This window comes from Hippoglossus hippoglossus, chromosome 10 (genome assembly GCF_009819705.1).
Source record: "Hippoglossus hippoglossus isolate fHipHip1 chromosome 10, fHipHip1.pri, whole genome shotgun sequence".
NCBI lineage: Eukaryota > Metazoa > Chordata > Actinopteri > Pleuronectiformes > Pleuronectidae > Hippoglossus > Hippoglossus hippoglossus.
In genome coordinates, this window is record NC_047160.1 from 25,418,373 (window position 1) to 25,562,551 (window position 144,179).

Genomic DNA, 144,179 nt, shown 5'->3' on the forward strand with positions numbered 1-144,179 from the left:
TCGTCTGATGCGATTCATTAAATTCATCAGTTAAAAAATTGATGATGAGCTAATTTAGTTTGCTTTGACATTTTGAATTGACAGAAGTGTGGCAAATGTTAAGATATTTAAATGACAATAAAATACATGGGATTTACTGATAATAGTGAAATAATGGGATTTAAAGTTTGCAGTATTATTTCTTGTAGTTCAATAGAGAATGAGCTTTTGTCATCTTGTAGATATTTGGGTCATTTAGTCGACTCTCAAACCTGCAAACTCTGCACGTCTGTAAAATAATAATAAGTCGGTTACAGCTGCGTCTGCACTGATACCAAACACTTAGAAGTAAATACTGTAAAAGTTGGAATTCACAAGTCCAGAGGGAGTTTGAGACTTTAAATCTTTCACACCGGTCAGCACGTCTCTGGGACACTTTGTAGAAAGTGCTGCTCGGGATGAGGACGGTTTCTCTGAGGGACGTTTATCCTCCAGATATCGATGCGCTGCAGAAACGAAGGTCTGTGCAGGCGAACGGAGTCTGAATCCAGAACCGGCTGCCAGAGCAAGTTCAGTCTGAAAACTGAAGCTGAAAGTCCGTTTGTACAAATAGGAGAAAAAAGCTGAATTACTGCCTGTCAAATGCTGAGTCCTCATAATTTATTAATATTATTTTATGGTGCTGTATTATGAATGAGAGTCTGTGGGTGTGTGCATGTGTTTGCGTGGATATTTCTCAGTTTATCTGTCCAAATAAATGTGTTTATAAATGAATTACAGTGTAAATCCGTGTGTTTATTGTATGAACGTGTGCATGTTTTCTCTTATGAGTCTGTTAAAACAAAATCACTTGTCATTATTCAGTTTTGCTCGGCTGCAGCATCCGTCCCTGTCGGCCTCTGGTCTGCAGCCGTTCGTCGACTTGTCAGTAACGACAGGAAATCGGGAAGAAGTCCAACAGAATGAATCTCCCCGAGCTGCTGGCTGGTGCGTGTTCGCACAGTTGTCGTCTAAGACTTCACACGTGTGTCCAAAATGCAAAGAACAGCAGCGGAAATAAATTATGTTAGTTTTGCTTTTGTCTAATTTTTTCCTCCAGCACATAAGCTCTTTGTCCGAGAATTAAATGAACACTTGTTTCTCTAAAACTCTGCAGTCCCAGTTATTTGTTTAAGTGTTTTAGTGAGACTTGAAAAACAGAGTAAACATAACACTGAATTTAATTTAATTAACTCACGAGCATAGAAATCAGGGCACGAAATGTTAATTGAACATAAAGCGTTTACAAATATTCTCAATAAAGCTGATTAATAATTTAATGAGGAGTTTAAACAGGTTATCAGAGCTGACTGTTTGTGGAGGAATGTTTTAATTACACTAATGAAATCTCACGTTTAAAACCGTCTCGAGCTGAGATGGGGATTTGGTGAAAATTCGACGTGTCACAATCTGGTTTCGTCAAAAAAATTGCAAATCTCATCAATGTCCTGCTGCAGATTAACGGAAGAACGCTGAGGGAAATAAAAAGATTTGTGTCGTCGTGATGAATTTGCAGGCTGTGTTGTTTTATTAGATTTATTCATTTATTATATTCCGAGCGACACACTGTCGGGGACGTTTGGAGGAAAGTTCATCAGTGAGGGACAAACACAACTATTGTGTTTATTGGGTCAAATATCTGAAGTGAGACTTTAACTCTGGAGTCCGATCTGATGTTTCTCACATGAAGAAGAAGAACTTGCTCCTCTGGTTCGGACGACGTCTACATCGTCACACCAGGTTCAGACACGTATGAATGCAAATGTGTTTAAATCTAATTTACATTCCATAAAAAGAAGCTCTGATTAATTTTCCTTCTTTAAAGCTGTAAACTCGATGAAGAACTGGGACAGGGAGCATTTGCATATTTGAAGACTCAGGAGATTTGCTTTTTTTATTGCTGCCAGAATCAGCGTTAAAACAAGTTTAAAGATTTATAGTTATTCTTTAATTATCAAGTGTTTTGGCCTCAGGTTTTTTTTTCTTTATAACCACACATTAAACCCTCTGTACAGAAGAAGAGTGAGGATATATTAATCCCCTGAACATGACTGACGTGTTTCTTCAAGATCCATGAATTATTCCCTGGGACACTGATGAAAATGTTAAAGAAAGATAAAATAAACTTGACAAATACCAGTAAAATCATAATGTCCCTGGCCGAGGTGATGACATTAGAATATTTAATATACTTAAAGGCAAACAACTGTGATATTTAAATCAGAAAAACAAAATTCAATTAACTTTAAAGCCTCCTCGACCTTTTCAAAAAGCTCTAATTTCATCGGGTTTATCTTCGTCCTGCGAGACATCGGCTCGTTTCATTTTTATTTCAGACGACCATCTTTATTGACGGCTGTGGGGACATGAGGGATTTCAACGAATAAAATAAAAGATGTTTCAAAAACAAATGACCAACTCGACCTTTAAGCTCCTTCATGTAGCATTAGAGCTACAACTCTAATAACCAACTGGAATCTGCACTACACGCAGACACATGAAGATCCACATTTGCAGCTTCCATCTTCACCGAAGCAGCTCACGATCCTCGGATGTGATTTATGAACCATTCAATTTTTGACACATGTGCTGAATCTATTTTATTTCCACTTACCAATGTAAACGTTATATGTTTAAAAACTGCAGCAGGAGAACTGTCACTCTTTTATAAAACCACATCATACGCTTGAGCTCTTTTGTCCCAGAATCAGCCGATAGCCTGTGTCTGCAAACTGCACGTTGCCCAATCTGGTTCCATCAGATCCACTCGCCAAAGCTCAGTGATCACAGAGAATTAGAGGTGATAAAAAACAGGCAGTTTGAGCAGATTAAAGTCGATTTGGTCACACGACTCTCTCCCCTGGCAGATTTCTGAATCGGTCCAGATTTCTGCCCGACCGGCTGTTTGATGCCGTTTAACGCCTGAACTCTCTCAGATGAATTCTGGCAGCGCTGAGTTTAGTTTGGCTGCGAGCGGCCCGGGTCTGACTGGTTTCCCTCATGGCTGCTGTCTGGTCTCCCACTGATATAAAACATAAGCAGAACACATTGTCTGTGACGCTCAAACTTCTGCGGCGTCTTATTTTACTTTTAACCATCGTGTCTTCGAGTTGTACGTCCATCCGTCCCATTCCCGTGGATGTGATATCATCACATTTAGACTTTTATACACAACCCTTTTTCTTTTGATCACATTTCATTCACACCGATAATTAGCAGAGTCTGAGTGGAACCTGACTGGCATTTTGTTTTTTCGTTCAAACCAGATGTTTTCCAAGATTACAGACACGTGACCGGACCAGATCCAAACCTGAATATTATTCAAAATACCCGACTCATCCGGTCTCTAATTCACACACTGACTGAACAGTAGTCAGGGGTCTTTGGACTGTGTGCCTTGCCCAAGGACACTTCAGCATGCAGACCCGAGGAGCCAGGGATCAAGTCACCAACCATCGAATTAGTTGACGACCCGCTCTACCTTCTGATCCACAGTCGCAATTTATTAATCAAGAATATCAATACATTGAAAGTTGTGAGAAAACATTTTGGTTGAGCTGAGCACGATTCTTTTCATCGGCTGCACGGAGCAGAGTCATAATTCATTTCTCCTGTAAGTGATTAACTCAGAATGAGACTTTTCACCCTGACGAGGCTCAGACGCACAATCCCCTCGTCGCTCATCGCCCTCGGGTGTCTGCGCCGGGAGGAAGCTCTTTGTGTGCTTTATCTTTACGGGGGTTTTTCTTTCTGCTGACTTAATCTTCCCGAGTGCCTCCGACTCGTCAACGCTTCATTCACAGAGGAGTGAACACCGGGGGGGGGGGGGATGAGCTCAGCCAGGAAACAGGAGTCAGCGCTTCAACGAGGCTTCGGGCTGACGAGCTATCGATGACACAAAGGGAGTCGACGCCGGGATTATCAACATCTCTTTAATCTTTAATTAGCCTTCATCAGAACTGTCACATAGCAACAGGAACAAGTCCAACACACGTCAGCTCCCGGAGAGAGGAGCTGCTGAAGTTCCTTTGAAACATGAAAATACCCATTTTGTTCTGTCAAAATAAATACTGAAGAGTTTTATAAAAGTTTCTTTTGTTGTCGTCGTCACCTTTAGACATTTGGTGGGATTTGTATTTATTTATATACACATTCAGGCCGAAAGCTGCAAATGCAAATTAAATAATCATAAAGTGTTGCGATGGACACAGACGTGGAATAAAAGTCAGGAAGTCGCACCGGTAGCAGCAAGTGTCCAAAGTCTGTTCAAACTTAAACTATTATCATCATTTTCTTTAACGGAAACACATTCTGCTCATCAGCAGGTTGGTAATAATAATTAGTGTTATTACTTGAAAAGGTTTTCATGCTGTAATGTTCAGAGAATAAGGCTCGTTGCTGCAGCTCCTCTTCTCAGCCTCTGTCTGACACACCTGCTTTTAGCTCCTGTGCATCTTTCTGCACCGATGTTCACGTGTGAAGACTCAGACGAGAGAATCCTGCCCCTGACACCTCAGAGGAATCCGTCCCGATGACACCTTCACTTTGCAAAAACAGGAAAAAGGCAAAGAGGCCGAGCTGAGAAGGTCACGAGCAGATTTCACCTGCGAGGTCACGAGAACGATCCAAAACCAGAAACTTTGTGATTGTGACGGAAAAACAATTTAAAAAACAAAACATCGCCGACAGGAATAATTTATTTTCAAAGGAAATCATGAATAAATAAAAGTAGAAATAATGTGATAACATAGTGCATCATGGGATATTTCAGAGGCAAACGGCTTTTAAAGGCTACAGATTCTGCAAAGGGAAAAATAACCATAGAGCTTTATTCTGATTATCCTATTGAAATGACTTTCAACGACCCCAGACGTGTGTTCAGTTTGACTTTTGATTTACTTCATTCAATTGCAACGCTGTCGTCTGCTCTCCTGCCGCCTGCTGCAATGCATTCTGGTCCTTTTGAAGCTCTGCTAAGTGTGGGAATTGGCCCGTGTTCCTGTTTCCTCAAAGCTGAACCACGAACATCACAATGAGATTCTCTCTGTAACAGCATCTAAGAGCAGAAGCGAATAAAAAGCTTCTCCTCTGGAAGGTGAGTGTGAAAAGCCAGAGAGACGTTGAATGAGAGCGGTTCTTTTTTATCTCTGGCAGAGAATTCAGCAAACTTCAGTTCAGACCTCAGCTCGCAAACATCCGGCTCAAACGCCTCTGAAGAGTTCAACCACTGGAATTAGATTTTACAAAACCGCGTGAAAATTCCCTCCACAGGTGAACGGACGCTCTGAATGTTTCTCTTTTAGGTTTGGAGGTTTTCTTTTGTTCTGCTCCTCCGTCTCTTTCTGCCTGAATCGGCTGCACGACCCCTCAGATGGTTTCCAACACGCACCAGAGCTCAGACAGATTTTATTTTCTTTATCTCGTGATACATGTTTGGTTCGTGTCCAAAAGTGGTCGCCTCTTGCTTTTTCTTGGCTCATTAGATTTCATGAAACTAAGCGAGCTCGACTTTTCTGAATTCAGAGAGTTGGGGAGCTTCCCACGCAACACACACACACACACACACACACAGACACACACACACACACACACAAACAGATGTCATAGAAACTGCAGCTGTGAAAGTGGGCGGCTATTGAGCAGCAATGGGCAGGATATAGAAAAACAAATGCATACACCGAGTCCGTCTCCATCTTTGGAAAAACAACAACAAACCAAAAAGAAGATTGTGTATTTAAAGAGGCTGAACACACGAGCCCTCCGGAGTCGGAGTGTCTCAGTGGAACTTTGTTGACGCCGCAGAACGCGATATTAAAAAAGAGAAGTCGACAATCTCTCGTTTTCTTAATTGGAAAAGTTAAATAATCTAAATTGAAAAGTGGCTGTTTTGAGTTTTAAAACATTTATTGACGAGGCAAATTATCAAACGTAAGTAAACCTGCAACCCTGTGTTTGCAGACGGGATAATTAATGATTCTACTTTTCATTAATTTTAAGCTAAATTCAAACACCTACTGAAAAATATAATTAAAGTTGGAAAAAGAAAATTTGAGATTAAGACTAATTCACTTTGAGGGAAATTTACTTTGAGTGAAGCGAATTGAAAAGACTTTCAATACTTTCTTCTTGTTCGTCTCTATTTTCCATCAACATCATCTAAACACTTCACAGTCGTCTTATAAAAAATAATCATCAATTCATCAATTTTGCATCCAAAACAAATTATTTTAATTTTCTAAATAAATACCATGACAACATTTTTCTTTTACGACTTTCTCTCCGTAACTGGAAAACTTAAACGATGAACATTCACACATCTGGAGTCACGAGAGGGAAACAACTCAATTGGCAAAGACACTGAAATGTAATGTTTTTAAAGGAAATCTGTAATTTACATCTTAATAATCTGAAGAGCACTGAGCTGATCTGAGTCCGAACACCTTCACTGAATACTGCGAATCAGATTGACTCTGCTGAATTGATCCTTAAATCACAAAGTGCATGTGCTTCAATTAGAGAAGAGGACACAGTTTGACAGGAACAAGCAAAGAAATGGAGACTTGAGAAAACTAGAGAAGATTTGAAGCGATTCCAAAAACATCAGAGAACACGTCCTTCAACTTGCACTTGAGTTGGTGGATTTAGAAGAAGAACTGAATATTTTCTAATTAATGAACTCAAAGACAGATTCTTCAATAATGTTTAAGTGGCTTTTTAATGAAAAACCAAACTTTATTTATCTCTCGTTGGGCATTAAGGTGAAGATCGTCTGAACCAACAAATAAATCTATTCAGAATGAAAAGGATCAGAAGGAGAAAGATGTTGACGTCTTATAGTCTAATAGTTCTTCAGTCCTATTCTTCCCTGTATGGACTCTAACCCGTCAGGATGTTGGAATAAATCTCTGTCCTCTCTGTCCTCCACCAAACGACTGAATCTCCATCAGCGTCAAAGTGAGACTCCGTCACTCAATCTGTCTTCAGAGCCTCAGGACACTTAGAGGCCGGAGAAGTGGCTGGAAAATCGGACAAATCCTCCAAACATTCATGAAACACTGAAGATGAGAAACTAAAGAAACTTCTCTCAGCAGGTGAGTGATATTCAAAAGAGAAACTTTGGTTTGTAGCGTCACTTAAATAACAACGGACATATTTAACTTATGTTTCTGACAGTGGAGAATTAAAGTGCACTGATGTGAACTGAGCTTTGATGACGTCTGAACGTCGTCTCCCGTCGGAGCCGCGACATGCGAGGCTCATATTTATGGATCTGGAGTAACATGAGAGCCGCTGTCGTGTTTCCTGAAGTTTCATCGGAGGATTGGATGTTTTTTGTTTGAACTTTCCCAAACTGGGTCAATGGGCTCGTCTCTGCAAAGAACTTGTAATTACATCGTCCTCCCAGTGTTTCCAGTCAAGAGCTTTTTGACTCCGCAGCGAATCAGCTCAGCAGTGTTTCTGTCCAATTAACTTTTTCAGAGTGGGCTGCGTTTCCCTCCCGTGTGAAACCACTTCACTTCGGGGTCTGACACCATGTTCACTGTCGGACGACTTCTCACAGCTGCATCCAAAATGTCCACGAAAAAAGTATTGTTTAAAGATCATTAATAAATTAATAAACGTTGAGATGATCTAACTGGTTTATTAATCGTTTTAACACCGTGAGAGGAGAAGGAGAAGTTTGTCCAATCTAACAGACGAGGAGCAACATCTGGTCACGTTTTCATCCACTTTAAGTCCAATATCCACTCTTTTGTGCTCTAATACTGAAACATACTCGTTGATGATAATCCATAGTTCATATAAAAATACTGATTAAAGATGCAGCATTCAGGGTTTGTCAGCTTCCTTCCTCTGGTTCTGTGAGTCTAGTGTTAAACACGGTTTATCTATTTTACTTGCTGCATTTAAAACGTAAACACAGCAGGGCATGATGGGACAATGGTTCATACACGTCAACACACGCACACACACACACACACACACACACACACACACACACACACACACACACACACACACACACACACACACACACACACACACACACACACACACACACACACACACACACACACACACACACACTCACAGCGCCTGTAGAATGGTTCATGAGCCACGTCTCTGCTTCGCGGTCGTCTGACTTCTCACTGTGTGGAACGTAAAGAGGAAGCGATGATTGGGACGGAGCCGTGATGAACCAGCAGCCTCTGTAATAAAGCACTTGGACAGTTTCACTCGGGGATTTAACGCGGCCTCACAACCACACATTCCTCTCAGCTTAGCGAGGATTTAGCAGAAGCTCTGACCTGGGAGACAAAAAGGTTCTTCGGCTTCGAACAGGGGCTAAGACACGCAATGTTGAACATGTGATGTTTAGCAAAAAGAAATATTGTTCTGCGCTCGTGGAGGACACTTGTTTCAAACGCTCATTTACCAAATCGTTTCGCTCGTTTAACAAAGAACAAGCTTCTGAAGTCTATTGTTCGTCGTTCGGATTTTGAAAACAGAAAACCACAAAGAAGGGAACTTGTCAGAAATAGGTCCACTGTGTGATATCAGATAGCTTTGGCAACATGTTTCACTTCCCAGACTCCCCAACAAAGTCATTAAACACGTCTCGTGCTGTGAAATTCTCCTACACGAGCCACAGAAGCCGCCGGTTCTCCACAGGACGCGCTGGACTTTACAGGGAGCGAGCGGCGGGCCGGCTGATCCACGCACAGTCGTGTCCTGGCAGTCGCTGCAGTTTGACTGGGCCACCTACGTCTCTGAGGAACCAGCAACAAAGAGAGAACTGGTTCTGTTCCAGTTCCTGCCCCACTTTTCAAGACGAGTTTCAGCTGAGCTTCAAAACCACATGCTCCCCTGGCAAAGTCCCATTCCTCTCCTGGATCCCTGAAATCCCCTGGAGGCTCAGGTCGGGAGCTCGGCCGGGGTTTAGTCTGTGTTGCGTCTCAGCTCTGGATGCGTGAAGGCCGGGGTGTGTCTCCGTCAGAGCCGAGGTCGAGAGAGGAGATGTGACTGAGGAGGAGTCGTCGTTGGTCACACGCAGGACTCGCTTTGCAGACACTTCTTCTTCTGCGCCATGTGGTTCCCGTTGTGAAGCACAGAATACCTGACGGGGGCAGAAAGAGGAAGAGTTGAGAATTTAAAACGTGACACGTACGTTTTAACCTTTACTGACTGACAAGCAAACGAATAAAACCAAAGACAGAAGCACCACGAGTGATACACGGTGGAAAGAAAACATTTAAAGCCTCTAAAAATGGTGACATACAGTTGAAAAGTGAGATTTCAAGACCAAAAATCCTCAACCTGTGATATATTTATGTCGACTTGATTCACCAAACTATCCCAGAAGTAGATTTACTCCCCTGTCGTTGTATGTGTCAGCCGAGCAGAGCAGTTTCAGTCCACTGGATTAACCTGAAGTACTAAAAGCAACTGTTCAAAACAATCACATAAATAATGATGCTAATAATCACTCATGACATAAGACAAACAGAGAACTTCACTCATGTTATTTGTGTGTTTGGGCCTTAAACATTTAGAAATCATGCCTTTACTTTGAAATCATTAGACAGAAACAGTTTGAAAACAGTGATTTCTTTGGAACATCGTGTCTTTTGAATCCAGGAGATGAAAAGCGCAGCATCTGTATTGGACGCTGATCTTAGGAGGCAGCTGGATTTCTACACAAGCGAGAATCCATCTTGATGTTTGCTTGAGAACGAACCACAGAGGTTCAGTTTCCTGTGAGGATGGAACTACGAGCAGCTGTGTGACATTTACAGAAATGTAGCATCACGTTCATCAGAACTGGAAACTCTTAATTCAAAGAAGATCCAAGAATCAGTGAAGTCTTAACTCAATGGAAAAGATGTTTTGCACTAAAGATGGTGACAGACAGACAGTTCATCCAATCACCTGCCAAGTATTGTTTGGAAATGCCCGCCCCTTCTCCAAACAGTTTCCCAGATGGTTTTGTGCAACATCTGGAGCGTCACGTCACATCTGTCCTGGTCTCAGCAGAAACACACGGTGACAAGTGGTCAAACTGCCGCGGCAGAAGAATGTGAAGATCTGAGCTTCACGCAAACAGTCAAAGACAAACCACCTGAGCTGAATCAGGCTTCCACCACTTAAAGAACCAATGGAAAACTGCATCAGGCTGTTCTCTGCCAAACACTTTAGACTTTACAGGCTTTTGTAAAAGGGATAAAGAATGAATTAAAGCCCCCTGATGGAAAATGAGTCATTTCTCAACATATCCCGATCCCCTGCTTGTACTGGAAACACAGTCACAAGGTCTGAGGTGCAGGAGGGCGATCGAGAGAAGTCGTCAAAGCCGTCGACTCCCTGAAGAGACGTGAGTGGATGGAGTGATGGTAAAAACTCCAGGGAGGACGACGAGATGGTTTAAAACGCTCAGCTCACACCACGTTCACGTAAAGTGTTCAGAACCAAAAACAGAACCACAACAAACCCCGTCGTGACTTCTCATCTAGTCATTTGTCTTTTCGCTCTCTGTCTCTGAGACTCACTTTAACTGGGTTCATGCACTCTCGCCGTCTCCAAAGCTTTTTTATCAGGTCGGCTTCCCCTCAGTGCTCGAAGTTCGCTGGTCAACATCGAGATCTGAAGGTTTTCTACATTACGGGAACATGAACAGCTGCTAGAAAGTAAAAATAAATAAAATAGATGCTGAACTGTTTCTTTTCCTCCCGAATTGTATGGGAACTGTACCAGGAGCAAAAGTAACGAAAAAAACTATCGGTTGGCAAAATCCAGGAGCAGATGTTTGACGAATGCACAGAAGCAGCGTGAGAAGAGCTGAAGCTGGAGCGCAGGAAATCTGTGCGAGTGCAAGTGCAGGGTTTTGAGTGTCTGAACATGACATCGGTAAATCCTGCTGTCCTCAAACTGAAAGAACTCTTGAATAAATTCTCTCAAAGTCCCAGATTGATAATAGGATCAGTTCACAGCATTTCTTATCCGGCAAAAGAAGCATGAAAACATGAACACGACACAGAAATTAACGTGAAATGAGCAGAAACTGGAAGTGTCTCACAAAACAATAGCACAAGCATGAACAAATCTAAATATATGAGATGTAACTGCACAGCAGCAGCAGCAGCAAAGCTCCATCATGAAGCACTTTGCCTAAAGTGTAAAAGAAACTCATTGGTTCTCACTTGTGTCGTCTATGAGCTTCAGTGCATTTCAATGAGGACAGTTATTGCCTCTGGTGCACATGCAAGTGCTGTATACGCGGCTGCACGTGTGCACGGGGACATGCACAGTGAACGATGGGGACACATTCCGTCTGTGTATACACGTGTTCGCGCCGCGGGCTAAAACCATTACGAGCCGTTCACACAAACACCCTGACCGAAGACACTTCCTGCCGCCAAACTGGCCGTGAAATTCAGCGTCCAGATCGCCCCGAACGTTTAGAGCCGTTCAAAAGGAAACCGGCTGCAGCTTCTCGCCGGAGCGGAGCCCGGAATCGCTGCCACATTGCGGCGTTTACAGCCTCAGCCCGGCCTCTCTGTTGTGCCGCCAGTGGGACGGTTCAGCTGCTGTGGTGGAAACAAAGATGTCGGAGGGTCAGGTTTGTTTTCGGCCTGTCGGAGGTTGATGTGTCGTGTTTTCACTCGCGTACGTCTCAGTCAGATACAAGTTAATGAAACACTCGTCCACTGAGATGAACGGTTTCATGTGAGCAGCTCACTTATTGGTTTCTATCTTTATTCATGCTTGAGAGATTTATGCTTCACAACATGGAAATCTGTCCAAATGATGTTATAAATTATTCAGTGATGTGACAGCGCTCGAACGGTGTTTCAAAGGTAAGAGGATCTGGCAGGTATATGAGGAAACATACCTGTAACTAGCATCAGCAACTGTAATCAGGTTTTATAATAAACTGGAGGAATTAATGCTCGTTTGTCGCTTCACACAGTTTCTGAAGGTGAACGCAGCTCTAAAGGCTCCGTCATATATTAAAACAAGGCTCCATGTCGACTGTCCTTCACAAGCTCTCATTCCCATCCATCATGTATGAGAGAGGAAAGGATGAACATGTATCATGTTACAGAAAAACGTATAAAAAGCCCAAATCCACGATATCACCAGCACGTCAAATCTGCATGTTTTTCTAATAACGTGCCGCGTGTTCATTTTGAGCCTCTCTAATATTTGGAGTGAAGTGCGAATGTGGGACATGTGTCTGGAAGCATCCTGTGTTTATTTGTGGGTTTGTTTGTACACAGCCGAGCCAACGGGACGACTGGCAGAGCAGGAGACAGGATGGGGATTTGTTTAATGAGGCCGGGGCAGAGAGACACACAGAAGGCCCGGATTACAAGCAGACTAAACAATCCACATATTTCTGGGCTTCGATGTGGCGAACACACATCTCCATGATGTTCCCCCGCAGCACCAGGTCTGAGCAGAAGACTCCGACCTCTGATGATCCCGTGAGGAAACTTCACAGTGACGATCAAAATGGTGTTCGTCAAAAATAACGTTTGCAAAGCTGAGGAATGTTTTCTCCTGAAACTGCAGGATTACTTGTAATCGATCTTATAAAACAAGTCTCATTTCAAACTTCAACTACGTACGATGGCGGAAAAGGGGATAAAGCGAAATTCAATATAACGTCGTCTGACATTTTGGTTTAAATATGATTCAAGCTACTTTCAGACCTGCACCGAAGTCCGGACATTTTCCTTTAGCTTTTCCTCTGAAATATCTGGAGAATATCTGAGCGAGTCCATGTGAGAATAATTTCCAGAGAATTCACAGCGAGCGAGTTGATGAGGTTTCTAACACGTGACGGACGTGAAACTGGAACAATACCAATATCTCAGGATGAAGAAGAGGAGCCGTACACGTAGAAGACCTGAATGTTACCGTCACTTTCCTGTTGTCATAAACGCCCTAAATCACAATGTTCCTGGAAATTGTCCAAACCAAACTTTTAGGATTTCTCTCTTTTGGACTTTGTCCCGTCCTTCCACCAAGTTTCATGTGAATGTGTGCAGTAGTGTTTTGTGTAATCCTGTAAGAGGACCAGGGTGAATTGATTAAAGGTATTTTTTGAGGAGAAGTAATGTTCTGCATCCTCTTCAGTTTTAACGTGTATTAAAGTGGAAACGAGATGAAACCGTCTCGTGTTTTAAACTGTATCATCACAGGCTCTCACTCAGCTGCATTAACCTGAGGATTAACCTCCTGTAAACGAGCGCTGTTCGGATGCAGTGCAGCGTTTGGCTTTGTTTGCCGACAGTAGAAAGAGGATTTTAATAGAGTGTAAGCTCCGCGCCGACAAAGGATTTACAAAGGTCAGTTTGCAGGTTAATACAGTGGAGGCAGAATAATTCTAAATATAATTTCACCGGGCAAAGATATGCACCAAATGTCCTCCAGTGAAAATTCAACTGCGTCTTCTCTCCCTCCCGAAGCTTCGTCCTGATGACCACTTCAGGTCTGTAATCACACTCTCTCCTCGTCTTCTGATGATCCCACTCTCACCCTCTCCCCGTCTGAAGTGCACGAATTGATCATCACAATCAGGAAGCTGCTTTCGTTCTGTGTTCATGAGTCGGTGTCTGTCCCGGTCACCACCTGCTAAGACAACAAGTGGCCGGATTGATCCTCACACCACTCGAGGTAAAAGGCTGAGAAGTGACATGACCCACTGTGATGCCGATGAACGGAGGAGGAGGAGGTCGAGGAAGAGGAGGAGGGTGAGGAGGAGGAGGGTGAGGTCAGGACAGGAGCGATGAGGAGAGGAAGACGCGTGATAAATATGGCATGAACACAGCAGCCTGATATTTGAATACAAAAGAGATTACACAGCGTTGAGCCAACTAGAGAGAAAGCGAGAAGAACAATTTATGCAAAAATTATTCAAAGTTTACACCCACAGGGAAAGTTTACTTGTAGCTCAGCAACAAAAAGAAAAACATGCAGTTTGGTTCCAGCAGGATGACTTTCCAGAAAAAGAAGCAAATACATCCTCGGTGTTTTCACTTCTTTAACCTTGACAGATGCTTCGTGTGCAACCTGAAGCTCCACGAATGTGCACAGGTAAGCACGAGTCTCCACTGTAAAACGAATTACAGCAGGTAAGTGTCATCACCTCAATTACAGAAGCATCCAGGAATATTTCCTGTTCAGCAGAGGTTGGAAAGACGAAATGGAAAAAGGGCAAAGGAGGCGAAAAAAAGGACACAGGAAATAATTTATCATTACGGAATCCATCTGCAGCGAGGAGACGCCAAGGAGAAGATGCAAGAACAACTAACTCAAAGTTTACTGTGCTGAGGCGACTGATACCAGGTCAGAACCCTGCCGGTTAGTTTCCCTCCTCTCCGGCTTCACGAGGCCGTTGTGACGACACGTCAGAACGAATTAGAGGAGAAAAGGAAACCCAATCTGCAGCAGCAGGCAAACAGGAGGCGAGAGGAGTGAAACGCTGGAGGAGGAATGCAGCCGCACGGATCTGTGTTGTGTCCACAGCCAACTTTTCATCAGAGAGCATCTGAGACGGGAGGTTAATGAGAATCTGGGGTGAAGTTCACAGCCATGAGTTTGGCAACTTTCTCTCAAAACTGCACAAAAGCGAAGTCTGGCAGCGACACATTCAGAGAACAGAGGGTGAACAGGCCGGATTTAAAAACCTTTTGCACAACGTTTAAAGCTGCACAAATAAATGTTTCTTATCCTGGACGATACTTTAACGAACGACTCCGTTAGATCGTAACGATGAAAAGAGCAGAGATGAAAAATACGTAAGGGTTTAGTCGACTTCTCCCTGGACAGATATTTAAAAAGCACCTCAGCAACAGGCTGAATATGACGTGTTTCCTGCAGGGTACTAAACATGGTTTAAGAAAAACTAAAAAGGCGAGTGGGAATTTACAATCTCACTTCAGAGAGGACGACTCCTCTGAGCCTGACTTGAATACCTCAGCTCCGGCTGCTCAGCGTATGAAACAGTCGTCCCTATCAGCTTCCCTCGTTAGGATCTAATGACAGCTCGCTCACCCGCCAAGACGCCGTCCGATTAGATGGCTCAGCTCGCTTTGCAAAGCTTCCATCACTGCAAACAAAAACTTCCTTCCCTTTTCTGTCACTGAGATACCATCTGCAATTTCCAGCTTAGTTTCAGACACGGGGGAGGGAGGGGGAGAGGGAGGGTGTCCATCATAACGCTGGTGAGGGCTCAATCCACTGAGATGCATCGGGACGCAGAGGAATCAGGATGGACTCTTTGTTTCAGCTTGTTACTTCATGTCAGATTCCTCTTCTTCCCTCTCGATAAGCGGTTTAGAGCCGCGGGGCTCGATCCGACTCGAGGCCTCGACCGAGCAGACGGAGCCGGAAAAACTGTTTAATTCGGAAATGGAGCCTTTTGCTGATAACAGATAAACCACAGAGCCAACATGATTGACACAGAGGGAACAGATGAAGACTGGGGGGGGGGGGGGGGGGGGCGCTTGTCCACATAAACCCTCCTCTTCTTCAGCTCTACACTGTCGATACAATACTGCCGCCCTCCATGTTGGATCTATACAGTATCTCTGAGCACCGAGATGTTTGTAACACAACATTAAAACACGCTATAGCCGGGATACAACCACCGAGGCATGAGGGTGAAGTACGCAGGCAGCCCTGTGTGTGTGTGCGTGTGTGTGTGTGTGTGTGTGTGTGTGTGTGTGTGTGTGTGTGTGTGTGTGTGTGTGTGTGCGTGTGTGTACTGCAGTGTGTGGGCACTCGAGCCAACTCAAGAACAGAAGCTGGATCTTGAAACAAACAAGAAGATGTTGCACTAACAATGTGTGTTTGTGTGTTTGTATCTTTGTGAGGAGCATTTTGAGAATAGAACCTGGAACGTGTGTGTGTGTGTGTGTGTGTGTGTGTGTGTGTGTGTGTGTGTGTGTGTGTGTGTGTGTGTGTGTGTGTGTGTGTGATGAACACTTATTTAAATACACCAAATGGTTAAGGTCTGCTGGTGTTTTGGATCTTTTTCAGAAATCTGTTTTAAAAAGAAAAACACAAATTCCATAAAACAACCAAACAAAACTAACTTATTGTTTTCAGTATCTGTTGCATTAGAACTCGAGCCGGACGTGCAGGAGGAAATGTGCTGCAGGGGCTTTGCGAGGGTTGTTATTATTGTGCTTGTTTATGGGATGGTTCACGACAAAATACACAAAGAAACTTAAATTATTTAAACCTACAATCCCAGAATAACAAGTGAGTAACACAAGGAGAGCTGCAACTAAATAAATTAATCCTAAACGTCGACCAGAACCCACACTGGAAACAAACTGAACCGAAGTTTACTGGGAGCAGAAACATCATTAAAACCCACAACTATAATTCTTTTGACTCTTGTGTTTGCGCGACATAATGAAGCTGCTGTATGAGGTCGTATGAAATATAAAAGGTCAAAGCCAATGACTGTAAATGTTATTAGAAAAATACCAAAAGTTATGATTTCAAGGATCCTTGTGTCCCAAAGCATCACCACAGCTCGGTAACGTCTTTCCAAACACAAATCATATTTTCCCCCAAAAAACAGAGATGGAATGAAAGCGTCTTATTCTCACATGGTTGCGTTCGAGGCTCATTATCTTTCTTGTTGGACAAACACTGTTTGGTTGTCTGAGCGAATGAGATTCTCCCCCGCCAACAAACGAGTCTTTATCTGGTGGAGAACATTCCCACCGACGCTCTGTTACCAGAAGATTGCACAGAGGATTTCACCGCAGGTCGGCGAGCGGCAGGCCGGCGGCCGCAGCACGACTCGGGCACGAAGAGCAAACGAGGTCAGAGATCACGCCGGGCCACGAGCTGCTCGGTGCACAAACATCATCTCCACTGCTCACTGGGTCGTTAATGAGCAGGAGGACGTAAACAGAAATATCACTTTGTGCAAACTTACTTACACGACTTATAAATACATATCTCAGAGGTTTGTATCGTACCTTTTACTTCCCTGTGTGAAAAAGGGATTAATGCAAAAAACTGACGTGATATATATTTTGAAATGTGCCTTTAACGGCCCCGAGATTTTAAAACCAATGTTGGTTGGGAAAAAAATCAGCTTCTTCTGGTGTCAGAACAGACGCATGAAGTGACAGTTTAAATAGACAAATGCTGGTTGGACGTGATGTCCTCTGATGACATGAGAGCATCACTAATGAGAGACAGACACACACACACACACACACACACACTCAGAGGCAGCTGGTGTTTTCATGTCACCAGCCGGCGGCAGACTTTCTGGACATTTATGCCTCGACAGAGTTGCCGGAGCTGTCGCCCTCGACCAGCTCGCACCGAGTGAGACCTCTCGCTCATCAACTCTCCACTCAGGCTTCTGACACCGTTTTTCATTAACTTTAATCAAAGCAGTATAATAATTTGTTTTTATGGCAACTTAAGGGCATTGGACGAATGAAGCACAGAAAACTGACATATCGTCTTTTTCTGGGGAAGATGTCAAATCTGTTCAAACATCACTTCTCCTTCAGAAGGTCGAGCTGGAGCCAATCCCAGTTGACAAGGGGCTGGAGGCCGGGGACAGACTGGTCAGCCCGGTCGTGTTTAGACGTCATGTGATGTCTAACATTGTCTTTTCTCTTAGGGCTGCGTTCCTGAGGGGAAATATCTAACTCTGTCCACTCGCTAGTGGCTAATTTAGTGCCTCCACAAACCATCACAGTTTCAATCTATACAGATATTTACCTTTGACCACTGAAATCAAATCAGCTCATCTTTGAGTCCTAATGACAACTGGTCATAATTTAAAGAAGTTCCCTAAAGGCAGACTTGAGAAATCATGTCCACAACATGACCTTGACCTTTGACCTCTGACCCTCTCAAGGTGTTCTTCCGGTAATGCATTCACAAGGGTACAAGTGGTTTTCTGAGGTCGCAATGTCCTTGACCTTTCACCACCAACTTCTTCAAGTTCATCTTTGAGTCCACTTCAAGTGATTCTGGAGATATCGTGTTCAGAAGTGGACAGATGGACAATCTGAAAACATTCAGCCTCCACAGCTTCAACCCTGTAACAAACATCAGGTCAAGTGCAGAATCTGCCGTAAGGACTCAGGAATCTGATGGACTGTGGTTTTATTATCAGAGCAGAGGAGTGTGATCATGATCTCTGTGGAGAGACGAGACCTGAGTGAAGGAAACTGCAGCAGCTGTTTGTTTGTGATAAACAAGCTGTTGGACCTTCAGGGACATGTGCTGTGACTCTGTGACTCTGAGCTCCTGCTGTGTGACCTACAGGGACATGTGCTGTGACTCTGTGACTCTGAGCTCCTGCTGTGTGACCTTCAGGGACATGTGCTGTGACTCTGTGACTCTGTGACTCTGAGCTCCTGCTGTGTGACCTTCAGGGACATGTGCTGTGACTCTGTGACTCTGAGCTCCTGCTGTGTGACCTTCAGGGACATGTGCTGTGACTCTGTGACTCTGTGACTCTGAGCTCCTGCTGTGTGACCTTCAGGGACATGTGCTGTGACTCTGTGACTCTGTGACTCTGAGCTCCTGCTGTGCGCCTGGATCCTGCTGCAGCTCTCTGGGGACGTCCGGAGATGTTGAGGTGCTGAAGCCTGAGGCCGGTGATGTCGGTCAGTCTCTCCATCTGTTCAGAGACTCAGACTGCTGATTCTACATCGGCCTATCGGAGGATTAATCATCACTCAGAAATATTATCTATGAGATCACATGAAAAATAGATTAGTGAGGTTTAATTATGTCTTTTCCTTGAGGGTTTATCATGTGTCTTTCTAGTATTAGTTTGACTAAATAAGCTCAACTGGAAAATTCCCTGCCAAGCAGTTTTCTACCTTGAGGGAGGAAATGTTACACGTGTGCAGAGTTTAGTCCCGAGAGACGACGGAGAATTATCTCCATATTTATACGATGCTCAAAAAGGAATAAAACAAACAGCAGATCATGAAGTTAACCTCAACATGTCTGTGCGCTGGAGTTTTGTTCTAGAGAATAAAAGAGGGAATCCAACCGATTCTCTTCCTGTCACATTGTAATACACAGCAGCTTCCATTAAGAAAACATTACGGAGCCTATACGCTTCACCGGAGGAGAAGCTGCTTCCCCCTCCGGTCAAGCGAAACTGCGTCAGCAACCTTGGATGCAGCGTTACCCGTGGCAACACGCGGCGCTCAACCCTGCCACCGAGACGCCTCGATGAAAAGTTTGAATCGTTTCTTAACGTTGCTGTTGACCTTTCGTAGCCGCTGCCTGCTGCTAACTGGCAGGTCGGTGTTGTCGGGAGAAACTCTTGTTTGCGTTGCCGAGTCCTAAAAATAATCCCTGGACAATGTGAGAAGAAAGTGCTGCAGAGCTTCGCCCACGTCACGTAAACATGCCACAGGTATTACAACATGAGCTGTGTCTCTAATCAGCGGACCTGACGTGCACTGCATCCTCCAGCGGCCGCGTCGACGCATCGGCTGAACGGAAATGAGCCGAGAAAACGAGATGTAAACATTAAGCGCTGCTCAACTTCTTCTGTCACCAGTATTAGGAAGAGATTGACAGCTCACATCGCTGTCAGTCGCTCATCTGAGTCCATTTGATTGACCACAGGAGTTGACTGACTTTGCTCTACGTGTGGCGTGAGGACCGTCTTCGATGGCGGTTCTAAAGACTTTGACGTCAGAGACACACATGTTGTCGGGTTGAGGAACCAAAGGTTATTTGTGTCCGGATGCATGTCGGCTGCACAGAACGGGGTAAATAACAATAAACTGTTTTCTGTGATCTTGTTTGTAAAAACATTTGCACGTCTGGACCAAAGTGATGCTGCTAACTTGAGTTATTAATAAACTGACTGATTTACAGACAGATGTAGCAGCTGGAGCAGGATCGTATCGTGTGTGTGTCTGTGTGTGTGTGTGCAGATGTGAGCCAGATGAACTACTGTGTATTGTTTATGGGTGTTGCCGTCTTTCATCTGCACAGAGCCGAGTTGTGTGAGACGGAGAGAGGAACAAACAGAACAGAGTTAGCGAGGCGGCCGCCCCCACACATCCAGTCTATTCAATTAGGAAGTGAAAATCCTTCCTGGCCAGTTTAATGTGGTTCCTGACGGAGGACGACTCTATCTGCCCACCGCACCTTTGTTCTGTGTTCACTCCCGTCACCAGTTCTCCTGCAGCTCGAGCTGAGGGCACATCTGAGCTGCAGAACCCGAGGAAGTGATGGAGGCCAAAGCTCCACTGGAACTTTACTGTAACAGGGATTAATGTGGACTGATGTGGAGACTGTCCCATTAAACAACTTGCACAGTGTCACAGTGTCACAGCCAGTTAATGAGGGTCAGCAGCAGCTCCTCCATCTTACATATATACAATATAATTATTCTAATATCTTAAGTTGTGCACAGTTTTGCAACCTGAAGTAAATCTGATTATCACTTAAGTTTATTTATGATCCTATTTCATGAGGGAAGATTCTTGGCCAATTAGCCAATCACAGCCTGCTATCATCTACTATATTATATTAAATAGGTGCTTATTTAATTAAGTGCTCTTAAATACAACTTATTGTTATTTGTATTTCCTTCATCCCAGCTTCTGATACGTCCTATTTCTACATAAAAGTAAAAATATGCCCGGTGTTCGACGACAGTTTTATGATTCCAGAGCCACATCACCCCCCCACACTGGCCATTCCAACTAAATACAACCAATCATCAAGTATAGAAGTCTGAATATGTGTGATCTCTCTCCTTCAAGCTCCTTAATGACAAGTTATTGATCCACGACGATAGAGACCAGGAGTTCAGATGAAGTAATGATGCTGGTTGATGCCTCCGTCCACCTTTGGATCCAAAGAGACGACAGACGAGCAGAATCCTCTTCCTCCCCAGTGGGGGTGTCGCTGGACGTCAGGCGGCTGCTCAGTTGACTGCAGACAGCAGTACCATTTAAAGAGCTATGACACCTTTCACACTTATAGCTCTGAAAATGGCGCTGAGATCTGCGCCAGGCTGACGAGTCCGAATCTCACGTCACCGGCGTTTGTCAAGATGTTCGTCATATCCACGTGGCGTCAGGGGCTCACGTCCACAGATTGATTATCGTGATTTTCTCTGACACACTGTCTGTTGGAGAATTGAAAGTGACTGTGCTGTGTGCAGAGGTCTGGAGTGGATGAGGATGAGACCAAATGAAAATCACAACGGAAAAAAACAGCAGCAGCGGAGCAGCGGAGGAAAGTATCAGGTTTGCAAACATTAGGAAACATTGAGTTCTGCATGTCAGCTGAAAATCGGTGGAAAACAAAAGCTGCGTTTGTGCAAACATGGTAAATACTTTGTTTCTACCACACACACACACACACACACACACACACACACACACACACACACACACACACACACACACACACACACACACACACACACACACACACACACACACACTAGTACATACTTGTCATACCACTATGCTATGGCCTATATATCCAGCATTCTTTCTGAATCGTGTTTATGCTTTTTAATGTGCCCATTTAAACCGTGTCGACAAAATATACAAAATGTGTGTGTCCACGCACGCACGTGTGTGTGTGTGTACCCAGGGATCTGGAGGATTTAAAATGCCTGTGGGAGACAAACAGTGTGGAGGAGCGATGTAATTAGACCTGAGCAGCAGAAACAAGTGGACGAGGGAGGAGCGGAGAGACTCAAGTGAACGACAAATACCCCCATCAGTCTCTTTCACATCCTTCCTATCCTCCCTGCATCCTTCCTTCCTTCCCTTCCCCGTCCTCCTAACCCTCTTTCTACACAAAACAAGAAATTGTTGTTGCCTTTGCAGAATGACCCCTGCAATCCGAAGCGTCCATCAGCAGGACGTCTTTCTTCCAGTGGTTTAAGCTCCTCAGAGGTTATGGTCATAAATAAAAACACATCTGTCAGTTTGAAAAAGCTGTTTCTGTCCTGCACCGGCACTGGGAGGAGCTCGTTCCTCCACCAAGGCACAAAAGTCCCCTCATGTTCAATCAAGCTGCACCGAATGTCACACACACATCATAGATATTAATCACCTAATTTATTTTCATCAAGATTTATGAATTACTGCAGGGAAAAGTGTGAAACTGTTGAAAAACACAATGTTAAATAAAATCTGCCTCCAAGCTCCTACAACATCCTTCGACCAAGCTCATGGAAAATCAATTAATCAATTAACTATTGGCTTTATTGATATGTCCATTTGACTAAAACCTTCAAAGCTGCATGTTGCTAATGTCTTCACTTATTGACTGACCAAGTCACGCATCTTTTGGTTGACGCATTCAAAGCTGTCATTAACACAGGAAACAGCATGTGACGGAGGTTTCCCTTGTTGATGGAATTCTCAAAATCGAACGAACAAAATCAATTCTCTAACTTGAAGAGCTTTGCCATCGTTCCCTTGCGTCTGCGAGGAAGCACTTAACTTTTAACCTTGTGCCTCCTTGGACAGGAGCTGCATCAATAACATTACACAGTCAGAGGATCAATCCATGTTTCCACGTGGTCAGTCCATCTTGAAAAGACAAAACGCTTTCTCTGTGTCTGAGTTCACCACAAGAACTGAAGACACAGAGTCAGATAACACACCAGTTAAATGTGAGAGAACCCTCACGAAACATTTTGTGTGCACGTGAAAACACAAACACACACTTCAGTCAATGTTTTTCCTCTGCAGACAGAAACTGTCAGAGCCGTCTTGTCTCTGTCATCATCTTCACATCACTGACCCCCCACCGTTCTCTCTTTCCTTCTCACTGTGTAAACTGAGGTATTCACAAGCTTCTCATGAGAAGAGACGCTGACGTTTCAAAGACTCGGAAAGTCAGACTGAAAGTTGGTAGTTGAAGACAGATGTAAAAGAACATGTTTGATCTGTGTTTTTTTTATATTCATGCAGATGCATCGAGCAAACATCTGGATGGACGCCTCTGCTAACAGCTGTAACATCCAGACCCCAGTGTGTGTGTGTGTGTGTGTGTGTGTCTTCCTGTGTGTGCACACGTGTGAATGTGAGTGTGTGTGAATGGCAGCAGACTCACTTGATAGAGCCTTGAGACGCCCTAGACATACAGCAGCTAGACAGGCACTGGCCTGGTGTTGCAGAACCAGAGCAGGAGCTTGGAGGCAGAGGAGCAGCCACTGGAGAGACAGGAGGAGGAAGAGGAGGGAGGAAGAGGAGGGAGGAAGAGGAGGAAATCAGTGAGAGGAGAAAAGAACAGACGAGTGGTGGCAGGTGTCAGTGAAAGAGACGTAAGAAACGACAGAAGGACGGTGAAGGTAAAGAGAAGGAAATGGGGAGAGAGGAAGGAAATGAAAGAATAAACGATAGAAGACAAGAGAAGAGGAATAACGTAAAGACAAAGTGAAAAAGGAGAAACAAGGCACGAGGCAAAAACAAATTAGGCCAATAAAATGCACATTAAGAGAAAGAGAGGGAAGAAGAGGAAGCACAGAACGGATGAACGAGAGAAAGAAGATCAAACAGCGGAAATAAAGACGATGGAACAATACAAATAAAGAGCAATTGAGCAAATGAAAGGTGAGAGAAAGGAAAGAGGAAAATACAAGGAAGAAAGGAAGCGATCAAAGTGGAGAACAGGAAGGAAGGATAGAATTCACAGTGATAAATAAGAGGAAGAGGAACGGACCAAGAAAAAGGGAGGAAGAAGAGGAGGGATAGAAAGGAATGAAGGAAAGGGAGAGGGAGAGCAGGAGGGACGGAGGGAGAGAAAAAGGGAAAAACAAGGTTAGTTTACACCCAGTTTGCGTGTGTGTGTGTGTGTGTGTGTGTGTGTGTGTGTGTGTGTGTGTGTGTGTGTGTCCTGTGAATTATAATTAGGGAACAAACGTGGAGCATCACCACTAATGAAAATTTGATTAAACTTCTATCATCATCATGAGCTGATCAAACAATGTGGGGCGCGCACACGCACGCACACACGCACACGCACACACACACACACACACACACACACACACACACACACACACACACACACACACACACACACGGGCCTGCAGCTGGAGGACGTGCTGAGCATTTCCACTCCTCTGGTGTAAAGTGATCGTTCATCTCGAGATGTGGTTCCAGGGCTTGGTTCTTTTGGAATAAACGTCCACGTCCACAGTTTCTGCTTCGGTACGTGAGAACGGGATTTGAACCTTCGTCACAAAGGTCAAATCAGATCCATTTGTGTAGCTGATTAAATGATTAAATATTAATGTGTAATGTGTTTATAGTGGAAATGGTTAAATGCTCTTGATCCCTGTTGGTCGTTGTCTTTCTTGTTCAGTCTCACACACGAGCTTCATGTCCACTTCAAAATATTCGGCTAGTGGCCATGAAATTTTGGACAAATCTGACATTTAGGCTAATGAGCTCGACCCAAATCTGTCGGCTGCTGACGGGGACGAGGAGCAGCCATGTGGACATAATGAGCAGCGAGACTCTCAAGACCCCCACCCCCCCGTCCCAGCTCACTTTATCAGGAACCAAGGAACTGAGTAAAACTGCTGGTGGACAGACAGGCGGACAAATTACAGACGGAGAGAAGAGGAGCATAGAAGAGCTGCTGCTGCGGAGGAGGAGGAAACTAAAAACAACAACTACAAGGAAGTCCACAAATTTTACAGAACAAAGTTAAACACATTTTCTCAAAGACATATCGGGAAAAAGTATCTGCACGATGTTTTTAGCCTCATGCAGACTAACACATATTTCTGACTTGCTCATATTGGAACGAAATTTGTCCGAGACCCTAAATTCATCCACACAGGAAAAGTAACGACGGCTCTTTCCAACCGGTTTTGGGTCTAACTTTACTTTTTCAGACCCATGATTGATAGAAATCTAAGAACAATGATACAAACTCTAAACTGCTGGAAGGACTGTAGACGGATCTTTGTTTGTTATGACTTTAAAATGTCATAAATTTGTCACATTCGTTCAAACATTTGTTCAAATGGGATAAAAAAGGTAAATATATGAACTGTAATCTGTTCAAATATAAAAATGTTCAGCTCCAGAAGAGAAAGCTCCATGTTGCATTATTATTATTATCAATAAACTCTGCTAGTAAATACAAATTGAGGACACAAACGAGGAAGTTCCTGCTGATCAGATAATTATCAAAGTGTCTGTAGTTGACACAACTGACAAGAAAAGACGAAGCTGTTTGACAAAGAAGTGAAGACGAGCAGTTTGTGGAGAAACAACAGGAACAAGATGTAGGAGTTGATTCAGGAGAGTTCAAATCCCCCTGATCTTCCATAAGTGAGAAATACACACATCCTTTTTTGGGTCAAGTAAAATATTTGTCTTAAGATTCTTTAGTCTATTTCAGTAAGAGGATGCAGTCCACACACACACACACACACACACACACACACACACACACAAGCGCACACTTTTGAGCACTTGTGTGTGTTGGCTGTATATGGTTATCCAGCTGGCCTGTATGATTACATTGGAAGTGATGCATGAAGGTGTGTGTGTGTGTGTGTGTGTGTGTGTGTGTGTGTGTGTGTGTGTGTGTGTGTGCGTGTACTGGACGTATGCATCCTGGTATGTCTGTGTGTTGTAATGTGTGAGTCCCTTCCAGTCTCTCCACTCAGCAGCAGGGGTCTGAGCAGCAGCTGTACACTTTCAGCCTAAGTTAATCTTCCCAGCTGGAGAGAGCTCGGTGAAAACCAAAGAGACGATCACTTCTGCCACAACGAGGACGTGTTGCTCCGACTCGGAGCTCAGGGTTTCGTGGCCTCGCGGCGTTCGGGTCCTTTTTCTGTGAGTCAAGGCTTTTTGAGTTTGAGGAGCTGATTCCAAAACCATACAGGGAAATTAAGTTTAAAAATTATAGACTTACGTTTAACTAACTAGTATTTCAAGATCAAGATCCGAACATTCAAATTAAATACAAATAAACACTTTAAAATCAATCACTCGACATTTTTGAATCTGAAAGTAGAAAGTATGTATATATTTTTTACCTCTGTGCTTTCAATATTATTATTATTATTAGTAGTAGTAGTACTAGTAGTAGTAGTAGTAGTAGTATTATCTGAATGAGTTTTTCCTTCGATTCAACTTCATCTTGAATCAGATTTAAAAGTAAAGATAAATCTAAAGATACAGAACAGAGCTGAGTTTTCATCAGGCTGTCATGTTATAATAATAATAATAATCATAATAACAAATAGATCTAAGCAAACTTAAAGTCATTAGGTTTTGTCAGTCAATAGAAATTGTTTACTTCATCATACTTATATGGATCTCTGAGCCTTGTCAATCTAAATAACGACCAGAGGGGAGAGGAGACTAATTAGCTCCACTTTTCATTCACAGGGTCAAAGAGGAATAAACTGAATTATTGTAATTGGCACAAAACTATGTTGTTTGTTATTTTCACACTCAATGAATAAAAAATCCATCGGACTGGGAAATAAACAGAAAACTGTGAGAGTTGATAAAGTTTGAACAACGACACAGGAGGTTTATGTTCACGGGTGAAAACCTGCAGAGAGAGAACAGGAAACTTTTCTGTGTTTCACTGCAGAACGTTGAAATGGTTCATTCCTTCATATTAATATCTTGTCGCTCTTCTCTGCGTCTCTCTCTCTGACTCTCGCTTCGAGCTCCACATGTCTTCGCTGCGACAGTTACTCAGTTTCCTGTCGGCGAGGACACATCAGGACACGTGTTCCATAGAAGAAGCTCCGATAAGGAAGTGAAACACCCTCCGCTGCACCAATCAGATCCGTTCGTCACATGGAAATAATCTTCTTCTTAACGAGATGCAGAGATATAATTAAACCGACTAATGTTCTATGTCAGAAGTTAGAATCGCTGAACTGATTCCATCGGAAAGAACAATTATCTTTTAATTGAAGTGCAGAGTGTTTCAGTGTTTCACTGTTTGTGTGTGTCTGTCACAGAGGTTCTGTTTGTGTGTCTGTGTTTGTGTGTCTAACCCTGTGTTTGTGTGTTGTTCATGAACATAAACAGTTATTTACAGTATCTAAAAAGGAGCAGGAGCAATAAAGTGATATAATGATGCATGATCATTGTGCATCAGTTGAAAATATGGCACATGACATCACATTAATTTATTATCATGTTCAATATTTACCCGATCGCAGCAGCACAGACTCTGATTGACGTCCTTGCAGCTCAAGATGTCAGCGTTCGTATCTGGGATATTTTAGCTTGATTTCTGGATAGTGGGAGGAAGTGGAGACACGTCGTCCATCTTTATTTAAAGTCTATATAATCTTCAGCTAATATAATAAAAAATTTCCATCATTTCTCATTTGGTTTTGCATTCACCAGGACAAGTGACAGGCAGCTTAACTTAGTTTCCAGGCTTTAAAGTGCACGAGACCCTTTTCCTAATTAAGTCGTCCACCACATGAGTTAACGTGTTTCCAGGCAACGCCGGCCCTCAGGTGTCACTCAACGGTTGCCATGGGAAACACCCACTAAGACGGCGTTTCCATAGAAATCTCCAAAAGCTGTTTCATCACTTAGTAAAACTATGATTCATGGTATAGTTCAGTACATCTTTGAAGTGATGTTTTAAAGTGAGTGTTTGTTCATCTCTCTGCCGTCTGCGTGATGTCACACAAGTCGTTTCAAAGACGTCGACGTGAATCCTGCTGAGTGTCATTCAAAAGAGAAACATGCACCTCAAACACTAAGTTACGAGAAGATACGATTTCATCACAGCTTCTGCTTCCTTTCATTTCCTTTCTCCTCTTTCCTGCTTCTTCTCTCTTCCTTTGTCTTCCCCTCGTCATCCTTCTTCTCTCCATCTCTTTACCTGCTTCCCTCTCACCTTCCTACCTTTATTCTCTCCTGTTTTGTCCCTCATGTCTTTCTTCTTCTCTTTATCAGCTCAAATTTCATTTCCTGTGTTTCCAGGCCAGTAACTTTTTTCTTCTTCTTGTTCATCTTCCGTACACATTCCTTTCCTCGCCTTATTTCCTTATTCATTCCCTCTGGTCTCTTCTTTCCTTCTCTATTTCCTCCTGGCATTATTTATTCTTATTACTTCTCCCCTTCTGACTTTTCTTTCCTCAGCATCACCTCTCCAGCCCTGTGTCTCCTATTCCCATTTCCTCTCCTCTTCTTCCTCCCCTCTCCTTCTTCCTTTACCCTCCTCTCCTCTCATCCCCTTCTTCCTCTAATCCCCTTCTTCCTCTCCTCACTCTTTTCACCTCTCTTCATTCTTACTGTCTTCTTCTTGTTCCTATCATTTCCTCTCCTCTCCTTCTTCCTCTCATTCATCTCCTCTCCTCTTCTTCTTACTCTCTACTCCTCCTTCCTTCTCCCATCACTCCACTCATCTCCTTCTTCCTCCTCTCCTCCTTCTTCTTCCTTTACCCTCCTCTCCTATAATCTCCTTCTTACTCTCTTCACCTCTTCTCCTTCTCACCTCTCCTCTCCTCTTCTTCTTACTCTCTACTCCTTCATCACTCCACTCATCTCCTTCTTCCTCCTCTCCTCTCCTTCTTTCTTTCCTCTCTTGAATACAGTCTGTTCTCTCAGCAGCGACAGGCCTCGGATATACGACTGTGATGAGACTAAACACAATCAGCAGAGTGTGTGTGTGTTTGTGTTACTGTAATAGTCTCTGGAGGATTGAAGTATTGTGTGTGTTATTGTAATAGTCTCTGGAGGATATTGTGTGTCATGCTTTGCTCGGCCTGATGCATCATATTCAAACTGTGTATGAACCAAACATCTGCTCTTCACACTCTCCTCTGATTTACAGCTGTTTTCCTGCTTCTCACTTCAGCCAAGATGAACATCAAATACCCATATTCCGTTGTCACTGTCTCCATCTTTGTTTCACTAATGTTGTTGCACTGTTCTTTGCAAAACACATCCCAGAATCACCTTTGTTTCTATTATAATATACTGCTTTTATTTTGAAAATCCCACAATTCTTCGTATTTAAGTTATTTGTGTGCAGATCTTCTTTGTGTGGGTCCATGAATGTTCATGTGTGTCCTTGGGTATGAATCCAATTTGTGGTTTCTATGCTTGTATTTTTGTTTGTTTGCATCAGTGTACATTATGTACACACTCATTATAAAGGTCAGCTATTTCTATTGAGATTCAAACCTTTTGACGTGTAGGTCAAGGTATGTAGAGGCGTGTTGAATATGCAGTGACGGCGTGGCTGTGTTTTTATTGTGGATCCATCCTTGACCTTCTCTTACATAAAGCACTTGAGAGGTCAATGACAACAAAAGGTCGGAAGAATAAAACACAAAGTGGCAGCTAATGCTGTGCCGCTGAGAACGTAGGAGTCAAACCCGACAACAAGGTTTTGTGACGTCTAACTGAAAAGATGTGTTGTTTTCCTCACTCGACGATGAATCAGAACACAGAGAAGTGTATTGCAGCTTATTTTTCAAAACCCTTACTTGTGGTTTGTTCCAAAGTGGAGTGGACGGTCACTGCCTGAGCAAAGCAAGATGCTTAATCCTTCAAAAGTCAAAAAATTACCTCATTTCAGGTGCAAATGTAGATGCAGTGATGTCCACATGTGCACTTTGTGTTATTAAGTAATTAATTACACACACACACACGCAATATATTACTTGTTATTGTATTAATAACAGTATCTATGTATCTGAAACTCAGTTAAACCACATATAACTAAATTGCTTTTCACGCTGCGTTTGAAATTCAAAAGTCATGGATGGAAAACCACAGCAGTTTTTTTTTTATAAATGAGTTTATCTGTTATCCGAGCTCAGATTCAATCAGATTCATTCCCTCGTCTGACACTTTTAAAATCTCGTTCTCTGATGCGATGATCGTATCTGCCAGTTTAACTGCGGCTCCGGTATGAAACAGGAAGCTGAGGCTCCTCTGTGGTAACTGCTGATGCTCAGTGATAACTGACTCTGAACATGATGCTGTTTGACAGTGTTGTTTATTCAGGGCTCTGTTATTGGTTCATTTCCTATTTATTGCCAACGTTTTATGAACTCAGCGATCTACTCACCAGCGACAGATAAGATGTAAATTTGATTCACAGCACGTTGTAGATTATAAATCTGTTATTTTATCTTCCTGTGACATGAAGGGTGGCTCATCTTGATTCTTGATTATTTTGTTGCTGCACGTTAAACGTCACCACATCATCTTTTAGACTAATGTGCTTCCATCTGAACGGCTTCATATTTAATTTTATCTTTTTGTTTTTCCAGATAGCAGGCGTCTCATGTTGCCTCCAGCCACACACTGTTAGACACAGTCACAGCTGAACAACAACAATAGGCCTCATCAGCATCTGTGTGTGAACGCGCGACCGAGTCATGACCTTTTCCCCAGAGGACGGACAAACCAACGTGTCCTCAGCCGATGGTGGTCCTCTGCAACCGAGGACAGCACAGGTCAAACTGGAGCGTGGATGTTCTATAACGGGACCGTGAACCTTGGTTCTGCGTTTTCCTGCACAGCCATTGTGTTCGTTAAATTAAGAGACGTACGTGTATTTATGAGCCTGTATTCTTGTCATGTTCACGAGGACCCTGGAGGAACGAGCTCGTACCTGCGAGAGTTTCTTCTGTTGATGACAGAGCACAGCGAGAAGCTGGATTCAACACGTGTGTGAGTGTGTCAGGCTTGAATTAGTCCCACTTCAAATCTCAGTCCTGAGCGTCTCCTGCACGAAGCAGCCTCGTGACAAGCTGACATTTTAAAAGCCTTTACAGGAGCTGTGTGTTTTCCACCAGGGCTGAAAGCTTCCACTCTCTCTGTCAGAGCGTTGTAATGGAGGGTAACTCTCTCCGAGGAAGTGGGTGGAACAGAAACAGCCCCCGACCGAGGAAGCTCCAGCTCTTACAGCCTGGACGTCTTTTAGGTCGTTTTCAGACAAAGCTGGAGGAAACTCACACATGTGCTCATCCGGACATTCTCCTGAGTTCTTACCAGGGGGTTGGTCAGAGAAAGAGGAGATACAGCCCCCTCCGGAGAAGGTCAGCAGATTATCCAGAGTGCATGTCTGAAAGCGAGGGATCAATCTTCTGTGTAAAGGGTAAAAGGGTCAACGCACTGTTTCATTACCCTTGTGAGCTGCCGTTTTGATATCATCGTCATCCTGGTTTTTCAAAAGTAGAAGTATCCATATTTGTAGGAGTTGGGGGTGGAGCCTGAGTGAGAGCTGGAGGATACTACACCTACACCCGTTGGACGGTTCTAGCTGTCAATCACACGGTATCCACGCCCCCAATACATACGGTGCTTTAGGGTCTGTTTGACTCTAAATTATCATAATTTACATCAGCTGTATTGAAAAAGACTTGAAACTAAAGATTGAGACATATAGTCGAGTCATTTCCTCATAGACTTCTATAGAAGCAACCAGTGGAGTCGCCCCCTGCTGGTCATCACACAGAAAACAGGTTTCAGGCATTTTTGCATTCTTATACAGATTAGACACGAGATGTCTTTGGTTGGATTTTCTTTAGGGAACAAACAACACACCTTCTGTGCTTATAACTGCAGCACACACACACCAGATGTGGCACATAAACATAAGTGTCGGTCACATCACAGTAGACAGGATGTGCCGATCTGTGGAGCAAATATAATAAAGCTATGGAAGGTCAACACCTGCAGATGCTACTGCGTTGGCTCATCTTGACAAAGGTGTTGATCACCCTGCTGTGCTTTTGACTTTCATACCACGACGTTGCCAATAAAGATGAACTGTTTAAGACAGTTTAAGATCCCGTTCTATTGATTCTTCCCCAGGAGAAGAACAGGTGGGTTCGCTGAAAGCTCTGCACAGTGTGACGTCCTGACTTACACTACACAAACAGATATATATATATATATATACAGTTCAAAGTAAAACAGTGAGTGAAGAAAGTTGTTTGTGCAGCCGGCCTTTCCCCTGACGCACACTGACATATGCTGCAGTGAATCTCAGAAATACAAATAAATGGTGATAATGCAGACGATAGGTGGAGGCATCTTTCTGTAGACATGTTTTTTGTCCGTGTGTGAATGCAGAGAACAAATACACATACAGGCTGAGCTGCACAATATTTCAAAGGAGCTGCACCACAGTGTCTAAGAGTTGTTGTGGTCATGTGAGAATGACTTTTGTCCAAATAGAGACAGATTCAAGTAAAATGGATTTATAGCTACAAGAAATGATGATGGCAACACAGTTACAACAGCGACACAATAACTATGATGGAAAAAAGTGTTTCTTAGTGTGTTATATGAGTTTTGAAGTTAAAATCCTGAACTCTGCTCCTGAAACACCTCGTCAGGTCGATACTTCTGCTTTATCGTGATGTCACTTGCAGAATGCATCTCTAGCGCCCCCTAACAAAGCCGAGTGAAGTGAGGGAAGAGTTGAACCAATCCCAACAGAAGGATGGCCTTAAAGAGATGGTAGGTAAAACGTGAAGTGTTTGAGACAGAGGCTGAAAAGAGGAGCTGCTTGAGGAAAGTGATAAAAAACCTTTTCACTAATTAAAATGATCAACCGGAGTCTGAGCAGAATATTTATTTGACCATCATTTAGCTGTAATACAAGGAAATATGAGAATAACCAACTGAACCAAGTGAATCTAACGTAAACCGCCTCCAGTGAGTCCAGTGATATCAACAAACCACCAAGACCACATCCAAAAACTAAAATTAAATTATTAAATATAATCATTTGTACACTCTTCAACAGCTGTTAACAATTTTTCATTATCTACCACTCCGGACACCAGAGAATCACAAGGCCGACACACAGAGATAAACAACCATTCAATCTAACTTTCACCAGTCTCCAGTCGACCTAACCCCAGTCTGCATGTCTTTGGACTGTGGGAGGAAGCTGACACTGGGAGGGACCCAGGAACCATCTCGCTTCGAGCAAACCCAACTGTCGACCAATCAAAAAGAAAGCAGCGACTGGGGTTGTGTCCTGGAATGACTCTCGCTGGACAAACACGAGTCAGACGGGTTGGAGACTGATTACGACCTCGGGGGAACGCCGGGGGCTTTGTACTTGACGAGGATCCATTCAGTCATCATCAGTGTCAGGATCAATGAATCCATCTGACACGTTCATCCAGCTGCTCCGTGTCGGCATCGACCGCCTCACTGTCTTAGTGTTAATCCCAGATCACAGACGTCTGTCTCATCTTAATTTGTGTCTGTCGAGTTCAGTCCAGAATCCAGAATCATGGTTCATTTGTGCCACTCTTTAGTTGTTATTTCTGGCATTGTAACAAAAAATATAATATTTTCTCTACAATCTCTGGACAAAATCTTTAATATTCTCATATCCAACAGGCCCATAACTCACTAACTGACTCAGCTCCTTCTCTTTCCATCTGCTCCAAGTCCAGCAATGAAAAATCATTCCTGGCTTTGTTCCTCTGACTTCTTGTTTTAACACTGGAAACCAGTGGAACCCAACATGGCAATAATGACTTTTTAATTCTGATGTACTAAATCTACATCTTTCAAAATCTATTTTGTACCCACATCTACTCATGTTATCGTTTATCAATCTGTAACCAACGGCAACAACGACAACATAACTCATCTCCTGCCACGTGAGATCCGTTCGTCTTCACACACCAACAAGCGGAGATTCGCCCGAGTCCAGGCCGGAGATGGATAACCTGTCCAGGTGATCATTAGACCAACTGGTATCGATTAAAAAATCCCATCAGCCTCCCAGTGATGATAATTTCGTTCAGTGAGAAGCTTTTACTTTGAAACAGAAGAATGTTTTATGGTCACAGAGACACGAGGGGGGTGGGGGGGGGGGGCGAAGGGAAACAGAAGAAGAATCATAAATCACACGTGGAAACAGTAATACATCAACTTCAGTGTTGGAGTATCAGTGCGGCTGCTGTCACGTCCATGAAATATATCTAAATATTCCTTGTAGTTGCATGTGGATATTTTTTTAACTGAGCCCTGAACCTCTAACCTCCGTGAAGTCAAACACTGTCCCTGTGTGATTGTGAGTCCGCGGCTCGACTCTAACTATCCACGAGCTGATGGATGTGATGAGGTGAAAAGCTGCTGGTGCTTCAGCCCACGTGGTTCCAGCTTCTCAGAGGAATGGGTGAGTTCCTGTAGAACCTGTGAAGTCCAGAGGTGTCAGCGCTCTGTGACGCTTCTATCAATGAAACCACCAGGAGGTATAATGAGAGGAGAAATATGTGGGTGCGTGGTAGTCGAATGTTCCAACTACGTATTTCACAAACATTAATAAAAGCCAACACGTTAAAATAAACTCTTAACGGCTTCCATTATGCAAAGGATGGATTAGTGTTGTTGGAAATGCACAATATGCACTGAGGCTGATGTTAAATCTGTCAACGGGGATATTGATCGTCGTTAGTGCCAGATATTTTCCTTCATTGACTCTGCAGCTCCTCAGGCTGAATTCTGATTCGCTCATTTTCATTTTATATTTAGCTCAAAACCTTCTACCCCACAAGTAATTTGATCAATAAAAGCTCAACTCTTGCTTCACACTGATAAAAGAGAGTAAATAATAACTCTGATACGAATATGACTATGAAGCTGCCACATCTGTTCCTGTGCTCATCTTGTTTTCAACAGTTATGATTTTATAAATATAGAAATGTGTCACGTATACTGAATATAATCTGTACATTTTTACACAACTTAAAATGTTCTTTACCAACTGCTACCATGATTCTGTTCATTCTATCACTAAACTTTGTATTAATATACCTAACATCTGCACCGACCATCTCTGATAAAACTGGTTTCACCTTTCTTCTGCAAATAACTATAATTTAAATAATGAGAGTATTTGACTTCCATATGTGTCGGATGACATTAACAGCTCAGGTTCGATCCTCAGTAACAACTCTCCGCAGGTGGTCCAGCAATTTCAGACAGGGAATGAAAATGTTGAGGAAAAACTGACTTTAATTGATCGTTTTCACAATCAGCTTCATAATGTGTCCGGACGAGTGAAAATGGAACATGACATAACGACAGAAATCGTCCCGTATGGTTTTTCTGCACCGAGTCAAATCACTCAATAGTTTCTGGAGCTCTGAGTGCAGGAGGATAGTGTTTCATGAAGTGCACACTAATGTAAGTTAAACTGGGCACACTGACAAAGTCCCATTTCAAGAATTTCATACATGTCTGTTTTCTAGTCTGAAACAGAAATATAAATATGTGTTTCAAGTTCCTGCTGAACCCAAATAATCCTGCGTGTTGTTGAGGAGTGGACATGTACGACTGGATTAGCCAACGCCCGGTGCAGACACGCTTTTCAACTCTTAACCAATATTAAAAACGTGAGACACCACAGATATGCTGACAGATTTAACCGATTTGTAATATAATCGTCAGACCACACACTTGTCATTTGTAGGAAACGATTTGACAGCGGCGATTCCAGAGACTTTCACAGAAACTCGCTCGATCAAACGTGACTTCAGGAGGAAAACAAACATGGAGGAGGATCTATGTCACCAGCGTGAAGGCGGAATAAGCTTCTGCAGTGAATAAAGAGATATCAGGGAAATCAGAGGCATTAAGATTATTTTGTAAACCCCTCACACTTCACACTTTGCCCCTGAGATAGTTGGAAGGGGAGCATGCGGAGAAATATGCAGATTAAATATGCAACAGGCCCCTGAGGAGAACATGTTAAACGTCACGCTCTTATCGCTGTGAAACATGTGCTCTATGTTTAGAAATGCTAATAGGTCGAGAGAGTAATGAGTCAAGTCCATGCACTGGTAAGAGCGACGCCACTGGGAGGAGATAAAGTCGTCTCTGACGCGCCTGGAAACAAATCATGTTTTTATCATAATGGACTGCTGCCACTTGCCATCTGACCCTGAAGAACATTATTCAGGAAACGCTGGCGTTAATACTGCTGCAGAGATGATAACAAAGTGAGGACGAAAACACAGAGGTGACTGCAAAGAGGCTGAAACGGGTTATTTACTCACAGTCTTGTGTTCTTCATCATATGATCTCTTCTGTGTTTTGTGTGTGTTTCATGATGAGCGACTTCCCGTCAGACTCGGGGAACCTACTTGAGTACGTGTGTGGATCCGTTGATCTGCGTCGCTGTGCAGGGGGCGGCGGAGCCCAGGATGGACGGCCGGCGGTACCTCTTCCTGCCGCAGCACAGGATGATGAGGAAGGCACGGCGGAAGGACCTGTTGAGGAAGGCGTAGAGGATGGGGTTCAGCATGGAGTTGATGTAGCCCAGCCAGAGGCAGGCGGCCCACAGCTTGTCCGGCACGGTGTAGTCTATAAAGGGGTCCACCACGTTGGTGATAAAGAACGGCGCCCAGCAGAGGCAGAAACAGCCCATGATGATGCACAGGGTCTTTGCCGCCTTCGTTTCTGTTCGCATGCGGTGGTTCCGCTGATGGTCGGCAGAGTCAGAAGCACCCGCTCCCCCCGCCCGCTGCAGCATGCTGATCTGCAGGGCGTGTGCACGGGCCGTGATGTAGATCCTCTGGTAGGCCAGCACCATGAGGACCAGGGGGATGTAGAAGGCCACCACCGAGCAGGTGAGGGCGTACGGCTTGTTGACCATGAAGACGCAGGACGTGGAGTTGCTGGCATCGCTGTGGCGCCGCTCCTCAATCTGGCAACACACAGAGAATAGTGAGGTGGTTTAATACACACATTTCAATAGAAGTGAAGGATTTTGAGGATTCTTAGACAGTAAAGCGTCCTCGTGTTGAACCGCTGAACACTCGGCTCCGCTCCGCCTTTAAAACGCCTCCAGACTCCACAACAACCCACTTAAAATCCCACACTCTCCTTATCTGGGTGTGTGTAGTAGAAGGGGAGCTCATCTCCTGAGGGAGAGGGAGGCGCCGCACGTCACCATTAATCACAGTCGAGTCCCATCCCCGACTTTGCTCCGCTACCATCTCATCTCTGTGGGAAACTACAGCTCAGGGCTGCAGCATGAATAACACAGAGATCCACTCAGATCTGTGCGAGGAGGCCGCGCTGCCTTTTGTGAAAAGACCGAGTTGTTTTTCGTGAATGGGCCGACATAGCTTGAGAGTAAAATGTTCAGTATTTACATTTTCCATCTTCCACGCTGCACACGATGATAAGAGCCCAGAGTGAAAATACAAGAGAGACGCATATTTACCACAAAACTTATATAAACACAAAAAAAGATCTGCACAGAAGGGACAGTGTCACCACCTTCAAATAGAATATATATATTATGATGACTTTGATATGAGCCAAGGACGAACCCATTGAATTTTGAAGCGGATTCAAACAGGGGGCAGATCCAGGAATAATTTTTCACCTTATGAGACATGTTTTTCGTGAATTATAGATGTCTGTAAATTTCAGTTTGTAAGTCTTGCATAATGATTCACAAGGAATAAAAAGAAAATCCGGCATATTGGGGGAACTGGGACCTGAACTGACCTGATCCCATATTCTAAGTCTTTACTGGGGACTATGGACACATTGCATCACCGGTCCTGGGTTAAACGTCCACACTCTTAAGTCCGAACTCTAGAAAGTAAAGTTACGCTGAACACAAACACACTTCTACACTTTGACTGACATGATTCGGTGTAAGGCTCCAGACTGCGCTGCCTGACGGAGCAGAGCTGTGGTCGGGAACCTGTACAAATACAGATCCGTGCGCGTGTCTCCTGAATTCCTGTTGCTTCAGTTTTGGATCCTCAGTTTCGTGCCAGAGTCGAGTTGCTACTCAGAATATTCAACAGCTCTAATGAGACCCACAGAGAGACGCCAGCGCTAACTTTAGACTGCTGGTCTGCTGTGTGTGTGTGTGTGTGTGTGTGTGTGTGTGTGTGTGTGTGTGTGTGTGTGTGTGTTAGACAGAGAGGAATGATGATGATGATGATGATGATGATGATGATTTGCGTGTTTCTGCCAAAAATGAGCCGGCCTGTCGTCCCGTTGACAGTCGCCCCAAAATAAACTCTTTCTCTGGCCTTCAGATAAATGCAGACGGGGGCGAGCGAGGTCAGTATTGGCAGGGGAATCTCTCTCTCTCTCTCCTCACACAGTCCTGCAGTCATCCATCTTTGTCTGATCACCTGTTTCTCTCTCTCTTACTGACTTATCTGTAACTCTTGTTTATGGCATGCACCGCCAGTGAAGAAGAAAGTCCTCTTGATTGAAATAAACTAGACGAGTATTGCAGCAGTCTCTCTCCTCTCTCTCTCCTCTCCTCTCCTCCTCCTCCTCCTCCTCCTCTTTCTACTTGTTCGTCTCATTCAGGGAACATCGTCTTTCTTTAGCGAATGATGTCCACAAACTTATCACACTCTGTATTTACGAGTTCACACCATTATTTATATATTCGTGATCATTTGCTCCGTCTTTAAAAAGGTAAGAAAATAAGTAATGGTTTGTTTATCGAGCACTTTTCAAACAAAAGTTACAAATTCCTTCAAAATAAAATAATTTAGGAGTTTAGCAGAAGTTATAAGTTACAAAAAGAAAAGGAAATCAACAAAAGATCAAAAACCGCCAGGTTAGAAAAGTGGAAATATTCGATTTCTGCAGGATCTTTAATCTCATGTTCAATAATAAGAGAAACCTCTGATAATCTGATATAAACTCAATGTGCCCAACATGATCCGTTGTGTTTGATTTCAAATTCAATGATTTCCCGACTTTGACAGTAAATCGATATTTCTCGCGACCCCTCGTTCTGAGTTCTGTCCTCACTGTGGATACGAGCTCTCCACTGAAGAGTCACTGCTCCTCAGTGGATTGTCTCAGAAGTGAAAAACTGACTCAGCTGACTCGACCTCAGACGACGACAGGAGGAGAAAACAGTTTTTCATGTTGGATCCGTTTGTATTCTATGTCTCTGAGGCCTTTTCTGTTTTCTCTCTGACATTAAACACAACTTGTTGCACGACAAAGCCTCTGACTCACCTACTTTACATTTTTAGAGTGAAGTGCAGAGACAGCTTGACCCCACGTCTGTCTGACATGTTGATATCGTTTCCACAGAAACCCCACGAAGCAGTTCTTCCGTCTTGTAAACGATGCTCGTCGGGACCACGGCTTGTTTGTCAGTCATGTGGAGACTAATTGTTGAAGATGTTTATACACAACTTGTTCTGTTCGACTTTTGTGATCTGTCTTTTTTCTTCCCTGCAGGAAACTCTATTTTTGGGCTCGTCTCCATTTAAAAACCATCGCAGACTTTTCCCCCCGACTCACCAGGTGGTCGATGCCGATGCTGTTCCAGCCCTGCATGATGGGCAGGAAAGAGATGACGGTCGGAATCACCCAGCAGCCGCCGATCATCAGAGCCACTCGCATCGGGGTCATCTTGTTCCTGTAGACCAGCGGCTGGCAGCAGATAGCGTAGTACCTGAGGAAGGGCGGAGGACAGAGGATGAATACGAGCAAAGGGAATCCAGACGTGAATCGGTTCATCTGCTGAGTCAAGAGTCAGATGTGTGGATGAAAGCAAAGTTAAACATGAAGAAAAAGTTTGAGTTAAGGTCAGTTTTTTACACTAAAGCAGTAGTTTTTGCTCAGCAGCAAAATTATTTTGGATAATGTAGGTACACAAGTCAACAAAATGCAAAAAAATAGGGTTAAACAGTTTTTAGATGTGTTGCAAATCTTCCCAAACATTGTGTATTCTTATGTTTTCTCCTTCCCTATAATCCTGTGTTGTTTTAAAACATTACTTCCATTCATGCGATGACTAAATCATTTACTTAAACACTTAAACCCCGATAAAAGCAGCGAGTGAAGAGTGACAGCCTGTTTGTTTGTGGTCTCTTCTTCTGTCACTCTTCCCTCTTCCCTCTGCTCCGGCTTCTCATTTCCATTTTTAATCAGCTCAACAGGCAGTTTCCTGCAGGAGCATCAGCACAAATATGCAAACCACCAATAATTAAGCACAGGAATGTTTTCAGGAATCCGATGTCTTCACCTCTGCTTTCTTCTCTCTCATCGTTATTTTCATTCCTCCATCTCTCCGTCCTGTCAGCTCTCTCTCTCCATCCATCTCCCACAGTTTCTCATTTGACCTCAACCTTTCAAAACCCACATCTTCTTGAAATTGACAGTTCCACATCTTTTCCTCCCAAAACCTCCTCTGAAGTCAAAGTGGAGGATCAGTATCATCGAGACTAGACCCAGAACTGTGTCTGCATTATATCTGCTATGAAAACATATATATTGTAGAATAAACAATGCTGCATTAACATTGTTTAAATTGTTGTTTTCTTCATTAAAATTCTAAATATTTGGTTATGTTTGTGTTTTATTGGTTAAACTGTCAAATATCAAACTTATATCTTTATGTCTGTTAAAAAGAACAGATATATGTTTGTCATGTGGACTGTTCATGTTCGGTCTGATTGCTGTTTCCCTCCTTTAAACAGTTTTATAAAGACCCTTCAGTGTTTGGACAAACATTGTCCCTGCACCCGACTGGTCTGCACAGAGCGCCGACCTCATCCAACACCTTTGGCATTAACTGAAATGTCAGATCCTGTCACCTGACTCAGTGTCGACCTCATCGATGCTCGTGTGGTTGAATGGGAACAAATCTCTGCAGCCAGGGATCAGAATCTGGGGGAGATGATGAGATCTGAATAATGGAGGCTGGTGCTCGTGTGTTTTTGGAATAGAACCAAGTGTGTGAGCGTCCACATACTTGTGGCCATGAGTCTTCCTCTGGCTTGGACCCAAGTCTGTCAACCTCATCCTCTCTTCCCTTCACTTTACACTCCTCCTTTACAGATTCCTCCCTTTTATACAGAAACAGGGTTTGTCTGCCTTTTGAAACAAGTGAGTTAAACTAATGTTTGCTTATGATCCTGAGCCAGAGAATTATCTGACAAGCTTCATCTCTGTCTGTGAATCTCTGTTTCATTTTATCTGCAGCTCCTTCACTGTCTAACACACACACAGGTGGCAGAGTCAGAGTGTGTGTGTGTGTGTGTGTGTGTGTGTGTGTGTGTGTGTGTGTGTGTGTGTGTGTGTGTGTGTGTGCGTCCATGCTATCAGCCACTACAGCAGGAATCCCCAGCATGCTGTCACACAGTGATATCGCTAAGACGACGCTGGCGCTAAACTGCATGAATGGAATCGCACGGATGACAGAGAAAAACTGTGAATGAGCAGGGAGAGAGGGAAGGGGTGAAAGAGGAGATAGAGGAAGAGAGAGTGAGAGAGAGAGAGAGAGAGAGAGAGAGAGAGAGAGAGAGAGAGAGAGAGAGAGAGAGAGAGAAGGAACAGATGGAGTGAATGGACTATTAAAAGGAAGCAAGGGAAATAGAGGAAGGAGAAAATGAGGAAACGCAGGAGGAAGCAATAGAGAAGGAGGGGGGAGAGAGAGAGAGACAGAGAGAGAGAGAGACAGAGAGAGAGAGACAGAGACAGAGAGAGAGAGAGAGAGAGAGAGACAGAGACAGAGAGAGAGAGAGAGAGAGAGAGAGAGAGAGAGAGACAGAGAGAGAGAGACAGAGACAGAGAGAGAGAGAGAGAGAGAGAGAGAGAGAGAGAAACTAATCCCTTTATGGAAAAATTCAAATGACAGATGCTGCATCAAATCACTTACTGCAGCAAATACTCTGCATGTGCAGTTTGCGTGGCCTGGTCACTGACTCTGTGTGTGTGTGTACTTGTACTTATTATATACTGGTGAGGACCATGTTGAGCATAGACCTGGTTTGAGGGTTGGAAATAGGTTTAGGTAAGAGTGAGGCATTTAGTTGTGCTGGTTGAGGTTAGTTTAAGGGGTTAGGGAATGCTTTATGTGAGTGTCCTCACTATAGCTTCTGTCAGACGTACTGAACTCTGCAGTTCCACCGTATTTTCTCCGGAGAAGTCGATGTGAGAACACAGCAGGGGATCGTCCACCGGATTCACCACGACCAATAAGAGCTGATGACGGTGTCGTGTTGATGTCGACATGATCACATGATCTCTGCAGCAGAGTTAACATGTCACTTCCTGTCTCTGTCTGCTGCCGTCATCGCCGCGAGATGGCAGCGTTCGTATTCTGGAATATTTTGGTTTAATTTCTGGCAAGTCCATCTTTATCTACAGTCTATGTTTGGCTTGTGAAAGCCCTGAGCTGTGTTTAGAGTCTCGAGCTGCAGATGATGACTGATTGGTGTCGTTACGATGATGGGACTTTTCTCCTCCCGTCTCCTACTCGATGCGTCCAGCTCCCAAACTCATCCTCTCCCCAGCGGCTGCATTTACACATTCCTCTCAGAGTCGACTGAACACTGCGCTCTGCCCCAGCAGCTCTAAACCTAATCCAGCTAAGCCACTGTGGGTACTTTGCTGCCTCCTCTGCTATGATCCCACCTCATTACCTACATGTGCTGCGTGGCATTTCATCGCCATCAGTAATTTGGAGGAGGTGTGTGTACCGTGTGTGTGTGTACTGTGTGTGTACGTGTGTGCACTGTGTGTATGTGTGTGTGGCCTGCATGTGCTGTGGCATTAAAAAAAAAGGTCAAGAGATTCTTTCTCTATTTGAATTCCCAAAATAGTCGTGTTGAAAGGTTGCAGATGGATTCTTTAAGTGTGAATGTGCCCCCCCCCCCCAACCCCCCACGGAGTCTGCAACATAAATATGGATTCTTGCACCGCGTGAATAGCGACGGCCACACACACACACACACACAAAGACACATGCGATACATGAAAGAACCAGCAGTGTACACAAACACACACACACACACACACACAACGACACACACACACACACTTGCACACATGTTAACCTGGGGCAGATTAGAAGCAGACGTGGCACGCTCGCATGGCAGCGGGTCCTGGCTCTGAGCACTTTAAATGGTCCCTGCTTCCTTTAGATCTACAAAAACCTCTCTCTCTGTTTATCTCTGACGGTTTCATTCAGACAGTATTTATACGGGAGCTGGTTTCTGAGAACAGACGGAACCCAAAACATGCTGTCGCGTTCCTGAGGACTGAGATTCTGACGTCAAACCTGAGAGAGGGTTTTTCCTGAGTGAGCTTCCACTCGGCCGATCAATGGTCAAACCAAAAGGTTTCTGAAGATACACAGAACCACCGACTGGATTTAAAGATGGACGACATGACAGGAAACCAAAGCGTCATGACAGACACGATTAATGGTTCTCAGAGTCGTTCTTCTTATCTCACTAATGCTCGTTTAAGTGTTCATTTCTCCGTCAAGTTTGGGTTCAATTAGCTTTTGTATGATGATGTAAACGTCAGGATTGACTTGTGATTGGTTAAATGCCACAGCTTCATCTCTCAATCGCTGCTGCACAGACTCAGGATTCAAACAAGTTGGCAGCGTTTATGTCCTGGATACTTTGTCTTTATTAGTGGACAGGAGGAGGAAGTGGGGAATGTGTCGTGCACATCTGGAGATAATAATATTTTGGTCCAAACTTAAAATGGAAATTCAAACGTACACAATTTCACAACAGGGAACGAATGGGTGGGATCGTCTCATTTTGACACACGACAGGGAAACAAGATTATAACACAACACTTCCACATTAACTGACGTTGTTCTTCATCGGTGCAAATCCCTGAACTAATTTCTAATTATAATGAAATTTCCAAAAACGATTGTTATGTAATGAACACGAGAGCTTTGAAGCCTTGAGGCAGCTCATCACTTTTTAAATTTAACTTCTGAAAATGATTTAGTTCATGAGCAGAGCAGAAGATTTGTATTAACTGCTCTTGATCATTTAATAAGTTTAGACAAGTGTTTCTAAATCTAATATCTACGTTTAGAAAAGTGTTTTGATACTTTAATAAGTTCTATGAATCTAAAAAAGTATCTGGTCTGAAACACGCAGTCACATTTCGGCGATTTACACCAACAGCTGTAATTATGTGGAATGAAAACAAGACGATGCAATTATGAAGTCAGTCCGTCCATATCCTCTTTATCTATTCAAGCTCATTTACATATGTTTCTGTTACTTCTGTTGTCACGTCTCTGTGCACGTCTCTGTGCACGTTCGCCTCTTTGTGTCGGAGCATCCTCCTTGTGGCAGTTCTGTTATTTTTAGTTTTAATTCATTTCCATTCAGCTCTTTTCAGCGTCTTTCAGCTCGGGCTGGATGAATGAGAAGCTGCATCCCGCAGCTGTACACTCACTTTCTATACGCTCTCTTTTTCTCACTGTCTTCTTCCCCGTTTCCTCTTCTTTTCTCCCAGCATCCCTCGCTTTTATTCCTCTTCCTCTGTCACACACACAAGCTTTTCTTGTCTGTCAGCCAAGCTCTTAAAGCAGGAAAACACCACAGGCAACAGATGTTTCTTTTTTCTGTTTTTGTCCCTGAACACAACACACAACAAGCATCTTGTACTTTCAGCTTTTATATTTTTTTGAATTCGTTTTTTTCTCCAGTGTTTCAGGTTTGGTTTGTGACCTCTGACCTGCATCGAGCTGGAGAAGCAGGATTTAATCAGAAAGCTGCGAGGAGCACAAGGTGACGGGTCTTTCTCACAGAAGTGGTTTTGTCACCGTAGGAAAAGAACGGTTGTAAATAATCAGATAAAAAACTGAATTCCATTTTAGCGGTGGTGCTTTCAGGGACCTGGTGTTGTGCATCGACACAGATGAATAGAACAGAAGCATTATTTATTAAATGAATGTCTGCATTCAGATCAACTATAGACACAACCTGAAGCTTCTATAGATCAGAATATTAATTATAATATAGGAAAATTACATTAATAATTACAGTATAAAAACGTTAGCCTAGCCTGATAGTAATCGACATGTTCCTATTGATGAATATAATATTGCAAAGAATCTTTATTACCTGCAGGTCTAAACCCCTCTTTGCTTTTAAAGACCATAACGTGTAAAACCCTGTAGATTCTGTTTGGTTTTACTTTTTCATTTCTTCATCTAATCCTTCATCTCTCTCTTTGTCCTCGTGTTGGTTTCTCTCTTCCTTCTTAGTCACACTTTCCTGATCCCTTCCCTCTTTTCGGTTTCCTCCTCTCCCCCCTGTTGTTGTGATGCGTCTGTTCCCTGCTGAGGAATTTTGTGACTTATCTGTAACTCGTGTTTATGGCATGCACCGCCAGTGAAGAAGAAAGTCCTCTTGATTGAAATAAACTGGACGAGTATTGCAGCAGCCTCTCTCTCTCTCTCTCTCTCTCTCTCTCTCTCTCTCTCTCTCTCTCTCTCTCTCTCTCTCTCTCTCTCTCTCTCTCTCTCTCTCTCTCTCTCTCTCTCTCTCTCTCTCTCTCTCTCTCTCTCTCCCTCCCCCCCCCCCCCCCCCCCCCCCCTCTTGTTTAAAGAGCACCTTCAGATGGAAGCTGCTGGCCTCTGTTTGCAAACTGGCCTGTTTCCCTCGATGCTGCAGAGGCACCTTCACTTAACCTGAGGTGTTGTAGTGGAGCTGCTCACTGACCCTCATCAGTGGGTTGTGGGCAGAGCAGCCTCTCTTACTGGAATCAGCACAACTGAGGCCAAACTGTGGCACTAACACACAAACTGAACAGTGGGAGGTTCTGCCTTCACATGCATATAACACATAAAACCAACGTTATATATAAATGGATCCTTTTCCATAGAATATAGCTGTAAGAGTGAGCAACGAGCAGTTAAAAGATACTGAAATCAACAACGGACAAAACACCTGAAGAATCAGGGAGGACGATGCCATCAGAGGAAGATATGGGAGTATCCTGATTCACAGAGGCAGCAGGGGCTTGTGGGTAATAAAGGGTGATTGTCTGAGTCTGAACTGGTAATGGAAGTTGTGTAGTTGCATTCAAACCCATTTCAAACTGTCAGGATGACGATTAATCCAGTCGTCCGCATGATACGATGTCTAATGTCTGGTGTGATAAATTCACATCCCCCTCAACACACAGCAGATAATAACAGAGAGGAACAGAAATATGATCATAGAAGTGTCAGAGTGTTTGTTCACAGACCCTGTTAACAAACATCTTCACAACCACATCATCTCTGAGCTTCGAGCTTCAAACTCTGACACCCGACTCCGACATCTGATCCCGGCTGAAAACGAGCTCCCTTGAAACGTTCGGATGCTTTTGATCATTTCACGTCCTGGAACACCGAGCATCACAGATCCACAGGAAACAGGATCTCCTTCTCAAGCTCTCGACTTTCCACCGTGATGTAAGATGAAAACCTGAGTGTGACGACCTCCAGGTTCTTTTCCTCTGTGTCAATCACTGAACCTACAACTCTCTGACATCGTCTGACATGAAGCCACTGAACATAAACACGAGCACAGAGCGCTGCTGCATCACTAACATGTTATAAATATATTCATATATATGGTTATGATCTGTACTCCTGAGATACTTCCTCATTCTCTTCCTACACCTCATCTCTTTTATTTTGTATTACCATTTTTAATGCATTTCAATTAATAAATGTTTTACTGTTTTTATAAATCCAAATACTACTTGTTTTAATATCATTTCTGTATTTATGAGCTTTTATATATGAACTTTTATATAAAGTATAGAAAATATATAGTTTTTATTCACCTACGAGAATATCTTTTATAATTGCATTACAAACTATCATAAGACACTGATTATCCAATCAGAAAATGTCATGAAAAACATATAATGTATAAGTTCTGCTTTGTAATCTTTCTCTCTGAATCGTCTGATACGTTAATGCCGTCGGGCTGAAACTTCTCAGGTTCTGTAAACGTCTTTTTTCTTTTCCTGCTGTTTCAGAGGCAATAAGACGAGTTTATCCCGTCTATATCCTCACTCAATCCGTGCTTTCAGTCCGGAGATCCTCTCACGGGAGTTAATATCGAAGCTGTCGAGATGAAGACATATTAAATTCTCTCCACTCACCCACCTCACAATAGACTCAGACTAATGTCTCTGCCCTCGACCAACTTTCTGTGATGAGGGAAAGTTGAGGGAACTAATTCTGTCTTTTACAGGAGTGTGATAATAAAATATTAAAAGTAAAAAATGTAGTTTTAACATAATAATACAACTAAATACAAGATTTGAAAGTGGCAAAATAGACCCATGGTATGTTTGTATTTGCTTTCTTGTGAAATGGGTGAACTGACACTGTGATCCTTGATCTTCTTTATGTTCTGACCTTAAACCTGAAATTACTCATCAACCAAACTGCCCAGTAATTCTCATTTAATCCCCATTTCACATCCTCAGCCCATTAGAGGACTGACGTCACTGTGTCACAGTCTGAGCCTTGTCTCTGTGTCAACTCATATATTTAGATCAACTACATCAGCAGCAGAGACAAACACGACACATCTGGAACACCACATCCAAACCTCGGACCTGCTCAGTGAGAAACACCTGCAATATTTCATACCGGGTGTGAGTTCTCACCAAAGAGGTGATTTCACACAATATCAGTCATTTTACAGTCGAGACAAAATGTCACACTCACACAAACCAGCGCATGAAAGCTGACAGACGACAAAAAACATCTCCTCAGGAAAATAGACTGAGGGATGAACGTATAAAACAACAGGGATAAGGACTCTACCTGTCCAGGGCGATGCAGCACAGGTGCAGGATGGACGCCGTGGTCAGCAGGACGTCCAGCGACGTCCGGACCAGACAGAAAGTCTCGCCGTAGATCCAGTGTTGGTGGACGAGCTCGATGGCGCCGAACGGCATCACCAGCACCGACACGAGCAAGTCAGCAAACGCCAGAGACACGATGAAGTAATTGGTCTTGATTTTCCTGGAGAGGAAAAGATAAGAAACATTTAAAGTGTAAAGATTATTTAAAGTGCTTTTATATGCAGCGTTTTTCTATCGCAAACCATTTATTCAATTGATAATTGAAAGGGCGAATTCTAAAGCAATTTAATTCCTTCATTATGGCCTCAAGGTTTGAGGATTTGTATCCAGTTTGGTGAAGAAGAACTTGAACATCCTGCACCTCTGGTACTAACAGGAAAGGCAACTGCACCTCAGACCCGATCGCCCAACATCTGTTGTACCTCACTGTTCTGACTGAATGAGAGTAAATCCTTGAAGTCGGGTTTATAAATCTTGTGAAAAGCTTTTCCAGCTCCCGTACTAAAGCCCACACTTCTGGAGGCATCTCTGCCAAACTCGCTGGAACTTAAAAACCAACCTAAAGGGGAAAGTCAGAGCAGTGAAGTTCAAACATCCAAGACAAACAGAGGCAGAGGGGAAAGAAAGTTCAAGATGGAAAATCCATTTGAAATCAAATAATGGTTCCATAATGCAGAGAACAATATATTTCACGGGAAGAGCAAAACAGGGATTGAAGTGGAAAATGGAATAAGAAAGGAAAACATCCATCTTCCACTGGAGGTAAAAGACAGGGAGAGATGTTTGAGAAGTGAAATAAAAGTCATCAAACACTCGACTCCTCACGAACCTGAGCACAGGTGAAAGCACAGAGAGAAAGAGATCAAGGTTTTCATTCTGCAAACAGGTAAAACATCGGTGTGTGAAAGAGACTCGGGGATTGAATCCAGAGTCTCTGTGACAGAAGGTGATCGTCTTTATCTCGACCAAACAGACGAGGGTCACGCTGCTCCTGCTGCAGGATTGTTAAAGACAAACTTTACAATACGTTCATTTTGCTCTTTCATCTCCTGCAGAGTTTTTTTTTGCAGCAGGGAAGTTGGTCGGTGCATATACATCAAATAAGAAACCTGTAGTTATTACATTTCCTTTGTATTCTTTGTGTTGCAGACTGTCTGAGGCTAATTGCGTCACATTATTTATTTTATTTCACTGCGTCTCATCATTTTTCACTCCACAGAGGAGGTTATGTTTTCACCCCCGTCGCTCTGTTCGTTTGTTCGTTGGCTGAATTGATTTTAAGAAAGTTTACGCAAAAAACTACTGGACGGATTTCACAGATTTGCCAGGGAATATTTCATGGATTTAGATGTTTTTCTTTTAATCAGGTACATTTAGGGAACTGACATTTATGAGTGTGTGTTATTTAAAAAGGTCCAGTGTGTAACATTTAGTTGAAAGGGAGAGATTGTGTAGTGGCGCCGTGGTATCGACGTCCTGCCGATACACAAGTTTAACCAATTACATGTAAGTCAACTTATTTGATGTCTACTTTTACCTTTACACATTTTGTATTTTGTCCCATCTGCTAACATGGAGAGGGCAGAGTTTATGAGCTACTCTGCCGCCAGCCACAAGGGGGCGATCCAGATGTTTGGGCTTCACTCTTTGGAGTCTGTCAGGTCATCCAACATGAACATTAATATAAAATTAAATAAAGCTGTTGTCACTATAATTCCATACATTTCATAGGGAGATCAGATATTTTGAAGGAATTTTCTGTGAAAATCTTTACTGATAAGTTCACTAACAACAAATGTGCATCTTGATAAATATATAACTAATAATCCTCATCAAGATAATAGCGCTATTTATTATTAAAGATAATAATCCAGTTCTCGATTACATTTCTAACAGAATAAATCCGTTGTGTATGTGAATGTGATTTCTGGGAGGTGGTGTTATGCAGTGAGTCAGCTGAGCAGTGAATTCATCAGTCAGGACGTCAAATTAAAGACGAAGCACCGACAGGTCAGTGCTGCATCAGGGAGAGATGTGGTTTCACTCATTTGCATTGACAGACGAAGAAAAACAAACCACACACACACACACACACACACACACACACACACACACACACACACACACACACACACACACACACACACACACACACACACACACACACACACACACACACACACACACACACACACACACACACACACACACCGGCCGACCTGCTCGCCGGTGAGAGAGTCGGTCGGTCAGCCGGACTGTTCTCCACGCTCGCCGCTATAAATAGCCTCAGAGAGAGAGGGGACGGCTGAGAGCGTTTTCCATCTGCCTGTCACTAACCCAAACAGCCCCTCAAGACCGGGCTGGAAACCACAGCTGTCATGCGGGGCACACGTGAATCACACTGAACACACACACACACACACACACACACACACACAGGTATGTTCTCAACAAAACACACACATGTAAGACAAATGCTGTTTGCACACACAATCTGCAGATAGTTTACACATTATTCCACACACACAGACACACACACACACACACACACACACACACACACACACACACACACACACACACACACACACACACACACACACACACACACACACACACACACACACACACACACACACACACACACACACACACACACAGAGAGAGAGAGAGAGAGAGAGAGAAAGTTGCGTTGCCTGTGACTCACACCAGTTTAGAAACCATTAACGTGCCCAGAAGCAACGGTGTCGTGTTTAGTTAGGATGACATATTGTGTTTGGCTTCAAGTGCTGAGAATAAATTCACTTTATTAAAAAGGATTTTGTTGCTGTGTGAGGTCGGTGAACACACACACACGCACGCACACGCACACGCACACACACACACACACACACACACACACACACTTCTATCAAATGAACGAAAGCGAGTCAGTAACTTCACCAGTTGCTGCCGTGGCACCATCAATTTATATCAGTGGTTCTGCTTATAGAGCTGCAGCGTCCAGTATAAACAGCCTGTGTGGCAGCGTGTGTGTGTGTGTGTGTGTCGGTGTCGGTGTGTGTGTGTGTGTGTGTGTCGGTGTTTCATGTTCACACAGCACGTCACATTGAGGGAAGCAAGGTTGGTATCAGTGGTGATGTTTGTGTGGTGGTAGTTGATGAGTGGTTTAGCACCTTCTGAATCACCTTCTGCTGGTGTCAACTCCCCACGGACAACTGTGTGTGTGTGTGTGTGTGTGTGTGTGTGTGTGTGTGTGTGTGTGTGTGTGTGTGTGTGTGTGTGTGTGTTACGGAACACAGCAAATCTTAACAGGGTATTAATAACATTAGCAGGTACGCAGCTGCAGTTAACGAGCAACACACACACTGATCCAACTCAATGTGTGTTTGAGTCTTTTCTGCTCAACGTGCTCATACTCTTTCGTTTTGTGCACATCTTCAGAAGTATTACTCTCCTTACTTATCGTTTAGCTTTAGGATAAAGTTTTTACTCCAGACGAAGCATTTACAGCTCGTGCAGCTTCCCTTTTGCCTGATGACACCCGACACTCCACGGCTCCGTGAGGTTCCCCAGATCCTTTATGACCCACCAGCTACTTCACCAACCTTCACAGAATTTGTAACCCAATGAAAACGTCCTTCTCCACAGGGATTCCCCAAGGTTTGGTACTCGGTCCGCTTCTCTTTGCAATTAACTATAAACGTCAGTCCCACCAGATGACCCAATGGTCTCAGCTTGTCTCTCAGACGTATAATCATGCGTGAAGGAACATCACCTTCATATGAACGTCTCAGAGTCTGAACTCTTCGTCATCGTGGCCAATCAATCACTAATACTACAATATCGGCCTCAAAATCCCCTCGAGTAAGCGGTGAAATAAACAGTTTGTCTACACTTGATGGTTTCGCTGGTTGTTGATGATGTGCTCAGTGTTCCGCACTATTTTTTTGTCAGGCACGCCGTCACCCTGGGGGACACGCCCACTGAGCAGGTGAGTGTCTGTCTCGTCTTCTGGATGACAGTTTGTGTGTCTTTGGCATTTGAATTGTGGATTTATGCATCCGGAAAATAAGGACAATGGACATCCGTGTGTGTGTGTGTGTGTGTGTGTGTGTGTGTGTGTGTGTGTGTGTGTGTGTGTGTGTTTTCCCAGTGGACATTCAGACAATGATGAAGGGAGGAACAAAGATGGCGTGGCATTGTTTTCTCCTGAGGGAGGTGAGATTTCGCAGCCTTGACTTTGTCACTCATCAGTCTCTTTAAATACACACATGCACACACACACACACACTCTGCACGTACAAAAATATACACAATGAAGTCTCACTTCCGTTACTGTAATTCTCACTTATAAACACACACCTTCCTACATAACTTTCTCTTTTGAATGCACTCGACCTCAACACACACACACACACACACACACACACACACACACACACACTTCTGAAGTCTGAGCTCTCAGGTGTCATGAGACAGAAACCACACAAAGACAAAGAGAGAGAGGAAGAAGAGAAAGAAGAGGGCAGGAGGAGGAGAAGAAGAAGAAGAATGAATCATTGCTGTGACAGTGACTCCCACATGAGCAGCCGTCCTCAGGACGACCCACCGGCTCTGCGTTGCTCATGAATCTCACAGATCAAGGATGAATGGACCTTTCCTTTCTTTTGATGATATAAGTGTTATGAGTTTTTTTTCCTTTTTAGCAGAATTCTCAAATGTGGTTTGTTCGGTGACCTGAGAATCCACGTTTAGAAGAAGTTCACGTGTTTCTTAACTCCGACTCTCTCGCTCTTCTTCTCTTACACTTTAAGTCCGACCAGAAGAGGAGTTCTGGGTCTGGAAAACACTTTGTTGGATAGTTTGGACTTTTGGACCAATCACAGGAAGTAGAGACAGCATTAAACAATAGAAGAAGAAGAAGAAGAAGAAGAAGAAGCTGCTGCAGTCTTCACCTCCGACAATATAATGTTTGAGGGACAATTCGGTGCATTTGAATCCACGTAGATGAGGACGACAGGACGTACGTATGTCAGACAAAATTCTTTAGTCCCTAAATTACAATGTGAAACCAAAACTAACAGATCAAATGAAACATGGAACAAACATGAAGCTTCAGACTCTGAGGTGTGAAAACACTTAATATCAGTCTGATTATCCAACAATGAATAAAGTCAGACAACCTTCAGGGACATTTGAAGTGTACGAGACAGAGGGAAACATTCGAAGCTCAAAGGAAAGACGGTTCTGTCTCACCTGAGTTGTCTGTCCTTGCAGACGGCCACCATGACCAGCAGGTTTCCCAGGACGCTCATCAGCATGACCAGAGACAGGAAGCAGATCAGAGCCAACCGCTTCGGCATGCTGTCGCTATGGAGACGCCAAAAAGAGAGAACAGCACCATGAACACATCAGATCAGATCAGCAGAGTTGAGTTACAGACTTTTTTATTATATTATGTCATATTATAATCTCTCTTTTCTCACTTTGTCATGTGCGGCTGCGTCAGCGAAAATGAATCCATTCCCACTTAATTGCTTAACCCAACTTTTCCACATCATGGTATCGGTAGAGTCATCGGCAGTAAAACTTTTAACGAGGGAGAACTCCGCCCCCAGGGAAAGTGGGTTTGTACATGTGAGTTTCTGTTCATCATCAAAGTGTCACGTCTGAAATCTGATATTTCATCTCATTATCAACATACAGATCTGCCATTAGTTACATGTCGGACAGTTTTCTGAACATTTGCAAACCTTCAAGTGCCAGTGGGAATTATTTATCACCTTCATATCCAAGGAAAGAGCTGCTTCATCAGAGAACTCAGCCGAGCAGAAAAAAACCAATTTAAAATCAGCAAGATGAACACGATAGAGAGAGAAAGACGCAGAGGCTGCGACATAATACTTTATGTAATGTGAGGGAGATGTTCATCTACTTAAGAACGATTTTCTACTGACTTCTAAAAGAAAAAGTTTTCAGTCTAACTACAGCAATTTAAAATGTCAAATCCGAATATATCACTATAAATGTTTCTCTTCTAAAGTTGAGGCTCGTTCTGAAAACAACAGGTTTTATAACGTTTGAGATTCTTTCTGAAATCCATGTTTAGTGTGGACTATTGTTGTGAAACCTTTTGTTACACCTAAAATAAGAAGATGATTGTTTGTAGAGGAAGTTAGAATAATTTCCATCAGGAGTTTTTTTACAGTTTGAATTTGAAGGTTTCATAAAACAGAGGATTTTCTGCTGCTGCTTTTCTTCCTGCAGTGGCTCGTCCCATCGTCTGTGATGTCAGAAAGTGTAAATGAATAAATCTTTACATTACTGTGTGAAGTGCTGAATGAAATAATCCTCAACATCCTTATTATTCATCGTCACATTTCACGTTTCCACAGAGCAGATTATCTTCCGACTCTTTGATTCGACGCCTCTTTGTCCGATTTGAAGAAAAGTCTTCTCTCCCATGCTGCTGTGATTTAAAAGGGCTGAATGTAAGGTGCTTACTCAGGATCCTCATGTGCTGGGAAGGATAATATATTTGATGGTAATAAACTGCAAACTTGCATTTTCAGCCCCCCCCCCGATACATTTAACCTTGGCATGAGTTCAGCGTCTCGAGCTGGAGGAACGTGAATCAAAGCCCCGGGAGTGAACCCTGTGAAACTTGTTTAATCTCAGACTTGTTTGACATTGGCAGAGCAACGCGGTCCTCCTCCTGAGGTTTGTGGTCTCTCGCACTCGAAGGCTTCACAGGGAGGAAGGAGCAGGAGAGAGACCTCCATCACCTCCTTCTTCTTCTTCTGGGAACAGCTCCATTACACGAGCATCCTTTTAACTCTCTGTTCCCGTGTCTTTGTCCTGCACGTCCACAGAAACTCACAAGATTGATGCCAATTTATTCCTGTTTTTTTGTGTCCAGTCCACATTATCCTGCAGGAGTCAGGAGTCACGTCTCGCCCCCCGTCTGCCAAATGATTCTACTCTCACCATCCGAGGTTCAAAGGAGGAGTGATAGTGTGCAAATGAGGCTTGTTCTTTGATCATCGGTGCCAACACACTAATCAGATCAAATGGGAACGCTGACAGATTCTCGACAGACACATCATTTCAAAAACACAAGATGGAAGGAGCCCCTTTCATCTGGAATTTGTCGACTTCGCAGTCTGACCTTTCCCCTAAATGAGGCATTAATATGCACGTTTTAGTTATTTAACACAGCTGCGGCTGCGACCGGCAGCGAACAACTTTGCTCTTTTGTGCAGGAGCGAGAGCGAGAGCCTCATTTTGGATTCGACAATGAATCAGTCTCTGGAGACTCTCTCTCTCTAAGCTTTCAAAACGCACAATTACCGATCATTACTCGCCCGTCAACCTCGGATTCTCAAGCTGCCGCCATCTGCTTCCTAATTGTTAAGGAACAGTCAACTTTTTTCCTGTAAGATTTACGAGGCTCCGAGCTCTTATTCAGCAGCGTTGTTACCTGAGAGCGTCTCAGAGAGGAACTCATCTTCTGCTGAGACTCTGATGCTCACCTGCATTATTGAGTTCTCTCACTTGACCCTGAAATCGTACAGCCACACATCTTCCTTTTCTTTTTAACAGGCCGTGATTTGGAAGTAAAATAACATCTAGCTTCAAACTGGCACATTGTTTTAGCCTATCAACATATTTATTATCTACATTTTGAAATGGTGTCATTGAAATGCTGTTGAAAATGGTTAAATATGAAGGTAGGAGCACCATAATGAAAATGTTTGACTGTAATTTTCTCAGAAATTCTACAGTAAAAAACTAAAGTAAAACTTGACATCAGCAAGTTAAATCTGCAGAGACGAGGCACAGACGGTCTCTTTACATGTATGTCTACAGACATGTCTGTACTGCAACACATCACTGGGCTTCCATGATTTATATTCAAAGGTAAAATGTCTGAGTCTTTTCTTTTTCCACACTGTACAGCAGCAGCTCCAGGCTATTTATTAACTTCCTTAATTTGAGTAATAAAACTGTAATTTTCTGGGTGAAAAATTGTATCTGCACTGAGCCTATATTTAACTTTAGAGAGTAAAACTCACAATTCACCCTGAAAAGGTTTCATTCCAAATATCCAACGTGTGCAACAGGAGAACATAACGTTTGGCAGCATTTGGCAAAATACACTGACATGTAATATGAGGCATTTGTGGTAATTTCTCTCAATTTTCTATTTTTCATTCCTCATGTTTTTGCCCTCATTATTTTTTTCACATTGATTTTCCAGGTGTAAGCTGAACTCTTTCTGCACAATATCACTTGCTCTTATATCTTTATATATCTGTGCACATCTGGAAGACATAGTTAAAAGGAAATAACTCAGAGAGACAGAACACGTGGAACTCTGCTGAGACCTGATACACATGAACTTCGACCTGCAGCTTAGACGAACCTCTGGTCGGCAATCAGCGAGCAGCCGCCTCAATTAGGCCGCTCAGGGTTGGACGGGGGGGGCGACTGGGAAAATACCTTCACCAGCTGAGAAGGTTTAATGCTGCGATCCGTCACTGGACCACTGGTTTCTGTTCTTGCCTCCCATGCAGACGCAATGTTTTTCATATCTTCTTGGCTTCACTTCGACCTTTTACCTGAATCACCCATGACACAGAGGATGATGAGGCTTAGTCTTCTAACATTATCTGTGAAAGGGAAGTGAAAATGCAGATCCCAATCACCTCAGAATACCCTCTGCACCCGAGCCCTCGCAGCTATTTGCAGCCTTTAGAATGGCTCCGGATCGGGTGGCTGTTGAAAGTAGCACTGATTGGATCTAAAGAGCTGTGATGACTTGCAGTCACAGGCCTCAGTGGGCCGGGCAGAGTTAATGCAGCAGCCGGGCAGCTCCATGTGCGAGAAGTCAAATGTGCGACACTCGGTCGATTGCACAGAAGCCGCCGCGTTGGAGGCCTCTGCAAACACACAGCAGAGTTATCTGCAAAGTTTGAAGCTGCAAAAATGTTAAACTTTTGTCTCCGAGTTCGAGAAGAAGTGTTTTAGTTTCACCTCGACATAGAACTGGCTTTAGGCCCAATCCCATTTCAGCCCTTAGCCCTTCCCGTGTAGGGCTGTCCTAGAGTGAGAATGCTAATTTACTTCCTTGATGCTTGGCTATTAATGTTGTTTGGAAATTGACAGTGGATCTACCACATAAAGGGATTAATATTGAGCATAAGAACAAACATAAAGGAGGAAGTTAAAGCAAAGTTACAAAGTGTTGAATCATGCAGAGTTGAGAACACAGAGGACTCAAACATACATGATTTAAGTTCGTCTGTTCTCCAGATTGTCCTTGACAGCTCTTGTTCATCCGAGGACAGCGTGGGTGAGAGGACGGTCAGGGTGGGACGCGTTACACAGGGAACTTACCCCCCGAGTTGTAACTGCTGTACCATAGTGTGATGTGAAGGCCAGAACACTTTGCACCAGAGGCGCAGTGTAAAAGTGAACCGTTGTTTGAGCCCCGCTGAAGCCTGATGATCAGTCTGGATTCTCAAATCTGTTTCATGCTCGTGTTTGTGTGGAGGCACAGTTTTATTTTTGCTCTGAGGGACGTTCCTGGAGTTACATCCTGTTTGAATGCGCTAATTTCTTCTTCTTCTTCTTCTTTGTTTTGGGAGTCTAGACTCTGATGCTGCACCTTTCCTGCACAATGTTACGATGCACAAAACTTAAGGGCAAAAGGTAAAAGCTTAAAGTTAGTGAACAACGTGCAATAGTGAGACAGTGGCGAGACGGCAAAGAGAGATTCCGACTTTGAACATAAATCACCGGAGGAGAAGAGATCAAAAGCTTCTACTGTTAATGGGAAAGGAGTCAATCCTCTTTTTAATGGGTTCAACCCCGTTTTAAAAAAACTAATAAAACTGGTCTAATTTTAGAGTAAAAGACGTATAACACTCAGAAAAGGTACTTTAGACTAATCTGTGTCTAGAAAATAGAAACCTAACTTAAGTCCGAGAGGCCGATGATGTGGTTTCCGACTCGTCATGAAGCCAGATGCAGGATTTTATAGGTGAACGTCTACAGATCAGTTTTCTAAACCACATTTCTGAAGGTCATGAACTCCTTGGCCCTGAATGACCAGATCTCACCCCCACACCCCCTCTTGTCCGTCCTCCCTCGTAAACACCTTATCAACAGGGAGGTCATCCAACCTCCCATTGTGTCTGGTAAAAATAGATAAAAGCATTGATGCTGGGGCTGAAGGCCTCGCTGGGAATCCTTAATTGCCAACAACAGCTATCTGGACGCTGGCGTTCCCTCTCGACAGGCAAAGACAAGCCTGCCATTATGCAGACTGGTGAAAGAAGGGGTGGGCGCCGTCTAAACTGGTATCATATCAGCGTCTTTAACTGGGGAAAATGTGTCCCAGAGGAGGACTGGGTCACAACAGATTCCTCCCACTGGGACCACGAGGGAGCAAAAGCTGGGACCAAACCAAACAGAACAATTATGCTTGAAAGCCTGGTAGTAAAACTGAATTAGGAAACCAGACAGTCCATTCAGCTGGAGGAATGTTGACAAAGGACAATAAATCAATGCTTTTATAAGAAGAGGCCTTGTTGATTAAATGTTTTCAGTGGGAACATGAAGAAAAACGAGCTTCCTCCGACTCCGAGGTCTTTCTCTCTTCACTGTTTGCAGATTTAAACTCTAATATTTGATCTCCCTCGTGTCAAATAGTGATTTCTGCCACTTCAATAAACGTTTCATCACATCTGTATCCATGTGAAACCTCTGCATTTCATTTTCCTCCTGACCGGGACAGAAAAATAAACCTTCACAAACCACCAGTCAACGTGACACCTGCACGTAATCTTTTTAAATAAACCTTAAACCAAGAATACCTCCCAGACTCCAGGATCAATAAATCAAACATCGCTTCATAACCCTGTTACAGAATCAAATCTAAAATCACACACCGTTGTCCCTGTCAGTCAGGCTTGGACGTGATGTTTTGGTCTCGGTGACGGAGTCCACCTCTAAACTGTTTAAGTGAGCCGTGTTTTTTCAGTCCCGGCAGATTATTTTCTTTTGCTGTGACAAGCGCTCTTTAAGCAAACGGCCGCGGCTGCTTCTCTGCCTCTGGACGGCAGGTTTTCTGTTTCTGTACCGAGCTCCCGGGTCAAACCGGAGTTTAGCTCCAATTAGACTCTGTTATCTTTACCTCACCTCCGAAAAGGAGGGTTTCCTGCAGAAGAGAAGCAAGAAGGTATGAAACCCAATCTGGTTTTCAAAGTGTTGGCAGTCAAAGACCTCAGGAGGAGATTTAAGTGTTTGTGACGGACGGTTCCAGCAACTGGAACTGGTTGCTGCCTCCATGGCTCGTAGTGTGATGGATACTGAAAGTGACAGCAGTGTAAAAAGAAAAGAACTGGCTTTGTTTCCATTTTATTTGCCTGAGCCATAACAATCGTTTTATGCATTGTTTCTATTTGAAATGAGAACAATGAACTTATCAGACATGTTGCTGTGATGAGGGGAAACTAAACAAGTTGTACAATTAGAGAATGAGACATGAAAACAATCAAACCTCAGGAGAAATGAAGGGAAACAGGAAACATTACTTTTACTTTAAAAGCTTTGCAGCGACATCGTAAAGACTAAACGCTCAGAAAAAAAGTTGAAATAGATAAGAGAATAATGTCTAACTAAATCAGAGACAACCTTTGCATATCAAACATGTTGAAATTCTCAAAAATTCCTAACTTTTCAGAATAACTACGGATGTTATTACATATGACTGCTTCTACAAAATTCATTTTGGACAGAATCTGAAATAAATATAATTCATTGCAGCAAAGGAAGTAAACTAATCCTGGAAAGTTGATGCAAACGTTCAAACAACTCAATCGATTACTTCTAACCTATAAAAGTCAAGATGAAGACAATAGCCTTCAAACAACGGCTGAACAACAAAGTCTCCAGACTCACAAGCTGGTTTAGAAAGAACTGGACCGAAGGTGGAAGCAAAGCAACCTGCACAAGTTCAGCCTTTTATCCACGAAAATGTACAAATGCATGATGCAAAACATAGTTGAGGCTGTTTACGCTGTAATTGGACTGAATTCTGCAGGTTAAGGGAACGATGCCGATAAATAAAAGGAGATTAAACATGAAACAGACAAAATGTGATAAATTACAGAGATCTGTTTAAGAAGAAGAAGAAAACACCACCTGCACAAGATGAGCAGCAATCATCATAATCAGCAGAGCTCAGTTACAATCATTCTCACACGTTCACATGAATCTATTCAGACTCACATAAACAAGCAGAGATTCATTTAAACATCAATCAAACCCCCATTCACTATTTAGTATATTTTGCCCTTTTCTCATCATTGCTTCTGAAATAATGACTCCACCTCCATCGCCCTGACTTTACATCTCTACCTCCGTAACTAAAACACTGATTTTATCTGTCAGCAAAATAATAACGCCTGAATTTGAACATTATTTTTAAACCCAGATGCATTTATGAATTCAAAATGTGGAGTCAGGTGAAGCAAGTGACAGGAAGACTGGAGTGAGTTAAAAACTGCTTCACACACCTGCACTGAGCTCTGGATAAACTCCTGGAATGATCTGTAATCAGGTGCATTGATGACGTTTCTAACAAATCTGAAAAGAACAAAATGAACAACAAATATCTCAGGATGAAAAAGAGGAGCCATACACGAAGAAGACGCCGACGAAGACGTGAACTTGGAAAGACGACAAGACGTCTGATCGGAGAATCTCCTGCTGCGTTCTTCATATGTGAAATATAAACTTGTGCAGACATTTCCCAGAGTTCAGGTTGCACCTGAGCAGTTTACTGATTTGTTGGTTAACAAACTTGAATGTTCAATCAGCTGCTTCTCATTGCAGAGCAGACACCCGTCACCCCCCCCCCCCCCCCCACTCATTTAGCTGTGGAGGAGGAATCGTCCGGGTCAGAGAAGCTGTCAGCGCTCAGACCTCAAAGTTACGTTTCAGATCATTTCTAATGACAGATGACTGACAAGAGCTGAACACATCAACTCTCCCCTGGAACTCATACCGATGAGCCGCGGGTAAAGTGTCCTGGAATATGAATTCAGGTTCTGAAGCAGGACAAGACATAAACGCTGCTTGGAGTGAATCCATTTAGGTTCTGAATCAATCTATTATATTGAATCATGCTTCCCTGGAGTAAATGTAATGAATTGAGAAATGGCAAGTTGTTGTTCTTCTGCCAAGGCCCAACACTTCCTTAACAGTCTCCACTAAATCTGTCATAGTTCTAAAACTAACAAACATAAAGAGAAACTATTGATTCCTTACTAAATCCACATCCTCTCAGCTACACATCAGTGGTAGTTGCACATTTGCATGTCACTGAATAAATTCTGGGACCTGCCCCTTTGTCTAAATACACTTCACAATATAATAAATTCTTTCTTGGCTCATGATTAATCTTTTCTCAGAGCTCCATGGAAATCAGTTTGGTCTTTTCTGTGTGATCCTGCTCACAAACCAACAAAGAGGCGGACGGGGGTGAAAACCTCCTTGACGAAGGTAAATATAATCCCTCAGTGGTTTAACTACATCGGCCCTTCTGAAGTGTAAAGTACTGACGGACTAAGAATAGCTGAGATTCATTTCGGGTCAGAAACTCATCTGGACCCCGGAGACGAGTGCCTGAACGTGATGTGACGACCCTGAATGGGACGGTTAATGATGTGTGACCGATGGTGGAGGCAGGGCGGGACATTAAATACACCAGAGAGAGGACAGAATAGTAGAGGACCTCAGAGTCGTGTGTGTGCGTGTGCGTGTGTGTGTGTGATATCCTCAGGATACAGAGTTTGGTGCTGGAGAGGACTCGAACACAAAATGTGAACTTTGCTGCTTTTTCCAGATCTGGTGCACTGAAGTTTAAAAACGACCCAGATATGAGTGAAGCCTCGAGCTCATTGAGAAAAGTTTCTCTGCTGTGTTGGTGAGACTTACAGAATATGAGAAACAGTCGGGATTCTCCTTGTTTGACCTTTCGCACGTTCAGACGTCCTCGTTCAGACGTCCTCGTTCAGACGTCCTCGTTCCTCGTTGTCCTTGTGGAAGACACTGAACCCAAAAGGTTCCCAATGGTCAGGCCACACTATGCATTGGTGGCAATGTGAGTGTGAGCATGCATGTGTACGTGTGCATGAACATGGGGAAAATTGTATAATATGAAGGCAGCCATTTGCAATTAAAGGTCTGCTGATACGGGTCCTGCTCCATCGCTGCTGTAGCCCAGAGGTGGAGTCAGACTTTTGCGGAGAAGCACGTTAGTTTCATTCTTACACAGCCACACTGTAGATGCAGTTTGAGCTTTAAGGTTAATACGTCCACGGGGAAATCAGAGTTCAACAGACGCTTCGTTTGCACGTCTGTGTGTAATGAGATTTGTGAATGTGTACATGGATCTGTAAATATGTATTTAGAACGTGTGTGTGTGATCAGATTAGAAAAATGTGTAAAGAAAATGTCTTCAAATATGTATTGAGAATTGAAAGTGAATTTATATCTGTAGGTTTAATAAAGCGAGATGAGAAAAAGGCAAGATATAATAAATGGTGAACAGGTTTCTGCTCAGGCGGTTGTACATTGAAGCTGCAGCGCTGAACACAAAGTTAGAGACCTGACTATGAATGAGTGAGAAGATTTTTGGTTCATTGAAACTAAGTAATTCATGGGAAACTGATATTACTATAAAATAAATAGAGGTTTGATAATATCCCCACACACGAGTTCATTAATCTTAATCAACACAAACTGTGCCTGAGGCTTAACATAATTATGATAACTGTGTTTCTCTACACCTGTTAAAAAAACAATGTTATTAATCAGTGAAATTTAAATGGTATGTGTTCGTTTTCTCTAACCTGCTTCCCTCCCAGTTACAGGCTGTTGTATCAGAGCAGGAGATTCTGTGGATCCTCTACATGCAGATGATGGAGGTCGGTAAAGGTCACCGATTACTTTTAAATTCTAGGAAAATAATGAGTCTCAGGCTTTCTCCTCTCACGTCGAAACCCTCCATCTCCTGTGATGCAGAGCGGGTGACGACAAACACCAGTGAGTCACAGTTCTGAAATTCAGAAATAATATTTCCCCCAGAATCACTGACTAATTTCTCATGTGATTCAAACTCAAAGTAGAGACGGAAGAGCGAGAGGCATCAGACAAGCGTTAGTGTGACTGTTCAAAAAGAAAGAAGGGCAGCGAGTCATTTGAATGTAATTGTCTCCAGAACAGTTTCCCTCGAGGGGAACAAGGCAGGATTCTGCTGCCACACACACACACACACACACACACACACACACACACACACACACACACACACACACACACACACACACACACACACACACACACACACACACACACACACACACACACACACACACACACACACACACACACACACACACACACACACACGTTTTTTACCACCTCCACCCACAACCCCGCTAGACAAAGACGTGCTTCAGAACTGCCAACTCTGAAAGAGGGGACTGAAAAATAAAAATGATTGAGTTATTATAAAGTCTAAAGAGGTTTTCAGCGACCGCCTGGCAGCACATTTCACAATCTTAATGCACCACAGGATCATAATTTAGACGATACTGTGCTTCTCACATTTTGGAGAAACACTTGACAGTTTCAACATGAACACGTCCCTGAACACAAAGCCTGAACTCACTAATGTCTGTGTGCGAGGGAAAATGTCATTAATCATTTTCTAATATTACTCACACACAGTCAAAATACAAAAGATAGGATTAAATTGTTTTTCGCTCTGGGACAGACCTGCATATAATTTCAATTTGACATAAGCTGAGATTCATACCCACAAGAAGGCGACAGTAAATAAACCAGCAGAATCCAGAACCTTCTTCCAATCAAAGTTCCAGAGCGTCGTTTGGAGGAAACACCGTCTTATTTGCATTCTGAGAACCTGACTGGGTTTAGTTCAGGTTTCAATGAAGCGACACTTCCATCTCCTGAAGACTCGGAGCTGCTGACGGCCGATCTCAAGCGACACTTTGGGTTGCCTGGCAACATCAGGTATAAATGCCTGTGCTTTTGTTCGGGGCCGTCACACCGGCAGAGAGACGCTCACACAGCAGCACGGTGATTAAAGTCTCACAGCAAACACACACACACCATGAAGGAGAAGAAGAAGTTTGTTTTTCACACAAAGGTATTGAACGTTCATAATCGTCCAGAGAATTTGTACCTTTTACCGAGTGAGTGCTGAAAATAATAATAGTTACAAACTGCACAAGTGGTATTTACACACGTTGGTCCTGCGTTGAAGCTGCGAGCAAATACACAGTAGAATAAAAACAACTCCGCTTTAAACTTCAGATGTTGATGCAACTCTCCACAATTTCTGTTGAATAGAAATAGAAATATGATCTGCAACATCCTTTAAAGTCACAGTTTGACGTGTGTTGGTTTGACATCAGTTCCTGTTGCACGATATTCCTCATGAAGCTTTTCTTTCACTCTCAAGCAGCCTGATATCAGAGCTCCTCTGTTGATACTGAGCATCCTGTCACTTTAATGATGATATATAACAAAACGCAGCCGCGCTGTCAAACCCCGACGTCAGATCCACTCTGCTACGAACACATCGTCTCCGAAGGACAATTTCTCTCTTAACTCGTCCATCACTTCCTGTCTCACTCAGCTTAAAGACTCATTAGCACGTCGTAGTAACATCTTGTTCGAGGTATCGTCGCAGTTGTAATCGAACCCATAATGTTACACACGAGCCTGATTAGAGTCATTTCAGTCCCTTCGTGTATGAAGTTTTGAATGAGGGTTCACTCCCCTCTTTCCTCTTGTGAAAAATAACCCCATTATTACAACCTCCATTGTTACGATGGATTTTTCAGTGGCCTCTAGTGGCCGTAGTCAGTATGACAGGTGCAAAGTAGGACGTCAGGTGACTACAGTCTGTGGATCGTGTTACTAGGAGGTCGGGTGGATGGCTCGACAGAAAATATGACTTTCACACAGATGACGGCTGTTTGCTATCACCACTCCACTCTCTGTAAATATTTAAATCCAAATGTCGTTTTTTGTGCCTAAATATGGCCAAACGATGATTAGCTTAATTCCATCTCTACTATTGTAACCATGGCGACCAACGTCTGGTATTTCCGGAGGCGCTCCTTATGAGTCGCAGAGGGCGAGGACGCAGATGTCTGATCGTCCGAGTTTACACCATTTTTCTGCTAAATACAACAAAAGAATGAAATTGTTTGGATCATACATCCAGAAAAGACTTTAGATTCTATCCAATGCAGGATGTTTACACACCTAAGTGGTTAAGGTCTGTTTTATATTACACTTGTTTGCAACCTCGGACAGAATAGTACGTCAATATTCTTGGTGTAATATGAAATGAAGCAAGTGTTATTAATGCTGATCTCTCTCCTCCTGGATTCGGTGTATTTTGGGACGTTGGGAGGTTTCTGTGTGAGTCTCCTGCCTGAAGACGGATGACCACTAAACCTCTAAGACCCGGGATGAGAGCGATATTGAGTGCATATATAGCTAAAGGGTCTTGAACTGGATTCACTGAGCGTACGACAAAGAGTCAGAGACACTGAGAAGGTTAATAATAAATAACCCTCCCCTACGGAGAGACACACACGGAAGAAATCCGCAGTCCGATGGTGGAAGAGAAACTCTGTGATTGAAGAGTCAAGGTCAAACGAATGTCAGCACTGTGCCTTCTGCTCTAATTGGCTGTTTTTGCCCTTTGGACCTCGAACAACAACTCGATCATCAATTGTATTGTTTCCTGAGGACGGCGGCTGAAAGTGTTTGGTCTGTTTTTCACATTCATTCATAACCAGACACTGATCCCAGAATCTCCACTATATGAAGGTGACCAGAAAGAAAATTGAAATGTACTAATTCCACGTGTGTTGCAGTGATCGTGACAAACTTCTGTGTGTAGTAACAATAATGTTAGTGAGCACTCTCCTGCGTTACGTTACTACCACACAGCGTCCGTGAAGTTGACGGATGAGGGGGAGAAGGTGATTTCTGCGGCGCTACACGGGACGTTTCTACAACACATCTGCTCTCAGCGTGCGGCGGCGGAGATTTACCAGAGTAATCAAGCCGCTGCGCCACCTGCAGAGACGACGCACGTCTCTGCTGCTGAGCCTCGCAGCTAAAGTGTGAACTCCTCTCACCGGGAAACTTTGGCTATATCTTAGCCAAATCGGCAAAGATATAATGCTGCAAATCTTCTGTTGTTCACTTTGTAATCATTTATCTTTGTTGGCTGTGCAGAGTCAGGCAGGTTTTCAAGGTTGGCTTTTTTTGTAATAGGCTGCAGAACGAGGGTGAAGGTTAGAATTTGGTTTTCCGACCTGAATAGAAAATGAATCAACACATCTGACAAAGAAGCAAAAACACACACGTAGCAAAACCTCACCTCCCGTTCAAAGCAAATCGAGTGGGGCAAATAAAACGTCCCCTTCCTGTGGCAAAGCAAATCCATCACAGCAAGTTGTTCTGGAGCGTTGGTGGGCTAGTGGTAGAAAAGATGGACATCAGACTGGAAGGTCACTGGTTCGAGGCCACGGACTGACAAAAACATACCTGGATATGGACCAGAACTGGATCTGTACAAGTTCAAGAGGACTCTCCCTTATCCCACTGTCTAAGTGCCCCTGAGCAAGGCACCTTGCTCCCATGGCTGCCCACTGCTCTGTGTGTTCAGACCATTAAATAAATCCAGTGTTTTGCTTTGATGGACACTTTAAAAGGCAGATATCACAGAGAACTAACATTATCCAGATGCTCTAAATGGGATGAAATGACCCTTTAACGCTAACGAGCACCAGACAAAGTTGGTTCTTCGATTGAATTCAAACAAACACTAAGAACTAAGTGGGCGACCACTTCTGTTTTGGATTCCACAGATGAAAATGTTCTTCCTCTGCACGTCTCCAGCGTGAAACTCAGATTTATAGTTATCGTTAACTTTATCCAAACACTGAATGGTTTGTGTCTCATTCAGTGCAGCTGCTCCTCCTTCCCCGCTGTCTTTGCTCAAGTGTGAAATTTACTGTGTTAATGGGACACATTAACATTCACATAAACACACACACGTGCACACACCCACACACACACACACACACACACATACATACACAAGCACGTGTCAACATGAAACATTTTCCATCTGCAGTGAAATCGCACCACGGTTTTAATTACTTTGCCTCAAAGTCGTCCGGCAGGTTGTGTGAACAGCTGGACACCTGAGATCCAGGGATTCTGAATGAGTTCACACACATAAACACACACAATCACACACACACACACAAACACGCACCCCCCCGACACACACCACTCCCCGACATGATGAGTGATGATGTCAGAGGCTTCACACAATGACTGCACCTTGTTAGAAAGGTTGTTTAACATCGGCACCACTTTATGAGATCTGCTTTTCAGTTTCCACCGAACTAAAGGATCCAGTTTAAGATTTAATCGTTCAAACACAAAGCTGCATCTTTCGATAACTCAACACTTAATGTTGCTGAGTTCGAGGTCATTTCATTTTCTTCTTATATATAAAAAATACAGATGGACGATGCACTAGCTCCATATCTCATTTATTCCATCTTAAAAGAATTATACCACCATAAGAAAGGTCCGGAAAACCTCACAGCAGGTTGAGAATAAGATCAGCTCTATATTAGCTCTGGATATACAAGGTTCACAAGTCAGGACTTTTGACCTTTGACCCCCAACTTCTACTGCAGCAGACGTGCGTATGAATAAACATCCTGAAAACACGATGCGTCTGTGCCTGTGACACTAATCCAGTGGTTCCATGCACTTCTCCCCGTGCACCTCGATCTGTGCAGGAGCAACGTGACAGTAGAGCAGCTCTGAGCGGCCTGACTCCTCCTGACAACCACGAACACAGCTCCTGTCCCGCTCCGCCACAGTGGAGCTGACAGCGACACCAGCGAAGAGACGCAGACGAGGAAACCAACCGTGAACATTAACGCACACGACCTGTGAAAATAAGGTCAAAGAGCCGGGAAACGGTTTCCTTCTTCTGACAGATTCTTATATTTACAGTAAAACTTCAGGGTTCAGGAAAAGTTTCTGACACAGCTTCTAATAACAATAATATAATAAAAAACTATTTGTGGAGCTGAGATGTGAGAACAAATTGGGTTTCTGGAGTGAAAGTTGGGTGAGTTACACACTTATTTAATGTCACAGGACTGAAAACCCACCACTGATTCTACTGATGCAGAAAATGTTGACCTTCTCCTCCACGTGAATCCAAACAAAGCCATTAACAGATGTGTCCTGCAGAATACTCCCTGTGCATCAGTGAATTAATCCAACTGTTGTGAGGTGACAGCTCAGAAACACTTTAAAAGAGCAGGAGCTCAGCGTCTTGCTCAAGGACACTTCAGCAGATGCTTCAGAGACGGTCCCCCAGCTGAAGGACAGCCAGTCGACTCGATGTGCCGCCCTGCAGCCAGTGTTTAAGAGATTAGAAAAAAAACCTCCCTTCATTTTGGGTCAATCAGCCGCCGGCTCCTTCCTCCGTAGAAGAGATGAAATTTGACTTTCATATTTCTCACTTTGAAAACCTGACACGTGCGGATGCAGAGCGATTTGAGGCAAAGGGCAACGAGATGTGACACAAACAAAAAGTACCGCTCGTCCTCTTTCAGACCTTTGGTCCCAACACGGATCTTTATACATTGATTTGGAATCAGATATCAACCTTACTCACAGAACTTTGATAACGTGACTTTATTCAGCTGCAGGAAAATAAAGTGGTGCACACAAACTTTAAAGTCACCTTCACTGTGACATTGTGAGCTCCTTCCTCCTCCTCCTCTTCCTCCTCCTCCTCCACAGATCACCATCGACAGCTGCTGACCCTGTTTCACCTTGTGCAGATATAATCAGTCACAGAGTTTTAACTTCACAGCAGAGGAATCACTGGTTTGGATGAATCCTGGCTGTGTTGCATGTTCCAGTTCCAGTGGCCTGATGGTGTGCGTGCTCTCCCAGTGACACAGTGAACTGGGACACTCGGACTCATTAATACCATTTGTTTACACCTGTGATTCTTCCTGCTGGGAGCGATGAAGACGTTTGACAGTTTGGTGACTGATGACACTGATGCTGTCCTATTTTTACAACACATCTGTCCAAAAGTTTGAAGAAAAACTAGTTTTCTTATGATATCTTAAAGGAAGATGAAGAAATTATACAAAGCAGCGAATGATGGAGTCTGAAGCCGCCTGAAGTCAGGTGGTCGAAGATGATACGTTCACGTCATGTGATGAGGACGTGGTTTTAAATACACGATGGCGCCTGACTACAGTTTCATTTCAGTTCATTTATGAAAGAACACGTTTCCTTTTTCCTGAACAGAGGAAACACGATACCTTCATTCATAAAGTCAATAAACATAAATCTGACTTGATGCTGCAGCAAAAACACATTTCAGCTAAAAGCTCTCGTTGTTTTGACTCATGCACGAATCAGAGCTCAGATCAGTCAAACTGTCGACCTTTACATCTGAATTATAAATTATAAGATATATTATAAAGATTTAGTTGATAATGACGACTTGCACTGAAGCTGGATGATGAGATGCAAAATCTCTGCAACTAAACCTTTGGTCTGAGTCTTTGATTCAATCAAGAAAGCCGAAAAAGAATACTACAGCTGCAAATGACCATTATTTTCTTACTGTGTCACTGATGTGGATCCATCATCAAGGATCTATTGTTTACTGATACAGTTCATTAATAAGTTCTGCAGTTAAGAGAAGAAAGGAAACGTTTACTCATCTTCATTTCCAAAAAACAAGACAAGAACTTAAAGCACAAAGAGCAAGAAATCAAGGAATGCATCTTATTACTACTTTCTATAAATTGTTTTTTGTAAATCTATATTTATATATATATATATATATATACCTTCCTTCTTTTCAGCTTCATCACAGGTTTAATGTATTTAAGTGCCATCGTTAACTTCCTTTCACAGTGTCATTTGTCTAATGGGGTTTTCACCCCAGCCTTATGAATTTCTCATAATAACTAATTCCTTTTCCTGAGAGTAAAACCTCACACATTTTCTATATTCCATCTTTAAATTATCATTTTATAGACCTCTTTGCAGAATATATTACTTTACATATTTAGTTTAGTTTATTCTCCGGTTCCTCCCCCCCGGTCTCGTCTCGTCCACACGGAAGAAGCTGCTGAAAGTTTAATGACCAGCGCGGACACGTCGACGACCAAAACCACAACTCAGAGACCAAAAGTAAACAGCAGCGCTTCCACTTCCTCCTTCACATCGTTAAGACTCCCAATGGCTACTATGTGTGTGTGTGTGTGTGTGTGTGTGTGTGTGTGTGTGTGTGTGTGTGTGTGTGTCTGTCTCAATAGGATCATAAACACTCTGCAGCAGCTCTTAAGATGTGTGTATCAAAGGGAACGACTCTGTGGGAAAACACTGGACAGACTTTAGCTCGGAGCCACTTGTCAGCACAAATTAGTTAATTGTTCTGCACTTCATTTTGAAACATAGCATTTTTGTTTCAGTGGAGACGCTGCCAAAGAAATGCCGACACAACTTAGGCTTAGAGCTTTTGCTCTGCATCAAAAGAAGAGATGACATTTTTAAAAAGGCAGCTATTATTGTCGTTTCTGCGGGGGTGTAAAAGCATGTACTGCACCTTCAGTTTAATACTTTGCACCCTCGAATAAAAGTTTGAATGTGCAGCCAGCAAAACTGATTAAAACTGCACAGGTCTGCTGCACCGTGTTTTTGATAATTGCCCAAATATCGTCACACAGATATTTCGAGGCCAAAGTAGAACACCAGCAGCATCGGATCGGACCACGGAGACGTCAGGAACGCTACCAGCGGCAAAGTCGTCCAGTCCCAGGTGACTTTGGGGAAAAAGAGCCTGTGCAGGTGTTTAAAACCTTTTCCTGCCTTGCTCCAGAATAACCTGATCACCAGGGACCGAGTCCTGGACCGGCAACACACCATTCTTCATTAGTGCTGGTGTTATTCTACATGTAATCAATCAGGTTAATTACAGACTCTGTTTCTAAATACAAGCTAAATTAATGAGGACATACAACAGATTAATAGTTCTATATAATTGACTACAATTTTAAAAAAAAAATCACATGCTGTGACCTCAATATAGGGAATTATTTGAATTTGCACATTATAACATGCAGGTAAAAGCAGCAGCGGGTCGTCCACCAACCAGAAGGTCAGGTGTTCGATCCCCCTCCAGTCGTGCACGTATGAATTTGCACAAATGGGTGAAAAGAGCTTCGACCGATGGATAAGACTAGAACAGTTATATTTAAATGCACCCAATGTGAATTAGCCTTTTAGAACAGTCCTGTGTTTCATTAATCTCGACCAAATAAAACCCCGTAAATAAAAATAGCACGACCTCGTCCACAGCGGCAGCCACGCCCACGGTGAGAGACTCTAGAGGAGAGAGGACACGAGACGAGTGAATGAGCCGGATGATGGAGGATGTTTCTGAATGAAAAGGATCCGAGAGCAGGAGGAGACGCTGGAGGTTGAACCTGCACAAGCCTGAAAGTTCAGTCTGTGACGGGTGGAGAAATCACCTTGTCAGAAACATACACACACACACACACACTCCTCCTCCTCCTCCTCCTCCTCCTCCTCCTCCCGACTCCTCTTCATCTGGGAGCACGTCAGCTTTGTTGCTGGAGATTTTGACAGCATCGTCAGCGTGTTTCGATTCAGAGATACGATCCTGTCGGGGCTGAATGGTAGAGACGTCGTCCTGCTTTCTTTTCCAAGTGTCTTATTGTGTGCGTGTGTGTGCGTGCATTTGTGTGCGTGCATGTCCTCAGCTTCATGCATCAGCAAATGCTTTTTTGTATGAATGGAGGATTTTTTATTGAGATCACATAAGTGGCTGCTGAATGAATTATTCAGAGTGTGAAAGAAAAAGTACGTGTTCTCTGCCAACTTTGCACTCTGCAGCTCAGCCACCGAGAAGAAAGAGGAAATAGAGTCACACACAGACGCAGATCGTGCGGCTGATGCCACCGCCGCTGCAGCGTGTAAAGAAAGGATCTTCAGGTGGCTCGAGGTGCCGGATGATGGATGCGTCCCTGAGAGCGAGGGAGAGATGCAGGCGGCTGGAAGGTGAACCCTGCCACACCCTGCCTGCACACTTTTTCAAGAACTTTTGTGTATAAATACTCTCACACAACGTACGGTGACGGTTTGGTGCAAAACACAGACACCCCACTTAGGAAGTCCTACATTTTGTCCTGATTGGTGAATTCTTGTGGCTGTTTGGATTTTTTTCTCGTTACCTTTCTCCTCAAATACTCAAATTGTGCGTTCATGTGGTGTCGTCAAAATTAGCTCCTCACTGGGAGAACTGATGTGAACGACTCAGGTCAAAACAACACGAGTACACAAGTTGCTGACTAAAAGACACAAAAGTATTCAAAGAACTTTCTGAGGATCTGATGAACAGATAATGTTGAATAAAGGACAAAAGTATCCATCTATCCAAAGACAAAAATAATCTAAGTTACATTTGAGTAAGAGTTTGCATCCTGATCACGACCTGGAGGAAGTTAAGAGCCTTTATCCAGCTCCTGCTACGTCCCTGAATTGGAACATAGCAGGAGATCACAGGAAAAGGAATAAACTGAATGAATGAGCCAACAACAGGCGACCTCCTCGTGCCATCTGTTTGGAATCAAACCGTCTGAGGCCGAACGTTCCCGGTGAAAACAATCATCCAGAAAAACAATCATCCAGAAAAACAATCATCCAGAAAAACAATCATCCAGGAAACAGGATCTGTCACCTGAGGTGGTGAGGAGGGAGAAAGTGAGACGGCCGAGCGAGAAGGACTCGAGGAGAGGAAAGGGAAACCCGCTGCCATCTGATCACTCTGAGTACGTCTGACTATCGACTTATGGCTCGAACACGTCGGCCTCTTCCGGGAGACGGCTGCATTAAAGGCCCTGAGATGAGCTATTGCGTTGCAGGATGTGTTTGACATGTGAAATGTCAGGTGTTGGTAGAAGACGGCATCAGGTGACACTGCATGAGACGGTCTTCTTTCACGCAGCTTTAGCCAAGAGACTTTCAGGTTCCTGTTCAGGGGCAGCTGATGATTTCAGTGAGTTCACGTGTGGAAACATTTGCAATGTCCGTTTTATTTTGTTACTTATTTTTGTCATCCCACCAGTTAGTGGAAGAGCTGAAGTTTCCCAAGCGTCTGACACTGCTGGTCCAAACATTTAGGAAACAGTTATTACCTCTGCCAAGGTTATGATTACATTTAAATTACATCTGCAGTTGTTTGCATGTTTGTTGGCAGGATAATGGAAAAACTAAAAAACTTGGTACAAGGATTTTCGATAATAAGAATAAGAATAAGAATAAGAATGAATGGAGCAAACCAAAGACCCAGATATTGGCCGTGCAGACACACAGACGACAATTCTCTACCAATAAGACAATTTACTGCACCGACAATAGATGCAGATTTAGATACAAGATGGAAACTGTGCAGAAAGACAGTTTTTTAAAATATGAATATGAAACTAAAGGACTGAAGAAAGATTGATTTTACATTTGGGTTTTGCAGCTGACGTGGCATCTGCATTCAGTCACACTCACAGATCTGCAAATGTCTCGCCACCGACACCGAAGCATTTAATTGAGTGAAAACTGGAGCAGCAGACAAAGTATGACACATATTCACACACGAAACCTGCAGCAGCCGATGTGTGCGGAATAACTGGATGGACAGATTATGAATACAACTGCGGTGAGGAGGTGGATCTTTGTTCCAGGTCTCTGATCTGCATATGCTGGGATGGAGCTGCCAAACAAAAAGGTGATAAATGTCTGTGGTGGAAAAACAAGGTCGTAAGATGAAATGACTCAGAACCATCTGCACATTCCCTCCCAACAGGATCACATAAAAAACTACGTGACAGGAAAAATCTGTTATCTCCCGACGAGGTGACGGGAAGTGTTGCAAAATCATCTCCATCAATCAAACGCTGTCAGAGGCTGTTGAAGATGTGCGTCGTGCTTTAGGACGTCGGCTCATTAAAGCCTCAGAATCACTATTTTCTATAATTTATAACGACTAAATATCACGTCATATTCTGAACTAAAGAAAAAGACTTTAAACTCACTGAAAGCTTGAAATCTACGAGAAAAAGGTTTTACGTGACCGACACAAACTTGTGAAGCAGGATTGCAATAAACATAGAAGAACATTTAGGAATTGCACCGTTGTTAAAAAGCTATAATCTGGATCTGGATCTTTGAGCCCAACAAAAGTTTTACGAGTGATTTTAAAATGATGACAGTTAAGACAATGTTAAAGATGGGGGAGGTGAAGCTGTGCAGCGAAGCTTGTTGACGAGACGCTGGTGTTACACTGAGTGACCCACTTTCACACTGTGATGTTATGAATGGGCTTCATATCTGGTTAATGTTAGACTGCAGCAGCCTTGAGATAAAAAAACATACTGGCTTCAACCGGTGAGAGTGACTCACGACATCAGGTCGTAGCTGCCCACACGCTGCCCTACATACGTGCTGTACATGCTGGTGTCATGTATGTGAAGGGGTAACATGCCGTATGTGCTCCTACCATGTTGGTTTGGTCGATAGCGAAGATGACGGTCACACTCAAACACAAATACATGAATTTGTAATTATCTGGCAGCATCGTTACAAGTGGGTTCAATATTTTATGATCTAGCATCGTCGTTGTTCTTCATCATTAAAACATTGTTTCTTAATAAAAAGCCTGCACGTGCAGGTCCCGTTCCCACACAGTTAGCCTGCATGTGTTGGATTCTGCCGAAGTTGCTGCTGCACAAACAGATGTTCACCTGTTTATTCAAAGTTCAGTGAAGCTTCACTCGCAGAACCTGGACTGGAGAATCAGTCGTTTCTGTGAACGCCACAACCGGCCAGTTCCAAACAGGCAGGTTTCAAACGAGCGCTGCACGACTTTAGTGGAACAACATCTAAATAAAAAAATATATACAACCAACAGGAACATACAACATGTCTATAACATGTCTGTAATCTTTTCTTCCGTCTCCGTCCTTGGTTCTATGTATTGTCTCTTTTCTTAAAAGTCTGAGGCAAAGCGAGAAACCAGAATAAATTATTCCCACTGTTCCTCCACAGTGATGATTTAAGCTAAAATCTCTCTAATCCTCCAGGCTAAAGAATATTAGCCGAGCGGAGGAAGCTATAAAATGACTCTTTACATCCCAAAGCAGCAGAATAAAGACCACCCGACAGTTTCTGCAGGATCCCTGGTTTAATCAAACCAACAAGCCCGAGGGCTAGAGGACTACAGAGGCAGCGAGCGGAGCAGGAGGAATCCCACACTGTCTATTGTTTCCTCAGCTCAGCCCGATATCTGAAGATGAGAACAGCCTTGAAGAAGCAGCCAAAGCACTCGGGTTATTTATTTGCTCGTCAGATCTTCGAGGCGGGTTTATTACACAATGCAGCAGAAAGAGAAAAGAACGTGAAAATATCCGAAACGTGACTGAACTATAATTGTCTTTCTTTCTTTGTCTCTTTCTAAGACATCACCTGCCAGCACTGCTATTGGAGCGCACCATCACTCATAGTCATGATGCCTTAATACATCCACAGAAAATAGCTTTTGAATTACCTGGATTGAGACACAGCATCTATGTTCATTTTAACTTAAGAACCCAGGGGTTTTGAGAAAAGAAAACTGCAGGTACTGGGAATGCAATCGACCAGATAAAGGAAACTGGAGTTTAGATGAAATCTGAAGAAAGAACAAAATCAAACTTTGCCACTTGAAGTGTAATATTCAATAAAGTGAGTGCGTAGGTGTGTCCTCAGTGGCAATTCAAGAGTTATTGGGTGTGAAAACAGAGATTCTTCCACAAACAGTAGGAGTTGATTAATTCTTACCTCTCACTGACAAGTTCCTCCATCACCGGCATCTGGCCTGCAGCGCTGACATTCATGTGACCATAGGTGCAGAGAGTCCCTGCAGACAAGAAGATTGACATTAATCATTCACATCATCGTCGGCTTGACTCTAAATTAAAACATTTAAAACAATTCATGGCATTAACAGACGAGCAGATTACATTAACATAAACACATTAAAGGCGAATTAGAAATATGCAAATGCGGCAATTTCCTCTGACATTTGAAGTCTGCTGCTATTTGACCCGGGATAATAATGTGTGCAGTGATTTTGGGGGGGGGGGAATATTTTGGGATTTTGTTGAGTTTAAAGTTTAGTTATTAAAGGTTTTACGCACCAAACACCTGCAAAAACCCAGAACCCACTGTGAGGCTGTAAAGAGAGCGACACAGGCTGAATGGGAGGAGTCTGTGAACGTGTGAAGTCTGAGGTTTGACTTAGGAAATCAAATGTTGATATGATGTGTCTTCAATTTGTATTATTCTAATTCTAAGTGAAAGAAAGAATAAGACGCCCTGCATCTGGATGGATGGACAACCGGGTGGATGGATGGATGATTAGAGGGAGGGATGGATGGACGGACGGATGGATGGATGGACAGATGGACGGATGGAGGGATGGATGGAGGGACAGATGGACAGATGGACAGACGGAGGGATGGATGGATGGACTGACGGAGGGACAGATGGATGGATGGATGGAGGGAGGGAGGAAGGGAGGGAGGGATGGATGGATGGATGGATGGAGGGATAGATGGACAGATGGACGGACGGAGGGATGGATGGATGGACTGACGGAGGGACAGATGGATGGATGGATGGAGGGAGGAAGGGAGGGATGGATGGATGGAGGGAGGAAGGGATGGATGGATGGATGGACGGAGGGACAGATGGACAGATGGACGGACGGAGGGATGGATGGATGGACTGACGGAGGGACAGATGGATGGATGGATGGAGGGAGGAAGGGAGGGATGGATGGATGGAGGGAGGAAGGGAGGGATGGATGGATGGATGGATGGATGGAGGGATAGATGGACAGATGGACGGACGGAGGGATGGATGGATGGACTGACGGAGGGACAGATGGATGGATGGATGGAGGGAGGAAGGGAGGGATGGATGGATGGAGGGAGGAAGGGAGGGATGGATGGATGGATAGATCGATAGATGGATGGATGGATGGACGGAGGGACAGATGGACACACGGAGGGATGGATGGACGGAGGGAAAGATGGATGGATAGATGGATGGAGGGAGGAAGGGAGGGAGGGATGGATGGATGGAGGGATAGATGGACAGATGGACGGACGGGGGGATGGATGGATGGACTGACGGAGGGACAGATGGATGGATGGATGGAGGGAGGAAGGGAGGGATGGATGGATGGACGGAGGAAGGGATGGATGGACAGATGGACGGACGGAGGGATGGATGGATGGACTGACGGAGGGACAGATGGATGGAGGGAGGAAGGGAGGGATGGATGGATGGACGGAGGGAAAGATGGATGGACAGATGGAGGGATGGACTGACGGACCAACAAATGGATAAAATCCACCCGTTTAGTGAAAACAACTTAAAACGTTGCACAAACACATAAAATAGTCTGTTCCAGTCGTGGTAGTGATGTGAGGTCACATGCAGAATAAAATGCACTTAATCTTCTTACACAATATTCATTGTCTGTCTCTCACACACATGCACACACACAAACAGAGAAGACACACACACAGTCTATCGTGTAAACACTGACTCATGTTGCATCATGGTAATCTCTGGATGTTCCAGATGCTTCACATTCATCTACTGGACGAACACAAACTACTGTAGATGAAATATTCCGGAGCCATGAAGACTTGAACGTTCGATGATCATCCATAAGAAAAACGTTTATCCTGAGATATGAAACCAATACAACGACCTCCGTCTAATGACCTTGAAATAACAAAGGGTGCTGATATTCATTTCTGCCCAAAAACCATTTCCATTGAAAGGTTTTCACTTTGGATGAAAGAAAAACGATTGTTTCCAGAGAAGCACCTTTATGATGCTTTTCTTGATTTTTGCTCTTTCAACACAAACACTCTGCCAAGCTCTTTGCAAGTAGTAACAAATATGGGACCACAAAGATTTTCCATTTATTTGTCAGGCCGTCTCTTTGGCATCATCACCATCTGCTAACGTGGCATTCAGCAACGCAGTTCTTTCTTTGGATGATGGAAGATTATGGTGATGGGAATTACGGCTGTTTGAAGGGAGACGGATCTCATGGCTGCGTTCCTTTCGCAGAACGACTCATCGCTCTTTGTTCGGGGGGGATGAAGGTTTGACACTAAGTCAGAGCACAAGTTCTGTCCCAGTCTGAGTTTATTTAGGCCAGGAAGTTTAAAATGTGCACAATCATTTAAAAAAACATTTAATTCCTCTTCTTTACACACTTTCTATCCTTCCTGGTACAAAAGAGAACACGAGTTAGCATAAAACATGTGAAAGTGTCCTGAGGCATCATTACGTTTCTTTATGTGCAACTTCCCTGATTTGTTTGTATTTTGAAAGTACAGGAGCTACGACCGGTGGAAGCCAACGATGCAAGGTTTGAAATGTTCCAGAAGTATTTGATGCAAACGTTTAACGACAAAGAAAATGCATCCATCGTGTTTGCTCGACCGAGGATTCACCTTCACGAGGCGCCTTTAAACTTGTAATCGTGGTTTTAGCTGGTTTAACAACTCGGGTTGGGGCTGAAGTGTGGTTGCACTTTTCAAAAGTTGACGGAGACAATGTTGTCCTATAATTTGAGAATTTGTTCATGATTAAAGACATAAAACAATATTATCACACAAGAGAAATAACAAGTCTTGGGTTAATGCTGGAAAAGTCACGTTTTCATGGTTCAACTTGCAGCCACGACAATATGAGACCCAGAGGTTAAAGGTTATAGGTCGGCTGTATAAAGCACGACTCTATATACGAGTCTCTATATATACAGTATATGTGCCTATCAGAAGGATTTATCCTCAAAAACCAACGAAGTGAACTCAGAATAAAGGACTTGGCCTGAATCAGGTGTCACATGATTGTGTTGCGTGTACACGTCTGTGCTGGTTCACGCCATCTCAAATTAACTCCCACACAGAAACACGTGCAAATGTACCAACCACACAAACCTTATAGATCTGGATTCATAAGATACTAAGCACCCTCCAAATATCACATGTTCTATAAACATATCCAGCTTACACACACACACACACACACACACACTTACAACTTGCGTATGTTCTCTGATCTTGGAGGCTTACGCTCTAATATCTACATATTTGGATAAGTTGAAGCCCGGCTTAAAAGTAAAACCACGGCAAAGCGTATTTAAATCCACTGCATCGTATGTAAAATGTATCTTCAATTCTTGGTTTTAAAACCTGTGGGGGAGGAAGAGAGAACATCATGTACAGTAGGATGTTTATATTAAAAACTTAATGTAATAAAATGCAGAGCAGACTTTTCATCAACTTTTCTTTAAAGCAGGGAATCAGCTTAAATGAACATATGACAAAGTTTTGAATCATAGAATCAACAGTGTTCACGCATCAATAGAGTCATAATGTACTGTGGTGTTCCTCTCATCTCTGAATAATTATTATAATTGGCCTTTAGACTTTTAGTCACCATTAGAGTTGATGACCCGGTGCGACAGGTCTTTCCTGAACGAGTCCTGATCTACAGACGTGGTTATTGATCTGAGCAAAGACAAAACCCAAACCAGCAGTTATCAGGGGGACTGAGATGGATCTGATGGACGTTACAAATATTCAGCTTTTTGTTTTTGACAATAATTTGTTCTTCGAAGGCTAAAGAGGAAACCATTTCTAGGATGGTTCAACAACGTCTTAACTTCTGAAGAAAAGAGAATTCGGGAAACCTAAATCTGGCCCGCAGAGCTATTAGGAACTACAGACTTTCTCCTGCATTTATCCAGAGGGGCTGTGAGAACACAAATGTCAGATATAAATAGGAGATTTTCCTGCTGACCACTGAGTGAAGTGTTTTTCCAAACTGAGCCCATGTGAGAATACAGCAGGATCATGTCTGGAGGGTCTGTGACAATCTCCACCTGCGTATGTGAAAGTCCAGAAAATGTCTGGACCTGATTATCAGGATATTTTCCAGAGTTCATGTCTAAAAACTGTTTACGTCCACAATGTGTTAAGTAGACTTCAGATCATATTTGACTTGAAAATTCAAACTGTCCCTCGACTGTGCAGCAGCTGAACTTGCACAAATGATGCAACTATTACACTTTTTCTTGCAACTGGACTTTGTCTCCTTATATAATAATCCTTTATCTTATTGGACTGTGTATTTTCTCCCTGACATCTGTCTGATTTGTTTTTAAAGTTGTTTTTATAGTGGTTTGTGTTTTTTTAATGTCTGGCTTCAACTAAATCTCCTCGGATGGGATAGTAAAATATATTTAATACATTACTGGATACATCATGGTCCATTACTCAGAGCCGGCACATCTCCATCACTGGAACCTTTGAACAACTGCAGCACTCACAAATCAAATCTTCTTCAGAGACACAAAACTGCGACAATGAGGTTTGACGAGCAGCCCGGCCACAGTTTAGAGGAATTCACTGGCATCAGCAGCGAGCTGAGCCCCAGGTGACAGCGTGCCGCACTGCAGACGTCCCTCTGCGTTCAAACACCCTCCAACTCGGAACAAATCCAGATCATTCCCAACGCCGCAGGTTTACCAGTGACGAGCGAGACAGGGGGAAATCCAAAGACAGCAAGGAATATGTCACTGAAACATTTTCATACACAATGAAAAGAAAACTGTGGAGCGACAGAGCAGCCAACATGAATACTGAGGCAGATTTCCCAACCTTCCTCGTGTGCAGGTCACGGCACCGGCGCTCCACCGAGCATTCATCAACCCAGATCCTTATATCATCATAAGGCTGATTTGCCAGGAGCCTGAAACCTGCCTGTCTTCAGGTTGCATCAGGCCCTCAGACTCTGTAACAGACACAGTCGGGGGGGGGGGGGGCAAGTTGAACGCATGACAGAGCTAATGGGCCCGGCCGCTGAGAGGTTTTACTGGAGTCTGTCAGCTCTCATCCAGTCAGCGGGACGAGGGAAGGAGAAGTACAAGGGGAGTTAGGACAGAGTGAGAAAGTGATGGAGCCGAGTGAAGGAAAGAGGAAAATGGAGGAAGAGGCAGAATCAGGGGCGATGCAGCAAATTGGTGCATTTTCATGCAATGACAGTTTCCTCCTCCGGTCACTCAGACAAACAGATTTTTGGGTCAATGCAGGAAAACAGAACGGCAAAGTGCGAACGCTCAGGTTGAGCTCATGATCCAATAATGAGACACAAAGCTCAGAGGCCGGGTTTCTCTGGAAACAGCTGAAAGTTGGTTCCTGCACAGCATTGTGGGTAGAACGTCTTATCGAGAGAAGCCGCGGTAACAAGCGAAGCCGTGTCGGTTTACAGCTGGCAGGCTGCTCAGGCTGTGGGCGGGACATCACAAGTGGACAGAAATATTCTGTTAAGAGGTTTATTCACGGCAGCGAGGAGACATTCAGCTGCAGGGGATCAAACCTGCGTGTACGGCGCAGAGTCGGGCCGGTGGTCCAGTTCATATACGGGACATTTAAATATATAAACGCAGCCAGCGCTGATATAAGAGAGTGTCAATGGTGATGAGCGTAAAAGGACTAATGGTCCTGATGGAGCTGGTGTGTTTACTCTGCGTCTCCTGCAGTTATCAGGACGTCGCTGCTTCCACAGACCGAAGCTCATCAAATATTTAAAGTCCAGCCAGCAGCTGCCCTGCGGTTCTGGAGGGAGACGTGTCAGCGGGATGTTGATATAACATCGTCCCCCTGGATTCGCCTCCGTCCCAGACGGCTCGTCCTGCTCACTGAGGCGTTCATTGATTTTTTTTTTTTAACTTCTGATTTTGTGTTTCAAGGTTGTGTTACATCCCAACATGCTCACACGCTTCGTAGAGCGAAAAACCTCCTTAGTGAGACATCTGACCTGAACTACTCACCTTTATACTGAGTACAAATGGTTCGCCAGTGTCGACATTAGTATTTTATTCTACTGTGGTATTTCTAAACTCTGTAAAACGGAAGCTAGAAGTGAATAATCTCCTGGATGTAATAACTACATCTGGGAGGTCATCATCAGGGTGGTGCACAAAGAGAAGTCATATAAATCAGTTCTCTAGGTTTAAGTACTGTCACGTCAAGTAGTATCACAAGAAACATGAATAAATCATGAATAAATATATATTAATAAAAAAAACACATTTAGAACTTGAAAGAAACACAAAGTGTCTGAGAGATGAAGGAAGCAGTGATGACAGTAATTAAAGAGGAGTTTTCAGTAATGTTAGAATGTGTGAGGAGGTTATGTTGTTCATATGTATATATAATATATTTGATATATGAACAATAAATCATATTGCTGCGACATTTATAGTCTGTGATGTTTGTTCATATGCAGTCTCTTGTACTTCAACACGAGTATAAGTTACTTTACGATAAACATGTGCTGCAAGTGTGTATTAACCGTCAGTGTATTTACAGTCCTTACGATGTACTGTATACACACTTATAATAAAAGTAAGTGAAAGTATTTAAGTACTTCCTGTGAGTGTCGTGTAAATCACCTACAAAGAAAAGCACAGACCAGGAGGAACATTACAGAGAGTGATGCACAAACACTACGACGTAAAGAAAGATGGAGACGGTGTGGACGCCGGTGGAAATATAAAAAGTACAGCGTGATGAAAAGTTGTGAACCTTTAGGAGAGGAGAGGTTTTTAATTCAGCAATAATCAGAATCTGAGGATAAACAGTGAGGTGAAAGCTGCTGTGTCATGTTCACAAGACGAACTCCACAGAGACGCCAGTCGATCTTTCAGCGAGCGCCGTCCGTGCTAATGCTCGACCACATGGGAAACACGCTGGACGTGTCCACTGGCTTTAACACGAACACTGAACTAATGGTTTGACCACAGGGAGCAGGTGGCGTCACGGCAGAGAGCAGCTGCAACTGACCACCGACGTCAGTGCCTCGTGTTTTCACTTCTGTTCGTGTGAGGACGAAACGCAACTGCAGCCGAATCAATAAGAGGAAAAATCAATCAGCAGAAAAGATCGGAAGCTATTTTATCAACTGAACTCATCAGAAACTATTCATTCTCTGGTTAAAAGCTTTTCTCTGATTTATTTATAAACTGAATATCTTCTTAACAAGCCATTCAAAGACACCATGGACCAACTCGGATTATAGATGATTAAATAATACATTTATCTGAATAACTGTTCAATAATAAAAACATAACCAGATCTATTTGACAGGTCCCAGCTCTCATGACGTCCACTCTTTCGATAGAAGGATTTGTTAGTGAAATCAAATGTGAGACAAAGGATAAATCTCTTTGTTGTAGTTTGGACGTGGACGTGATGTTTCCCTCGTCAGTTTGAGGATCATCACTGAGCCACAGAGAGCAGCTGATCATCTGTGATCTATAACAGCTGATCTGAAGGTCTGAAGGTCACTTCACCCCCCAGCCTCAGAGTCACACGGTACCTCATTAACCAGAGAATCAATCAACACAATTACAATTACTTTTCAATTAATTAGCTCCGTGTTAATCAACAATATTTCCCAATTAATCAATTATATTGGTGAGGCAGATGAGAGGCACATCAACTTTTCTACTTGAGTAAAGTTTAGTAATTACTTGCTTTTAAATACAAGTACATACAAGTATTTGACGGTGTACTGCATTGTTGCAGCAGAGTCGTTGCGGCGCCTCCTCGATATCCATCGTCATTGACTACTTAAAAAAAATATTTTAAACAATTCGATGTGACGCAATGCTTTGTAAAAGTTTTGTGGAGTAGAAAGTACAGATAATTAGGTAAAGTACAGTTACAAACTCCCATTTCAATGGAAATAGAAATCTAAAAATAACGACTTCTTCCAACTTCTAACCAACTTCTTCATCATCTCTTGATCCACCTCCTCGCTCCTTCTATCACTCGGGTTGTTTCTCATCTCTCCTCCAGCGACCTGCTGACCCGCCCGGGTCCTTTGAACACCTCCTCACACCGGCTGTGTCGCTCTAACACTTCAGAGCGGAGCAGCGTGAGCGAGACGCGGCACCGCTCTGCTTCTTCTGTGCGCGACGAGCGTCCAACCACGTTAATGAGATGAGTCACTTAGGTCACGGAAACACTTCCCTGCCGTCAACCGGCCCGATGACGAGTGAGAGAGGAGCCGCGCACACAACCACCAGCTTCTCAACGTCTCTGATTGGACATGAAGTCAAAAGGTTCAGTCCATCGTGGAGTTTGAAAGACTTTACTTTATTCTCTCTTTTTATTATTTTATCTTTTTCTCATCTTCTTAGTATCTGAATTATTTTATCTTTATCGTTTAATCTTTATCTTTTTCTCCTCTCTTTCAGTATTTTTTATTATTTGATCTTTTTTCTCCTCTCTTTCAGTCGCTTTATCGTTCCATCTTTACGGTTCTGTCTTTGTTTACCTGCCTTGGGTGTTTCCTCATTTCAGATTTATGAGATTTACTTTAGAGTTTTCTCACTTCCTGTTAATGTTTTTATTGGTTTCTTTTTTGTTTGTAGGACGAGTTCTTTACAAATACAATCTAAATATTAGCATATTCACAGGTCCCGACATGAGGAACGAAGGTGTGAAGTTACATTCAAGCCATTTTATGAGGGGATCTTGTTTATCTTTCATGGAAAACCTTTTGAATATGTAATTTTGACGAAGAAAGATAAGTTAAAATGTGCATAACAAGCTCCTGGAGTCTGACGTTAACATGACAACAGCCTCCACCGTGAGCACAGCCTCTGTGCTGGTGGTTTAAACTGCATTATGAATATTTATGCTGAATTTCTTGACCATAATCAAACTACCTTCCCCGACGCAGGTCTCGTTCTTGTCATTTACATAAATCACCATTTGCTGCGTCGTGATGCATCATCCACGACACCAAAGAAAACGCAGCCAGGCCCTTGTGCAAGCACTTTGTAAATCTGCTGATGTGTTTGTGTCACTGCTTTTCCTCCAGCGCCTCCGCCGTGCAAATGATGATGAAACACATACTGCATTACTCTTTGATTCAGGAAGTGCAGCTCAGCACGAGGGGTAGAAGGCCGTCGGGGTCCATTCCTACTCTGCACCTGGATACTGAAGTGAAACGCTCATTTATTACACAACTAAATAGTTCAATTGCATCGAAACTTATTTGGTGAAAGTGAAATAAGTCAGATTTCCCTCTTTCTGTTTTATAACTAGATCGACTACATCACTTCTTTTTTCCCACGGAGTCTGAATCACGTTCATTCTGACGCAGCGTGTGAAGCTGAGGATCTTTCTGAATGAAATCTGAGGGGATCAGTCCTCAGAGGTTTCTGTGTGTTTCCATCACTCGTTGCTTTAGACGTAGACAGATTACACAAACCCTCCTCTTCCTCCTCTTCCTCCTCCTCATCCCGGATCCAGATCTTTCACCTACAAGGTTCAGTCGCACGTATCTGCTCCTTTAACGTTTTTCTTTATGAAAAAGAATCTGACATGTGTAAAGTGCTAATAGGGGAAAGTTTGTGTGGATCTGGAAAATGATCCAAGTGTTTTTAGGGGGTAAAACTTCACTCAGTCAATAATATTCCTTTCAACGACATCAGAAACAGATTATTTTGCCTGTGTTTGATATAAAGAGTTTGCAGAAAACGTCTGTGTGCACGGTTTATGTATCGGATGCAATACGTTGATGCGAGTGTCCTTCTGGTTCAGTGACACATGGATCCAGAGGCACAGTTCACTGACCCAGGGCAGAGACTATGAATGGTAGAGCCTGTAGTTTATAATCCGTTCACACTGATTCCTAAACACCCGAAACCTACACATCCCATTTACAGGAGAATCATGTATCCGCCCTCCTCCACCGGCCCCAGGGAGCCTCCGTACCGCCGTATGTTCAGTTTGCTTCTGGAGGAGTAATCTGTGTAAAGTTGTTTGGATGATGCTCTCGAGAAATCTGCATGATGGATTAACGGAGGCAGAGAAATCCGGCTGCATGTGGAAACCCTGAAGGAGCACGAGACCTCTCCTGCTTCTTCACGCCCGAGAGCACAGAGCTTCACTTTGCTAATTGTCATTCAGGGTCGGGCAGTTACACGTGTGCTCCTGGTTCACGACACGCTGATTTAAATCTTTACCTCGCTGGGTCTGCTTCAGGGGAGCCACAGCTCTGTCCTTGTCAGCTCTTCACACCAGCTGTCCTCCCCCCCTCCTCTTCTTTCTTTTTCATTCACTCCAATTATCTGCCTGCTCCTCTGTTCGGAGCTTCTCTGCAACCGAACCCTCATTACTCACGACTTCACCCTTTGCTGTCGTTTAAGGAAAAACTGAATTTAGCCTTTAGACACCTGGACAGCTCTTGAGGGACGACGATGTTTGGTTTTATTTGACAGCGGTAATTAAATGTGCCGGCCTGTGGATCTCCAGGTGAGGTCGGCGTGGAGCACATGTGGCGTGACGGTGAACTTAGTCTAAGAGACGACGACAGGATGAGGACACACTCTTCTGTACCGCTAGATGAATTTTCCAATTAAATTGAAATGCTAATTGGACTTCGATGGCAGTCGTGAGGCTTTTCTCTGTAAAAAAGCGACTTCAGTTCCCGTGTTGTATTCCTTCCTATAGATGATTCAGACTGGATTCTATAGAAAACTCTGAGAAGTGATAACAGACATGGTGCAGGTCTCTGGGTGCACATGCAAAAACACTGTGCAGCTAAAATCGTCCATTTTCTCTCCACTGATGAAAGAAATTTGGCAATTTTAATTTGCATCTCCGCCCCAAACTGCTGTTCCAGGTTCATTAAAGCATCGATGGAGGAATTGGGCGTAAGACCTGAATCACTTGTGTGTGACGGAGGGAGGAGGGGGAGAAAAGAAGAGGCAGGGGGGGGGCAATGAAGAGAAGGAAAGAGGAAAATGAGGTTAGAAAAGAGATGCAGAGACAAACAGCTGGAAAAATATCAAAGAAGGATAAAAGGTTTGTAAAAGAAAGAAGAAAGAGACAAATAGAAACGTGTGGGACGACGCCAGGAGTCTTTTGAGTCGGTGTCTCATCACGTTATCGATTCCCAGTAGCAGCTGCTGACTCTGGCTGGTGTTTCATGGGCTATTTGCTCTGTTAAATGTCAGCGTGGTCTTAGTTCAAGGCCCCTGACTGAGAATAAATCCACAGAGGGAAGAGAAGAAGGAAAAAGGAGCAAGTACTTAGTTTCTTTTTACCGCTTGATTTCCTCCGTCGACAACACGCACCTCGATGTCGGCCACAGTCACATGTTACTCACCGGTTTCAACACGTCCAACGTCCAGGTGAGTTTCTGACGATTCTCAGCGACTGAACCCTGCATGTGAAGTCAAACTAAAACCAGAGCGCGCCTGAGTGAACTTTGCTCTGTGAAGACGCCGCTGATACCGCGAGTCAAAGAATAAACCAGGAAGCGGCTCGGCAGAATCAGACTGAGGCCGCGGACGTTACAACGGCAGAAAAACTCTTCACTTGTGGTTTCATAAGTCTGTCAAAGTTTCCAGTGACAAACTAAAGTTATAGAGACAAAGTCAACGCACTCTCTCAACAGGAGATGCAGCAAACTAAGGATGTTCTCACTGTAAACACTTTCATTCTATATTCAGGAGGACGGAGGCGCTTTCAGTGAATTCAACTTTTAAAAGATAAAATCAGAAGCTTAGTTTTATCTTGTGATCTCTGCAGATATGTTCATCATCTGTATAAGGGCCCGTCCACACCTTGTTTACGCATTAGAGGAAACACTTGCTAATGCACGAGACTTAAGGTGATTTCAGAACGAACTACATTTGCCCTGTGCAGACCGCTGGGTTCACATTGTGCAATCAGTGCCCGGCCAGAAGCTTTGTTTCTATTGGACGAGCCAGTGTTGCCAAAACGGCACTGCCAAGAAATGTCCATTAAAAAGAACTGGTTTCACATTGTGTGTTACTTCACCGCACAGACTGCAGTTGGCAAGATGAGTCAATTAATCCATTTGCAACTCAACAGGAAAACCATCAACAACTATTTTCATAAGTGATTAATGTTTGAATCATTTGTCAAAACTGGAACGTCTGAGGATTTGCTGCTTCTCTCAGTCACATCCTTGTTCACTCAGTTTCTTCGATTTTAAGACCGTGAGTGAATCCTTTTAAAACACAGGATGAGATAGTGAATCTTGAATCCTAAAGAAAGTAGAGAGTAGAAAAAAGCAGAGTGAGTGGAGGCGAAGATGTCGTCTGGTATTTTGTTCAGATATCGGCTTGAAGTGAATGTCAGAACACTCAATAACACCAGTTATCAGGAGCGGCTGCTGCGCTGCGAGTACTCATCAAAAACTGACCTTTCATACTGACTGAGTGTCTCGTCTGTCTCGCTGTCTGTCTCACTGTCTGTCTCACTGTCTGTGTGTCCTGAACATGTCTCAGATCAGGTCTCAGTGACTTCTGAGACCTGAGGAGATTTCATTAGAAAAAGTCATAAAGAGCTGCTGGACTGTCCAAAGAGCACCTGGAGAGAAGGTGACTCACAACAGCACAAACACGGCGACGCACACACACACACACAGACACACACACAGGGATTGTAAAGTGTGCGTCCAGAGAAGCTGTCAGACGCACACACACAGAAACACAGCAGCCTTAAAACATCGGGATATAAACGTCAGGAAGAGTCGCGGCTTAAAAGCAAAGTTGGTTGGAGGTTTAACGAGAGACAGAAAAGACGAGAGCGGGACAAAGCGGCAGATGGCGAAACAAACGGGAAGAGGCCTGATGATAATTTGAAAAGAGCACTCGATGATGTAACAAGTCAATAAGTCATTACCTCACACGGGTTTATGCTCATTCTGCTCGTCTGTGTAAATGGGTTTCGCCTCTTTTCCGTCTTCCCTGAAGGTAAACAGCAAAATCAATCAAATATACTCTGCAGGTGCCGGACCTGCAGGGGGCGCTACAGATAGAACACTGCTCTGATAGTAGAAAATCTACTCAACTGCTCAGATTGAGACAATAATGAAACCAGTGCGCCCATTAAAAATGAGAAAAGACCATTGGGACTGCGACTGGAGGAGACGGGGATCAAACCCCCGACCTTCTGTCTTCTGCTCCCAACCTTTTAAAGAGAGGAGGAAGGTGGAGGAAGACGAGGATGCACACGGGACACAGAAACGAGATCTGCTCCTGAATATGTGATCACCAATCTGAGTGCTAACCGGTATTGAACCACAAAGTCAATACATCACGGTAAACATCATCAGCAGAGGATTTTCTCAGGTAACGATTGTCCCTGACACGTGTTGCTTTTAGATCCATTACATTTGAATATGTTTGTTCATGTTTACAATGAGTCACACGTTTCTCTTAAATCTAAAAAGTCCAAAAACCTGAGATGCAGCAAAATCTACAGCAAGAAAACGTAGGAACAACCTCAGCAGTTCGTCACATATTAAACAGATATTAAACATTATCTCTCTCTAACCTGTGAAACACGCAGCCGCTCGTCTCACGCGTTATTTAACTCGTACCAATTTTTTTTACGACTTAACATCCTCAACAATTTACCGAGTCGTTACCGACGGCCCCGGCTGCTCGAGCTCCTGTTATCGTTAAGTCTGAGGCCGAAGCTGCTTTCATGAGCTCAGCAGTAAAATACTGGAGCTGGGGACAGAAGCTCAAACTTCAACAAACTTCCCTCAGACACGGTCACGTCACCAGGTTGTTTGCAGTGCAGAAGTTATTAATAGAGTCAATAGAGTCTGTAAAATGTCATTTTAATTATAACCAATAAAATAGAATGACCCCATGTGCAACAGACTGTTTATATAACCTGACCTTTGTGTCTTAACAGAAATATCTACAGAAGATTCAATGTGGATCAGCTGATTGATCATTTATTTGTTTTACCACTTCGTCAGTTTTTATTGGAATTCAGTTTGTTCACTGGAAACGTTTGGATTCTCCAGCTTCCCCCGACCGAGAGCTCGGCCTCTTCCACTTCGACAGTAAGTTCAATAAAGACTTTATTAATGCTGGCTATTAAAAGTGACCTTGGGTCCTATAAACACGTCGTAACGTCAGAGAGACGCAGGGGAGCAGCGGGATTCCTCCAGCAGAGCCAGCTGGAGTCCCCGGCACCATTAACCTTAATGGTGGTTTCTGTTTAAGCAGCATCGATATGAGCGGAGGGCACGTAGGTCACACACGTGCACGTACTTCACCGCAGCAGCTCAGTAATGACAGTGGAAACCGTTACCTGCATATGTTGACGGATTAAAACAGGCAGAGATAAGAACGGGACAAACACAAGCACGGCAGAGGAAACACAAATTATACACATGGACTCATTGTGCACCAGGATCAGTGCAGGTCTCTGGGACCCGAGGGACATGGGATCACAGGAAGAAACCGAAAACACTGGATTAGCAAAGATCCACAGAAGAACCGTGACGAGTTCTCCAAGATGCGTCCGATCAACCTACGAGACAAATACCTTGAAAAGAACCTGTCCAGACTCCTGACGAGCTTCAGTGTTGTCTCCCTTTACTACAGACGTTTGACTTTTTAACTTTGCAGAACTTTTACGTTAAAAGAAAAAACCTTTAAAAACACACTAGAGGAGAGAAACACTACAAAATAAAACACCATGTCTCCTCTTAAGACAAAGACTAACGGCAAATATTGATCTGATTTACTGCTCTTCGTGTGAATCCAATATATAAATCCATCCAGTCATCCATCATCTGTGCCACTTATCCTCTGAGGGTCGTGGGGGGACTGGAATCAATCCCAGCAGACATTGCGGCCGGGCGCTGCCTCGACAGGTTGGCAGACCAAAGACACACATCATCCTCGCTCACATTCACGCCCATCGGCAATTTAGAGGCATCAGTCAAACCTGCAGGTCTTTGCACTCAGGCAGAAAGCCGGAGAGAATCCACACAGAAACAGAGAAGACATGCAAACTCCACACAGAGAGGACCCGCGGGTTTGAATCCCTCCTCGCTGGGAGGCGACAGAGCAAACCGCTGCACCACAGTGATCAATACAATATATGTGCATAGTATTAGTGTGTGTGTGTGTCTGTGTCTGTGTGTGTGTGTGTGTGTGTGTGTGTGTGTGTGTCCACATTCCCATAGCTGACAAATGCTCGAGTCTATTGTATCCACACGTGGTTATGCAACAGTCTATCAGGAGGAAACCAGGTGCATAAATCAGCTCTGTGCAGCCTGCTGGTGTGTGTGTGTGTGTGTGTGTGTGTGTGTGTGTGTGTGTGTGTGTGTGTGTGTGTGTGTGTGTGTAGATTTATGAGTGTGAATGTTTGCATGGATATTGTCGGTATAAGCCTAGATATGTGCATATAGATTAACTCTGTTTGTGTGTGTCTTTGGAGGTTTGTTTTCTTTTTGTGTTCAGCGATTTTTGTTTGCATTTTTCTCCTGTCAGTTTAGCGAGTGTGCGTGTCCGTGCGCGTGTGCGTGCCTTTTTATTGCAGAGCCATAATCCCGGCCGTGTTAGGAAAACAGTTCCTGGCACAGTGGCAGCGCAGAGTTGATAAACGAACTTGACCTCAGAGTCCACAGATAATATTCTGAACCATCTATCTGCAGAACTACTATCTGCTTTCTGGAGAGATTAGACGCGGAATTCTGCTGAGAGCTGGAAACTTGGAACAATAAAAAGATGAACATGTTCAGCGGCTGTCCTCGTTATCACAGACTTTGTCTTTTCATAATGAGACACGCAGCTCTCAGACTAATGAAGATAAATACATGAAATAAAATAGTTTAAAATATGAAATGAAACAGTAATTAATCATTTCAAGTTAAAAAACAGGTTTCCTTTTGTTTTTGTGCTACGTTAATAAAAACTGATTCATACTTTTACATTAACAATGGAGGTACTGACCCGCGGAGGTTCATTAACCAACTCAGCAGTTTCTCTCTACGGAGCTTCACCACTTTTCATTTCATTGTGTTGGTTCCTCAGCCTCAGCTCTGAGCTGCTGGACGCTCCTTCACATGTTTGCTCTGTGGCGCTCAGCTGGTTCAGCTGGTTCAGAGCTGCCTGCAAATCAAACAGCAGATTCCTCCTTCAACAGTCACCTTCACTCTATTAAAACTGAACCGAATTCATAAGAATCATAAGTTAGGGTCTGAAGCGCTGAAACATATAAGGTAAGAAAGATGAGAACACAAATTTCTCTTGGTGACGTGGCAAAGTACTTTCCCCTCGACATTTATGACTTTACAGATTTATTTTTTACTCCCATATTAGATTTTTGTGCATCGAGTTGAGCGGAATTTAATCCTTATACATTAGTTTGAGTCTCTGCTCAAACAAAATGAGTCTTTTGTGCCCTAAACTGAACGGATCCAGATTTCCGAGGGAACCAGTCAGCGCAGCGGGGCCTCGCTCGGCTAAAAATAGGATTCATTACCTCAAGTCATTACCAGTGCTCAGACTGGACCGGCAGGCGGACTCAATCCAGCGGGTCAGTAATGAGATACAACACACCGGGTGTTCAAATCAAACACACACTGGGCGACGCGGAGCTCAGACGTCAGGATCTGTTTTACAAAAGAGGCAGAAATATCAAGCACGATAATGAGAAGGATAAAACAATAAATAATAAAACGCCTGTTCCCCAAAGCACACAAACATTTCTGTTATTTTCAGGAAACACTGCAGCTCTATTTTTATCTCGTGGTCCCGTCGCTGGTTTGACTTTTATGTGCTCGCAGCGGAGCAGGATGACGGCTGGCAGATGTTGTTAGTGTCACTCACACTGTGTGACATGTTCCCCACTCGCACAGTGAGTGAGGAGGAAATAACATCGGTACACTCGTCTTTTCTGGAGGGGGGGGGAACCTTGAAAAAACGCCCTCGAAACGACGACAGAAACAGAAAACTCCTGAAACATTCAGGGTCCAAATGGAAACGTCCTGATTGGTGTGTAACGTCATCCCTAAATTAAAACCCCGTCATCATTTATTCTGCATTTAAATTATTTGAAAATCAGCCGCAGACGTTTAACTCCAACAATGTGGATTCAAAACTCAGAGTTGTCGTGATTCTGCTCCTGTGTTAAGCTTTTGAAAGACTTTTGATTTGTATTGATGAGACTTTTTAGGATTTCTGATGTGTTGTGGATCTTTTGTTGAACTTTGTGTTACGGACTCTATCCTTGTTCTCTTCCTTGTGTTTGGTTTTGTGTCTTTGTTGTTTGCACTTAAGTTTATTACTTTCTGCTTTATTTTGAACTCACCTCTGGATCTTTTCTGTTTGAGGCCATGACCAAGATTTTCTACTCCTCAACTTGAACCAAACTTATAATTACATTATCTTTTATTGACAGACACATAACTCATGTCAGCGACACCCGATCAATACCTCAAAGTCCATGTGCATTTATCGAGTGTGTTTTTCCACAACCTCTGTTTTCTCCAAACACTAATCACTCAGTATTAACTGGGTTTTTTCCTTGACTGCTAAATTAACATACTCACTATAAATAATTAACCACCTTCACCTTGTGTAAGAGCTCAGAGCCATAAAGAGCCACTTCAACACAAACAAAAGGTCACATATTCAATCTAATAATTCATTAAATGGGTTTTGTATTCAAACTGGTTGTGCATTCACAGTGATTTGTCGTCACGCAGATTTTAAATGATCAAATATTAGTGCACAGAATAAACGTTGAAGCAAAGTGCACGACTATTTCTTCTCCTTCCTTTTACAGAAAGGGATTCAGACGACGCAGGCACTCGAGGAGCGCTTGATTTATTCCGCCAGACACTCCAACAGCAACACAAGTGTGCATCAGGTGCACTTGATCGAACTTGTCAGGTTGAACGTCTCTTCAGCCGGAGCTCGTCGGGCTAAGAGCGAAGCGCGGAGACGACGGGGTCGAGTCCCTTCATGTAGCTGAGACGTTCTGCTTCACCGAGGATATGAAATGCTGCGTTTTCCTAAAAGGTCACATTCCATGAAATTCACTTGTTCTCCGGATTATACAAATTGTATGAACCTTAGAGCTGCAGTGTTTAAAACCTATTGTTCTTAAACTCGGCAGAATACAAAATAATCTGCTATTTTTGGCCTTAACAAGAAATGATTCATTATATTCAAATATATTTAATAAATTAAATACTAACTGCGTTTTTGTTTTCATTCTGATAAAAGCAAAGCCTGGACTCGACCTTGTTTCTGAGGCCGCTGCTTAAAAACAAGTTTTTCTCCTTAAAAAATATCAAAAACACTAATAAATCAAAACAAGACTTCAAGGGCTTCGTCACTGAGGGATAATAAACTCTAATTTTAGAAAGTAAAAGCTTCACAGGATCAAAATAACAAAGGAAGTCTCCTCTGTTCGGTCCCTCGTCGATAATGATTCAAATCTCAAAACATAAAAGCCATCACGTCTGTGTTTATCACCACGGCGGCTCTCCGGTCGCAGACTGTTCAATCACAAGATTAATGCACGGTTTGCTGATGTGCGAGCGGACGACAGAAAGCTCTCCCAGGGAGCAGTGCATGATGGGAATATGGGAACCACGTCCTGGTAAATCATCTCCTATTGGAGCGCTGCTAAAAATAAGCCCTCCCACGGAGCCTCGTGTGCAGCGGGACGCAGACGGGACGGGACGGGGGGGGGGGGGACTAACCACCGATGAATGTTGTTATCCAAAAACCCGGCTGAAATACTGAGGCTATTAAATCTCTGTTTGCTTTGAATAAATCTACGACTTCTGACGGGAAACCGAGCGCAGAGAGAACGGAGGAGACGCCGAGCATCAATCCAGATTCGACGCGGTTGCGTTTTCGGCTCCAGGAATAAGAAACTGTGGAAGATCAGGATTTCTAAGTGGATGGGTTTTCGGTCGGTTGGTTTTATGAGCTCATGCTGAGAAAACACTTCGGTAGTTTAATGTCGTAAACGTACATTTTCCAGGATTTTCAGAGTCAATTTGTTCCGTCAGTGAAACAAAATCGGGTTTTATTGTCAAATGAGGAAAAACATTGTGTCTTCTTGCACCACAGTCTGTTAATGTCAAATTAACATCTGATCAACAAGTAATAAATCCATGTTCAGACAAATAAACAGTACTTTAGTAATAGAATAGTAATATCTGCCAATGTGAGCCTCAGAAATGCTTTTATATTTGCAGATATACTTTTATTCTACAGAAGAAACAACAGACAAGATCTACTTTTCTGTGAGTATTTGTTACGTTAAAATATGTTTATTATCTTAATTTAACTTCTATATAAGTTTTTATGTTTTCTATTTATTTATAGTTGTTTATAGTCAAGTTTATGGTTAAACTATAAAATATCAAAACACAATTACAATTACTTATGATAAGCTTCTGATTGCAACATCTTTAGATCAAACGCATATGTTTCCAGTTTCCTGTTCACACATTCGCTTCCTGTGGCAAAGCAAATCAGCATCGTGGCTTCGAGCTAAGTTCAACCCCGGCTGAGCGGTTGTCCTCTGACCAAAAGGTCGGCGGTTCGATCCCAGTCTTCCCCATTCTGCATTCTGAAGTGTCCTTGGGCAAAATACCAAACCCCATAACTGCTGATATTGTAAGTGCTGCACGTAGATGCGCTGTATGACTGTGTGTGTGTGAATGGGTTTATAAATAAAGACCATAAACCTCTGTGAACTTTGACCTGGCCTGCAGTGTGTGTGTGTGTGGCCGTGCCCTACAGGCTGTTGTAATCCTGAGGATCTTGTGATTTGACTCCATGTGACCGAGCTGTGATTTCAGTCGGTACGTTTCCTGCAGAGAGAAACTTCCTGAGGTCTGGCTGGTGCCATCTCATCCTGCTGTTACCGGCTGCACACTCAGCCCTGCCAGGATAAACCGATGACTTCTCACCAACCTCACAACCGAAGGTAAACACTGCGAGACGGGGCGTCCGTGGCCTCGTGTTCGAGTCCAGGAATGTGCTCGCTCTCTCCCGCTCTCTCCAGCAGAGAGTTAGTTGTGGGTGGGAAGCGTCCACCCTCCTCTCAGATGGAGCGGAAGTCCAGCCAGTGCATCCAGGCACATGGACGACCCTCCCAGGCAAAGTGCACTGCTGCTGCTGCACACAACTCAAAATCAAAGCATCCATCTTTTCCTTCCTCTCCATCATTCCTTCCCCTCAGCTCTTAACCTTTGCTCTCCATCCTCCTACTCTTTTCTGCGTGTCCTCGTTTTATTTCATAACAAGCTCTCTTTTCTCTGCCCCCTGCTTTTAATTTCTCTTCCTCCACATTGTCTGCAGTGAGCACCGACGCTCGTTTCCAGTTGAGCTGAACAAAGAGGTCAAAGAGAAACAAAGAGCAACAAAGGAGACGAGCAATCAGGAGAGCGATCAGGTCATCTGTGATAAAACTGCGCCCAGATTCCATGACTGAGCTGCAATAAATCGTAAAATAAAATTTTATAGGCACATAAAAAAAAAGGATTTAGCAAGAAGCAAATATCCAATGTCAAAACCATAGACGGTCCATTTTCTCATTGTAAAAGATGAAATGTGTTTGAAAAACATCTGGTTCTTTGATAAAATAGTCAAAAGTAAAAGGTCAATGGACGAATGAAAGAAAAGAAGAATCTAGAGGATTACATGTAGTAAATAAAGATGGACGACACGTCTCCAGGTCGAATATCCTGGATTCAAACGGCGCCATCTTGCACGTTTTGGAGTGAAAGTCTGCACGTTAGCAACCGAGGTACAGAGTCATGGTATCGATGTATGTAATTAAAACCAAACATAGAAAAATGAATACTTCAAAAAACATCAGCGTGAAAATATGACCTAAAATGACAGAAACCATCTCTGAGAAATACTTTAACTGTGTAATTTGGTCCATGTCCCATCCGCCTACATGGAGGAGGCTGCAGCGTTGTTGGGAGACAACACAGGAAGTCTCCAGGGAGTTTGTTCAGGATTCTTCAAAAAGGCGTCTGGAGTTACGAGCTGGTATCTGATGAACCACACCCACCTGCACTTATCAACACAGCCCTTCAGACTGAGGTCAACACTTTCCCCCGGCAGCAGAGAGTTAAATTCGTATCCAGCAGAATGATTGTGGTCGTTTGTGTGTTGGGCTCAAACTGCTTTAAAACGACTTATTTCCAAAACACAGCCTGAGGATATTATGATGATAATGACGACTGTAATATATCTGGATTACTGCAACTCGTTATTCACCGGGCTCCAGAAATCAATCAACCAACCGACTTTGACTTTTTCCAACGAGAACGCGAAAATATTTGCTTTATAATTGATTTAAAAACCTTATTCCTCCTTAAATCACTGAAACCTCTGCTGGTACTTTTTGATCTGTTCACCAGCCGTTACTCTGGAAACACGGGGGCAAGAGTGGGTCGGGCTTTTACTGTGAGAGCTCCACTGATATTTAAATGAATATTAAAAACTTTTAATTAGATGCTTTATCCTTCTTCTCCCGCATCAACTTATTCAAATGTGTTTTTTCTGTTTTTATGTCAGTGAAGCGCTTTGTTAACCTGTTTTTTAAAAAATGCTTTGTAAATAAGGTTTGTATATGACTATCGTTTATGAAATTTCAAGTAAATCGGATTCACGTGAGAGCCGTGGCTTTTCCAAAATTGCATCGTAGTGTCTCGATGACAGCGCCACCATCAGGCCCGTTAGTCTCTTGTTTCATGGGAAGCGTTTTATTTCTTGTTTCAGGGCCAAGATTCATGTTTCTGTCTCGTTCGAGGCCTGAACCCAAATATCACTACTCTGACCTCAGGTTCAAACTCACAGTTTCACAACCAAACATGATATGAAATGATAAAACGAGTTAAATCAGACTGTGATGAATTATCAGCGTCTTATTTATCCTGCTGCGTTTTAAGCCTCTTCTCCTGCCTCTCGCCTCTCTGCCCACCTCGCAGCCTTCTTCACACAGACACAGGAAAGCAAATGTTTGGAAAGGACCAGACCGCTGGATGCCAGGTGGCACAGGACAGAGTGTCTGTCTGTGCACCGTGCCAGCTCCGCCTGCCGGCCTCTCCAAACCTGGAGTTTGGCAAATGTTCCTCCTGCATGCAGCTGGAAAGGGTTTGTATCTAAACTTCTCCTCGACACACGGTTCGTACGACCGATTCACACATTAACAGCTGAGACGTTACGTCTGCAGTGTAAACACACGGCTCGAATTCCTCACTTTATTGTGGAATTCCACTTAATTCTGGTGGTTTAGAGCCAAAAGTGTTTTAAATGTCAAAATTTTACAAATTTACTTTTGACAAATTTGTTTTATTTCAGCCCAAAATCCAAATTTTCCATTTTATACAAAAACTGGGCATAAAAATAACAGTTTACTGCACCATCAGTAAATTCAAAGCAAATTATTTGCACGATATTTTTGGAATTTATGGAAAATCCAAGAGCATGACCAATTTATCAGTTGGCTGTTAGAGTTTGACCAGTCTGAACCTTTCACATACGTGTGAGAACTTCTATTTAAAGTTGGTATCTGTATGGGAAATATGGAAAGGACCAAAAACTCCACATCCGTCCTTTAAAGAATAAATGACCCGGGCAATGTAAAAGTTTCTATCCGGCTTTTTGCTACATGAGGTGTAACATGAAAAATATTCAATACAATGAGGTGAAAGGCAATAAACTGTTGTGTGAAAGTGCTTTGAGTCATCAAGACTAGAAAAGTGTGAGATAAATACAGACCATTTCACTTAAGTTTTGTTTCTTTAGTGATAGTTCAGTGATATTTCAGCGTTTGGCGAGTGGTAGTTTCCCAGATGGTCGATATAACACTTCAGTCCTGAGAACAAAGCTCTTCTCAAAACCTCACGTTCACCCACTCACACATACACATTAATGTGCTGCTGGTGGCAAAGCACTGACCTGCACATACAGAGCAGCTCTGAGGATCCAACCAGTGCATTGAACAGTTGTTAATGGGAAAGATCTGAGCTGGAAGTGGTTTTCTGGGTGTGTGGCCACATAAAAACAAAGATCTTTAGTGCATGTAAACATATTGATTTAGATGTTTTCATATTCATCATCTGGCTCAAAGTGGAACAGCTTGGAAAATCATTTCTTTGAATTTGGAGTGATTAAATGGTTCTGAAAACTGACTGGAACATTTTAGACTTTTCATCGTATTTAACTACTTGGATGTAAAAACAGTGAACGACAACATTGGAGCATCATTATCATTGTTCACAGGCTGGAAGGAGAATCCAACAAGTTCAGAACCTCCGGAGTGATTTCTGTTCGAGCCGACAGATCTTTACAGCGTCTCCTCCGAGCGACTCATCACCAGCTGACCAGGAGCCGCTTCAACAAAAGACCGGGTAATAAACTCACTGATGTCAAACATGTGATAAACAACTGGAACCTGCTCCTCACTGGGGAGGAGGTGGACACACGATCAACCTCATCAACAACACGTTCTGATATTTAGAACTAAGCTGAGGTCCATGCAAGTCAAAGCTGCTAAATACATTTCTGTTAACACGCCACAGTCGTACAGATCCTGCACACACACACTCGTCTCCGGCCTGTGGAGTGTGTTTACTCTGCAGAGCCGTCATATCACTCGCTCTCATCTCGTTTCCTCCACTGTGGTCAACAGATAATCCAACGCTGCATCAGCTGCATCTGAATCTGCAGCTTCTTCCTCCACAGATTCAGAACGACCGTACTGTGAGTTACGTTCAGGCTCAACAGCAGGGTAGAAAAGGAAAGAGAAATCCTAATATCTGCACTTTACATCCTAAAAGAACAAAATATTAAGCTTGAAATTCTCCTGAGTTAAAATCCAATTATCAGCATAAACTATGATTTATCAGATTCTCCTCACACGTCACAAACCTGTAAACAGCTCATCTCCTCTAAATCTGTTTCTGGTTTCACATCAGCGTCTGTGCCGCCTGCAGATTGTGGTGTTGGATGGATGAAGCCTCCACATTCATACATTAGTGTTGATTTCACGTAACACTCGTCGATGGCGCTGGAGAAGCATCACATTTACATATGTCCGTTACCTAAATGAGTCCAAACGATTCCTCCATCACTTCTGCTGCTGGTTGGAATCAAACACTCTGCGGCTGATGTGCGTGTTTACATCTGTGTTCGAATCTGATCAACGACAACACGTGATAATCGTGGATTTACAGTTTAACACTCACATCCACTGAATTTGCTGTTTTAACAGTAGAAAGTATTGAATATTATTTTGTGCAATCAGAGCTGTGTCTCACAGATATTACATTTACAGCGTCCCAATTAGCAAACAGCAAAGATAATTACCAAGGGATCCTATTTTCTATTAACGTAATGAGGAAACTCTAATTCACGTATTTGGTTTCATTACCTCTAATGTAAGACGGGGGGGGGGACTTCACAATGAGTTTACTTTCATCTAATCAAAACCTCCATCTTTTCCTGACATTAACCAAAGTGCTTTTGTTGCCTCAATCACAAATGAGACAGAGGAAATTTAGTGTTTCAATCGCTGGAAAAACAAACGTTGTCTCGGAACATAATCCAGCCGCCGATTACTCCGTATTACGTTCTCTGCCACGAGAACCTAACTGGGAAAGTTTATTTCTGCACTAAACCTCCTGAAGTTATCTGTAGGTTCTGTGTGTGAGAACGCAGTCAGGAGACAGACACGAAGAAGACGCAGACGTCAAGAGCTTTCGGTGAAATAGGACAAAGTTGATGTGTTGAAAACAGAAAACACCTAATCTCTGCAGTGGAATTAACACGTCATTAATGTTTAAAGTGCCTGGAGATCTGGGGCTGTACAAATAAAAGTGAATTGAACGTGCTGCCTCCTGCTGCTCTGCCCAGACGCCAGATGAACGCTACGGGCACAAGTCTCTGTTGTTGAGAACGAGCCTGACACGGACAATCTCCTGCTGCGTCCTTCGTACGTGGAGAGAAGAAGCGACTGTCCAGACATTTCTCTGAGTTCATGTCTGAAAACAGCTTCACTGAATTTGAACAGAATTTGCAGGAGACAAGTTTGATGCAACAAGAGTTCATGAGGAAACAGTGAAGGTTGTGTGTCTCCTCCAGGGTCAGAATCACAGATGATCGGCTCTTCAGGGGAAAACATCTAAATCTATGATATATTAAGTTTAAAAATACATGTTAGAATGAGTTCAAACTAAAAGAGGTGCATAGTTACAGCATGTGTTTTGTTCCTCGGCCTCACGCTGCCTCACTTAGAGCCTCGCCGGTCTGCGCTGGTTAAACCCGTCTGCTGTAAACAGCACTTAAGGAGGCATTTCAACACTTACTAGAGTTTCACACTGAAACTCCTGCCTGCACCGCTGCAGAGCCAACGGCTATATCTCAGAACTGCAGCTCCGCGTCGGACTCACGGTCGCTCATCTTGTCTGGATAAAAATAGAAAAAAACTCAGACACGACGTCGACCGGCTCGTTTCTCCCACATGTGCTCGTCCATATATCTGCACCGGTCGGACGCTGATGAAAAATAAACACTGCGGAGCTCAGTGCTTGACTCCCGGCCTCTTTAGGGCGTCTGTGTAAACAGTTGGTCCAGTAGAGACCAAATATGTCCAACAGAGCTGCAGAAAGACACGGCCCCTCTGCAGCTTTACCACTAAAGTACCTTTAAATTAACGTGACAGCCGAAACCTGTTGATTTAGTGACCTCGTGGTCTCATTCAGCGTGTAGCTCACACCAAACTTCGTGCTTTTATAATTTCTTATCACTTTTTAGTTTATGTGTGTGTGTGTGTGTGTGTCTGTGTGTGTGTGTGTGTGTATGTATGTGTGCATGTGTGTTGACTGCAGGTGGGCAGCCTTCAGAACAATGCACATGCACCCCTCAGTCCCTTTGAAGTCAGCTTTCATGTAGAGCATCTGAAACATACAGTGATATTTCATTTGGCCGAGGGCTTCTCAACGTGCACACGTGCACACGCACACACACACTTCAGTCAACTTTCAAACATCTGAGACGTTTACTCATCTAACTCTAAATTGAAGAATCTGGCGGCTCGTCTGATCGGCTTCACACTTGGCAGATGTGTGGCTGAGAGTTCAGTTCATGAATTCAGGAGAAGGAAATCTGTGTCCTGCTTCCTTCTGAGGCTGCGTTTGAAGACTGATGGTGTCACATCGGTGCAACTGCAGCTTCCATATACTCGAGTGACGAAGAATCAAATGGGTGGATCCTTCTCACTGATCCAAACCGAGATTCACTGCACAACTGTGACGAAGCTAACAAGCTAGCTGTAAAGTCGGCCAGGCTGCAGGAAGGGCAGCGGATCAAAAGGATGCAAGATGCAACCGTTTCTTGATATTGTGAATTTCTTATATTGAGGCTGTAGTCACCTGGACAACTACTGTGACTCCAGGGTTCAGTCATACGGTGTAATACAAAACTAAACATGGAATATTTAGAAGATTATTCATGTAATTCTAATAGTTCCTTCTTATACAAGCAAACAGGTGAAAACTGTTCTCTGTGCAAACTTCTGTTTTCTACTTTGACAAGTTAAGTCACTGTTCCCAAATCTTGGGGAACCAAAAGAAGAAATAACACAGTTTTAGTGATTTGCATCCTCAATAATATCTCAATTTATGTGGTAACATTGCTTATTTCCTAGAAAACTTATTATAAAAGAGAAAGTGTTCAACTGTTAATGAATTTATTAAAGACGCAGATCGACTGAACTTTAAAAAATGTGAAATTACTTGGGTATACAAAAAGGGGATTATGTTGGTAAAAAAGTTTTTCTTTCTATAGTAAGAACCACAATTTCTTTCAAGAATATTACAACATTATAAAGGAGATTATGGAACAGAAAATGTAGTCAGTTCTCATCCAGGTGTCTCAGTAACAATATGCAGATTCAATTTAAAAAAACATCTTCAAAGGTTCTGGATTCTCTCGTGTGTTGGAGATTAATGACATTTTATTTGTATCAGCTTTGGATTTCTCCTCCAGACGTCTCCTCCTGTAGAAGTTTCCATTTCCCTTGCTTCTTATTTTATATATTCTCTCACCTGCATGTGTGTCTCCATTCTGCTCCTCTTGGCTTTTGGCTCTGATATTAGCAGCTTGTTAAAGTGTTCCTCTGCTCCCCTGGGTGAACATCTCTGAAATGGAGTGGGGATCATGGGTCGTTGCTCGGGTCGACTCACCGTGAAATATTTACTGACTTTATGAAACGTGGCAGAGTCTCGGGTCTTCAGCGTTTCTCGCTCCCGGCATTAAAGAACATTTAACCTTTTCAGAAAGAGGAAGCTGAATAGACAGAGTTGAACGTTGTGACCGTTTTAAGTAACTCTACATAATAAATTGAGGATAAAAGCTTCAGTCGAATGGATAAAATGTAAATGTGAGTAGGGAGTCGGGAGACGGCAGCAAAATGAAAATGTGTTTTTATAAATAAGAGGAGGATGAGGTCGGCCGCAGCAGCAGTTTGTTCAAACAGAAATCATAATAATCGATCACACGTCCGATCCTTCAACACTTTGATTCCCTTCATCAGCAGAACATAAATGATGAGGCAGGTTTCCACGAACAGAAAGGCTGAGCTCGCTACTGTGTGACATTCTTCTGTAATTTTTTAAACCAACAAAATGTCCTTGGCAATTTCAGAGCCGATAGAAATAGGCAGTTTTACATGATCTAGCTTTTAAAACCCTAAATAATTAAAGATAAACTGTGATCTCTCACATATTTAGAAACATTGAACTAAGGAATGTTACATTTTTAAGTTAATTATTGGATTCCCCAAATGGTTGATGAGTTAATTAAATAATGAATTCATTATATTTGAGAAGATTTTTAACCCCACAACAATCTGTGGGTCATGAAATGCAGACGCTCTCTGTGAAAGATCATTTCAAATTCTTAAGGCGAAAGAAACAACAGATAACTGGACACACATGTTCTCGACCTTCAAAGACGACAGAGATGGTTTAAACCGAACAACAGCACAATCAAATTACAATATTCAAAGAGGCGGTTTGACCTGATTAAAAACTCTTTTGCAGAATCAACAGCAAAAAGCCCCTAAGCAGATACTTTACACTGGAAAATCCTTTGGACACAGAGCGAACTTCAGGGAGGAGCAGACACAAGGAGCCGAGGAGAAGAGTTCCCTGCGTTTCAGCTTGAAGAAAGTGCCTGAGTCTCATTGGAGGCGACGGCCGACTCCACCAGCCTCCAGCCCGCATGTATAAATAATGAGGGAACATTTGCTTTCTCACTTTTTGGGAACTTAGCAGACGCTCTCATCTGGAGCGACTGAGGGAGAGAGAGTGAACAAGCAGGAGGTTTCAACGAGGAGCCAATGAAATAACTTCTACTGCCTTTAAGGAACGTTAGTGTAAGTGAACAGAATCTGTGTGTGGAGTTCGATGTAAACTGCTTCAAGAGACCAAGGTGGAGGGTTCATTTAGTGTCAGAGGAGAAAATGAAAACATTTAGGAAACAAGATCCAATTAATCTACAACCCGAAAGTCATTTTAGAAGTTCAGGTCTGCTGGATTCAATATCACAGGCTGCTAGAGACGCACACACACACACACACACACACACACACAAACACACACACACACACACACAAACACACACACACACACACACACACACTACAAATGATACAAGCAGATTTATGTTAATAGAAATTTTGTTAAAAACACTTTATATTGAATCAGTGGGACAGTCCAGGCCAAGACTCCGGGTTAAACGTTTCTCCACAGAAAAAACAAACCTTTGGAAACTGTTTTAGGTCCAGACGACATTTTGACTCATATCTAATAACAGATATCTGAATATGAAGGAAGATCAATTAAAAAGCAGAAAGCCGATGTGTTTCGGTCAGTGTGTTCACACCTGCTCTAACGTGATTGGTCAAACCGGGACCAAGAACCATGAACCATATTCACAGGACTGAAGAAAACACCAGAAAATATTCACATTTACATTTCTAAGATCTGCGTCTGTTTCCATGTTTCCACGATTTCTTTCTGTCATCATTCTCACATCTCTTTGTTTTCAGATGGTGCAGATAACTCTGATTTCCTGCACCAGCCACAAAGCAGCTCACACTTTATACATTTACCTGATATTCAAAGTGCATGTTTATGCTTCAGGCCATTTTATTATTCCAGTTCATGAGCACTTTGTATTGAGCTCTGTTCATATCGACACACACAGATAAATACATATCGACACACACAGCAGCAGCAGCAGCAGCAGCAGCAATCTATTAGAAACTAAAAAGCCATCCACTAATGGAGTTCTAACATTTCATAACACGCTGTCATGAAACGTCCCTGCTTTGTTTTTGGCTGAATGAAGTCGTCAGTGCTCGGTGCTCTCTGACGTACAGCCTGAGGTCAAACGCCCAAAAATAAAACCTCTCTCTCTCCTTTTTATCTGCTCTTTAACTCTCGTCTCAGCCGTCGCTCTCTCTCTTTTCTTTATCTCTCTCTCTCTCTCTCTCTCTCTGCTTCTATGCGACTCTTCCTCTTCTCTTTAACTGGCCCACAAAGTCTTTTTTATCATCCGCCTACTCTCTTTGCTTTCTCCTGTCGTCTCTTCAGTGAACAGGTCATGACAGTAATTCTCAGCTCGCGCACAATACAAGACTCACAACAGCCGATGTGCATTTGTGCACAAAGACACGGGCAATATTCCTCCAACAGGGAGGTTACCTTTTCTCCTGTTTGTTTCCTTGTTGCTTCAATCGTCAACAGGATTAAACGAATATACACAAGACGAGATTTATGAGTTGTTGTGAACGCGTCTGAGCGAAGAATCTCCCGCTTGTGAGCGTGTGCAAGTAGGAACAGCTTGACTGACTTTAAGGGGACAGTTGGTGTCCTCTCTTAAAAATTAAAGACACATTTTGTTTCCTCTATTCTTTCTTTCCACCCTCCTCGTTTTTTTGGAGGCACTCCTCTTCCTCCCACACTGTCGGCTCTCGCCACCCCGTGAAGGACGGCGTGAGCTCGGAGCCTCGCAGTGTTTAGCCGAAGCTGCGTTCAGAAGCAGCTCTGACAGCGGAGCGTGTCAAGGACTGGAGGTAATTACCTCAATTCAGCGGCTGAGACTCGCACAACAGCCCGAGAGGATCGGGGAGATTTCCACCTCATCCCGACGCAGCTGAGGAATATGCAAATCACATCTTCTGCCCCAACACGGCGTTCTCATGTTTTAGAATTACTCCGCATGTGCATGTGCGTGTGTTTCTCGATACAGAAAACGACTGCACGTGAAGTCGAGCTCTGCAGGGTTAGACCTTTAACTTCAGGCAGCTTCCACATCTCATATCGAACCGACTTATTAAAACAATAAATTCTTAGATAAATAATAAATGATTATATTAAAATGAATAATTCAGCGCAGCACCTCACACACTGGGACAGGTGTGAGGGCTACAGCAAACGTAGAGAGGAGAGAGAGGTCAGGGATAGAGATAGTGACTATTGATCCTCGACTGTGTGTGTGTGTGTGTGTGTGTGTGTGTGTGTGTGTGTGTGTGTCCGTCCATGTCAACCAAAAAGATGTTGTCATATTCATTCTTTTACATTATTATGAACAACATGACAACTCCCCAAAAATGAAACCAAAGCATCTTGATCTCCCCCTGGTGGCTTTACTGCAGCATAGGTAATAAAACCTGCCTCCTCCATGTTAGCAGATGGGACATGGACCAAAAGAAAAAGTAAAAGTACACATTGATAGTTTCTGTCAATTCTTATCACACCGATGTTCATATGTTCATGTTTGATTTGAATTAAATTGATGATATAAAAACCAGGTGACATGTCATGATTGACAGCTCAGACTGACACGTGATTGGTCGACCTTGATACCACAGCTCCACGATCACTACACCACGAACTCTGGCTCCGAATTACGTAAAAAGAATATAAAGAGATATTTGGGCTTCATTTTTGGATAGTGGGAGGAAGTGGAGACACAGCGTCCATCTGTATTTACAGTCTCTGGTTTATTTACTGCAATTCCTCAAATAATGAACTTTAATTACAACAGCAGAAGGTAACGGGCATCTTTTATTTCTAATTTGATATTCATCCTATAACACATTATATTTGTCCTCGCGTGTGTGTGGGTGTGTGACAGATGCAGTTACTGACCAAAACTGCTGGATTGTTACATAAGCTCAATTAGATCACACTACACAGGAGAGAGAGAGGCGAGAGAGAGAGAAGCTCATTGTGATGTGAAAACAACTCCACTGGTTGTTTCTATAGAAGTCTATGAGAAACTGTTCTACTTTTCACTTTATTTATAACGTCAGTAAACATTTTCCTGAGGAGTTTATGTCTCAATCTCTAGTTTCAAGTCTTCTTCAATACAGCTGATGTTCATTCAGGCTTCAAAACGGAAGCTAACAAACTGACTGGTGACGAAACAGTGGGTGAATATTAACTCTGATTGCATTGTCAACATCTTCTATATTTCTGTTCATTTGCATGTGTCTATTATTTGCACATATTTTGAGGCAACGTCCAAACACATTTAAAATCTGGAATCCAACTAAATCTGGCGTCTCCACAGAGTTTTTGAGCAGGATTCAAAATGGGAAAGGTTCCTGTGCCAGAGCCGAGAAAATAAAAAACTGCAAAAATGGCAGTAAACATGGATCAAACTGACACATTAGTATTGTACATCGACTCAGAGAGACTCTTGAATCAGCACATTTCTTTGGCCATCATGATAACCATTAATTTAGCTGCTACACAACCGCAGCTCCCACGCTGACAGAAGCTGACACGAGGGAGGGAAACACATCTCCCGTGTCTGATACACATAAAACGCACACTGCCTCCGCCCAGAGAGAAACTAATGCAGCGTCAGAATGAATAATGAAGCGAAATGAACGGTAATTAAGACAAGCAAACGGGCCACATCCAAACACACAATGTCAGCGTCTTGTAATTGGTCCTTAAACCCACTCAATCCTTCCATATCCAGGCATAACAAAGTGAAACTAATGGATGAAGCTGAGGAAAGAGACACAAAAATAGCATCAACATAATGACGCTGACGTCTTTACGTTTCCCTGCAAGATAGAAACGACACAATGCTGCTTTAATGGACTGAATTCTGCTCAACACTTTGTTAGACAACTAAATAAGCTTAATATTTGCATATATGTTTAATCTACTTATATAGGACATATTGTTATGTGTTTTCTCCTGAGTTGGGATATGAAAAGATTCTTGGCCATGTTCCATCATTCCACTCAGTAGCCGACAGCATGTCCTACACTGGATAATGTTCTGTACCATGTTTCACCAAACTCATCAATCCCAGAATCATTGTATTTGACATATGTATTGATTCTTTACATACAAACACAGGAAGTGGCTCTGAATGCAGCTCGTGCTCGCACATTGAACCACGTGAGGTTAAAGAGGACAAACTGCACACGAGTGTAAAAAGCACATCACACTAAAGATATAAACAGAGACGGAGATAAACACCATCCTTAAAAAACAGCGCTCTCACAAGACATATTACTCATAATCAGCCAACCCACGGCTTTGAGAAGCTTTCAGCTGATTTCTTCTCAGTGTTTTGTTGTGTTGATCTGATCCTCTGAAAGAAAACGACTTTCTATAGGACACAAGTTCCAAAACAGCCCGATGAAACGCTGCCGGCGCAGCAGGAGACGACGGGGGGTCGCGGGAGTAAACAAGAGAGACGAGCAGCCTGCGAACTAAAAGACCGTCACATTGTTCTTCTGCCTCGCTCGAAAAAACACCTACAAACTAGACGTTCAACAGGTGGGAGGAAGGTGCACGGATCTGATGGAGATGTAAGAATTTGAGAAGTTTGTAAAGTCTACGTTGTTTGATGAGTTAAACACACTGTTTATACACATGACAGCCATTTAAAGTGAAGCCAGCGCATCTTCATTGCCCCCTGGTGGCTGGTTGAGGTACAGGCCATAAACCCTGCCTCCTCTATGTTAGCAAAGGGGACAATGACCAAACTAAAAAGTCGTAATCGTAGTCAAATAGTTTTTTCACACAGATGTATTCAGTCATTTTGGCCTTTCCCTGTACGTTTTGTAACAACTTGACATTTGATTCTAAAAACAGGGTTAAACATCACGATTGACAAATGAGACCGACGGGAAATGACGTCATTATGTAGGGCAGCGTTTGTATCTGGTAGATTTTAAACTTCATTTCTATATAGTGTGAGGAAGTAGAGACACATCGTCTATTTTTATAAACAGTCTATGATTTATCGTCTACATTCTGCCCTCTAGTGGACAAAAACACCTAAAACACACAATGCAAACAAAATAAGTAATTGGCTAGAAATCAAAAAAGATTTTGATCATCAACAACTGATCAATTATGATAAATTCCTGCCAATCACCTAATCTGTTTGTCCACAACATCCTTATAGCAGATATAAAACTAAAATTTAGACGTAGAAAATGAATCCCAGTGCAAACACAGCCAGCCTGGCACAAGCATTCAGACAACCATGAATCATTTAGCGGTATAGTCACTGGTTACCTTGGCAGTCCAACGGTACACAGACTTTCCAAAAGCATGCAACAACACAACTCGACTTTCTACAGGAAAACAAAGCTACAAAAAGTCGATAAAATCACGAGTGCATCTGGAGAAGAGCGTCCCTGGAGTTATCGTGTGGGCGGAGAGATTCGCATCCACAACTCAATTCAAGAAAAAGTGGCGAGCAGCTGCTGCGGCGGCACAAACTGCTTCTAATGCATCCCATCTAAAAGAGGGTATCTTGTTCTCCAGATGCCCCTACGTGCACCGGGTGTATTGTTCCAGTGCATATAAGGGGTGTGTGTGTGTGCTTGTGTATGTGTGCATGAGTTACATAAGCAGAGAAACTTTTAAAACAGATTTCATCCATTTTGAAAGAGGAAAGGCTTCAAATTAAAAACAGACGGGGGAAGGAGACAGTCGGTGTGAGGAGCCCTGACACCCACACTGATGTTTAACTTGCACCCACAGTGATTTGCATTGACTGTTAAATTTCTGGTCTATAATCTGGCGGCGCTCCAGGCCCCCGTCGCACATGCTCCTTCAGCTGCAGGCTCTGGTGGGCGAGCAGGACAGTGTGTGTGTGAGCTGTGAATGATACGGCTGCGAGTCTCTGATCATCACATCAGTCCAACATGACAACACACTGTACCCGCACCTTTGATCCGGGCGGGTTGATTCCCCGCAGGTCTGATCCATACGTATTACATCACCCTCTGTTAAGTGCATGGTGAGATAAGTGGAGTGCAAAAGGGTTTCAGGTACAAGGGAACACATTTTAAACCTGGTCTTTGGCAAAGTGTCCGTCATTGAACGTCACGGAACAAACTGCATCTGTCTGTGATGTTGTGCAGCATTTACACATGTTGTGTGTGTGTACGTACTCATTTTTGTTGCCTATTTAGGACCTTTTCCAGCATAAATACTGAGCTGGACAGGACCAGTAGACCTCATGGGGACCAAAGCTCGATCCTAATGAGGCTAAACGTCATTTCGGATGTCCTGGTTAAGATACGAACTGTGGTTAGGTACGTTTACTATATTTAAACCTGTGCATGCAGCCAAATCTAAAATTTGGCCGACAGACACTCGCTGAGAATTTCACAACTTCCTTCCTCAAAAGCAAATTTGTGAAAAAGATCAAAATCTTTTCTGCCGTTTACCCTCAGAGACCCAAACAGTTTCTGGGTGTTTTATTTGGCTCCAGCTACATTTGTCATGCACCTCTACGGAAACAACACAACTAGGACTATAGACTTTGAGAGCAATGTTGTAAAAGTAGGCGTTGTCAGGTGCTTTGGTTAAAACTGAGGAGATTCAAATTCAAACGAGAAGCTTATTCAGAGACAAGCAGGTGCAGCAGAGTGACACATCAAGAAGGCAAATTGATTAAATGACAATAAAAGCTCTAAAGGCAGCAATCAAACCCAATGAGCTGCTGCATTAAAACCAACAACACTCACAATAATCCAACACTTTTCAATCTGACACTATTTTCCATCAGCAATTTACAGGATCCAGATCAGCCTCCTGCTTCACATGTGACAGTCGACTGATCAGTGATCTGCTCATCGATAGATAACTGATCAGCGGAAGGAGTCCGGAATCACATGTATGGAAACAATCCACTTTATGACTCATCGATGTGAAGCGTGTTTTCTACACGTGGAGGTCAAACGACTCGAGGACGCAGACACAGACTGTGCCGTTTGTTTTTATGCGTTTAACATCGAGAGGAAATGCAAACTTTGCTGATTTACGCACAAGATTACGCACCAAATATTCATTAGTGCACACAAGGAGGTCTGGAAACGTACAATACGCATAATCATCATCCATTGGGGGGCTTCCAATGTGACTTTAAACGCACACTTGCGCACCACAAAGTCCAAATCAGAGGGATATTGAGGTTGATTTTTCATTATGAGGAAGGTCACACTTCCTCCAGCAGGTGAGCGTGACCTTATCCCACAGAGGTCAACGTTACACTGGAGACACACGCGCACACTGGCTGATTATCTGCGAGAATAAGAACAGATTAACTCACCATTTCTCTGTGGAGACGCCGGCTCCTGGAAGCATGTCACGACTCTAAATCCCCCATTGAGCCAAAAAAAAAATTAAAAACCACACTGTGATTCAGTCCGAGCTCAACGCGACACTAATTACTGGAGATTAGAAAGGAGCAGTGCTGAGGCTGGAGCCGGTGGTCGAGTCCTCGGAGGAGGGGAACCGAGGCACACGCGAGCGGCAGCGTGGAGAAGTGTCCGTGCGCTAAAGGCAGCGCGGAGCGGAGTGGAGCGGCGCGGGGGCAAGGCAGTGCGCGTCCGGAGCGCGGACACATGCACCGGGGAGAGTCCGTGGAGAGAGAGAGAGGGGGGGAGAGGTCCTGGAGTGGGTGAGAGGAGCAGGAGGAGGAGGAGGAGAAGGAGGAGAAACCTCGTGGAGGTGCCCGCGGAGGGTTCGTGGAGAGGTGAGGAGTCCCGGCGGATATTTGGAGAGCCGGTGCCGGAGATGTGTCTCAGTGTGAACTCACAGCAGACATTGACCCGCTCTCTGCGCTGTAGTCCCTCCTCTTAAGCGAGGCAGCGTCCATCTCTCCCTCTCTTCCCCCCCCTCTCTCCCTCGTCATGGTCACTCCACATCTGGTTAATGATGATTCTCTTGTCTGAGCTTCTCCTGCGCGCGCTCACCTGACAGCAGAGGTGATGCGTAGAGGTCACACGAGGGTCAGAGAGTTGAAGACAAGTTTTTCGTCCTTTAAAAAGTTTAAGAATTTTTTGTTTTGACCTGAAACCTCAGTTTTGTTATATGTTTTCTATTTATTGTACTTTTAATTATTTTAAGGAAGGTTAAACATTTCCTGGATCTGCTCCCTGATCCAGATCCTCACTGAAATGGAATGAGTCCCTCCCCGACTCCCCGACTCCACATCCTATCACCGAGTTTCTCATTAATCCATCTTGTAGTTTTTGTCTAATCTTGCTCACAACCCATCCAACGAACAAACGTCAAGTCAGGATCTTTCCTTGACCTTCAAAGTCGAAGCGTTTCCTGAACATATTTAATCAACATGAGTCGGGAATCTTCCAAATCTGGTGTCCATCTTGTTTTCTATACGCACATCATCTACCTCAATAACTTCACTGTAGTATATGAATGTAGGACAAGAAAACATCAGCGCTGAAAATAATCCAGTCTGAACTGTAGCATATTGGGTGAAACAATTCATGATTGTTACGTATTAAAAAAGGACAAGAGGTTTCTCATCTGCTTTCTAGAGAAGAATCAACATCTGACTATAAAGTGCAGAGTATGAAAATAGATTTCTGTTGTGGTCATTGTTGAAAGGGTCCTTGATCTGCTGCTGCTGCAGGTTTCATTGTTTGTTAAATCGTGTCCTACACTTGAAAAGCTTTTGAGTTAAATGAGACTCTCACCTCCGCATGAAGTGAAAACCACACGTTACAAAAACAAACATTTGCCCTCATCACACTTCAACTCCTACGAAGTCCTCGGGAAATTGAGTCAAAATAAATAACTACTTTTTCTGCACGAAACAAATTTATATTTACACTTATAGGAATTAAATTCTTTGAACATTGGTGAGCAGGTAAAACTGTAGCTGAACAGGATGTTTACTCTTCCTCATCATTAGAAACGACTCTGGTGTTGGACTCCACCACTTCCTCTCCTCTGTCCTCCGTCCGTCTGTCCCCTGGCATCCCTCCATTCTTTCATCTTCTGCTCACGTCTGTCTTTTGAACTGAAACATTTTCTCTCATCCTCTGTGTGATTTCCCGTTGTCCTCTTTATTCCACCAGTCAGTCCCCTTCCAGGTATTTCATATCCAGAGCAGTTAGTAATAAAACATGTCCCTTTAATTTGAAATGTAACTCCAACTGCCTCGAACGATCTGGTGCCATGTTGGATGATGGAAATGAAGATGTGAGACCTTTAATGCTATTTAAGGAAGAATGAACACACACAGTGTCAGGCTGAAATCCAGATTTCTTCACATTTAGGCAAAACTTCACAGACTTGAACGATGTCTCGCTGCCCGAGGCCACGACACACATCATCCTCTCGTGCCATGGGAAAATCCGATCAGCGGATTGTGAGATATTGAGTGTGACAAACCGGTTTCCGCCTTTAGCCCCAAACTGTAATTTTAAGAGGGACAAAACAGACCAGTGACACATAACATTCCCTGAAGTTCTGTCAGAATTCGATCAGCGGTGTCCGGTGCATGACGGCGTGACAGATGGCCCGAGGCCGATCCTTCGTCCCACCCACGATTTCTTCGTCAGGAGAAAGCAAAGCAGAGAGGAGAGCGAGCAACGGAGCGATGAAAAGGCTACAAACCTCCTCTCACTTTGACTCACACTCTGGTTTAGTTGCCAAATATGTCCACATATGAAGGAGATGGACTGTTTGCTTTGGTCTGCGCAGGGAGACTGACATAAGGGGCAGAAAGTAGCAAAGAGGGGAAACTAAGGTGTCTATGCTTAAACAGTGAATATTAGTTCCAGGAGTGGGATGATATATATTTAAGAAATACACCAAACCTGCATTAAATGATATTACAAATGATTTTTCTGTATGGAAATGTGCAGTGAGATTACATGTTTACCTTTGATCCTGTGCAGTAAGTGTGGAGGCTTTGAACGGAGGGAAGTGTTGCAGAATCACCTTCCAGTACTTGATGATTCAGTGGAATTAGAGTTATAAATGTATAAAAAACACATGACCCTGAATGTATAAGTCATTGCTCTCACTATCAGTAAGTGCACAGCCGAGCAGGGTTCAAGACAGGAGAACATATGAATTGTTTACTGGAAGCTTTCAAATCTGGAACAACGCTCAAGTTCAACAACCCTCAGGAAATGCATCTGTAACAATGTGCTCAGATTAGATCTGTCTAATCTTTTTGTTCTAAATTAGATTATTACCCGTAAAAAATGTGTCCATCCAACATCAACTTACATCTTTTCCAGTATATTCTTACAACAACAACACGTTTCTCACTGTTTTTCACAAGTTACACCTGGACATATTCTTTTGATAAATGCACCGACAGCGACTCTAGTTAATCTCTTTGCACTCCGGCAGTGACAACAAAGAAATTCTGTTCAGACAATTAAAGATAAACTACAAATAACGATAAATGGAGTAGTGTATCCACATGGCTCCTTTGAGAAGTGAATGAAACACAGTTTGAGACTCAGGTAAGAAAAAGCTAAAAACACTTAACCGTCCAGGTTACATGTTCAGTGGCAACAATAAAGCAAATCTACCCTGAATCTCTGCGTCTCTCTTTCTCATGTTCCATGTCAGACGGATCGTTTCTGTGTAACTCATCCTAATCGTCCTAATCAGCATTTAACAAGCTTCTCAAAAAGCATCACAAACCAATCTGTGATTCTTTTTCAGTGAGTTAATTTGATAAATCAGTCGAGAGGAGACTCGGTGAGAGCAGACCGACTCCAGCGTAAGTTGATTTGAACTCCGGTAAAAGAAGATTCACTCTTACTGCTAAAAATAGCTTTGTATACTTGGTTTGCTAATATTTGTATTTGCAATCTTGTCGTCAGCCTCTTTTGAATCAGATTGTATGTCTCGATAACGTTACTGTGCAATGTCATCAACTTAGAAACAGATGTGCAGCACAGACGTCAGTGAACCATCTAGAGAAGAGGTCAGTGCAACATAAAGTCACCGTCACGAGGGAACAGTTCACATGGAATATATTAACCTCATGATCCTTTTCAAACATACTATGGTTCCATTAAAGCTACATTTTGAGTTTGAGCATCTGTACATCATGACAAGCATGTGCAAAAAGTAAGTACTACACAGGATTTATTGGTGGGTTTGTTTGTTTTTTGGCAGCCGTGAAAGTCAGTCCCACACAAATCATGAAACAAATGGGTTAGTTTCCCACACACTTGCCAAATGTCTTGTGTTTTATGACATTCTAAATGCTCTTAATGTATAAAAATAACTCGCCTTCATCCCGCTCCTCTTCTTCGTCTGGCGTGTCATGACAAAGATGGTGGATTCCTGCCTTGTGGTCAGTTCTGTGCCAGCTTGTTTCACAGAAATACTCTTGTAGATTATTATTTATTCTCCAGTCGTCCACGTTGAGTGGAGTCCACAGATGAAATAAGTTTCCCAGAGTTTGGAAAAGGTCGTCATTCATCTGCTGTCTTTGTTTGGTACGATTGACTCATGAGGGTGTTTTTCGGGTTCAGTGTCAGTTCACCTATGTCTCAGTTTATCTTTTAAAAAATCAGTTAAAAGTCTTAAGAGTTCCCCCACAGTCAGAGATCTTCCACTGAAGAAACCAGATGTCATCAAACAGCAAAGTGACTCAAACCAACTTTCAGTTCCTTGTCCTACTCTTGTTTTTGCTGGTTCCCCAAAGACTCCTGGGCAGCATATCAGCTGTGTTTATACAGCACTTCCTGGTTCAAACCATGTTCGGGTGTAGTGGGAAGATATTTCAAATATTTTAAGTGCATCTCTCTAAAAGAGAAATGTTTCAAATCCACCAGACATAGTTTCATTCAACTAAACATTTGCTGGTTGATTTGTGGACACATTATTGCACAAAGCTTAAATAAACTTGGTGTTTTTGTTGAGTCACCCCCCCCCCATGGTTCAGTCCATACATTGATTCCTCACCTGGTGTGAATCTTCTCAGGGGTTTGAGGAACCAGGAAGTGGATTCTCCTCCTCATGAAAGATGCTAATTAGCCATTGGTAAGAGGTTTAATTGCTGATACGTGTTAGCTAATGTTGTCGTGTTTGAATGGAAGATTAAATGCTAACATTTGACTTGGTTATACCAGGTTTAGAAGGGACTATTTACCCACTTAGATGTTAGCTATTGATGGCCAATGTGAAAGCTTTACTTCCAATGGTTTTGAGTTATATGCCACAGTGTTAGCCTGGAACCTGCTATTTAGTTATTTGTAAATTCAAGCTTGTAAAAATGTTAGCTAGTTAGGGATTTAAGTGCTAGCTTGTCATGCTAAAGTTTTAACACTGAAGATGAACTGCTAATGTTTTTGGTGTGTATGTCAGAGTGTTAGCCTGGGAACTGCTAACTAGCTGTAAGTGCAAGCTAGTAAAATGACAGGGCTGTGATTGATTTAATAAAGTGTTAGCTAGTTATGCTACAGTATTAGCAAACAGGATTAGCTGCTAATGTTTGAGTGTTAGCCCGTAAAGTGCCATTTAATTACATATAACTTCAAGCTTGTGAAAGGTTAACGCTATAATTAAAGAGTCAAGTATCAGCATGGAACTGCTAATGCTATGCCATTGTTAGCATATAGTGCTATTTCTAGCTCTATATCAAGCTTAAGAGATGTTAGGGCTATGATTGAAATGTCTACGTGTTAATGCTAACACTATATTAGCATTATAGACTGTATATAAAGATGGACGACACGACAGCTCCCCGAAAGTGAAGCCAATTGCCCCCCTGGTGGCTGGCTGCAGTATAAATCATACAACTCCCCCCTCCACTGGATTCTGAGGCTTTCTAACTTCCTCAAAGTTCCAGTTTCACTTGAGCAGCATCTGTAACGCGTGGTGGAGTCGTATTAATCCACATGAGTATTGTTTGGAGCCCTGTGCGTGTTGCTGTGAGTGTGTTGGACGCTTCCTGCTGACACGTAGGAAGTGCACTGATGTTTTTCACTGGCCTGCAAATTCCCCCCCGGATAAATGGCACCATATTGTTTCCTAACTACCCACATACGAGGTGCATTACGAGTTGGAATAGAGGTGCAGAGATCTTTGCTCGTGTCCCCCCCCCAAATGGGTCTGGACTCGCCGGATCTCGGAGGTCTGGTGTAATGGCTTCCTGATGAGCCTCACCATTTTCCCCTCTGTCCTCTCTCTTCACAAAATCATGATTTCTCTAGTTTTTCTGTAACCCAGTTTCACGGCAGTTCTTGGAGTTTCTCATGGAGGCTCGATCAGTCCTCGTGCCGTTGTCCTCCTTGTCATGAAATGTCAATGTTTTCTGTATGTAGGCTTCTGCGTACACACGGCATCTATCACGCTGATGGATTGTTTTGTTTGAGTTCACTTTTGCAGCTCTGGTGTTTTAATGGGTAAATAAATCAAAACACTATGAAATAACCAGTTTTTCCCAAATTTTGGAAATATTTTCAATATAATAGGCAGAGTATGTAGAGTTTATACACCAGCATATACTGTATAAACTTTAGGTAACCTACGCATCGTGATCACCCCCCCAAGTATTTTTATAGCTCTCTATGGTTTCATATTGTATATAAATGTTCATATCTCAAGTGCAAAATTAAGCTTTTGTGGTAACATTCTGTGTGTGGAAAAATCCTCCCAAGGCAGGACGATAAAGTCAAGGTACTAAAGTTAGCTTTACAGTCTGCACTCAGACAAACAGGCTTTCAGTGAAACAATATATTTTCAAGTACTTAACGGACATTCAGCTGCAGCCTGGAGGAAACAATGGGTTTTATATTTATCACATCACCATCCAGCACATGATAGTAGCTTGTGGGATCTGTGTTCCTCTGCAGTGCTACAGTTGATTTAATGGGAAATTTAAGGCTGTAAGGAAAAGTGAAACGTCTTGAATACTTGTGTGTCAGCGCAAATTTATTTTTATTCATTATTTCAGATTCATGAGACACTTTTTGGTACAGGGTCTCAAAGGTGGTTAAAAAAAACAAACAGTATTAACAAAGTACAGAATATTAGGGCAACTATCAGCTACTTTCTGTGGATTTTCACTTTCAAGCCGACAAACTTTGTTGGGAACTACGTGTACGAAGTGTTACTCCAGTGTCCTGGGACTCTTTTGGTCCAACTGTTCAAATATCTCCTGGATGTTGTTCAATGTCAAATAGCCTCATGCAAATTGATTGGTGAAAGATCAGCGTCGTAGAGTGAAATTTATTCTCACAGAAATATTATTCACACAAAAATATCAATATCTGACCTGTTTAGCCTTTTATACGCTGCTGTGGAACCAGTTTGTTATTTGATGTGTTTTTAATACATGCATTTTAGATAATATGCTTAAATAATTTGCACGGAAAATCATTTTCACTCACGACTCCCTCACATATTTACTTTGCTCTGCGCTCCCTCTCTTCCCTCCATAGAGACTCGTGGCTCCGGCCTCTTTTTGTCATTATGCGGCTGCTGAAATTGAAATTCATATTCGTGACCCGGCTGTGACTTGCTTTAAAATTGACTTTTAGACGAGACAGACCGTCAGTGAACCTCCAGCCTTCAAACTGGGTCACATCTAAATTCCCACCAAAATGAATCAGATGTGTGCATCGTTTCAAACCAGTGGCCCTGAAGTCTGTCTGTGGGAGGTGATCCCCCTCAAATAAATGGCTGCCAATAAAGGACCCCAGATCCAAACTGGGCTTTATGTGGAGTCAGCATTTCAACAAAACATTTATTCTCTTTTCAGATTGATTTATTTTAATGTAATATGTTTGTAGATGGAAAAAAAAAAAGCAACCAAACAAATCTCTTTGGGTACCTGTCACCACGTGTACAGGAGCATTTGACGTAGTAGAGTGATTTTACTCCAGGGAGCAGCAATCACGCGAGGAGCGCTCACTCTGCAGCCACTTCTGGGGACCGAAATGTCACCCAGCTGCCAAAGAAATGCTTGGCTTGAACAATCTCAGTCAATTAAGGAGCCTTTCACTCATAAGGCTGAAAAGATGCTGCTGCACGCTTCATCGCCTTTGGCTTCAAGTAACAGCGCTGACATGCCTGGAAATCAAAGCCTGGTAAAATTGGCTGATATCAGCCTTTCACAGACATATGAGGACTTTACGTTTGCATTTGATGTAAAAACAATTTACTTGATTCAAGTTGTATTTACTGCTGCACCTTTTATTTGCCTTTGCAGCCGTTCAGCGTCACACATCAAGCTGCTTTCTTTCATTTAACACAGAAACCAAAGTGACCCTCAGTAGAGCTCATACCTCCTCCAAGGCCAAACGGTCTTTTGTATTCAAGTCTCGCCCTCTTTCACACACTCATAGATATCAGTCAATATGTTTTCATCAAGATACATAATTTGTGAATCTGTGAAAATGTCCAAAAGTTTGGTGTAACCTCCGCAGTGGAGTTCATGATGCGTTGGATCCGTCACAGTTCTGCCAGCGATTCTGAGCTCTTGTCATTTTGTGCTGGTTGGTTTTTCCTGCGAAGCCGGTGACCCTGAGTAATATTTGCATTTGTCTTTCCACTGAAATCACCGTCTCTGTTTCTCTAAGCAAAAAAAAAAACCTCATTTGTCGTAATGTGCGTCTGAGCCTGAGAATCTGAGTGAGGCCCGTAGATGTTGTGCGGAGGCAGCGGAGATAACGACCGTCAGCCAGGACCAGTTAGCTTTGATTGTCTCTGCCGACGCCCATATCACTTTCTGTTTCATGCTTCTCTCTCCAATTCCATTTTTCTGTACGGCTCTTTACAGCTCGTTTTTGTGGTTCTGCTCCCTATTTATCTTCTTTTTTGACAACCTCATTTTGGCTTTTTTTACATAATGTTTCACTGCCACTGGTGCTGTTGATATCTTTCACACTGCATCTCACTGCCATGTCAAACAAAGGCAAACACGTGGGTTCAAGCAATGTTTGTCTTTTTTGTTTTTCCTGAAAATTAAGATTTCATGGAGCTAAATTAAAAATAGAAGATCAGAATATTTATGAGTAAACTGCTTCTGATTATTTGTATTTTTTTGTTTTGTTTTTGAGTTATTTTCCAGAACACATTAGAAAGAGTGCAGTGGTTTTTCAATAACCTTTTAAATAAAAGAAAAGCTTTCAGACTTGTGTGTGAAACGACATTAAAGCCCAGATGGAAAAATCCAACAATTTTAATTAAACCGAAGAAGTAAAGAACATTTTGATCTTCGGAGCGAAGACATGGCTTCACAAGAGAAAACAACGGGGTTAACGGAAGATGTGATCATAATTTTGCAGAGAATTAAAACTGATAATAACGCCGGCATGAAATAACAGTGAAGATTCATCTGCATCTGAATTTAGGTTTTATTTATTCTGTAACTAACGTAACAAAACACTTGCTTTGTTTATTCAGAGCTGTGACTTTGACATAGTTTCCTGCAGTAAACCAGCAGTTTTACAGTCTGAACTTATGGTTGCCATGGTTTTCAGTGTCAGGCGCCGGACTGTGGGCTCGCAGCCCGGCGCTGGTCGTATCCATCACCGCTAAGCATCTCTGACTCCCCAGAGAAACTCGCTCGGCCAGTTCACATCCTCATTTCAGGGCTGAATCATCTTCTAATTTACTTGGTATTTTATTTCAGCCCCGTCCATGTTCCCTCTCATAGAATGAAACGTTTTACTCCCTCTTGTTGTCTTTTCTGATTTCTCTTTTGTCTTGTGTCAAGAAAAGAAACTGATGCACATGTAGTGTACGGCTCTTTTTTTCGTTTCCTTGCTACTGTTAATGGGGACAAGTGTGAAACAGCAGTTCTGTTTGGAACAATGACTTATTTTGTTCAGTTGAATAAAAAGATAATTTTCTCTTTCAGTGTTTCTCGTCTCTGTGAGGATTCAGCTTCTACAGTAGATTCACGTAATGATGCGTCATCCCTGGATTTCAGCTTTTAGTTTGGTGAGTAAAAATGTTAATATTGCTCATCAATTATTATAATCCCCAAACATTGTTGAGGTCGGCTCGCTGCGTTTCACTAAAGCTTCCTAAAGATGATGATAATACTTGTTGATTGTATTGTTCTGAGTGGACAGTTTACCTAATGATTGCTTAGTGATGAACTGAAGAGATGTCCAGTGTCCAGGCTGCAGCGCTGGTTGTGCCCTCACAGGTACATTCCTCTGCCTTGTTATCCAACAACATACAGCTGTGTTGCTACGATCCTCTTTCCAGCTGCTGGTCAACTCGGTCAGTAATGAGCAGATTAAATCTGAGAGGTCGTGACTCACTGTCCTTCATGCAAGAATGTTGTTTAGTAGAAAACAAACTGGGCTTCACGCTCACGCTGGCCGACGGTCCACGTTAAAACACACAAACATCTTCTCGGTAAAAAAACAGACAATTTCAAGATGAGTCATGATTTTAAATCTGCAAAGAACCGACGGTTGTGTTTTTAATGGTTTGAATTCTCGTTGGAGTGAAAGCTTTCATTTCAAACATCAGAGCAGTCAGCTGAGCTCACGCTCGGTAGAAACACATTAAACAGACGCCTGCTGTTCTTCTCTGCCAACGACAAATCTGTTCAACATCCTTCAGATAAAAGTGCAGACCCCCCCCCCAGACTGTGGTCAGTGGTGCTAATGGGCCACCCTGTCTGTCGGTCACTCGCGGGTTATTCAATCAGCGATAGAACGAATGTGGCAACGATATAAAGCTAAAGTGAACATCATACCGCACATACCTCAACCACGGCCTAAAACTATATTTAAACCCACTAGATCCAGATTTTTATTTGGATCTGCATCAAATTGCAGACAGTTATAAATACCAGTCGTCAAAACAGCATCAAGATCCATGAATTATTCTCTGGAAATTGCTGAAGAAGTAAAAAATCTTGCAATGTCAAAGAAAGTAGAAAATAATCCTGAATCTGCCCCTTTTGTCCAGATCATTTTCTTCAGTATTTAACACGACCTTCATTCGTCTGTGTCCCTGCTGCTGAACTCGTCTGTCTGTCGGCCTGACGTGTTCTCATCTTCATCAGTAACAGGATGAATTTCTCCCGTCGTCAGTTTCTCACCAGCATTTGATTTGTCACAGGTGACAGAGCAAAACAAGTTTCCTGACAAATACAGACGGTTTATTTGTGACACACAAGTTCTGCAGTTCTGTTCTGCAGGCGTTGGACAGTGAACGCTGCATTTATCGCCGCAACGAGCTTTTGCACAGTTGAACTGGTGCAGCATAAAATCATCTCTGTTGTGGGATGAACGCAGCCTCGCAGTTCCGAAGTGATTCTCAGCAGGACGACATTCAGTGGCTGTGTTTTCCTAATCCATCACAAATCGCTGATGGATGATAAAACCGTTTTATCATGTGGCAACACTTTAGGGAACATTTGGTTTAAGCACAAAATCATTTGTGTTAGAACGAGGGAAACGGGAAACATTGTGGTTTGGGTTAAAATCACTGCTCTGACATTTATTGTTCGGTTGATAATGATGAAGTGAAATCGGTTCAGGGAAGATCAGGATCATGGTTTAAAAACCAAAGCAAGCTGTTGCTCAGAAATAGGAAATGATCTTTTGTATTAAAATCACTTGAACCTACACACACACACACGCTTTTTTACTGAATTACTTCTTTTTATTTCAGGATTAATGAAACAGAAAACCAACAGGAACGTGACAAACTGTTGCACAAACTTCCTCTGTACTCTCTGGCACTTCCTCTCTCACTCTCTCTTCTTGTTTCCGTCGTGCTCTCTCGACCCAAGACGTTTTTCTGCGATTGACGTACTCACTTGATTCCCAATTAATATCCGAAGGGTCGGTGAGTTTGCCATTGTTCTGCTTGAGCAAACTGAGCACAGCCCACTGCACCAAGCAGAGGTAATTAGCTCCAATACACACACACACACACACACACACACACACACACACACACACACACACACACACACACACACACACACACACACACACACACACACACACACACCCGTATCTGCCCACTTATATATACACACACACACACAGACACACACAGGAGCAGGGTGTAATTACAACACTGCCGGCAGTAGAGATCTATTAGAAGATGAGATACTCTTCATTAAACTTTCTGTAACTTTGGCCAAGAAGTAAATCTGTCATTACCTGCAAAGACACACACACACACACACACACACACACGCACACGCACACACACACACACACATCATTACACTGGCTCACAAACTACTTGATTTAATTTTAAGGAAACTAAATTAGTTACATTTAAAACAATTTTAAGGACCTGCTCAGTAAAGATGTTTTCATTTTGTCAAGGACTAATTAAGATGCTATAAAAAACTATGATAATATTGTTCAATTGGATAATATAGTTTATTTAAAAGCCTTTAATTTAAAAAATGTGGTATCGTTTACCTGAATTTGTGGGTATTTGCTTCACTGCACACCCACCTACGCCGGCCACCTGCACCCATTGGTCGTTACTAGCTGCCAATCAAACAATACCCCCCCCCACCCCCACAATGCATATGGTGCTTTATGGTCTATTTGACTCTAATCAGACCATAATTTACTAAATGAACATCTGCTGTATTGAAGAAGACTTGAAACTAGAGATTGAGGAAGATGTGGAACTTGTCTCTTTCTGCATCAGGCCACAAACTTATCAATCACCTCCTGTGCAAGAAAGTTTCCTGTCCTCAAGGTGCATATCGATGAAATATCAGCTTTCAATAATTATGTCCATTTACTTAATCAGAACGTGATCTCACACTGTGTGATTGTAATAAATCTGGGAGTAAAAAGTGATGTTTCTCTCTGCATCACTGACGGCTGTGGTCAGAACTACTGACACACTTCTTTTTTTATTCCAGGGGGCTGAAAAACCAGTTAGTAATTAAACATCAAACACAGCAACAGTCGTATTCCTTTGATTCATGATGAGTGTGAGTTGGATATTTGGCTCATTAGCTGCTCCATGTTCCACTTCTTTCGTCGGGCAGCGTTTTAATCACTTTACTCTCACTCTCTGAAAACACGCCCGCACTCTTCCAGGCTGCTTGAGCCCCACAGTGTTGAAACCAGTATATTTAAATTCACATTTTATCATTTATTTCACGTTTATTTGTGCTTTATTTACATGTTTTACTGTGTTTGCTACTTTTCAACCAGGTCACACCTCCTTCTGTTTGAGCTTCTGTTCTCTTGTGTGCGTCCATTTGTGCGTTTACCTGCATATCTGCATTGTGAGTGCTAATTGTGCTTGTGTCTGCTTGAGTGTCCGCTTGTCCGTGTGTGTGTTTGTGTGTCTGTGTGTGTGTGTGTGTGTGTGTGGCGGCAAGATGAGGGCTCACAAACATAATTAGCTCTTTAATACGAGTCTCTGTGCAGAAACAAGGAGGATTTGAAAGAGCTCGGCGGTTCCCTGCTGCTGCTGCTCGGTGCTGGGAGAAAACCGTCTCATGTTTCCCATTAGTCGATTCAGTGGCTGTTGGACATTTTGTTGCAGTAAATAGTACAAGAGGGAATGAGTCTGCCAGCTGTGTAGTGATTGAAAAGAGAAGCTCTGTGTTTTTTCCGTGGGTTCCATCTGATTTGGTGTGAGCCAGCTGTGAGCTCCTGGCCACGAAAATGGGAAAAAGTCCGAGAGACGAGCTGGAATGGAACAATCACTGTGGCAAAATGGCTCCGAAACAATGAGGAACCAGGAGACATGAAATGATGGTTTACTGAGGTAAACACTTCAGCCCAAGAGAAGAGTGCGTAACACTGCCGAGGAACAACAGTCCAATTAAATTCACTCAAGCTGCACCAAGTCTCACACAGTCTTCGATATCAGTCCCTTTAAATGTGTCGGATTCAAGATCCATGAGTTATTCTCTGTGAAATCAGTGTTAATGCATTAAACTCAATGAGTTCAGTCTTGACAGTTGTTTCATCCTTCCACCAAATCTCATGGAAATCTGTTGAGTTGATTATTTTCTTATTTGAGTTGAGGCAACAACTAATGGCGTCATAACTAAAGGTAAAACATACGGACAAGATACTCATATTAATAACAAATACAAACTTATAAGGAGCCAATCAATCGTTCTACAGGTAGAAGTTTAATGATATATTAGAAAATCAACCACAAATAGCAGAAAATAGTTCGACTGAAGCAAAAAGCAAACAAATGCAAGAAAGAATCTAGTTATTATAAAAACTGTTCCTCAAATTTATAAATTATGATTAAAGTAGATTTATTTTTCCCTTCTTGTGTTACATGTATTTTGAAAAATAAATTATCATCATCTTCATGGTTTAATTAAGTTAAATATATTTATGAAATGTGACTCAAGTGCAACACAATGAAGAAAATTAATTCGTTGTTTTTTGTTGTTCAGCTCATTTCTTTCTTCTCACCTCCCGTGATTCATAGTTTGTTGTTCCTCAGTCAGTTTCTAAACTTGACTGACGTGATTAAAGGTCACTGCACTGTGTACTTTAAATCAGATGTTATTCATAATGTGTTGTATTGTTATTCCATCCACTGAGCTATGATTAATGTTCCTACTACTCTGGCTTAATAAAATGTGAAATTTGACGAGAAGCAAACATGTAGAACTGAAATAATTAAATCCATTTGCAGGAAGTTTGTGAGAAGACATTTTAATTGACCTTCAGACTGTTTGCTCCATTAATATTCAGGCTTGTGGAGGGAAGAGAAGTTACAATGTGAAGTTTAGAGAGTGTGTGTGTGTGTGTGTGTGTGTGTGTGTGTGTGTGTGTGTGTGTGTGTGTGTGTGTGTGTGTGTGTGTGTGTGTGTGTGTGTGTGTGTGTGTGTGTGTGTGTGTGTGTGTGTGTGTGTGTGTGTGGAAAGTAAATGAGGAAACTCATCTGTTCAGCATGAGACGGAAGCAGCAGCTTCCAGTGAGGAAAGGACAGTTGTACTGAGAAGTTTGAACTAAATGTGATGGAACTTTCCATAGAAAGATACGATGGATAAAATAGACAAAAATCCTACGATAAAAGTTAAGTTTTTAAACGTGGCATTAACATGTGTCTCGGGGGTTTGAACCCAGGTGGACATGAGTTCACATCTGACATCAGGATGCGTCTGAAGACTGAATATGTTGTTGTTTTTAACCAGATTGTGTGTGTGTGTGTGTGTGTGTGTGTGTGTGTGTGTGTGTGTGTGTGTGTGTGTGTGTGTGTGTGTGTGTGTGTGTGTGTGTGTGTGTGTGTGTGTGTGTGTGTGTGTGTGTGTGTGTGTGTGTGTGTGTGTGTGTGAGCACTGCAACGAGAGGCTGAGTAAATCAATGCACTGTGCACAGCTGTAAAAAGATTTTAACATTTGAAATAGTAGAAATAGAATAAAAAAATCTATATTTCGGTCACTATTAATAAAGTGGCAGAGGCCGTAAATAAATCCATATTTGTGAAACGCTGGGAAGTGTAAAAATAAATTGAGTTCGTTGTGAAACCGTCACGGCTCAGCGGACGTCAGCCGAGTGGGCGAATCTCCAGTGGACACACTCACGTCACACAGAGAATAGAACGTGGCCACATGCGTCTCGGACAAACTCTGTCTTTAAGACGTGTTGTTATTATGTCTTACACTGTTTGCAGTCCGTCCTTCTGTCCTCCTGCTCTGCAGTGACGCAGCAAGAGAAGCTAAAAATCTCCAGACATTAAATCGCCAAAATGAGATTCAACTTCCAGGCTCCTTGACTCCACTTGAGACCTATTTCCTAAATGCCTTTAAAATGTTAAAGCACTAAAAGCCAATTAAACGTTCAGACGGGGGGGAAACGCAGTGAGGCTCTGACTTTCCTTTGCATTTAAGCGGGCGCCATTGAAGTTCACCAAAGGGACAATTGGTGTCTCCATTTACCGCGGTCGTTCAGACTTCTGCTATTTTCCTCACCGACATTTTTCGTTACCTTTCCTCTGTGTAATTTAACCCGTCCCCCCCCCCCCCCCCCCCCCCCCCCCCCCCCCCCCCGCCTGACCGCAGCAATTTAAAAGCATCTTCTGTTTCAGCCATTACACCCCCGTCATTTCATCTGCCTAGCTTTTTCCCAGTTGCACAAATATTTTCATACGTAGGAGCCATCGTTTTCTGCTCAGTGCGAAGCGATGGCATCGGAGTTTGACAAAGGCCAGAGTTCCTCCTTTGGCCTGTGTGTGAGCGGGAGGAGGCTTCTGCTCCGAGGCCTTTTCCCAGTTCTGCTGCCGCCGCCGCCGCCGCTCGACTTGGTTTGATTGATCTTCCAAAAGTTCTGGGAGACTTTCAGAAAGCCTGATTGCCAGAGAAAGTATTTCCGTGGCTAAATGTCTTCACAAACACCATCTGTGCCGTGTAGGTGGCAACAGGCAGGAAGTAGAATTGTTCCATTTATAATTTCCCCCCATTTTTTCCACTCGGGGAGACGATGATTGAGACGTCTGATGACTCCGATTTACATACTGTCGCTACAAGACGCAGCGTGAGGCCTCTCGGAGATGTTTAACTTTGTTCAACGCGCCCTCACACACAGTCTGCTCCTCTGTCTTCTTCGTCTCGAGCTCTTTTAGCCTCGCTTCATCATCCACTGGCATTCTATCAACTTTTGATCAGGAAAACAACATATTCGCTGTTGCGGTTTCATTTTATAGAAACTTATTTAGAAAACACAGTTGCAAAGTGGACATGTTACTTTATAATTATTTTAAAGTGGATAAAAATAACATATGTGGCTTCATTTATATGGAAACTGGTAGAATAACGTGTATTTGTAGCATAAAAACAATAATAATAGAAGAAAAAAACATTCATAGGAAAAGTAGTTGTTAGTGAAGTGACTCTGCTCCTCTGACCCTCTCTCTGAAGTGAACTGTGGTCTGTGAGGTGTAATCCCGGCAAGAAGATAAACATCATCTGACAGAATATTACTTTTTCGTCTCTGTGAAATGTTTTACATGCTTATTTTCTGCTCTTCCCTCATTCATACGTCTGGCCTCAGGTTTGTGTTTTTACACAACAGCCGCGTTATCTGAGAGGAAATGGAGAAAAAATTACAGCGTGCAGATGTAAAACAGGGATGTGAAGTATTTCTTAAAGAGGGTTTATCTTGGAGAAATAATTTATGAGGTTTAAAATATGTAATATCTGAGATTCTTCTGCCTCAAAGCACAAAGAGGACAAAAACATATTTTTGTTCTTATGCAGAAAAAAAACAAATTCAGTCTTCTGTCCGAGGGTCCATCATCTTTCAGTTTGTGTTATTTAAAGCGGTGAGATAATGATGGAGACTGTTCCCAAACCAAACCTCCATTAAAGCCAAACTTTCCTTTTCTGTCCTCTCCAGTCAAAATAAAAACAGAACCCGAACAGGCAGCATGAGCGAATCGGTTTGTGAGGTCAAGTGTTGGAGAAGTGGAAACTTTGACCTGCTGTTACATGAAAAAAAATCTAAGTTTCTCTCCAGTCAGTGGAATTCTGTTAGTGGCTAATTTGATTCAAATTCACTGGATGTGAAAAACAAAATTTGAAGGACAAAGACTGGATGTGAAAAACTGTCAGTGAAGATAAATATATTGACACTTGTCTGGAAGCGGTTTTGCTTTTGTTCTCGTTCAAAAGCAAACTTGCAACTTTACTTTTATGTAGAAAGAAGGAAACAGTGAGTTCATCAGTGAAAGAGTCGCTGCCCTTTCTGTGTCTGGACGGGATGTCTCTGGTTATTCTACCTGTGGAACATGAACACCAGGACATACTGTACGTCAGTGTGATAATAACTACCTAAAAGGACATAATCCATCTTTTGAGAAACATTTATTCAATGTTTACTTTGACCCACTCACTTTGATGATGACCTTGTTCTGAATATAATCTGCAGTGTGTAGTCTGTGTCTTTTCATTGGCCGTGTATCAGTGAGATAAAATATTCCTGTAAAGAGCATGTAGCTGTTTGTCTTTAAATATTAATATATCAAAGATGACCAACACACCAGATCCCTGACTCTCCTCAGTGAGTCGCTCTGCTGCATGATAATAACATGTTTCTTCACTCCGTAGCTTCCTCTCGTCATAATCAACAAAAATCTATCATAACTCATCTGGAGCATAAAAGCACAAGGTACCAAAGGGGCACCTGCTAATTACACAGATTTATGCACAAACGTGTGCTGACAGATGTTTGATTATACTGTAAATCAGAAGTTTGTTTGAGATCATTCAAACTGCGGCAGACTGACGACAGCGAGACGGGACCTGAGCTTCATACACTATAAATCAAGAGGAACGAGACGTCTCCACTTCCTTCAGCGATCCAGAAATAAAGTCAAACTATGCTGGATACAAACGCTGCCACCTTGTGCCAATAACGTCATTTGGAGTCAGAGTCTGCACTGTAGTGATCATGGAGTGGACTCATGTTTCCAGGGCTGAGACAGAAAATCACAGCCAGAGTCGCTCTCTAGTGTACTTTGACTTTTTAGTTCTCTCCATGTCCCATCTGCCAACATGGAGGAGCTGCAGTTTCCGACTTATACTGCAGCCAACCACCAGGGGGCGATCATAACGCTTCACTTTTTGTGGAGCTGTCTATGTGCACGTAATTGTAAATAGTAAACTGTGGCCTAAGTAAATGCAGGATTGCAGTTGTTCATTCTGACCCTGTGTCCAGGATGTTTTCGTATCGAGCCTCAGCTGCAGAACTAACTGTGATTAAAAACTGCATCCAAGCTTGTTGGATAATTGGACCATTATCTGCCAGAGGTCAGAGGTCAGGCTTCGCTGCACAACACACACCCTGTGACTGAAGGTCGCCTCAGCAGAGCAGTTAACTGCTGACACGACGACCTCCGGGGAATCTGAAGGTCTTTTAAATTGAGCTGGATTCTGCTTGGAACAGGATCCAGGAACTTTAAATTGGGACCAGCAACTGTTTAATTGGCTCACGCAGCTCCTCCGTCACAATGAAAGTCTGTAAATAAATGTTATATTTAATATGATCTGCTTTCATTAAAATTACTAATAAATCGCCTGTTTACTTATTTTTTATGCATTTTAAATAATCATAAACCTATGAAACCTCTCTTGTAGGAGATACACATTTTTAAACATTACAGCAGCCGCATTTATTAGTATAATATTGTTAAATAATAAATGAAATAAAATAAAACAAATGTTTGTTTAATAAGATCGACAGAGGATAAGATGTTGCTACAAAGAAAATATGCCCCATTAAGGAAGGTGAAATTTAAATAAAGGAAAAAAACAAGTTACAAAGCAATTATGAAAAGATAATCTTTAAGATTATTTTATAAAAGCAATCAAATTAGATAGAATTGATCAAATTAATGAAGAAACACCACAGAATAGTAACAATGGGATCATATCTAATAACAGATCACTGTTGAACAAACAACAACTTGGTTTGCAGATTAGTCGATGGAACAGATTTTGATCATCTCCTGGTTTTTCTCTAAGAAGTTAAAACATCTTTAATATTTTTGGGTTCAGTCCTTGTTGGTATCAGAAGATGAAGTTTGAATCCAGTCGATCAGCTGACTGACGAGTTTCTGACTCTTTAACTGTGACTCTCTTGATATGATAACGTCAATAACCTTGCATCTGTGACATTTGGCGGAACTATGAATAGCCCACCGCCTGCAGGACCCACAATGCATTAGTGTTGTCATCGTGGCAACACTAATGTGAGGGTGGAGGTCTCTGGATGTGTATCTATCTGTGTGTCTGTATACAACGTTTGTGCGTTGTGACAACACAACGTGAATGAGCCGACCGGCGCTGCGGGACATGAATGTACGATGTGTGACCCCGGCCTTATGTTGCTCTTCATTTTCTCCCTGAGGCCGAGCCGCTCAGGGTTCCTATATGTCCCCCCCCCCCACCACCACCACCACCCTGTTTCCCTTCAGAAACATAAGAGGTGGTGACAGACTCCGTTAAAGACAACATGCAGGTTTAATAAGGATTCAACCTCTGCTGGTCCTCTGCATAGAGGAAGTCGAACATGAGGCTGTTGTGTATGAGCCACAGATTTTACTGCACGGTCGTGTGACTGTATTGTTTCACTTTATTTGACTCTCCTAAGAGAAAGTAATGGATTATAACATAAACTTCTTATTTAATGATGGTGATGGAAGTGGAGGAAAAGTTAAAAGATCTCAATTCATCCAGAATATTTGAGATATTTCACATAAAACCACAAAAAGCTTTATAATCTCAGAGAATCTATCAACACTGTTTTCTAGTTTGATTCACTTGATCCCATCGGTGATTTTAAAGATGCCTCGTTTTTTTATAAGTCAAGTTTATTGTCCTTTAACGGTAAACGTGTCTAAAAGTCTGAGCAGAGTTGGTTCATCATCCGTTATATGATTATCATGAAATAATTGATTGTTGCAGTTTAAGGTTTGAACTCCTGTGTGAGCAGTGTGTGTGTGTGTGTCTGTGTGTCTGTGTGTGTCTGTGTGTGAGTCTTCACGTCCTACAAATGGCATTTAAAAGGAAGTGGAGCGTCCTGTCAGTCCCGTTAAGCTCAGCCGGCTCTGCTGTCTCTTCACATTGCTGCTGAGCTCATGTGAAAAGTGCAGGGTGTGAATGGCTCTTTAATATTATCTGCTAATACCGCTGAATGTCAGGGTGGAATATATGTTCTCCCCCAGCGGCCCGTCAGGAACACGACTTATTGGAGGCTCTCAGAAGTCGACTTCTCATAACCCCACAGTGTCTGAGTAAATAACAGCCCAGGGTCCTGCTCAGCTCTACAGCACTTTTGCTCTTTATGATTATTTCACTTGTTTTACTAACATACAGAGTTTTTCCTTTCTTTAATAACCCCGGGTCCAGTTTCTCTAACAGAGACAATGAAACTCACTCAAAGATGAAGTTTGTCGCCTGTTAAAATTACAAATGCCTTCAATTCTTTTATTTTCTCTTATGTTGATCTGTCATGCTTCTCTCCAGGAAAACTATTTCCCATCTTTTTTACACAACCAGCCTGAGTGGCTGCAGGCTGGTTGTGTCCCCTGAATGAACTGAATCCCCCCCCCCCAGGAAAGAAAATGTTTAATGTACTTCTGTGAAAAGAGGAATGTGTGTGTTGTTTATCCTGCAGGATTCCAAAGAAACCCATACAACAACAAGTAACTCTTCAATTTAAACTCCAGACATTGCAAAAGTATTATTTATTACTTGTTATTCTTGCAAGTGAAGATGATTGACATTTTCAGGAAGTTTTCCTGCAGCCTCCTCGTTAAATGTCCGGAGCAACTGACTCAGAAATGTACGTTCTCACATCACAGCCCCTTTGGAAAGTTTAGTCTCGTCAACAAAACCGACTTTACTTGCACCGAGAAGCTGTAAGACCGACAGGAGAGAAGGGAAAACCCCACACAGTTTAATATGGGTAATTTTTAAATCCTCCCACTGAGCTGAGGGAGGCTGCAGACTGGGATGTAATCTGGTTTCATTGCTAATATAAAAAATATTGATTAGTGTAGCGTTGGGGAATTTAAAAAAGTCCAAGCACACAGCTTATCTTAAAACTCAGTATAAATTATAGACTTTAATTAAATTGTACTTGACTTACAGCATTTCAATTTTTCAGACTGAATTAATGAACAAAAGAAATATTTGCTCTTTACATCAAGAGAAATACATTTGGCCACGGGGGGGAACGGGTGGGACTATGGAAACAATAAGTTTACTGAACAAAAAGAAAAACCAGTATGTAAGCCGTCCCTCTGGGGAAGATGAATGTAAAAAGTCTTTGTTGTTTAAAACAACAGGTGAACACGCAACAAAAGGGAAATGACTCTTTTCACTTTGTCAGTACATGAGTCAAAGTATTTTTAGTGACATTCAATCACATTCAAAATGAGGTAAAAACTCAATGAAACTTTTTACCTTGTTCAGACGGATGTGTGGACAGATTTTAACTATTTAAGTTGTGCACAAGAGATATTTATCAAGTCATTATCTTGTTGGCAGTTGTGAGGACTTTTTCATTTGTCCATGACCATATCTACTAACATGGAGGAGGCAGGGTTTATGACCTACACTGCTGCCAGCCACCAGGAGGATCATGTTGTACATCTTTAAATTCAGGTGATGGTTAATCTGGTCTTCTTTCACCTGGGCGTGTTTGGACGGAGACAGATGGACTTTGTGGCTGCGAAGGCAAAAAGCTGCAGATGTCGACAGGAGCAGCGAGCGTTGAGTGATGTGTGTCATCGCGTTGCGGCAGAAAAGGGAGATTGATGCGTCCGCCCCGGTTTCCTGTTTCCATCCATGTGACCTCTGCAGAGGCCTTTGACCCAGAAATCAATGCCGATCAGATGTTGGTGGGAGTTGTTTTGTCGATTGTTAAAGGCTGAATAGAAATACGGAGACCGACAGCAGAGCGTCGACTCACTGGGCTTGTTTGTGACTTCTTTACATCGCAGACACATCCGCTCTACTTCCTGTCAGAGAACACAGGGAGATTCAGGGGTCAGACGTCAATCATCTCTGCTGTCATCCGTTAAAAGTCTGTTTGGTTCACGTCCTTTAAATGAATCAGAACGGGTCACACACAGATGATATTATGGCTGCTGTCAAGTAAAAGCCTCGCACGTCCTGAATGTCAACCTTTCAGGAGGAGCGGCCTGGTTCCACCGGGGACGCTCGGGCATTTCTGACATCAACGGACCTGAGAGGTTTATGGTTTCAACCCGCAGAAGTAAGAGGAGGACGAGAGCAGTGGAAGAGGGAGAGACAGGATGACAGATGCAGAATACAGCGAAATGATAAATGAGAGGGAAAGAGACAGATGGGTCCATGAAAAGACAGAGGAGAAAGGAAGGACGAGGAGGAGGAGGAGGAAGAGGAGGAGGAAGATGGAGATTCTGGAGAAAGAGATTCTGGAGAAAGAGATTTTGTAGAAGTAGATGCACAAAAATGAAAAGAAAAGGTGCATAAATTTAAAAAAAGGACAGAAGCAAGTGTGACAATCGTGAAATTAAAAGTAAACACCTGTAATCACAACGTACCAAGACGCCGCACTGCAGCGAGATGAGGAATCAAACCACCGACATCAGCAGAAACTATATTCACAACCATATTTTCATTAAGTCAAACTTTTGCTTTTTGAAACCTTGTTGTACATTGTACTTTATTCCCATTCAGTTAGATACTAAATTAATTTCCCCGAAGTCTGAACAGTCTGACTCTTCTTCCCTAAATTCAATTTGCACTTAAATAAATAAAACATGCACGTTATCGATGTGATGCAGCCACTAATTCTATAAACCAACAGAAATGTGTTCATCTCATTAAGATTTCAGGATTTGACTGTAGAGTCCAGGGATTAAGCAGGTTTTTATTATTATAGAGAATAATTAGTTTTTATGACTCGTCCGACCACATCAGGAGGGAAAAAGAAAACAGAGAGAATATCTGGTCGTCAAAGAAAAGAAGTGGTTCAGGACAAATATCTGCACTGTTCACCTGTGAGAATCAAAATAAAAAGTTAATAAGATAGAGGTCAAATGCAACATATGACTAAACATATTTTAATATATAAATAAGAGCATGCTGGAAGCACCACAGGCAGATTGAAAGTTTACTGTGATGCCCCCCGAGTCTGTTTGTGTTTTCATGAGCACAACATTTCAACCTTTTTATATAAAGCGGAAAAATGTATGACGCACAATTACAGCAACTCCCTGTGATTGATTTCTGTTTCAGAGTTCAGCTTCTCCACTCCACACAATTAACTGTAGGCAGCAACGTTACTGTGAGTTTCTTCTGGGTAAGAACCATCCGTCAGCCCTGCGTTATCCCCACCTCTGTCAGACTCTTTAGCCCTGCTCAGCATTCATTAATAATGCTGTCAACCCCAATTCCCCTTCCAGACACAGCTCAACTAAGCCAAGTGCATTTCCACAGAATAACAACTGAGCGGTGCACTTACACTTTCCACACGGTTATGAAAGAGCGCAGTGGAAATTTAGTGGTGGTTTGGATTATTTCTGTCCAATGTACAGGCAAAGAAAGCAAATTATCAGAAGGTGTATCTGATATATTGAAGGAGTTCATTCAGGAATCTGTATTTTCAGAGCAACATTATCGTGAACATCATTTTCATGCCTTTCACGTCCTCCTTCCGAACTCTTGGCATCGAGAGGGAACATCGCCGCTGCTTGCAAATGTCGCGACGCTTGTGTTGTCGCGATTGCACATTTGGTTTTATTGAGATAAGCAGCTCTCGTTAATCAGGGGTTTGACACCAGCTCAGGAAACACAGACTTGTTTGTCCGTGTGGCGAAGGCAATTAGGAAGAAGTTAGACAGACGCAAGCGGGGGGGGGGGGGGGGAAACTCTTTTTCTATTCAGGAGCCAAAGAGTAAAGCTCATCAGTGGCAACTCAGCATCAGCCTGTTAACATCCAGACGGATGAGTCACTGGTTTTATATAAAATGACCAGAGTCAAAACAACTTATTTTAAATGGACGTCAGTGGGAGGATCGTTCAAATCAAGTTTCACCACCAGTCTTCAGCAGCAATGTCACGATTTATTATTATTTTCATCATTAGCGTTGTTACATCACCAAAACAACAGAGAAGTGGAGTCTGGAAGTATTTGTATGACATTTATATTATATCATTAGCTTAAAGAAATTGTCGCTAGGAGTTGGCAAATAAATATGGAAGAATTGTCTCCACTTCCTCTCACTATCCAGAAATGAAGCTAAAATAACCTGAATACGAACGCTGGCTCACGTCGATGATGATGATGATGTGTGATGTGATGTCGGCGTCGTAGTGATCGTGGAGTCGATACATGTGCTCGACCAATCACGAGTCAGTCTGAGCTGTCAATCATTACGTTTCACTCTGTTTTTCATATCCTCAAATAACGAATTAAAACCAAACTTATCAGAAACTTGAAGACTTGAACAAACAATAACCATCTAAGAAACATTTACTTGACGTGTACTTTTACCTTTTATTTTTTCCATGTCCCATTTGCTAACATTGAGGAGGGAGGATTTATGACCTGTACTGCAGCCAGCCAGCAGGGGGCAATCCAGATGTTTTGGCTTCGCTTTTATGAGCTATTTATGGTCCTCACCAGGTGCTTTGTGACGCCAGTAATTTTATCTTAATTTATCTTAATCCATTTGAAATAAATCCTCATGAATCTCCTCGTTCTTCAGATTAAATTAGACTGAATTAGATTCTTGTCTCCTTGTCTTCTTGAGCCGACAGGCAGCAGCGATGTGAAGCGACCAGAGGAACCCGAGAGGTGAGATTTAAGTCGTCCTGACACCAAACATCTGTTCTACTCGGGGACTTGTTGAACAAAAGCCCGAATCGCTGCCAGGTCCAGAACCGCCGTTCTACCAGCCGCAGCAAACATAACTCAACTGACAGCAGGTTGAATAAAGTTCATGCTCCTTCGATACATCACTTAGTGCTGAAGCTGTAAAGCAGCGCCGGGTCCTCTGCAGACATCTGTACATCCATCCTGCTCGTTGTAGCCCCGCAGCACAGGAGCTGTCCATTAAGAGAAACCTCTGTTTACTTACATCTGCATGGATTTATTCAATTTGCTGCCAGCTCAGAGTCCGAGCCAGGTCAGACCTGCTTATCCTGGCCCATTACATCTTCTGCAGCTAATGAAGCGTGTCTGGTGCAGCCCAGACGCACACGAGGCCACACACTGCATTACGTCAGCGTGTTCCAGTAAGTGCTGTCGCTCCCGAAACGTAAACGTCTGCTGCAGTTTGAAGTCCAGCTCTGCGTTTTTTGATCGTCCTCGAGGACACAGGGCAGCGTCTGTGCAAGTGCAGCTGTTGCAGCCGTGTGATGTCTGTGCCACGTGTCACTTTCATCCGTCAGTTGTCGACTTCTCTTTTCTGTTATTGGTCCAAGTCTGGAATATTTAGAGAGAAAACTCAGGTGCAGGTCGACTTCACGGTGTGAGGTTTAAGACTCTGAACCTCAGACTGTTTGTTTGTGTCCTCTTGTCCAGCTCCGTCCTCTGAACCGTGGACATTACAAACTGCAGCTTTCATCCCTGACTGGAAGTGCTGCAGCCGTACAGTCTTTCTACTTCGCTGTATCACAAAACGCTCGTACGACACCACCAACACTCGTTCCACGCTCAAAGTCACATTTTCAACGTTACCTAATCTCTATAAACACATTCTTCATGTTAATAAACAGAATCTGGAGGCGAGGGACAAGATCTCTGGTTTCTACTTATAGGTTATTCCTCTTTTTTGGGGTTTTGATAAACACCAGCTTGATGTTTTTCTAAAAGAAACCAAACTAAAATACAGACGCCCTTTCAAATACAACAACTTAATAAACATGTTAAAATGATGATCAATATATCTGTGTTAGCAGAGACAACTTGACATTAATCAAAGTGGAGGATACACTAAATAAAACCATGCAAACAAAAGTGAGGAGTTGAGTTCTAAGTTTGTTTTCTAACATCAGTAACAGACAGTAGAATTACAACTACTACACACATTGATAGAATTAATCGTCATTTATCCTTTATCATGTTCTGTTTAATCATATAATGACAGTAAATTAACTTTAACTTAACTTTAATTAACTTCTCCGACATCCAAGCACTAACAAAACCTCTTTTGGCCTCGACTTGGGTCAAACGGCAGCAGCAGCACGATTCAGTGAGAATGTTGTTATAAAAAGAAACTTGAACAACAGCTCCATCAGTTCCTCCACCGCCAGAGGAATGTGTGGAGATAGATAAGAGTCATTGCTCCTTCCATTTACCCCAAACACCACATTTCCACCGCTCACATGAATGTGGCGGAGGGAGGAAACGTGGACGGTAATGTTTTTCTTTTTGGGTGATTTTTCTTCATGGAGGCAGCCGGAGAGCTGAGGCGAATACAGAGGAGCCGTTCACGCCGAGGGCACCGAGCTAAACCAGCACATTTAACATGGAACTGTCACAGCTGCAGTTCAACGGGAGAAAGTTCCACAGATGAGTCACGTCTGTAAAGTGTTTGTGTTGTTGTCACGGCTCAGAATCAGTGATCAGCATCAGCCGGTGTCACACAGAGTTCAGCAGACTGACGACTGGAACATCGTCCATAGGTTTGAGACGTTGAGAAACCTTAGGAGATAGATTAACGATTAAAACTCTTACCTCATACAATTTAAAAACTCTTGTTGTTTTCATAATGAGGGTGGGTCAAGGTGAGAAGCCACAGATCCTCAGTCTTAAGAGAGAAGATTCAGCAGCAGACGTTAGAGTCTGATGACCTCAACAAGATGAGATAAGAAATACGATAAGATGATGAAATAATAAATGAATCCTTTAGTAATTTTGCTGTGTTACAAAGACAAAGGGGAAAGTAAAAATATGAAAAGTAAGTAAACATGCAATATAAACATCTACAAACATTTAAACATCATCTAAAGGGAAATGTAGAAATACCTGTGAATATGTGAATTTAATGTTATTGTACATATAGAATTTAAACGTATCTGTATCGTTGTCCAACATCATAATCAGTCAGACTGATGTTAATCATAAACGTCTTTATTTCTCTTTTTTAAATTCACTTATTTCTTCCATGATTGTTCCTTTTTTTTCAAATCAGGGTTTAAAGTCACTTTAATCTGTTTCGCTGGTTTTAAACAAATTGATTTAGGATTTCACAGAATCATTTTTTATCAACGGAGATAATCTTTCTGTGAAACACGGTGGCAGCTGGTATTTTTAGCCCTGATACCAACGTGCACTCAACCCATCAACCCCTTCTCTCAGTCGTCCTAACGAGAGCTGACAGTTATTTTGGGGAGAAAAGGCGGAGACACTGACCTGATGATGTCGTCTCCTTCAGTCCCAGACGATGTCACCTCCCCTCTGGGCTGAGCTGCCTCACGTCGCAGCGTTGACCCACGAGGAGAAGAAAACACTGATCTCACAGCAGCGAGCGGGGAGGAGCTGCATGACAAAAAACGACGAGGCACCGACAAGACTGACCTCAGAGCAGGAAGAGGAAATATGTGTGGAGCTGCACGGTGAACAGGTGAAACCAGGACGGAGGCACGGCTCCTTCATCATCTCAGGAGACTGTGGAAACATATGATGCCTTGTGTGTGTTTCTTTTTGTTCTCCGAGTGATATAAGACGATCTCTTGATCATTTAATTCCTCCTGTGGGACATATAAGTCGTTTGGGACTGGATCGTTCTCCAGCTTTTACTTTTAACTGACTACAGCAGTGAGAAGTTTGTGTCACATCCACAAAACTTGTCAGCTCAAGGTACAAGAACGTCCTCCATTCATAAACGTGTCGGTGGAAAGAGGAAACTGATTCTCTGCTCTACAGTTGGTTGTTTAGTTGCAGAAAAAACTATGAACGAGAGCAAATGGGATTCAATAAGAAACTAAAACATTAAAGTGTGGATGTAGCTTAAATCTGTATCATTTAAAAAAACTGAGTTCGTAATCCAACAAAACCATTCACAGGATCTGACCACAGACTGTAGATAAAGATGGACGACAGGACGGCCGCCCAAAAGTGAAGCCAAATCACGACTGCCCCCTGGTGGCTGACTGCAGTTTAGGTCATGAAACCCACCTCCGCTTTGTTAGGGGATGGGACATAGAACAAACTATATATATATAATATATATAATGATATAAAAATCAGTTTGATTCACTTTAAATACAGCCTCCCGACTGCGAATAGTTCAGACTCCTAGTGGTAGTCATAAGTAGGGCAAGTGACATTTATCTTTTTATTGCAGACTCCCACTTGAGCTCGATAATTGCAGACGGGCGTTAAACTCAGAAAGCAAACAGACGTCTTCAGTCTGCTGGGATTTTAATAAAAGAAACAAAAAAGAACAGTTTTATTTAGAGAAATGACATTTATCACGTCTATAAAAAGTGAACAGCGTCTGCGGCTGGTGAAGAGAACATGTCAGCTCATAGAAGTGCTTCGGAGGAAAAGTTATTCTACATGATTCCAACAAATACACTTCAAATGAGTGTATTTAAAGTGTATTTAACGTGTATTTAAAGTGTATTAACAGTGTTGTCCACAGCTTGAACTCGTGATCTGCTCTATTAAAGACGGGGAGACATTCTTCCTCTGGCCACACTACTTTTCATTCAGCTCCTCTGCTCCACTTCTCTCATTAAGCAGCACATTTCCTCTGCCCGAGCTGCAGCTCGCCGCCAAGAACAAGACGCAGAGAAAAGACCAGGGAAGATTGATTTTCAGCTCAGATCCGATTCCACCTGCGCGGGGAGGTTTCGCTCCGGAGGCTCCGGCGGCGGTTTGGAGAGCAGGTTGTGTTTTTGCAGCAGAATGAGCAGGAATGTCTTCTCTGGTAATTTCATACTTGGCAGTGTGTGAGGCTGACGAAATGGAAAACACATCGAGTGAATGAAGAGAAAAGAATAGAGATGAAGACGGGAGATGATCGACCTGATAGGACACTGATGAGTGGATGTTACAGGACACAGCAGAGACGAGAGGCTGCAAATCTTCTTCCTCTTCCTCTCCCACAAACTGCGTCTCCCTGCTGCTCCACCCCTCACCCCACATTTCTATGTGATGTAGTGAAGGCGTCTGAGCGGAGAATATCCTGCTGTGGTGTTTATGTGTGAAAGGAAAACTCCCGGAGAAAAGTCTGGACCCATGAATTCTGCAAACAAACTCAGGAGTTCACGTCTGAAAACAGCTTATGAACGTCCAGTCGCTCCCATTACCACCTGATGCTTCACCAGTCCACACGGTGCAACACCCACAGTGGATCTGAGTCTAACTCCCTTGAGACAGCAGCTCCTTCTGAAGTGGGTGGGGGGGTAATTCCACTACTTTGGCCCAGACTTCACGATGACTTCAAGGACACGCTGGAGCTCAGAGGTCGTCTGCAGTTATCAGCGAAATGCATGTTGTACATTTGAGCCTCCACCTTTTTAAAAGCCTCGTTTCCTTTTCACTTTTGAACATTTAATTTCAGACAGAATACACAAAGGAATAATTAGTTCCCTTCTTCAACGCAGCACATCAAACATTTTTGCTCTCAGGGAACAATGGGACCGAGGTGAGGAGCCACCGTTTAACTGTTTGTGTTCTGAACAAAGCAGCTTGAATAGAAGCTTCTAGGGGATTTTCACAGCAGCAGCAGCAAATCCCTGGAGCACCAGTTTGTGGATTTACATGTTGGACACATCAACACATAAGAAATGAGTGTATTATAAATGAGCCTGGACGCACACGAATGGGCTGAATAATGAAAAGTAAAGAGGCCGTGTGTCGTTTCCCCGCCTCTGAGTTTAAAAGTGTCGTTTCCCTCCGCGGTCGCCCCCCCCCGGTGCCGTGTTTCCGAGGCGTGTGGCTCTGCAGCGAGATGTATGGTTTAATCAGGACTTAATTAAGCACGGTCGATGTTTGGGCGCACACACCCACGAGGGTCGGCCGTGCACGTGGCGAGAGGGAACACAGATGCGGAGCGGTTACAGTCAATTAAGCAGGCACTAAATGGCAATTCCAACCTAAAGATGTCGCCGTTGGGGAGCTGCCACTTCTCACTGCACGCCTCCACTGCTGCTGGAGTTTGGCTCCGACCGCGAGAGGAGCCGCTCGCCAGAATCTGCACGTCGATGTGTTTTCAGTCACCGGAGGATACGAGAGGAGCTATCACCAAGCAGATGGGTGGAACGTGATGGAGTGATTCCCTGGCTCCATCACTTCATTGAGATGAGACTTGAAACTATAGAGCCGACTTATATTTTTATCAAACTTAGGTTTAAACGTGAAAGGTAGCACTTAAAAATAAAAAATAAATGAAAGATTACCTCCACACGTTATCCACCAGGTGTTTTCCTGCAAAACCTAATGTTTCACTTTAGTTTGATTCTTCTCAACTTCAAAGCAGCTTGTTGCAAAGACTCAGAGCCACAAAATTATAGTGTGTAATTAAAAAAAGCAACAAAAAATAACCCATTTCCTTTGTGTTTTCCTTCTTTCATATAAATTAATATTGTGTGGTTTGTTACAAGATCCACAACAAAGTTTTCCTGTGGAATTGTCAATTAAAATGTTATTTTCGTCCACCGGTTGTGTCAACATTTTTTTTTAAATGACATTAGTAATATCAGGTTTTCTCTGAAGGATCTGAACCTTTTCCTAAGATTAACCAGGTGGTTATTGCTGTAACCATGACAACGAGGCTCCGCCCTGACCTTGAAAGTTAAGTATTTAAGTAAACACGAGATTCGATCCCAATCATGACGTTACCCAAAAACCACGAGTAATTTAATCAAACCTTAAATATTGAGTCATCTTATTAAAACTGATTAATTTTAACAGTGATTTGAAAACGTTTGATGAGAAACATCCTGATGAATAATGTGATCGGATCAGAAAACACATCTGTGCAATTTTTTGGGATTAATTTGGAGGATTTTGTTGCTGTGTCCATCGTTTCTCTTTTTAATAAAGTTCAGTTTTCTTACATGAAATGTGAAACTCGCTGCACAGAATCAAAAGCATTTCCAAAGTTCATCTCAAGGGCGTTTTCACGTTTTGTTAAATTTATTTAAATTAGACACGTATTACATATAAAACAATCAAAGTCAGAATGTGTGATTCATAAAACACGAGGTTAACTTCAGGAGTAACAGAGAAAAACAAACGTTCAGTGACAAATGAAAACTCAGACGAGTTTCTCTTCATCTCCACGACACTGAAGTGGCAATTACCTTTCATATCACTTCAGCGCTCTGCACAAATGTGTAATCCAGTGTGGCCTGTCGCTCTGTATTCACACAGCTGAGAACAACAGACAGGCCCCAGTATCAACTCTGACAGATGATTATTTCAAATGAGCAGCGTCTTCACGTCCAGCCGACGTGAAGCCGAACGCTGCCGCTCACAGACGACACGCATCACTGCAGCTGTTTGGAGACGTGGCGGCTGCCTGAGGGCAAAATGTGACAGGACGTGCTCTGATACACTATCTCTCTCTCTACACACACACTTTAATATGCCACAGCCTCGTTGTGTGATGATGTCTGAGTGAGTGACGATGTTCATCTGCTGTTGGTTTAACTTCTTGTTGGATAAGTTCATCAAAAGCCTTCAAACGCTTTTCAAACTTTATCACCTGCTGAGGCCACGACCTCACATTTCACACAACGCAGACACAGAAGAACATGTTTCCTGCAGAAGTTGACTAACTAATAACAGCTGATGTCAATCTTCATCAGCAGATCTCTCTCTCTCTCTCTCTCTCTCTCTCTCTCTCTCGCCTGTTGTTTCTTTGTCGCTCGTCATCTGTAAACGAGGCTTCACGCTGTTTCCTTGTTTCCCAGAACGAAGCCTGTTACTCCTCATCACGCCTCCTTCTCCCCGCTGAGGTTTGTCCTACTCAGACGAGGAGCAGAGGGTTAGAGAGCGGGCGGCGCCGGGGGGGAGGCGTCTGGAATTTGAATATGTGATAGACACACCAAGCTGGGAACATGTTGTCTGGAGTCTCCCATGAGGTGAATGGTTTTATATTGTTTGTTTCAAGTAGGTTAACTGCACTTGCTGAACTGTTTGCACAATATCTCTATGAACTTCAGTGAGAAACTGATACAGACCTCAACGATCTAAGCTCACAAGCGAGACGCTGCTAACAGATAAATGAAATACTTCTTTGACTTCCCCGTCAGGACAATCAGCCGAAGCAACAAACCATCGTGTTCTTCTAATATTTGATTGAATGGTTATTCCACAAGGCCCCGACACGACAAACAGCTCAGGTGAATCCAGGCAGACAATTAAATCGTGAATCAGTCATGAAAGAAGAAACAAAACGTTCTCGACTTGCTCTTGGATCCAGCATCAAGTTCTTTCTTTCAGACCCAAATTGTTGAGGTGCTGCGGTGTTCAGAGGTCAGAGGTCAGATGTCACTGTGACCTTGTACGGAGAAAA

At 42.9% G+C, this 144,179-nt stretch overlaps 1 protein-coding gene across 2 annotated transcripts; it reads right to left on the bottom strand.

Moving 5' to 3' along the window:
* Positions 1 to 8,369: 8,369 nt before the first annotated feature.
* htr4 (5-hydroxytryptamine receptor 4) lies at positions 8,370 to 112,074 on the bottom strand. 2 transcript variants are annotated; one of them, XM_034598298.1, is made up of 8 exons: positions 111,538 to 112,074; positions 75,762 to 75,840; positions 52,932 to 53,045; positions 47,632 to 47,832; positions 39,330 to 39,483; positions 36,170 to 36,732; positions 23,137 to 23,236; positions 9,012 to 9,136 (listed from the first exon to the last, which is right to left on the bottom strand). In XM_034598298.1, the coding sequence occupies exons 2-7, from the start codon at positions 75,815 to 75,817 to the stop codon at positions 23,173 to 23,175; spliced, it is 1,152 nt and encodes a 383-aa protein (XP_034454189.1). In that variant the 5' UTR covers positions 75,818 to 75,840; positions 111,538 to 112,074; the 3' UTR covers positions 9,012 to 9,136; positions 23,137 to 23,172. The 2 variants fall into 2 exon arrangements, with proteins under 2 accessions (XP_034454188.1, XP_034454189.1); XM_034598297.1 differs by lacking the exon at positions 23,137 to 23,236 and having other exon boundaries at positions 8,370 to 9,136.
* Between the last annotated feature and the right edge of the window lie 32,105 nt (positions 112,075 to 144,179).

What these genes read in the sequence shown, in the direction of transcription:
- htr4 (XM_034598297.1), bottom strand. Translation starts at nt 75,817, where the DNA reads ATGAATGTCAGCGCTGCAGGCCAGATGCCGGTGATGGAGGAACTTGTC. An exon ending in GCATCGGCATCGACCACCTG is followed by an intron (nt 36,733 to 39,329) that starts GTGAGTCGGGGG and finishes GTGTGTTGCCAG; the next exon opens with ATTGAGGAGCGGCGCCACAG. An exon ending in GGATCCACACACGTACTCAA is followed by an intron (nt 9,137 to 36,169) that starts GTAGGTTCCCCG and finishes TGCCCCCGTCAG; the next exon opens with GTATTCTGTGCTTCACAACG.